Source organism: Centruroides vittatus, unplaced genomic scaffold, assembly GCF_030686945.1.
Source record: "Centruroides vittatus isolate TY-2023 unplaced genomic scaffold, ASM3068694v2 contig_79, whole genome shotgun sequence".
NCBI classification, from domain to species: Eukaryota; Metazoa; Arthropoda; class Arachnida; order Scorpiones; family Buthidae; genus Centruroides; species Centruroides vittatus.
In genome coordinates, this window is record NW_027122509.1 from 98,652 (window position 1) to 221,453 (window position 122,802).

General features: G+C 34.3%; 5 protein-coding genes and 1 pseudogene across 6 annotated transcripts; 5 read left to right on the top strand and 1 right to left on the bottom strand.

Annotated features, from left to right (window-relative positions):
- The first annotated feature begins 22,616 nt into the window (after positions 1–22,616).
- Positions 22,617–24,461, top strand: LOC136981707 (general transcription factor II-I repeat domain-containing protein 2-like). The gene has a single exon (XM_067278051.1). It carries the CDS (start codon positions 22,617–22,619, stop codon positions 24,459–24,461), a length of 1,845 nt encoding a protein of 614 aa, XP_067134152.1.
- A 32,858-nt stretch (positions 24,462–57,319) lies between these two features.
- LOC136981713 (uncharacterized) lies at positions 57,320–70,261 on the top strand. Of its 2 annotated transcripts, XM_067278057.1 has the most exons (17): positions 57,320–57,362; positions 57,500–57,583; positions 57,646–57,830; positions 59,605–59,728; positions 59,805–60,585; positions 60,658–60,706; positions 61,076–61,190; positions 61,264–61,434; positions 61,504–61,608; positions 62,443–62,592; positions 62,705–62,824; positions 64,364–64,544; positions 64,630–64,737; positions 64,813–64,952; positions 65,456–65,579; positions 69,802–69,920; positions 69,993–70,261. In XM_067278057.1, the coding sequence occupies exons 1-17, from the start codon at positions 57,339–57,341 to the stop codon at positions 70,239–70,241; spliced, it is 2,829 nt and encodes a 942-aa protein (XP_067134158.1). In that variant the 5' UTR covers positions 57,320–57,338; the 3' UTR covers positions 70,242–70,261. The 2 variants fall into 2 exon arrangements, with proteins under 2 accessions (XP_067134158.1, XP_067134159.1); XM_067278058.1 differs by lacking the exons at positions 65,456–65,579; positions 69,802–69,920; positions 69,993–70,261 and having other exon boundaries at positions 64,800–64,949.
- A 2,475-nt stretch (positions 70,262–72,736) lies between these two features.
- Positions 72,737–109,884, top strand: LOC136981716 (piggyBac transposable element-derived protein 4-like). The gene is made up of 6 exons (XM_067278064.1): positions 72,737–72,771; positions 78,174–78,370; positions 78,489–78,560; positions 84,122–84,197; positions 107,625–109,383; positions 109,629–109,884. The coding sequence occupies exons 2-5, from the start codon at positions 78,221–78,223 to the stop codon at positions 109,373–109,375; spliced, it is 2,049 nt and encodes a 682-aa protein (XP_067134165.1). The 5' UTR covers positions 72,737–72,771; positions 78,174–78,220; the 3' UTR covers positions 109,376–109,383; positions 109,629–109,884.
- LOC136981717 (KRAB-A domain-containing protein 2-like) lies at positions 86,665–88,621 on the top strand. The gene is made up of 2 exons (XM_067278065.1): positions 86,665–88,189; positions 88,380–88,621. The coding sequence occupies exons 1-2, from the start codon at positions 86,697–86,699 to the stop codon at positions 88,603–88,605; spliced, it is 1,719 nt and encodes a 572-aa protein (XP_067134166.1). The 5' UTR covers positions 86,665–86,696; the 3' UTR covers positions 88,606–88,621.
- Positions 98,029–99,104, bottom strand: LOC136981700 (protein GVQW3-like; annotated as a pseudogene).
- A 4,082-nt stretch (positions 109,885–113,966) lies between the features above and the next one.
- On the top strand, positions 113,967–115,763 carry LOC136981708 (piggyBac transposable element-derived protein 4-like). The gene has a single exon (XM_067278052.1). The coding sequence runs from the start codon at positions 113,967–113,969 to the stop codon at positions 115,761–115,763; it is 1,797 nt and encodes a 598-aa protein (XP_067134153.1).
- Positions 115,764–122,802: the final 7,039 nt, after the last annotated feature.

Consider the following 122,802-nt stretch of genomic DNA (forward strand, 5'->3'; position numbering starts at 1 on the left):
TTAAGGAGGTTTGCAGTTGTCTCTCAATAAAACCCATGTTACTAGACTAACAGGAAATCTGAAAGTCATCCACATACAAGAAGTGTTTCACACTGGGAGGAAGACACTTAGCTATGCTATTAATTTTAATTAGGAACAGAGTCACACTCAAAATAGAACCTCGAGGAACACCCTCTTCTTGTGTGAAAGGCCTAGACAAAGTGTTGCCCATCCTAACTTAAAATCTTCGATTCTGCAAGAAGTTTTTTATAAAAATTGGCAGATTACCCCGCAGTCCAAATTCATGCAGATCACGGAGTATTCCATATCGCCAGCAGCGATCATAAGCCTTCTCTATATCGAAAAACACAGACACTAAGTGCTGTCGTCTTACAAACGCTTCGCGTATAGATGTTTCAAGGTTTACTAGATTGTCTGTGGTACTTCTGTTCCTACGAAATCCACTATGATGTAGTGAAAAGTAGTTCTTTTCCTCTAGGAGGAACATCAGGCGTCTGTTTACCATTCTCTCGAAAAGTTTGCAGAGACAACTAGTCAGAGAAATTGGTCTATAATTAGAGAGATTCTTGCAGTCTTTACCTGGCTTGGGAATGGAAATTATGATAGATAGCCTCCAAGAGTCAGGAAAAGTATGTTCTGTCCATATTCTGTTGAACAGATTCAGAAGGTTACTAAGGGAATTGTCTGACAGATTTTTTATCATGCTGTAGTAAATTTTATCCGGCCCTACAGCAGTATTCCCCGAGCGAGAGATTGCTGTACATAGTTCTATTCTGCTAAATGGCACATTATATTCCTCATTAGATGGAGAGTGGAAGTTTAGATATTGTTTTTCACTTTGGACTTTATAAGCCTGGAAATTTGTTGTATACATAATATTGCTGAATGAAGACGAAAATGTTTCACCCAACAAATCAGCAATACCTTTTATGTCACTGATTATTGTGCCATTATTTTCCAGCATGGACAGAGAGTGAGAAGCATATTTCCCGTTAATTTTATGGATTTTATCCCAGACTGCTTTTGAGCTGGTGGAAGATGTTATGCTAGAAACATACTTCCTCCAGGAATCCCTTTGGCTTTGCCTCCTTATTTTTCTGGCATTTGCCTTTGCTTTTTTAAAAGCTATCAAATTCTCAGCAGTGGGGTATCTTCTGAAAATCCCCCATGCTCTCTTTTGTTTTTTAAATGCTGCCTCACAATTCTGATCCCACCATGGTTTCAAATGTTTCGGATACCTGGTTGACGTTTTCCCCATTGTTTTTTCGGCTGCCTGAATAATACTGGAAGTGACAACTTCTACTGCATCATTGATATCAGCAGTATTGACCATTTCCTCAGTGATGTTAGCCAAAGAGAAAAATGCAGGCCAATCTGCCGTTTCAAATTTCCAGCGTGGTGGACGAGCTGTTTCACAGCTTTCTCTGCCTCGATATTCTAAAAATATTGGGAAGTGGTCGCTGGATGGTTGGTTGGTTTAAGTTTATTGGCACAAGGGCTACATAGGCCAAGCTGCGCCACAACTTATGGTATATATATGTATATAAATAACAATAAAAATGAACGAAACAAAACACAAAAAACCAATAACAGAAATATACAACAGTTGAACTGTGTATAACAACAACATGTATATGGATATAAATAAATAAATAATTAAATTTCCTTATAAATATTTGTAACTTTTAGAAAGTTCAATAATTTATCAACATTTGGCCTCTGGCCCAAAATCTCTTTAAAACTTGCATTTCCAAAATGCTGCCTACGAATCCTGTTCAGAGGCGATGCAATTGCTCAGTATGTGCTTAACACTTACATTACAGTTGCAATACTGACATACAGGCGGGTCATCACCCTTCAAAAGGTATTGATGAGTCAGTAGAGTATGTCCAATTCTCAAACGAGTAAGAATGACCTCAGATCTCCTGTCATAAGGTTTCTTCTGTGTCCAATTTTCTATCACAGGTTTGATCTTGTGTAGTTTATTGTGGACTTGTGCGTTCCACACATTTTGCCATCTCTCCTCTAGTCGTTTTTTAACAACTAGCTTCAAGTCACCTCCTTCAATATGCATTGTATGCTGAGAATAACTTGCTGACTTTGCAGCTGCATCAGCTTCTTCATTCCCTTTTATACCTACATGGCCTGAAACCCAACAAAATTTTACAAAAATATTACTTGCAATAAGATGGCAAAACAGTTTGCGAATTTTAATCACTATGGAGTGAAAACTAGGTTCATACGAGATCAGAGCCTGAAGTGCACTAACTGAGTCAGTGTAAATCACGCAGCAACGATGATCTTTCTTATTTATATACTTTAGGGCTAAATAAATAGCCTGCAACTCCGCAGTAAAAATGGAAAAATTCAATGCTATTTGTTCTGCCACAATTTCATCCTGGCAAACGAAGGCTAAGCCAACATAGTCATCCGATTTAGATCCATCAGTGTATATAGGAATTAAATTCCTGTCACGATGTTGAATTTCTGCAAAGTGCTGTCTATAGATGTAGTCTGGGGTGGATTCTCTTAGGAAACTGCTTTAAGCTTAATGTCAACATTTATCACAGGAAGTTGACCAAGGTGATATATTATCGACCTCGACCTGTCGAAATGTTGCTTGTGTCCAGGTCAATCGTGCTGCTTACATTCTCCATTCTTATGTCAAATGTAGGGACACTACTTGGGCGAGCTGCAAATAATCTCCTCAGCTGACTATCTGAACAATCAGCTAAAAGTTTATTTTGAGATCTCTGTTTAATGTAATAAAAAAGAGACAACTGTTCTCTCCTAAGAGATAGTGGAGGCTCATGAGCATCCACATACAAACTTTGTACAGGAGAAGTTCGAAATGCACCAGTGCACAAACGCAATACTTGATGGTGGATTAGATCCAGCATCCGAAGAGTAGATTCACGTGTAGAGCCATACACAACGCATCCATAGTCCAGCTTAGAGCGAACAAGGGCCCTATAAATCCTGAGCATCGAACATTTGTCTGCTCCCCAGGATGAGCAGCACGATACCTTTAACAGGTTTAAAGCTTTTAAACATCTACTCTTCAAATTGCGCAAGTGTGGTAAGAACGTCAAGTGGTCACTGGAAAGTGGATTACATCCAACCTTCCATGTAAACGCTGAAAACAGATTTGGACTAGCTAATGTCAAATCAATAGCAGTAAATGTTCTTGTTGAGGCGTGGAAGTATGTCACTTCTCCAGTATTAAATAAATACAGTTGGTGATTGCCTATAAATCTCTCAATGGCCCTGCCTCGACGGTTTATGTCAGGACTGCCCCACATTGGGTTGTGGCCATTAAAATCACCGAGTAAAAGGAATGGAGTCGGCAGTTGTTCAACCATAGCATCCAATTCATCTTCATCGACTCTGACATCTGGTGGCAAGTATATGGAACAAACTGTGACAGTTACTCCAATAGAAATTCTGACTGCCACAGCTTGCAGCTCTGTTATTATTTGTACCGGTAAGGATGAGATGCGGTTTGAAACCAGTATAGCCACACCTCCACTGGCGCGAGTGTGGCTATCATCATCCTTACGGTAAAGATTGAATCCTTTTAATTTTTTCTCCAGGTTTTAGATGTGTTTCCTGGAATGCCACGCAGAGAGATGTGGTAGGTGGTGTCAAGTGTTTAACGTCAAAAAAGTTGTTGCGGAAACCACGACAGTTCCATTGGATTATTTTATAATCCATTATGTAGTTGAGGCAGCATTCTTTGTAAAAGTATCCCTCTTTAGTTTTACAGCCGATTTGCCTTTTGGAGGCGAGTTTGGTGGTGTAACCACCTTATTAGTCTCCTCATCTGAGAAGTCAGAGAACTCACTCATAGACTGAGTCTCTGATCTTTTAGATTTAGAGAGGCTGATTTTAATTTTTGTTTGTTCAGTGGGTTCTTATTAGCTTTTTTAGAACCCACATTTCTGGTTACTATCCCTGCTTTAGGTAGGGGTGTTTTTTTCTTTATATTCTCCTTTACTTCTGTATCTGTAGATTGAGTTAACAAGCATCTAGCATGGCGAGTGAAAGATTCATTTGGTGAAACGGAAATTTCTGTCTGAACCGCACATGTCTTTGTGGACTTCAAAACAGAAGCAAATGTCTTTTGTTGTAATGATGCACTTTGAGTGACCATGCGCCGAGCCTCTGGGTAAGGTATGTTGTTAACTGTTTTTAGGCGTTGAATTTCTTTTTCTCTTTGCCATGCAGGGCATTTCCGAGAATAGGCAGGATGGGCATCCTGGCAGTTCACACAGTGTGGAGTACTTTTACATTCAGTACTGTTGTGGCCTTCAGTTCCACACTGTGCACATAAGCTTTTGCCTCGGCAGGAGGTCTGGGAATGTCCAAATCGCTGGCATTTGAAACAACGCAGCGGATTTGGAACGTATGGTCGAACTGGGCATCGAAGATATCCCGCAGTAACGAATGATGGCAATGTTGGCTTTCCGAAAGTGAGAATCAGATGTTTAGTCGGTATCAACTTGCCATCACGACAGATGGAGATGCGTCGGACAGCAATGACACCTTGATCTGCAAGACCGATCTGGATATCTGATTCATCTTCAGACATCAGATCGATCTCGGATATCACACCACGTGATGAGTTCAAACTTGCGTGTGGTGTGATGGTGACTGTTATGTCTCCTAGAGATGTCATTTTTAAAAGCTTTGCTGACTGTTGAGAGGAGGCTGCTTCTATCAGTAAGTCCCCTGACCTCAACTTTTGTATTTTCTTTAAATTCCCGATAGTTGATTCAAACAACTTTTGAATTAGGAAAGGGGAACACTTGGACATAGGTTTTTCAGTAGTACTATGTACTATTAGGTAGGTTGGTTGGTTAGATGAACTGACCTCCTTTGCTGGTAATACATCAGTCCTTGTAATTTTTGATTTTGTTGAATCCATGTTTAAAAATAACTATTCAGCTCCTAGTGACCCCACCCACCATGGGGCCCAACAAGGGGATGCCGTCACATGGGAGACTCCCATAGACCGTCACACCAGGGTTTCCCAGGAGCTTTACCCTCACAATGCAGTCAGGAAGAGCACATCTTGCCTGACGTGTCCGCCCGGTCTGCATCGATCGGTTGACTCCAAGCCGAGGTCAACAATGACTCAACGACCAGCCGATTGACTCAAACGGAGCCTGATTTGAGCCTCCCGTTTATCCGAAGCAGGGGCCAAAGCAGTGTGTTGGGGACGTTATGTTGCCCCTCAACTACCAGGATCCCCCTTTCCGGCATACGGGACACCACGCACGGCAAACACGTGGGTGGGCGTTCAGATCCCAGGGATGGTAAAGAAGAGTTACTAAACCATCTCTGGGAGGTCCCTTCACCACGGACAGGAACCCACATCGAGGGGGAGATTCCTTTGGAAAAACAGAAATTTCTGTCTGAACTCCACATGTTTTTGTGGATTTCAGAGCAGCAGCAAACGTTTTTTGTTTCAGTGGTGCACTTGAAGTGACCATGCGACGTGCCTCTGGGTAGGGTAAATTGTTGACTGTTTTTACACGTATTTCTTTTTCTCTCTGCCATGCAGGGCATTTCCGGGAGTAAGCAGGATGGGCATCTTTGCAGTTCACACAGCACGGGTACTTTTACATTTTGCACTGTCGTGACCTTCAGTCCCACACTGTGCACATGCGCTTTTTCCTCGACAGGATGTCTGCGAGTGTCCAAACCGCTGGCATTTGAAACAACGCAGCGGGTTTGGGATATATGGACGAACTGAGCAACGTAGGTATCCTGCTGTAATAAAGGATGGCAATGTTGGCTTGTTGAAAGTAAGAATGAGGTGTTTGGTTGGTATCAACGTGCCATCTCGACAAATGGAAATGCGCCGGACAGCAGTGACACCTTGATCTGAAATACCGATCTGAATGTCTGATTCATCATCAGACATCAGATCAATTTCAGATATCACACCACGTGATGAGTTTAGGCTTCCGTGTGGTGTGACAGTGACTTCTATTTCTCCCAGAGTCTTTGTTTGCAGAAGTTTTGCTGATTGTTGTGGGGAAGATGTTTGCACCAGTAAATCACCTGATCTTAATTTCTGAATTTTTTTCAAATCTCCAATAGTTGATTGGAACAATTTTTGAATAAGAAAAGGAAAAGCTTTAGACAGGAGTTTCTCTCCAGTCGCATGCACTATTAAGTAAGTAAATTGGCTGGAAGTCTGGTCTTTGGTTGCTTGTTTGTTATTTTTAAGATCCATATTTAAAAATTTATATTCAGTTCCTAGTGACCCCACCCACCATGGGGCCCAACAAGGGAATGCCGTCACATGGGAGACTCCCATAGACCGTCACACCAGGGTTTTCCAGGAGCTATACCCTGACAATGCACTCGAGAAGAGCACACCTTGTCTGACATGTCCTCCCGGTCTGCATCGATCGGTTGACTCCAGGCCAAGATCAAGAACGACTCAATGACCAGCTGATTGACTCAAACGGAGCCTGATTTGAGCCTCCCATTTATCCAAAGCAGGGGCCAAAGCAGTGTGTTGGGGACGTTATGTTGCCCCTCAACTACCAGGATCCCCCTTTCCGGCATACGGGTCACCACGCACGGCAAAAACGTGAGTGGGCGTTCAGATCCCAAAGATAATAAAAACAAATTACTAAACCATCTCTGGGAGGTCCCATCACCACGGACAGGAACTCACATCGAGAAGCCAGCAACAAAATACTGATGCACGTATGAGCATGGCGCAATTGCGTCAAGAACAATCAGAAGATACACGAGCTGAACGCAATGAAGTAATAAGATTAGAACAACAACAATCACGCCATTTCACAGTCAATAGACGCAGAACAAATGACCAACAACGCAAACAGGTACATCAAGCATTTACATCTGATTCATTCCTGCGTCTAGCATTCCAGTATGAGCCCGATGTTGAATATTATGCTCATTCAAAAGTGGTAATTGGTGCTATGGACAAGAAATGTCCGCATTGTCATGCTCTCAAATTCAAAAATGAGCCAGCTGGAATGTGTTGCGCGTCAGGAAAAGTGCAACTACCTGAAATTGAAACACCACCTGAACCATTGAATGGTTTACTTATTGGCACAGATCTATATTCTAACGTGTTCCTGAAGTCAATTCGAACATTCAATTCATGTTTTCAAATGACATCGTTTGGAGCAACAGAAATAGTTTGAAATACTAATGCAAATGGTTAACAATACAATTCTACATTCAAAATCAGAGGCCAAGTTTATCATAAAATGGGCTCATTGCTGCCAATGCCAAACGAACCACATAAATTTTTACAAATCTACTTCATGGGCTGCGAAGATTCCGGAAGCACACTTGCCAATCGCGTGAATGCACGTTGTGACTATAATAACCTTGATTCATTTTTTGCCAGATGCATCGTCAGCGAGCTGGACGCTCTATTGAACAAGCACAATGAATTGTTGAAAATATTCGAATCACACATGCACAATTACAAAGCGATAATCACGCTAATGTCATTAATCCTGATAAAACACCGGCTGGAGAGCATATTCGTAGATTCAATGCACCTGTTGTTGATGACGTTGCTGGAATCATGGTTGGCGATCGTACAGGTGCACGAGAAATTGTGATTTGTAGAAAAAATAATAATCTTCAGTTCATTGCTGATATACATCGTTCATATGACGCTCTCCAATATCTGCTAATATTCTGGAAGGGACAAGACAAATATTGCATAAACATAAAACAACGAGATCCCGTATCAGGTACTTCATTTATTATGAACTTAATCATTAATCATTTAACAAAACAATTAAATTATTAACGTAATTGATTTAAATTAATATTTATGAATATATTATTACAGGAGCTGAAACAAACAAGAACATTAGCTCGAAGGATTATTATGCGTACCGATTAATGATTAGACGCGACCTGGACAACGTCATTCTACGATGTCGTGAGCTTTGTCAACAATTCATGGTCGACATGTACGCGAAGATAGAGGGCGAACGACTACGATACTTACGATATAATCAACTCAATCTACGTGCGGAAGAGTACATTCACTTGCGAGACGCTATTAACGACGTCGCCGACGTCGCCGAAATTGGTAACTCTGTCATTTTACCATCATCGTACGTAGGCAGTCCACGTCATATGCAACAATATATACAGGATGCTCTGACTTTCGTGCGCGAATATGGACGACCGTGTTTATTTATCACGTTCACATGTAATCCAAAATGGCCAGAGATTACATCTTTGCTATTGCCTGGCCAAAATGCAATACATCATCATGACATTACAGCACGTGTGTTCAGACAAAAGTTGAAGTCTTTAATAACTTTCATTACTAAATTACATGTATTCGGTCCCACACGTTGCTGGCTGTATTCGGTTGAGTGGCAAAAGCGAGGATTACCTCATGCACACATTTTGGTTTGGTTAATCGACAAAATCCGTCCTGAAGAAATCGATAGTATCATTTCTGCGGAAATTCCAGATCCGTCTACTGACCAACTGCTGTTTGATATTGTTACAGCAAACATGATCCATGGTCCATGCGGTACTCTTAATCGTTCATCGCCTTGCATGGCAGATGGAAAATGTACTAAAAATTTCCCTAAAGATTTCACTAATGATACAATCACAAATGTCGACGAATATCCAATATATCGTCGAAGAAATCCCGATAACGGCAGACAATCATTTATTAAAAATATCAGCAACACAGACATTGACATTGACAATCGCTGGGTGGTGCCGTATTCGCCTCTGCTGAGCAAGACATACAATGCTCATATTAATGTTGAGTTCTGCAGTTCTGTGAAGAGCATCAAATACATTTGCAAGTATGTCCATAAAGGCAGTGATATGGCTGTGTTTAGAGTGGAAAATACTAATGTGAATGCTCCTCCAGTGAATAAAAACGATGAAATAACGCTCTACCAAATTGGTCAATACATCAGCTCCAATGAAGCTGCTTGGCGTATCTTTGGTTTTCCAATTCATGAACGAAATCCAGCAGTTGTTCAGTTAGCCGTCCATCTTGAAAACGGTCAGCGTGTATTTTTCACGAACAAGACAGCGATTGATCGTGCTATAAATCCACTTAAAACTACACTCACTGAATTTTTTGAATTGTGTAATCATGCGGATGATTTTGGTGCCTTTGCACGAACATTACGCTATTCACAAGTACCACGCTATTTCACATGGGCTCAAACAAAAAAATGGATGCCCCACAAGCAAGCACCACCAGCTCACCAGTTGATGCATGTCTCAATTTATTTAAATCAAACGCCTTGGAGCGATTATTTACAGTCAATCCAAGACACACTGAGTGCTTTTATCTTAGACTGTTGTTGGTTAATGTTACTGGCCCATTATCATTTCAAGATATACGTAAAGTGAATGGGCAACAGTATCCAACGTATAAAGATGCATGCCTTGCACTCAGCTTGCTGGAAGACGACAACCAGTGGAAATGTATGCTTGCTGAAGCTGCATTGAACTGTACAGCAATACAAATTCATCTACTATTCGCTATAGTGTTGACTACATGTTTCCCAGCCCGAACACAGATATTGTGGGATAATCACAAAGATTCAATGACTGATGATATATTGCATCAACATCGTACACGGTGCATCGATCTAACGATAACATTCAGCGACGCTATGTACAATGAAGCATTGATTGCTATTGAGGATCTTTGCATTGTCATTGCCAACTTATCACTCAGTCATTTCGGTATGAATTCACCAAATCGAACTGCATCTGATTTAATGAACACTGAAATGAATCGTGAACTGCAGTACAACACTGTAGAAATGGCAGTGATTGTTACTCGCAATGTCCCACTAATGAATGAGGAACAAAGAACCATTTATGACCGCATTATGCTCGCAGTTTCAGCAGGACAAGGTGGGTTCTTCTTTTTGGATGCACCGGGTGGAACTGGCAAAACATTCCTTATTTCGCTAATTCTTGCTGAAATACAATCAAATAATGGCATCGCATTGGCCGTTGCATCATCGGGCATTGCGGCAACTTTATTGGATGGAGGCAGAACAGCTCATTCAGTATTTAAGCTGCCACTAAATATTCAAAATAACCCTGACGCAGTATGCAACATTAAAAAACAATCGTCCATGACCACCGTGCTGATACAGTGTAAAATTATCATCTGGGATGAATGTACTATGGCACACAAACATTCGCTTCAGGCGTTGAACAGGACATTGAAAGATAATAAACAATGACAAACTATTTGGCGGCACTCTGTTGGTCCTTTCAGGAGATTTCAGACAAACACTTCCCGTCATTCCACGTTCAACATACGCTGATGAGATCAACGCTTGCTTAAAATCATCTCCATTGTGGCGTAATGTTGAAAAAGTACAGCAGAAAATAAATATGCGCGTTCAAATGCTTCAAGATCCATCCGCTGAAACATTCTCAAAACAACTCTTAAATATCAGTGATGGAAAAGTTGCTATAGATGAAACTGGATACGTAAAATTACCGACCGATTTCTGCACAATCGCTGATTCGCAAGATACTCTCATTGAACAAATATTTCCCGATGTACACACACAGTATATAAATCATGAGTGGCTTGCAGAAAGAGCAATTTTAGCGTCAAAAAATGTAGACGTTGACAATTTAAGTCTGAAGATTCAACAGTTGTTGCCAGGAACTTGGTATCATACAAATCTATTGATACAGTTTGCGATGCCAGCGAAGTTGTAAATTTTTCCACAGAGTTTTTGAACTCACTGGATTTGCCAGGCATGCCACCGCATAATTTACAATTGAAGGTTGGATCTCCGATTATCTTGCTTCGTAATTTTAACCCGCTACGGCTGTGCAACGGTACGCGATTAGTCATTCAAAAATTAATGAAAAACGTTATCGAAGCCAGCATTTTAAATGGACAATTCCGAGGTGAAAATATATTAATACCACGGATTCCTATTATACCTACAGATGTGCCAATTCAATTCAAACATATTCAGTTTCTGATTAAATTGGCATTTGCAATGACTATCAACAAATCCCAAGGCCAAACGATGTCTATTTGTGGCTTAGATTTGAGCACGCCATGTTTTTCACACTGACAATTATACGTGGCATGCTCTCGACTGGGTAAACCATCCACTTTGTTTGTGTTAGCTAAAGATGGGCTAACAATAAATATTGTTCATGCTACAGCATTAAGAAATTGATATTGTTTGTTAGTGCTACTGTCGTAATTAATTAATGATATATAATTTAAAGGAATAAATTATAATAACTTAAAAATAATAATGTTTGGCATTTGTTATTTTTATATTCCCTCATCGTTCACAGCGCTCCATGCCTATTTCATGCATATACCACATCCTTACACACTTACAATAAGTTAGTTATTTTTTGTCTACACTAGAAATTACCTAGAAATAATTTATATGGCAAAACAACGTTTGCCAGGTCAGCTAGTTAACCATATATTATTAAAAATGCATTTATAAATAAAATACAAAACTGGGAATGGTAATTTGTGGTTAGTCTAGTGACAAGTAAATTCGACTTACATCGTTTTTCGACTTATGTCGCCTCTCCTGAAACCAATTACCGACGTTAAGTCGAGGTATACCTGTAGTAGTAATAACAGATTCCGTATTATATCAAAACAAACCGTGGCATCAAAAAGGTTTTCAATCACAAATTGTCCAACGCATCATGTTGCAGAACAATGTGCCCCCACAGAAGCTATAGTGGATTGTGCCAAACAATTACTTGGCAATAAATGCCATGCTTGTAGCAGACCAATCACAGGTCAGTTTCTCGAATTCTTGTTAGTATATTGATAATCACAATTATTGTAACTGAAGTTTAAAATCTACTTCTCAGGAATGAAATGGTAACTTTTGGAGACGAAACTTGGCACATCAATTGTGTTATGTGCAGCATTTGTAATAGCTCAGTAGTTTCAAAAAGCGTGTGGATGGGTATTAATAATTTAGATAATTTATTATTATTTTTATTAATTTAGATAATTTCATTCAAAAACGAAATTTTGATTGCAAACTGCTGATTTATTATTTATGTATAAGTTTTTACTATTATTTTCTTTCAGGATCTGTTAAACAGAAATGATAATCAATTGTGCTGCTGCAAATGCCAAGTTTTATTGGAAAATACACCATTTATTTCAGAGTCTGATGAAATTTTTTGCAGAGTGTGTTATGAAGACACGTTTGCACCTCAGTACTTAGCGATTTCATTCGGGCTGAAGATTCGTTGTTCAATGTGGATCCAGCTACGCTGGCTGAAGAAAATGCCAGGTTAGTTCCCATCCAAGAAAGATTAAAGGCCAAACTAGCAGAGCGCTACCACAAAAAGCTGCAATGGATCTTAAGATTCCAAACACCAGTAGGCCACCGCCATTCAACCTTCCCTTACACCGTATGAGATGATATACAGTTGCCCAGATATGTGAAGGATGTACTAAGGTATGGTCAAACTTTCGCATTACCGCCTCCAAAAACAGGACCCAGAAACCTAATTCCTGAACTGAAGCTCCTAATAAAAAACCTACCCGATAAACAAAAGGAGTATTATAGATGGGTAACCACACTAAAAACCATAAGAGCAAAAGAAAACCCGGAAATGATGGCGTTAAGAACAAAACTACAGCTAGCCAGCAAATGGATGAAAAGGAACGATATTATCCTCACCAGACCCGATAAATCGAAATCTTTAGTTATTATGAAACGAAGCACATACCAACGAAGACTGCATGACTACATCAATATCACCCAATGTGAACAAGAAAACAATAACGTTGTAGATAAACTGCAAAATAGGGTGAAACGCTTCGCGGCCTCGAAGTTAGCAAAACGTCTAGCCTTACAGGACTTAATAGTAGACTCACCGGACACTCCTAAGCTCTTTGCGTACGCTAAAACTCATAAAAAAGGCCAGCAACTTCGTCCAATAGTAGACAAAGCAAGAGCACCTACAAGAAAACTAGAGAAGGCTACCCACCAACTCCTTTTGCCAACCTTAGAAGATTACCCTTACACCATTGCAAACCCAGAAAACCTCATAAACCTACTGAAAAATCTACCTGAGTGTCCGAAACTTATCACAGTCCTTGATTTTAAATCACTATACCCATCGGTGAAGCTCCCTGCAGTTTTTTGCTCCCTCAGAGATTTCTAAATAACATACGTTCAAGATCAAGCATTCCACCAACATATACTAGAAATAACCCATCTGGTCTGTTACAACTCGATCTTCGCTTTCGAAAGTACAATTTATAAACAGACAAAAGGCGTCCCCATGGGTAGCCCGGTATCAAAGGACCTATGTGAGATGGTGGTGAAGCAGATGGTAAGTAAAGTCATCCCACGGTATCTTCCAGATTTTTTACTCTAAAAGAGATATGCTGACGACATACTCATTTTATGGAAGAAAAAGCCTAATATAGCAACCTTTGTACAAACTGTCAACAACAACCCATATAGCTTAATCATAGATGTAAAGCAGATAAGCAGCACAAAGGCCCATTTTCTGGACATCGCCATCAAAATAGAAGCATCTACGATCCAACCGTCCGTCTACCAAAAACCGACAGTAACTCCAATATACATACCTAAGGTATCCTGCAACCCGTTCTCATATAAAGCATCCGCTTTCAAAACCTTAGTAAGAAGAGCAACCTCTTACGGTTGGTTGGTGTAAAGGTCGCTTTTAGCGTCCTAAGTCAAAAAGCCACGCGACCAAGATAATTGGACCCACCTGGCGTTGGAACCATAAATGGCCAAAAAGATCAAAGAAGTAGTTAGTTAGTTAGTTAGTTCTAGTTTTTTGGCACAAGAGCCATACAAACTATGCTGCGCCATGACAAATTGTACAATAAATCAAGCTAAATATATATATCACAAAACGTCAATAAAACACAAAAACACAAACAAGTGCAAACAAACAGAACAACACAAATATAAATATATAATAAATAAATAAATTGAATAAATTAGTTAACTTAAATCTCTCTATTAATATTTATAACTTTCAAAAAGTTCATTATCTTATCAAGATTTGGCCTCTGGCCCAAAATCTCTCTCAAATTTGCATTTCCAAAATGCTGTCTGCGACTGGTCAAAAGCAACACAGTTGCAAAGTATATGTTTAACACTTAAAGTACAAATGCAATACTGGCATACTGGCTGGTAATCACCCTTCAAAAGGTATTGATGAGTAAGCCGAGTATGACCAATCCTCAGACGAGTAAGAATGACTTCAGATCTCCTATCATACTGTTTTTGTGTGTCCAATTTTCTATTATAGGTTTGATCTCGTAAAGTTTATTGTGGACTTGTTCGTTCCACACATTTTGCCATCTCTCTGCTAGTCGTTTTTCAACGACCAGCTTCAAGTCACCTCCTTCAATAAACATTGTATGCTGAGAATAACTTGCTGACTTTGCAGCTGCATCAGCTTCTTCATTTCCTCTTATACCTACATGGCCTGGAACCCAACGAAATTTTACAAGAATATTACTCACAATAAGATGGCAAAACAGTTTGCGAATTTTAATCACTATGGAGTGAGAACTAGGTTCATGTGAGATCAAAGCCTGAAGTGCACTAACTGAGTCAGTGTAAATAACACAGAGACGATGACCTTTCCTAATTATATATTTTAAGGCTAGGTAAATAGCCTGCAACTCTGCACTAAAGATGAAAGAATTCAATGCAATTTGTTCTGCCACGATCTCATCCTGTCAGACAAAGGCTGAGCCAATGTAATCAACCAACTTCGATCCATCAGTATAAATTGGAATTAAATTCCTGTCATAATGTTGAATTTCTGCAAAGTGCTGTCTATAGATGAATTCCGGGATGGATTCCTTAAAAAACTGCTTTCAGCTAATGTCAACATTTATCACAGTTGACCAAGGTGATATATTATCGACCTCAACCTGTGAAATGTTGCTTGTGTCCAGGTCAATCGTGCTGTTTACATTCTCCATTCTTATATCAAACATAGAAACACTATTTCGGCAAGCTGCAAATAATCTTTTCAGCTGAAAATCTGAACAATCAGCTAAAAGCTTATTCTGAAATCTCTGTTTAATGTAGTAAAAAAGAGAAACCGTTCTCTCCTAAGAGATAGTGGAGGCTCATAAGCATCCACATACAAACTTTGAACAGGAGAAGTTCGAAAAGAACCAGTGCACAAACGCAATGCTTGGTGGTGGACTGGATCCAGCATCCGAAGAGTAGATTCTCGCGCAGAGCCATACACAACACATCCATAGTCCAGCTTAGAGTGGACAATGGCCCTATATATCCTGAGCATATAACATTTGTCTGCTCCCCAGGATGAGCAGCAGAGAACCTTTAAAAGGTTCAGAGCTTTTAAACATCTACTCTTCAAGTTGCACAAGTGAGAAAAGAACGTCAATTTATGGCCAAACACAACACCCAGAAATTTCGCATCGAATACATGGGGATTTAAACCCCATTTATGTGAATTTCCGGATCCATCTGCAAACCACGTCTTTGGCAAAAATGGATACACAAGGTCTTCTCTACATTAAAACTGAAACCATTGGTCTTGGACCAATTGTTGATGCGATTTAAAAAGGTTTGCAGTTGTCTCTCGATGAAACCCATGTTACTAGACTGGCAGATCTGAAATTCATCCACATACCAGAAAGTGTTTCACACTGGAGAAAGACACTTAGCTATGCTGTTAATTTTAATTAGGAACAGAGTTACACTCAAAATAGAACCTTGAGGGACACCCTCTTCTTGTGTGAAAAGCCTATACAAAGTGTTGCCCATCCTGACTTGGAATCTTCGATTCTGTAGGAAGTTTTCTATAAAAATTGGCAAATTACCCCGCAGTCCGAATTAGTGCAGATCACGAAGTATTCCATATCGCCAGCAGCAATCGTAGGCCTTCTCTATATCGAAAAACACAGACACTAAGTGCTGTCATCTAACGAACGCTTCGCGTATAGATGTTCCAAGGCTTACTAAATTGTCTGTGGTACTTGTGTTCCTACGAAATCCGCTCTGATGTAGTGAAAAGTAGCTCTTTTCCTCTAAGAGAAACATGAAACGTCTGTTTACCATTCTCTCGAAGAGTTTACAGAGGCAACTCGTAAGAGGGATGGGTCTGTTATTAGAGGGATTCTTGTAGTCTTTGCCTGGTTTGGGAATGGGAATAATAATTGATAGCCTCCAAGAGTCAGGGAAATTATGTTCTGTCCATATTCTGTTAAACAGATTCAAAAGATTTCCAAGGGAATTGTCTGACAGATTTTTAATCATACTGTAGTGGATTTTATCCTGGCCTACTGCAATACTCCCCGAGCAAGAGATCGCTGTATGTAACTCAACTCTGGTGAATGGCACATTATATTCTTTGTTAGATGAGGAAAGGAAATTTAAATTTTGTTTTTCTCTTTGGGCTTTATAGGCTTGAAAAATCCTTGTATACATAATATTGCTGGATGAAGACGAAAATGTTTCGCCCAACAGATCAGCAATACCCTGTATATCACTGATTATTGTGCTATTCAAGTCCAGCCAGAGTTCCAAGGGTGGTTAACCCAGAGTAAAAAAGGGGCAACAATTTGCATTTTGCAAGCCTTGTGACAAAGACAAACATTTCAAGTGGAAAAGACACTTTACTTATACATAATGTTAAGATATTTCATATAAAAATGTGGAGACAATCTGAAGTAAACAGGTCTCAAGACAATATTTATCTATTAACCAATGATTCTAATTGAAATAAAACAAAAATGTTGATTAAGTTATTCATTAACATACAATTAGCTAATATGAAATAAGAAAAGAAAATACATAAATTATGAAAAGTTTCGTTATTTAATGGTAATAAAATGAAAGTCAGTTGACATAAGTGAGCAGAAAACAAATAAAATAGAGTAAAATGATTGTTATCTAACCAGAAAGAATATAATTAGAAATTTTTTTGAATGTGCAGATTATGATTTAATTATAAAATATTTGTATTTTATCTTCAGTTCACTGCATTGTCACCTGAAGATGATGATTTTAAAAAAAATAAAAGTATAAATGAAGTCTATAAAATAAAAGACCAAAGAGGAACAAATAGCAATTCCTAAATAGGTATTTTAAATTAAACAAATGCCTGTTGTCTGGTTGGCTGAGCATGGCTTCCTCAAAGAAAGGATTTACAAATAGGTTCAAAAACATAGGTGATATTAGATGGAACAAACCATGTCAAGTGTTCTGATGTAAATAAATATATCTCAAAAAAAAAAAAAAAAAACTTTCTCTAAGAATCACTGGGAAGGATAATCAACCCACGAGGACCTTATTATATCCCAGTAATGACAAATTGACAAATTTTAATTAAAACTAAGGTTTACAACCGTAATCATGATCTTACTCAGGCTTTTGACCAGTACAATTCAAATATGGAATGTGTCAAACAATATGTTTAAATTATTTAAAAATTTTGAACATTTAAAATCCAGAAAATAATAAGATTAAAAACAATATATCTCATTTTTGGTTAAGATATGAATGAAGAGAAAGTATACCATTTAAAAGAAAGTAGAATTATTCATTAATGCAGCCCGTGCTCGTCATTCTCTCAGTTATCTGACACGCTGTGAAAAAAGTTTGGTGACAACCCGGTCTAACTGAAACACCATGACATTCATGAGAATGATAAAAACGAGGTACTGATATAAAAGTAATTTTAATGTATAAATTTTGCTCCAGTGGTTCGGTTTTTCCAGAGGGGTCAATATACTTTTTTTTATTCGCTAATTCGACTAATTCAAAAAGAATTAGTCAAATCAGCGAATAAAAGAATTGAATTATCATGGGGAGTAAAGAATCTTGTGAGAAAGTAGTAGTCAATATAGCGGATGTATCACACTGAGATAGATTTTAAGCTCTTCATTTCTTAATTGTTTGAGTGCAATAGGGGTACAGAATGTCTAAAAGGCAGACTACATTACAGTTTGACCACACCTGAATATTTGGCAAACTCCAAACAATGGCTAATGAAATCAACGATTCATATTTTTCATGGGATAAACGTAAAGACTGCAACTTCATAGTGGAGTACACTATTGGTTTGTGCCGATCATGTGACAGCTAGCTGTTAAATTTTATAAATACACATGCTCACTATAATTCATTTCTATTTTCTCAATACCTTCCAAGGATTGAGTGCTTTGATACATCAGCTATATTTTACTGCAGATATTATTGTGAAGAAAACTGAAAATTAATTATTCAATGATTTTATACATTATTTAATATAAGATAGTAGTTATATTATTTATAATTTAAATTTAATATATATTAATATTAGTAATACCTAATATATACATTCTTAAATTGTTTTATTATATTTTTATTTTATATTTTTATTCAATCTATCTTTTAAACACTAGTAGTTACATTTATAGTAAATAGAATAAGTAATATAATACAATGTCACTTCACGCCAATGTTTATTATATGATTATAACACGTGTTGTGGCGTTCTCAGTGTGATACATCCTGTAATGCCTAAACACGTGTTATAATCATTGAGTAAGTTTTAAGATTTATAACGTTTAGTTTAATAATATATAGGATTTAGTTTCTTTTAGAGTTATAATTTAATTGTATTCATAATTATAAAAAAGTAGATAACTTTTGAAATTTAGGATTATAATTTAGAATTTCATAATGGACGTCTGTATGAAGTCAATATTTCAGGATTTAACTTTTTTCTTTTAGTAAAAATTTTAATGATGATAACTGTATAGAAATATGTTTTAAACTTGGCTTAATGCCAAATTTCCATGACTCTACCTTACTTATACCATGTCCAAAATGTGACAGTAATATGAGAATTGCTAAGCATCGATCATCCAAATTTAGTTACAGATTCTTTTGTAATAACAGAGTAGATGGAATACAATGTAATAATAGAATTTCAGTTTTAGAAAACACTTGGTTTTCGGGGACAAAATTAACCGTGTTAGAAGTATTAAAAGTAACTTTTTGTTTTATTTGTCGATTACCTGTTGCACAGGCTGCACTACATACAAACATTTCTAAACCCACAGCTATAGACTGGTACAGTTTCTGTAGAGAAGTGTGTGTAATAACGATGATGAATAACTTAGAAAATAAATAAATTGGAGGTAAAGGTTTGATGGTAGAGGTTGACGAAACACATTTACGCACTAAGAAGTACAACGGAGGCAGGATTTTAATATCCGAACACGATTCGATTTTTGGAGGAATATTCAGGCAAAGTAGGGAAACTTTTTAGTTATAGTAGTAGATAGGAAGGAGAGCACACTTATGCCTCTCCTTTTAAAATATGTGGATGAGCAGTCCGTAATTGTTACAGATAGTGCTAGAGTGTATCAGGGTCTAGAAAAGTATGGGTTTACAGAACATTTGCCACAAAAAGTATTTTGTCCACCCTAAAAACAAAGATGTTCATAAGAACACCATTGAACACCATTGAACGTCACTGGCGATCTGTTAAGAGTAATGTCAGAAGTTATGAATCTGAAATGGTGGATCAGTATTTAAAAACATTTTTATATTTTGAGAGGTATTTTAAAAATGAAAAAAGAGAATTTATCAATGATTTTGAATTTAGATTTAAAACATTCCTACATCATATTAAACAAATATATCCAGGAATGGTAAAAACAAAAAGGCAATTGCCGTCGTCATTAGAATATGAACCTGCATGTAAGATTCAACAATTAAATGTATATAATTTTGAGGAGTGTAAAATAAAATGTAAAAATAATGTACTTGCTCATAAAAAACTAAAAAATAAGGTATATCTTAATAAAAACTATAGAAAGTGATATAGTTCATAATACAAAGTAATGAAAACAATATAAGAAAACAAGAAAGTACTACAAAAAACAATGAATTAAAAACTAATGCAAAAAATATTTTAGAACAATTACTATGTACGAGTACTTTAGCAACTGTATCAGCAATTCTCAAAAAATATAATGATAAAATTACTTCAAAATGCTAGGATTAGTGCTTTTGATAAGATGAAATATGAAATAGATTATTCCAGTTATAAGATACTACACCCTTTATTTTTAACTGAATTTCATCCTGTTTCCGTTTTAGGTGACAGTGATTGTTTTTATTCATCCGTGTCAGTTCTTCTGTTTGGAGAAAGAACTATTGTTGAATTAATAAGATTATGCACACTTTATTATTTCATAAAATATAAAAGCAGCATGCATTTACTGATTGAAAAGAATCAAATGCAGGTAACTTTGGAATCACATGGCCTGTGGAATAAGTGTTAGCAACAGACTTTTTAATGAGGCAAAAGAGCAATATCCATCGATTTCGCACAGATATTTGGGGCAATTCCGTATCAATTTATAGTTGCGCAATAGCATTAGGTCGACCAAGTTACATATATTTAGACATGAGGTCTAGTAAAGTTATGTTTTTAAATACAGTAAATAGTCCAGAAGAACTTTCTGAAACTTTTAATGGTAACTTTCTGCAGTTGGCAAATGATGCATTTGCAGAGCATACACCAGTTAGAGTAGTATTATATCAACAGTATTATAGTCCCATTCTTTCAGTAGTTAATAACCCACACGAATTTAAATCCACAAATAGAACTTTCCCTCATTAGCATTAGAGCAGATGTATTTATTCTGATTATGTCAGCACAAAAACAAGAGCTAACTATCACAAATTATCATAAACAAAATGACTTAATCGTAAAAACAGAAGGAGATAAAACGAGAATCATGATACCAAAATCCCTTAGATGCAGACTTCTGAAAGAAAGCCATGGAAAATTGGACACATAGGAGCAAAGACAATGTTACGACTAATATCTAGCATGTACACTTGGCCTAATATGTCAAAAGATGTATCCACTTTTGTAAATAGCTGTGAGGTCTGCCAGTTTAATAAAATAAACCGTTGTTGAAAGTACGGAGAACTGTCCCACCTCCCAGCCACAGATCCTTTTGATGTTATAGCAATTGATACAGTGGGAGGATTTAAGGGATACAATTCGAAGAAACAATATTTGCATCTGGCGATCAACTTCGCCACTCAATATTTATGGACATTGAGCTCCAGAACTCAAACTGCCAAGGGCTTCGTGAACTTAATAAACAGTGTTACACAAATACAAAGACCGAAAATGATATTAGCAGACAGGTATGCAGGAATCAACTCAAAAGAATTCATATGTTTTCTAGAAAAACAAGAAATAAAAATAACATTTATACCTTCCAATTATTTAGCAAGTAACGGCTTATGTGAAAGAGTTAATCAAACCATAGTAACCTGGTTACGCTGCAAGATGAATGAAAACAGCAGGGTCAGTTGTTGGAGTAAATTACTGAAAACAGTAAAGGCCGCCACACACGTTCAGGAAATCCTTTGAGGAATAACTGTGCAGGCCTGACCTTGAGGAATTCCTGAACGTGTGGGGGTAGAAACTGTACAGTTTCGGGGACCTGTACAGTCCACCGGAGTAGAAACGAAAAACCATTTGATTTTCCTGCACAGTTTTGGACTGCGCAAGCCGACCGGAACGTGTGTGGAGTCGTGTCGTTCAGTTGTGAGGCCGCTGAGTAGTGAGAACAATGTCTCGTGAATCTTTGGAAGAATTATTTCTTATAACCTTTTAACTTTTATTATTGTCGCACTGGCTCCAAAAAAAGACGAGCGCCATAATGTGGAGACTTGCAAAACAAAAAAGAATGATTTTAAAAAGAAAAAAAGAAGGATTTAAAAAAAAGAACATAGAACGTTTTTTTGATCGAAAAGGAGAAAACAAGAACGGTGAAAAATTTTGTTTTTGTTTCTTTTAACGAGATATTTAAAGTTTAATTTGTTGTTAGTGTATCTAAGAAGTGTAAATTTCGGAAACTGGGCTGTCAATTTATATCCCGAGCCCCACAGCTCGTAACATTATTTATAACCTAAAAAATTAATTTTTTAGGTTATAAATAATAAAAGTTAAAATTATTTTCAGATCAAAACTTTCTCGAGTAAATTAAAATTATAAATAATTTTAATATTTAGAAAACTTTTCAGTTCACTTCCTTAGTTTTCATAAAACATCTCGATACTCTATATCAGGGGTGGCCAACAAGTCGGCCGCGGTCGACCGCAAAGGCTTTAAAAGTAGCCCGCGAAGCCAAAGTTGAACAATTTGTTCTAACTTAAATAAATGTTTGAAATTCTTAATTCTATAATTTAATCTTACAATAATAAATTATTTGTGAAACATACACATACTGTTTATATTTATCCTGATAAGATAAACAATGTAGTAATACTGAACGCGCTCTGTCGGCGCTAGTTGGTAGCTGTGTGGCCGCGTGTCTCAACTTGCTTTTTCTCTGTAGCGAACATAGACAGGGCGCATATCAGTATCAGTGTGTGTTAGAGAGTTAGATAGTGAAGTGACAGCCAGTGAAGTGACAGTCAGTGATAGCGAACAGAAGTAAGTATGTTAGTTATTGTTTTAAATATTCCGTAATAATATCTTTAGTAGGTAAATTCTAAAATAATATTTAACCCTATTATTTTAGAATGAATAATCCAAGTACAAGCCGGAAAAAAACGTATCATTATCACAGTAGATGGGAAGAAGATTATTTCTTTACTATGATGAAAGATAAATGTATCTGTTTTATTTGCAATGCAACAGTAGCTTTGTCTAAGAAAGAAAACGTTAAAAGACATTATCTAACAAATCATAAAAATTACGAAGAAGATTATCCACGTGGCACTGCGTTAAGAAAAACAAAAGTGCAACAACTGAAGGCACAAATAACTGCACAACAAAATAGTTTTTTAAAATACAATACAAATTCGAAGACAGCTACGATTGCTTCATTCAAAGTTGCTGAAACTTTGATTAAACACAACAAACCGTTTCAAGATGGGGAAATGTGGAAAGAGGCATTCATTAAAGCTGGAGAAGAATTGTTTCAGAATTTTAAAAATAAATCTGAAATAATGACATCAATCAAAAATATGTCGTTATCGCGAAATACAGTTATGCGTAGAACAGAAGGAATGAGCCGAAATCTTGAAGACATTTTACATGAAAACATTAATAAATGCGTTGTATTATCACTGCAGTTTGACGAATCTACGGACTATATCGGTACTGCACAATTATGTGTTTTTATTCGAATGGTTTTCGATGATATGTTGGTTACAGAAGAATTATTAACTATTATTCCAATGCATGATCGCACAAGAGGTCAAGATATCTTTGATTTATTTAAAAATTATATTGCACGAACAAATTTTCCAATCTGCAAGTTGGTATCAATAACCACTGACAGGACTCCAGCAATGATTGGCAACAAAAGTGGCTTCGTTGCTTTGTGTAAAGGTGATGATGACATTCCAAATTTTATTGACTATCATTGTATCATACATACTCAAATATTATGTTCAAAAGTGTTAAAATTCAATCATGTTATGGATGTTGCATTTAAAATTGTAAATTCCATAAGATCTAAAAGTTTGTCACGTCGTCAGTTTCGCGCTTTGCTGAATGAATGCGGTGAAGAACACAATGAACTGTTACTTCATACTGATGTAAGATGGTTAAGTCGTGCTACATTTTTAGCAAGATTTAGAGAACTTCTGCCACAAATAACCTCATATTTACAATCTAAAGGTGATTCATATCCGCAATTAAATGATCAAGAATGGCTTCTCGATCTTGCTTTTTTCTGTGATGTTACTGAAAAATTAAACCAATTAAATCAGCAACTACAGGGTAAAGGTAAAACAATAATACATATGATTAGCATTTTGAAGTCATTTAAGGAAAAATTAAATATGCATGCAATGCAACTAAAGCGTCGTGATTTAAAACACTATCAAAATCTGGCAGATGAATCTAAAAATAACAAGACTGTTGCTTACGACAAATATGCTGATGTTATTGGAATGCTTCTAAATGAATTTGATAGAAGATTTCTCAAACTAAGTGAACTTGAAGATATTGCCTGTTTTTTATCTTACCCATTTAATGACATCGACGTTGAAAGTCTTGCTCAGAAACTTCACAATTTTCTTAATACTACAAATATAGCAGAATTAGAAGAAGAAATACTAAATATTAAATGCGATATAAATCTAAAATCAATGGTTTCAGATAGCAATTTTTGGAAACTAATAAGCAAAGATAAATATCCAAATATTTGGACAATTGTTGCTCGTTTCAATGCCTTCTTTGGCTCCACATATTTATGTGAATCCGCATTTTCTTATATGAATGCGATCAAAACAAAACAGCGATCGCAAATAACGGATCTACATTTAGAGTCATGCTTAAGAATTGCTTTAAGTTCATATGAGCCAAATTTTGAGAAACTTGCTGCTCTTATGCAATGCCAGGTTTCATCCAAATAAAAATTGTATGCTTAAAATTTGTTTTGTTCGTATTTATTTCTTGACATTGTACTTTTTTAAATTTTAATAAATATTGTTGGAATTCATAAAATAAAAAATATGTTTTGTTCGTATTTATTTCTTAACATTGTATTTTTTTAAATTTTAATAAATATTGTTGGAATTCATAAAATAAAAAATATATCGTAGGCTTAGATTGCAAACCTGCTAACTCATATTCAGCATATTTTGCACAACTTTCTTAAAACGCATAAATTTTTTGCTTGTCACGTGATTTCAATGAAATAGGTGCATAATAGCGGTGTTTCATAGCCAATGTAAGGTGTTTTTCTCTTTCTAATAGTGTGAAAATGTAATTTTTGACCAAAAGTGGAAGTTTGCAATTTAAATCGGCGATATAATGACTTCTTTAATTATCTTCTAAAATTTTAAAATTATTTGCCCATATCCATAGTCGACTGCAGACTATATTTTATGGAAAAAGTAGCCCCTAAAAGCTAAATGTTTGGCCACACCTGCTCTATATCATCATTTTCTTTTACATTTGAAAAAAATTATTGTTTTAATACCTATACCTGTTTAATATCTGTTTTAATGTTTTATTAAAACATTGTTAAAATATTATTTTAGGTTGTCGTAAGATTAATAATTAAAAATAATTTATTAAACTTCAATTATAAAATTAATTTGCAATAATAATTTTTACAATTTGTACTAATATCAGATGTGGTTGAGAATTATTTATATTTGCTTTATTTTTTTTTGTAATATCGGAATAAATTAAAACACGACCATTTGAAATAATATTTTAACAACAAGACAAAGTAAAGTAGAGAAATAGTTTAATATGTAAAGCTTATTAATTATGTAATGAATTTTCAACTGAGCTAATTTTAAAAGTAAATTAAAAAATAACCATATTAAAAAGAAAAAAAATCATTTAATGTTTTAAAATGTAAAGGAGTTGTGTATAGATTAAATTGTACTTGCAATAATGTAAAAAAGATCTATACAGAAGAAACAAAACGGATGTCGAACGACAAATTGAAAGAATACAAAGTGGTAGTTTGATTTGAACACGTGCACTTCTTTCCACGAATCGAACCCTTCTAAGTGCAATAAAATAACAATACCGACTTAAAATCGGAGAGAGAGTTTTCGTTTACAGGGCAATAAAACAATTTAACTGAGAGATTTTCCTCCTCGTGTGTGGGCGACAGGAAATTCTGGATTTCCTCAAGGCTAGGCCTGCACAGTTATTCCTCAAAGCATTTCCTGAACGTGTGTGGCGGCCTTAACGGAAGAATATAACAACTCCCCTCACTCGGTAACAGGTTTTACACCAAAATATCTCATGTTCGGCACCCCACCATTCCCCCAAGTCATAACGAATACTCTCCCTCCAGTAGAAAAAGCAAGAAAATTGGCTTACGAAAGTACTCAAAGGAAGCAGGAAGTAAACAAGAATTATTTTTATAACAGACACCAGAAAGACGTTAAACCCAGGGGACTTGGTACTAGTTGAAAATAAAAATGCTATCACACATAAAAAATTAGAACCTCTGATGTCTGGCCCGTATAGAGTAATAAGGGAAGTATCAAATGTACTATATGAAATAAAATACGAGTAGAAAAAAAAAACCGTCAGATGTCATCCATATATCCAAGTTACGCTTATACAACAACCCACTCTTGGATCTACAAAGCGGGAGGATGTAAAGGTATCTGGCAACACCAGAACAAGCTTCGATATCTGGCAACACTTCAAGAGAAGCTTTGAGAAGGTCAAGAAGAAAGAACCGCGTGCTAACATAGAAACCAAAAGGCGGGAAATGAAACTTTACATATTATATCAAATATGTGTTCTTAATTCCAAATGTGTTAAATAGTTTGAATGTCAGAACATCTGAACCGTAGCATTCCATATTGCAACTCAACTGATCCAAGAACCTCAGGCAGATCTTGGATAAGATCTAAAACATTTGTTCATTTTATATATTATATCTTACCAGAAGGTTTACAGTGGCGTATGCATGTACAGTACCGGTAATTGGTATAGAAGTTTGTATTATTATATAAATTAAACAAATAGAATATTAGAAAAAAAGATTAAAAGAACCTGACACTTTTATCAGACTAAGAAATAAGCAGTCTCGTATAATCATACAAAACAGGAAAATCATCAAATAGATAAAAATTGTGTACAAATCATCAATCATAAAAAACATTTATATAAAAAAATATTCAAACATGTTTACTTTAAAAATAGTTTAAAAAATAAATAAAATTTATTAAACCTATATGAAGGGGTACAAATTTTGTAAACATGGTATGACATAATATGCCAGTCTTAAAGATAAATGTAAATGTGTAAGTAAAGATATTACCTTCCTACTGTAAACTCTCGAATGACTTATCAGTGATATTAAGTAAATAATGTAAAATAATTATAATAATATCTTCTATTATGTACAGTACCAAACTACCTGAAAAATTTTACAAATTGGTGCTGCCATTTATTTGTAATGTATAGTGACACCTATAACGATTTAAGTTTATAATGTATACAATTCTTTTACGATAATGTTAAGTGTGGTTATTTTTGTGTTTCTATTCCATCTTTTAACATTTCTTGATAACCAGCAATCTGATTTATTGCTTACCTGAAATGAAATGTTTCTGACAAACTCTTGTATTGATATTCAACTTTATCCCTATTGAAATTTTGGCACTTGTGCTGATTGGGGGGTACGGCTATTTCAGAGGTTTTCTTCCAGAAAATTAATAATTTCTAGACTAATTTGACTCAATCATGTCCAAAACACGTATAATTTGTTGGAAATTAGCGATATAAAATATGCTATAAACAAAAAATTGTCGGAATACTTACCGAGTGTACCCCGTTCGAAGACGCCATTGCTTAAGCACGATGTCGTCGCGGAGCGGTACATTAGATGGCGGACACGTACGAAGCGTGTCACGTGACATTTCTTGGTTTCCTTCAGTCACGTGACTACTCACTCGTCTCGGCCATGCCTCGCATCTCTGACGTGTTTCCTGATAACTTAATCTTCTCCAGGAGGAATTAGCTAAACTTTGGAGACATCACGTGATATATCAGTGACGTCATATTCCTATCACGTGATTTAACCGAGCCTTTGAAGCAGTCCCCGGACTACAGGTTGATAAACTTTGCATTAGTTAAGTTTCCGGTAATACCGTAACATTCTACAACAAATCCCCCTGAGTCAATTTTTAAAAACTAAAGTAATAAATAATCGAATTACTTTAAAATTTAGATGAAATTCCTGTAGTCCCTAAATTATTAAATAATTATAAAGTTGTTATCTAAATTTACAAAAAAATATGATTTTATTTTTTCACTAAAGTTATAGAACAATATTATACATATAATTTATGTAAGATATGTGACTAATTCCATATAAAAACCTTTGATTTCCTATAGCACTGATGAGGGACCAGGACTCACAAAACTGGTCCGAAATGCATTTGATGAAGAACCAATAAAAAAGTTTTAAGCCTGTTCAGCTGTAAGTTAGTCTACCGAATGTTTTCGGATTAAAGAGACAACCACCTATTAAACATATATACAGCAACTAAACAAATTTAATTAAAATAAAGACTTTTGTTTGGAAATAAAATGTTTTCATTAAAACAATAGATGAAACGTGTATTAGATCGGTACTCAGTGTCAACACTTAATCGTTAAATAATGTACAGTTAATTTTAGTACTTTCATAATATTTTCGAAAGTTCCAAATGATATCACAGAGAAATTCACTTGTTAGAATGAAAAAACATGAGAAATGACCTTCAAAATGAATAAAATGAACCTATAAAGGTTATGACAGTTACGTTACAGAACGTATAGTCAAAAATAATAATAAATACAAAAATTAATTATTCTATTATTTTATCATTAACTCATTTAATATGGCCAGTGACATAATAATGAGTCGGTTTCAAATTACAATATTTATTATAATTTTATATACATTATCTATTAAATTATTAATAATATGATATATATTATGATGATAAATATTAGTCAGATGCAACAAAAGATGTCTAATGTCTTCAGATAAATATATATAACTCTTTATATAACTCTCTTATTTTTTTCTTAAGACACGAAAGAGATTAGGCTATTTAAAAGCAGAGTAAAATTATTAGTTATTTATCGAATTATCGTACGTTGTTACATGTTGATTTTAATCCATATTTAAAATCGCATGATGTTTGAGATTAATCTTAAAAGACACTGTGGCCATTTGGCCTTTTTCAGGTGCCACAAAAATACAAAACAAACCAAACATTAGAAAATTAACAAAAAAAAAAAGTGAACAAAGTAATTTCCTGCATTAAAACAGAAAAGGCATAAGTGATCCGTTGTAGCCAAAAACCCTTCGGAAAATTTACTTCGCCCTTCTTCCCTCTTTTCTTTTTGGTTTATATCAATTATCATTGTTAGAATTGATTATGCAGGAAAAAGTCTTTAATCAGCAGAATCGTTCGTTTTTTTTTCTTTCTTGTTTTCGGTTAGAACGTTCTTACTTTGAAGATCTGAGAGGGTTTTTTTTATGTTTGGGTTAAATTTATTCTTGTTAGTTATTTCTTGAAAATTTCTATGTAACAAGTTCCAGTATTTTATCATTTGAAAGACTGGGTCAGTTCGTCCAATTGAAAGTTTTGTTGAGGGTTTTAAGAAGTTATAATTTAGACGATGGCAGTAGTTTTCCTTCCTGCGATGATTTTCGAAAATGCTTAGAAGATAACTGTTATGCGTTTTAAGTTTTATAAATTTAAAGGAGAAAAGTATAGTTTGCTTTACGTATAAAGTTTTTATGTTGTCGATTTTTTCTTGTTGATAACAATTGGAAGTTGATTCGTAGTAGTTGAATTTGATGATGGCTCTCATTAGGTGATTTTGTTGTGTTTGCAGACGGTTAACGATATAGTTCCCCATATAGTTATACCACATAGAATTTTCTGTTCTGTACAGATGTGATATAGTCGTTTAATAGTATTTATGTTTAGGAAATCCTGTATTTTTCTGATTATGCCAGTAAACTTGGTGACAGTTTTTGTTACATTTTCGATATGTCTATCGTATTTGAGTTTATCATCTATCAAAACTGAGATATCACTTCAAATAGGTCATTCAAGTAGATATTGAAGAGGATGATGATAATCGGACGGTAATTTTCTATGTCCCTTTTAGACCCTTTATTTTTGTATATTGGTATGACCATATTATTTAAATCGGAATGATCCTTAAATATGTTAAGTATCGCACCCTGTAATATGAGATTTTGGACTCTGATATTGTTTTTGAAGAATTAAAAAATGTAGTAGCTAAATTTGGACACTGCCATTCTGATGTGGGACTTTCCTTTGTTCTTTTCTAAATGAAACAAATATAAAATACAGTACTTAAATCAAAGTTTGAGTCTTTATTCGTTTCTTTTTCCTTTTAAACTCTCATATGAGAAGTTCAGTACTTTCTTTCATATAGAATTGAAACATTTTACAATAGTTGCGATAATTGTCTTAATAACTATGCCTTAGCATTTCTTAAATTTAGGTTAAGCTGTCCTAAAGATGAGCGAAAGTGGTCCCTATGGAACCATTTTATTTTACAATAAGCAATGGCTTATTTAAAGCTGAGTTTGTCAGATTCAGTCACTAGTTTGTGTGTTTTCTAAAACCATGGCTATTTCAAACCAAGTATTTCCGGATCTTAGTGAATTTCGAATGCAAAACCTTTTTCTTGTCACAATAAATAATAGAGAAACCATTAAGTGAGCAATGGACAACGGTCTACTAAAAAAACATCGCATTTGCGAAAACAAACGTTGTACGACAGGAAATGTGATGCGACTGGAAGAAACAGACAAAACAGACGGGTTAATTTGGCGATGTTCAGCCGGTAGGTCTTGCAGAAAGAAGATTTCTATACGCAAGGACTTGTTTTTTGAGCAAAGCCATTTACCGATATCAAAGATTATACAATTGGCATACATGTGGGCGTTTGAGATTGATAAACAGGACTTCATCAAGCGAGAACTGCGGATTTCTTCTGCCCACACAATTGTGGACTGGAAGCAGTTCTGTCGTGACATATGTCACGAGTGGTTTGTCCAAAATCCAATTGTTATTGGAGGGCCTGGCCATATTGTGGAAATCGACGAAAGCTGTTTTGTTCGTCGAAAGTATAATCGGGGTCGTCTCGTCAGAGAACAGTGGGTGTTCGGTGGATACGACGTGCACACCAAGGAAAGTTTCATGGTCGCAGTCGATCAACGGAATGCATCCACTCTGCTGCCCATTCTGCAACAGTTTGTTCTACCGGGAACTATTGTAGTTTCAGATTTGTGGGGTGCTTATAACACCGTGGGTAACATGGGGTACCAACATCTGACTGTAAACCATTCAATGAACTTTGTTAACCCCGTTACCCAAGCGACCACAAATCATGTGGAAAGCATTTGGCAGAAGGCCAAAGAAAAAAATAAGACGTTATGGCACTCATCGTGCAATGTTAAATAACTACTTAGCGGAATTTTTATGGAGGCAGAGATTCCAAACGGATGCATTTCATAATTTTGTTTGTCATGTGCGTCAGGTTTATCCCAACGCAGCTAATTAGTTTTAATAGTTTTATAGTTGTAATGTATAGTCGTATAGTTGTAATATAGCTGTAATGTATAGTAGTATAGTTATTAGTCTAGAAATTATTAATTTTCTGGAAGAAAACCTCTGAAATAGCCGTACCCCCCAATCAGCACAAGTGCCTTGCAACCTTTTACCACAGGCGGAAAAGTAAAAATGTTCAATTATAATAAACGAGTTTTTCTCATGCGACATTCTGTAAAAAATTTTAATTCGGCCGAGAGAAGTTCTATCAATTCTTCGGCATTCCTTAACATCTTACAAGTCTCGAAGTAGAATTATTTAAAACAGACGATCGATCCGACGGCGCCAAATACTCGGACGCCATTTTTTCCCGTTTATCGGCCTACCACAACTACCTTTTTCCTTATTATTTACGAGATATTTTACATATGAGATAACTTACGATTGGAAGGTTTGGTCAATTCGGGTCCAGTTCAGATTCCAGTTAATAAATTTGCTCATCGAATTTTCATAAAACTTAAAACTTTTTCGTACTTCTGACACCGTTAACTTCGAATTCCATACTCTCGAACACGTCGACGATAAAGAGTTCGTCTGCAACCAAAAATAAGCTTAGAAGTCAGGACAGAATATTTGATAAAATCTTAAAATATTAATTCATTTCGTAATGTATTCAACATTAATATTTACTCAGATGGATGAGTTGTTAAATATTGGATATTTCTTAATTCCTATTAATAAAATTTGTTTATTAGTTCAGTTTCTACTTATTCAATCCAATAGTTTAAAAAAATACAATTCTGCTCGAGAAAGATAAGAATTCCTTTCAAAATATTTAAAACTTTTCAATTTGTGTCGATAAAATATTTCCTGGTATTCAGACTGGATTCCAACGTCTTGTTATCGAGATTAAGTAATTCTGAAACACATTGGCTTCGTTCCCTGTGGGAGGAGTTAACTCTGCCTCCGGGTATCTATACATACAGTACCAATGGGTGAAATCGTAGCGTTACGCGAGCGTCTGTTGCTGTGTTCTGGTCATTTTTATATAATGAAGTAATGAATAATCCTTAATAAAATTTTAATTCATTTAAAGAGTCGCTGAAAGAATCAGCACAGATGCTCACTCGTGACTTATGTTCACTTTAAGAGTTGAATATTTTAGTTAGGGGCAATCAACCGGCTACAATACACTACATAGAGTGCATGTGACTTTAATTACGTCGCCCTTGTTGGGATCGACTGCCATTTTACTTTTAGTCGAAACGTTGAACTCTATACCACCTCTTGAGCAGGATTAATGTCTGTTATATAGATGTGCGTGTGCGCCGCAGAAAGCATGTTTTATCATCGAAAAACGTGGCATATTTTATACTCTGGTTTCTATTTTTTAAAAAGTAAATTATAATACAGTGCCTACATTAATTAAAACTGTGAATTTGTTTCTAATTTAATTTCCTAATTTATAGAAAAATTCTATGTTGCAATACAATGGAAAAAGTCAATTCTCAGTTAATCGTACATTTATATCGGGTTTCCTTTGTGTATCGATATAGAGAACAACAGAAAACGGGTAAATCTCAGTGCTTTGAGAAAGTGTATACGGCTCCATCTCGGAGTGCAAATAATAACTAAGTTCGACTAATAGAAAAATCTATGACGTGATTTCCAAAGCGCTATCGATGACCCCTTCCGAGACAGATTAAATAGTTTTTATTCCGAGTGGAAAATAAAATTTAAAACAAAAAAAAAATGTCGAACATAATCATAAATAACAAATGGGAAAAGAATTCTGTCGGCTGGGAGCGGTGGCGCGTTCCTGTAATCCAGCTTCAGGGAGGCCGGAACTAGAGGACAACGTTGAGGATAGAAAATGCCTTCGCGATGTACTACGATGACCGGATGTCCGCATGAGGAACGACGTTGTTTCTACTATACACTGAACGGTGGTCGAAACGAACATTCGGGACCACCACGAAAGTCTTCTAAGACAGAGAAAGAACTGTTGTCTATTTACACGAGGCAAAAGCCTCCGCGTCGTTCGTTAGTGGGGTGATCTGTGAGTAGGTCCGTGTGGGCATTCTTCCAATACGGTTGGACCTAGTTCTGAATTTTTATTTAAAAAATTTTACTATTTTCGTACTTTTTATTTTACGCGGACGACTAAATATAATTATTACAAAAAAGGATATAATTTAAAAATATATATTATATTCACTTAATTCTTGTGACAATGATATAGCTCGAAATAGGCGAGCGACATCGTTGCTGGGGCAAGTAGCACATAGCACTTGCCTGCGTGGAATCAAATGTTTAAGTCTGTGAATAGCCTATAAGTATTTAATTTTCTACATCTAACAACTCATGTTTTTTTTTCTGAACGGTACTTTCTGGATTCTAATAATCACCCTTCAGTAACCGAGTAGATATAACCACAGGACACTAGTAATTAGTTAGTCGTGAGTTTAGGTATAGCCAACGGGCTGGCCACGTGAAGTTTTACAGGTTTTCTTTGCGTTAGTAACACCTAAATAGGGTTCAATTTCCCATAAAAGTCTTCCCGGGGTCATCCACCACGGCAGATCGCTCAAGTGTCGCCAAATAAAATAAACTAATTCTAACGAAAGATTATTTATCAAGACATCGTCACCATGCAGGGCTGAAAGTTTTTTGTCACAATGTTCTAAATTCTTTTAGTGGTGTCTTGCCCCTGTACGTCATACTTTTCCTGTTAGCAATAGAGTCGTGTCGGTTATCTATTGGTCATATGGATGTTAAGGTTAGTAACTTCGATCACATGCGGTTCCATCAAAACCAAGGTCTATAAACATATGGTCAGGACACCAATGTTCCCTATGGAGCCTCCGTTTTAGATCCGCAGTTCTAAGATCACGATATAGATTTCATTTTATCTACGTGCTGTAAACTGCACGTTCCTTCGAGTTCGAGCCACAGAATTCCTTTAATAACTCCTGTGCCTTTTGTCAAAAATATTGGAAATTTTGCAAGGTGGTTTCGGTAATTACAGAAGATATTTATAAAAATTTGCAGAGAAATCGGACAATTGGTTTCAGAGATATGACTCCACATTCTTTAATATCACCCAAATCGATCTGAAGACTTAAATGTAATGGTAGCAATTATTAGGGATGAAAACAAAATTCTAGCAAGAATGTTGCCATCTTTCTTTTGTATCTACTTTATTACTGTAATGATGCATATTAATATAAAATGTGTTTTTTCTTAAAATAAAGGTATTACGAATTATCTCGTAGTTGGCTTATGTAACAGAAAGCTCTTCGCTAAAGCCAAACTACGAGTTAATTCGTGCACAGACACGATTCGTCCTGTCACTTCGCTACAGCCAATCGGAGATGTGCGTCTAAATTCATTAGTAATAAATCGGATATAGAGGCGAGCACATCACATTTACGTCTTTTTTGAGAGTGTTATTTTTTATTTATTTTTATAATCAAATTATAAATATCCCAAAATGGATAAGAAAAGACCACTGACTAAAAAACAACTTGATTACTACACTAATCTAAGTGATTCAGAATCTGACAAAATTTTTGGTGAGGATGGGGGAGTTTATTTGGCAGCGAAATGGTCCTGTTACTGTATGTAAATGGAAAGACAAACGAGAAGTCCTTACCATTTCAAACATGCACGTTGTTGAAATGGTAGAGGTGTTCAATCGCAATGGAAAATGTTCGACGAAACCGAATATAATTCGAGATTATAATCATGGAACGTCTGGCATTGACGATCAGATCAAATGCTATCGTACTACACAGCTCTAAGAAAGACTATTAGATGGCTCAAAAAGGTTGCATTACATATTATAGAAATATATATACATAATGCGCACAAACTCTTTCAAAAAGCAACTTCTTCTAAAATAAAACTTATGCTTCTCTATAAGCTAACTTATGCTTCTCTTTTTCTCTAAAATAAAACTTATGCTTCTCATTATGACGAATGCTTCTCTAAACTAAAAGTTTAGAGAAGCATTCGTCAAAGCGTTGATTGGAGAAGAGATTCAACCAGTTTCAAAAAAAATTAAATTGCAGAAGCTTCACTATTTACAGAGTATCCCATCTACTCAGAAAAAACAACATCCGACAAAGCCATGTCGAATTTGTACCAAAGCTAAAAAACGCCGAGAAACGCGTTATTTCTGTCCAATCTGTCTTGAGAAGCCAGCCCTTTGCGTAGAAGATTGTTTTAAAAATTATCACAAACTATAAAAATATCGTTTTGCTTTTGATTTTGAATAAACATTTTATAATATTTTCTGTTCGTTTAAATTTATATTTTTGTTTTATAAATTATCACAAACAATAAAAATATTGTTTTGCTTTTGATTTTGAATAAACTTTTTATGATTATATTTTCTGTTCATTAATTAATAAATGTTCTGTTCATGTAAGCCAAACTTGATTTTTTGTTCTTGCCCCTGAAGCTATCTATTCATATTTACACTGATATACTACGAATTACATCGTAGCTGCACAAATATGGCAAGGAAACAAACTACGATATAACTCGTAGGTGGCGTCCTAGGCAGAAACGGTAACTACGAGTCATCTCGTAGATGGCAGTCAACGTGAAGATTAAATGTAATGGTAGCAATTATTAGGGATGAAAACAAAATTCTAGCAAGAATGTTGCCATCTTTCTTTTGTATCTACTTTATTACTGTAATGATGCATATTAATTAATATTGTTAATTACTTCTATTAATGTTTCAGGTGTCAACATTGAAGAAGTCCTTCGATGTAAAGTAGAAAATGGCCTCCAAGACGTAAGCGTATTCATTTTTATATATTTATTCGATAAGGAAAATAATATATAAATATAAGTTTATATTCTTTCAGGCAGTAGTTTTGTTTCGCAACTGTCTTCAACAAGTGAGATTTTATCAAACTTATCATCAATTAGGTAACTTTCTTTGTAAAACTAGAACGTAGCAGGTAATTATTAACGTCTTTAATGCACCAATTAACTGTGTTCTTCATTAATTTTAATTTAAACTTCACTCTAAGGAATACGCCAAATTTTTGAATCGCTTGGATGCCGCTCCGGGGGCAGAAATTCAAAATAATCCAAGAGTTTTACCCGCTGCTGAGGTAAGAAAGAATTCGAGCCTTTTTAATTTAATACTAAAATTAATTAAATTATATGTATGAGTGATAGTTACTTTTACTTCCTCGGGTGTTATACAGTAGAACCTGTTCTAAACGGAACTTTGCTAAAACGGAAGCCTGTCTAAACGGAAAGAATTCTCGAGAACATTGCGTTTTTCTTTTAGAAATAATATACACTTTGGGTGGAAAATAACTAGGCATTCAGATATCACTATAAGATTTGTAATAAGAATTCAATCATAAAAAGGTTAATGTAGTACAGTACATCAGTCAACGAAATTTTATACGCTTGGTATAAATAACGTGGCAATGACGAGAAATCTCGCACCCACAGCGGCAATGAATGGGACCGATCGCATGTCTGGTTGGGAGCGAGCGCAGATTTTTGCTCAATACAAGATAGGGAAATCAATGGTTACAGATGGTGAATGACACCGGTGCCCGTATTGAATTTTAATTATGCATCCATATTTTTATTGAAAAAGGTACACATAAAATAAATCGTCACAATTGCTTTAGAAGTGTAGAAATTGTAGCGATTTGTCAATGCTTAGTTACTTTCCACCCAACATTAATGAAATTTTGAAGGTTTGTGTATTAGGGGATTGATGCTATTAAATTTTGCAGGTTAAAGGTCAAGGGGTTGGGGAAAATGCGAATGATCACGTGTCATATCTGGAGTCAGGAAGGACTTAATACAGATTTTATTCGTTATTACCGAGTACAAGTTTTTGAAAAGTAAAACTCATCTCCAACTTCGAAATTAAGCTTTTTGCCATTTTATAGTAATTAATAATATAAAACAGTTTTAAAATAAAATATCATAATAGATGGCGCCACAGAAAATATTTAAATTTTTTGCCTGGAAAGTCCAGCAACTCGTCGTTGGATTTTTTAATAAGATTCGCTGCTTATTATTTCAAAATGAATTATTTCTTCGATTGCTTTTTTTAACACCTTGTATAAAATCTTTATACCTTAATTTAAAAATAAATATTTTTTCAATGTTTTAAATAATCAAATTATTTTTTATAATTCCAGCAATGTTTGAAAAAAGAAGAAGATCGCATCAGAGGACTTGGACGCCCGACTTTTGATAAATACATAATTTAATACTTGTTAATGATGGCTCTTAATCAATATGTAAATAAATTTTAATGGTTCCGCTCCCGATAATCCGCCATCCCGTGAAAACTAGCCGATAATATAAAGATATTGTTCATTTTAAAATATTATTGAAACTAAAACTGAAATTAGTAAACAGATGAGGGCTGCTTGAACACTTCTTACTTTTGAATTTCTCAATGATATAGTTTTTCAGTTGTTATTTACATTGTTTTATCTCAATGAAACAACAAATGAAATATGCGATTAATTTTCTATAGGGATGACGGAAATTTGTGCCCACTCTATATGTATCCAGAGCAACGCTCATTCCGCACGATGTCTGAAACATACAGGCATGCTGCAGTTCGTGATACACATTATCGAATGTTACATATAATACCGGATATACCACATCCATTTTTCCATTAATTGAGTATATTTACTCAATTAATGGAAAAGTCCCATTGTGTATTAATAATGTTTACAGATCAATTACAATGGTTTCTCGATTATTACTAATCGGCTAATATTACTTAGAATTCGAAATATATTCCTTTATGTAATACATACTTTCTAGGTTGCCGTACACGTACTGTACAACGACGTTAAATAGAGAATTGCGTGTAATCTGTGAGGATCTTCTTTCTTTATCTTCGTACTTGCTTTTGTGCGTTTATACTCTCAGGATAAACGAATTTTACACATAAAATAGAAATTTATTTATTTATTTTTAAGTATTATTCTTACAATACTCATCCGGGTAATTCGAACAGTTGGAAATGTTGACGGGATTATAGGTGAAGAAATTTGGTGAAAGAAATATAATCAATCGATATCTCATTTTAATTCAATTCTTTTACTTTCTTAATAGAAGTTATTATTGAATATGAACTAATATATTTATTTATTGAATAATAATATTACATAGAAAATATCAGGTTTGGCTGACATAATTAAAAAGAAATATGAAAAATTGTCCATTGTATTTATACGGTCCGATATTCTCTCCCGCTAAAGTATTTGGAATAGATTTATTTGAATCGTGCGAATGTTTCGAGCAGCAGAACAGGAGAAAAAAGAACTATTGTTTGTCGAAGTGTTTAAAATTTTATGAGAATTTCATTGAAATATATCTTTGGCTAATACCATTCGAATTTATACTGCAAGTTGTAAGACCAGATTATTATTGCGTTCGATTCGTAAAGATGTTTAAAGAGCATTCGACTGCGGCTTCTTTTATATTTGCATTCTTAGCTGTGTATGTAGCTTTGCAATTCAGCAGTATCAAAAGGAAAAAATTGAATTTGCATTACTCGAAATTTAATTACCAAGAAGAATACGAAATTGCAAATCGTATAGAAACGTCATTACTTGCATATTTAACTTATGTCTTCTTTTCTTGGTTATTAGCATGCTTAGTGGCATTATTAATTTACATGGAGATAAAGAAACAAAATGGAAACCATTTCGAAGCGCTGACTTGTTCTATTATTCAAACAATATGGTTTCTGTATGTGGTGGCACACATCTCATCTCTTCTGTTAATTTCTGGCTTATGTATGTTTGTGTGGTCGAAGAGATTTGCGAATTTGTCCGAAGAATTAAAAGATACGAACATTCGAATGGGCATGTTGACAAATCGATTACAAAACATTATGGAAAAACACACCGAACTGTGGGAAGTTTATCAAATGACTAACAAAAGTTTTTATTGGTTGATTCCTCTAATTTACATTCATTTTCTTTATATCACCTGTTTCTTTACTTACGGAGCTATTTTTGGACAGGTGAATTTAAATATCAGATTATGCATTGGAATCTGTGCAGTAGTTTGTTCTTTTGGAATCATTCTTGTGTCCTGGTTACTGTCGTACGCAATGTTATTGGTGAGTATTTTTCATAATATTTCATTATATAATATTTTGATAAAGGTAGTATTTAATAAGTAATTTTAAAGCATTTGACTGTTCTACAGTTAGCTACTGGTTTTACTATTGGAACTATTGTATTATACTGTTACAAATCAAAATATATAATAAATTTGTAATAAATATTGTTAGTAATCAATTGTGCTTTTGGAATAACTACTTGAATAATTAAAGTTTGACGTACAGAAATTATTCTTTAACTATTCAAATACATCAAAGAATACTGTATTTTTATTTCGTGTTTACTATATTTAAGAAGAAATAATGTTATTGATAAATGACGTTAGAATAAAAAAAAACTCGTGTTTTCTTTGTTAGAATGCAATTTGAAACAATTTTAAATCTATAAATTCCCACTATCACCTGCTGTCTCTCGTTATCTCTAGAACAAAGTTACATAAATGAAAGCCGATACTAAGTATGGAAAGCGTAGAAATTAGTGACATTTTAACTTCCAACGTAAACCGTAAGTCACGCTATTTCAACATTTTCCCTGAAAGGAGTTACGTGACCAGCGTGACTCTATCACTTATAGAAAAGGTATGATGTTACAAGGGTTCGCTAACAGGAAAAGTATTAGGTACAGAGGCAAGACACTATTAACCTGAGGTGGAGAGCATATAATTTAAATTCAATAAATTGAAACTATGATTAAAAATTGCAGCCCGGCAATTAACGAGCAATTATTAACAATTAACAATTTATAGCAATTATCGACAATTAACGATAATTGTTTATTTTCACGTACTATTAAAGTTGTGGCTTCTATCGGGAATTTTTCTATAGGATGCACGTACTGTACTTTATTACGCGGCATTCTTTGCAACGTATCCACCGCTCAAAAGGAGGGGCAGTTGTAATACAAACATTGGGTAAAACTACAAACGCATGGAAAGTTGTGCTGATGTAGTCAGCGTCAATAGGAATCAATGATGAAGCAGCCCAACGGTACCATGATAATGTTATAGCTTGTTCTTCGGCAAAAAATTAAATTTACTTATTGAGTAGACATTCATTTACCTTTTCTAACGTTTTAATTGGTTTTGACATAGAATAGTAACTTTACATAAGCTGTTTTCAGAATCTTCAAATAGTCAGAGATGTTGCACATGCAGATCCCGAGTCGTATTTTAGTCGTTAATGTCATGCGACTTGACATTTGATTAATTTTTTTTTTTTTTACAATGAATCATAAATTGAAATCGCGTTATGTCTAATATTAGATCGAAACTTTTTTTTTTGCCTAATTTTACTAAATTAAATCAAATTAACACTAAGTTTTATTCAAAATATGGCCTTAATACATGACATTAAACATGCTGCAAATACGAAAGTTCGCTTAACAACAGTGCTCATGAAGCCAATTCTGTCCTAAAAGCTTGGAGCAACAAAAATACGCTTGCTTCCAAGAATTTCCAAGTCTTATTCTTTTAACCGGAATAAATTGGTCGGATGGCCGAGCGGTCAAGGTGGCAGCCTACCGCTCTGGGGGACCCGGGATCGAATCCGAACGGGTCGAATAATCCCCAGGAATTTTTCGGGGGGTGGTCCGTTCGGATATGTCGGGCCCCGTCCCTCACCACCCGGTCGCCCCATTGTGGGCCTGGCCGAACCCATAATGGGCCGTCTATAAGAGGCTCTCTTAGTGCCCACAGGGCGGAAAGAGTTAAAAAAAAAACCGGAATAAATTTACCTGAAGTAGTGAAGAATTGAATATTTAGAAGAAAAACTGTGTTACGTACAGGGTGATTCATTCGGCATTGATCACTTATTCTGTGTAATATCTCCGTGTAGAACGACGAATGTATCATGACCAAGATAGAATTTTCATTAAATGTTATTCAAATGTGTATCTGCAATCGAAGTATTGAACAAAGTAACAGTTTAGTTTAACTGTTATTCAGAGTGATTCACTCTTAATAACAGGAAATTGTCTTCAGTTATCACTACATCGTAAATCATACTGATGTTGGAATTACAATTTAGTGTCTTGTAAGTAATATACACTCATTGTTATTGTCGTGTTCAAACAAACCAATTATTCGTAATAATTTCTATCCGTTGTTGTCTTAAATACGTTTTTGAATTTTTACAAAACTTTCTTCAGTATTTCGCATTTACCTTAAAATTAAAATTTCAGATCTACGACGATTTCAGCTCCATTGTAAAACTGTGTTCCGCCAATGTGTCCGCCGTATTCAAGTTCAAGGTGAGTTTAGATACTCTTTAAAATCAATACAGTATTTAACTAAACTAACATTTGTTATATTTTCATAGATAATTGGTTTTATGAAAAGATTTAAAGTCCTACCCATGGGAATTTCCGTTGCCGATTTCTTCTTTATAAAGCGAAACTTCTTGATAAGAGTAAGTACAAAATATTTAAATTATTTTATAAATTTGTAATTCGTATCTTTCTGCTTCCTGTAGGTGATGAGTGCTCTATATTCTGTTTTCTCTTCAATGTTGCAACTGAGTGGAGTGATGGCAAAAAATAGGAAATGTTCAATCAGCCGTACTCAATTTAATAATACCAATCATTAATTTCAATTCAAGCGTGAATAAACTTTTTAAATAAGCAATACTTTTATTTCATTATTTCACTATTGTCTTGCCCACTAATAACCGAGTAGATGAAACTACTGAAGAGGTAGTTGGTCGTAGATTCACACCTGGTTAAAAGGCTGGCCACGTGGAGTCAGTTACGACTATAAAATACCTCCTGGGAGGCATCGTCCATGTGTCGCATGGCATTCGTTGAATAAAATCAAATACTATTATTATTGAGGACAGTAGTTAAGTTAATCTGATCAGAAAAGATCGTAACCATAATCTCTATCGTCATTTTATGGGATTGTGGAAGAATACGCGGCTGCACATTGCTCGATGGTTACGTGGCTCATGCATGCATATCCCATTATGACGTTAAAAGATGCAGAAACTCGTTATAGTAATCGGCTTGTCCTATTTAGTAATCATCCAAAAAGGTCAAACTCTATTGGTGTATTATTACCACGCTCAGAAAACAATGAAGCGCTGTAATTTGAATTATGCACGGCTGAATTGCATACTATCTGCAGGGTAGAAATCTCAACTTGCGACATAAAACGTATGCGATTGCTTGCTAAAAGATCTTTTAGAACCAAACTGCACGATAAATGTAGGATCTACTGTGTATATTTTGTCTTTGGAATCAATTCATACTAAGCCAACCGGTGGCATATTTAATAGAACCCAACACAAGCAGTTGATCTTGGGTTTGCACGTTATTAACGGCTGGCTTGGGGAAGTTTTTCGAGTTTTGCGCACGTACAGTACATAACACACGAATAGGACCAGAAATAAAGTGTGTTGATTGGATTGTCTAAAGTAATAAATTTTTGCTGTCATTGTTTTAACTTAACTTACATAAGTAGCTTTCAGTGTAGAAATGTAATCTAATGGTGTAGTAATTAGTAATAAAGTAGCGTAGTAAATACTATATTTATAGTATAGTAATAGATTTTCAATATCAATTCTATCGGGTTTCGTAAAATAGTAGCATTTCATTTTAATCGTATAATTGTCATACGATCTTTATTGCTTAATCCTTTACGTTTTCTCAAAGTAATACATAACCCTTTACTGTTGTTCGCCGCAGTTTCATAGAAAAAGGGAAGAGACATGTCGTTATTCTATCAATAGAATAAACACAGAATTGACATTACTCCACCCTATCGTAAAATCAAACATTTACAATAAAGAAACAAATATAAACAGAAATGTAATTATTGTAGTTTGTGTATTATTATTAACTTTTCAATAAAATTCAAAGTATAAAATTAGCCAAGATTTTCTCTTTAATGATATCTATTTCACATTTTAAGTAGGTTAAACTGGGTTAGAATCAGACAAAATGTTCTATTTTTGACTTTATTCTTTTATTTACCATTAAAACCGAAAAATGTCATTTACAGTAAAAAGCACAATTTGGTTGTGTCTTTAATAGAAATATTTTTGTTTACATTAGTATGCAACTATCAACCAAAAGCATTTTGTAAACGCTCCAACAGTCTGACCGCACCCCGGGACTAGGGTACCATCAGACAGCGGGATCTCCAAGGGCTGTCTGATGTGTATAACGATCGGTCAAAAAAATGGCCCTCCGATAATTCAGTTATTTTACTATGATACGCTTCTTGTCTATTTTCGTATTTACTTGTGAGCACTATATTGGCCTTCCTTTATTGATAGACTTATTACACCATCACAGGACATGAGATTAGCCTTAGAAAATCACTTTATTATTTCAAAAGGTCCGAAATGCATTATTTTTGAAATAATAGTGATTTTTAATTGTAATAAGTCTAGCAATAAAGAAAGGCCAATATGGTGCTCACAAGTAAATAAAAATTAGTAATTTTTTAATTATTATTCCTGAATGATTACCGGCGATGTCGCATGGAGAACATTTGCCAGCCCCGTACAATATAATAAAAACCAAATAGTTCAGTAAAAGAAACGAATTTTACGATTTTGGAGTCTCTGAACCTTGAATGTCCAGGTGTGCCAAAAAATTGCTGGGTTTTCTGTATGTACAGTGTGTGTATGGCAGTGGTTGTCAACTTCTCTCAGGCCGCAAAACACCATTCATATACACTTTATTACAGAGAGCATTAGCATCAATACATTAACCCTCTCTCCTCCTTCCAGTGTAGATGGCATTTATGGACAGAGCCTTATTTTTATCGTTCTCAAAACATTTGTAATGTTGAACGTTTACATTATGATTTATTACAATTTAAAAACGTATTTAAACACCTACTCTATAATATGCCTATGTAACCTTTTCTTGATTTGTAATCTATTTGTTTATTTTATACGTAATTTTGTTGTATTTTAATTATTTTTCATGTTTTTCTTTGTTATATACATATATTTTGATTTTTAAATCGTTTTTAATGGGTATTTATTTTCTTTTTTATTGAAATGGGATGTGGAAATTAATTCTCCAGCGACCTTTCCTATTGTACTTGAAATAAACAAATTATTACTGTTAAATATACAGATTAAACGTCATTACATAGAATGCCGATGTAATAAAATTGCACTATAGAAAGAGTATTTTCAATTCACAGTTGGCCAACTGAAACACTTGACTTAAGAACTGTCAATAAAAATCGCGGTATATCAAACTTTTTTCCTATACTTAGCATCCTCTGTATATCAAAACACTGGGATGGGCTGGATTAAAAAGGTTAGAAAGTGTCAATGATGTCTAGAAGATGCTTCAAGTCAAAGCTGGATTCTTGTTTACACACCGAAATTTAGAATATTCTAGGACTCTGAGGACCAAAGGCTGAAAATCTATAAAAATGTGGTTGTCGCAAGACATATGACTTTTTCAACAGGGGCGCGTACTGAAAGTTGAGGCACAACGCTACCTCTGCACTGTCTTCCTGCTCGGCATTGGCGCGTCTCTCTCTTAGTTGGACCGGCCGCAACTCTCTAACGAGTAATCCCATTGAAACAGTGCAGCACAGATCACCAAGCCTTCTCATCACGACAAAGTGAAGAATGATGGGGAGTACCCCCTCCTGCCTTGTTTGCATACTTTCCATCTGACACACTATTCGACTCCGACCGATCATCTTTCACTCTAGAAGAGGAAAAACAGACAGAGACAGACAGACAGAGGGAGAGAGTTGAAAGAAGACAGCAAACACAGAAAGTTGAGAGAAAGAGCAAAACAAAAAGAGTATCGATCAGATCCATGAGAGTGCGATGGACAGGAAGTAACCCGGGGACACCACGATGTAAGGCTCAAAGGATTTGTGTTTCCGCCTCAATTAGTCCGGAGAGATGCGTATTTCATCTCTCCACATTAAATGAAGTCAAACAATTAAACAAGACTCCCGATTGTTAAAATTTTTTTATCATCAAATCTGTGCATGTAAATAGCAATAAAATTATCCGAAAGAGTTTGAAATTCCGCAATTTTATTCCAATCAAGATGGTCTGTAAAATTACTTAGAAAATGTTCATCTAATTGTCGATATTGGCAAATTAAATCCCATGTTGCGTAATTAATATGCTGTATAATAAATTTGATGTAAAATTTGTACTTTTTCCGTGTTCCCAATTTAACTTATCCGCAAATTCTGAAATAAATGTGTGGGTTAAATCGTGTCGCCAACTGATGATATCCCAATCAATATAATTTTTAAATTGCCGAATAGTGTGTTCCTCTAAGTGCGATGATGAGAAACTTTTCCAGTCGATTGGGGGTCTACAAAGAAATAAACAAACATTTTTTAAATATTATTTGCTCTTTTATTTGAGTATATACTAAATAATATTTGAGTACATTATAAGTGTATTCATTCAGAATTGGATGCATTAAGAGTACAAAATCTTTTTGAAATAATGTAATTTCGTAACGGTCTTCAAAACCTATTTTTGAGATAAGGTAATTTTGTTAATCTTCAGAAAAGAGAATTTCGTTACAGTCACCAAACCCCTCTTTTTGAGAAAAAGCAATTTCTCGACATTCATCAAATACATTTTCGAAAAAATCTTTGTCAATGAAGTGTAATGAAGTTGGATAGTCTATAAGAGTTGAATGCATAGTTTTTCCATAATTGTACTGTACATCAATATTCCAATATTTCCATAAAAGTCACAATTAATTATTCCAGCATTAATTAAAATATCATTTAAAGATAAAGAAAATTTCGGGACTATTCTTGCACACCAGTTATTAGGCATTTCAATAGCCAGATCGGTAAATATTAGTTTTTGTTCACGTGGCCAAATTATGGTGTCACAATTAAAAAATAAATTATATCATGCAGAAGTTTTTTCTGGGATTTTAGCAGTTTCGGATAGTTTCTTAAAAAACACAAATTCTACAAATATAAATAGTTTCAAATATAATAATATGCTTACATTTGTTTAATATGTTTTAATAAAAGTTATTTTTAAAATAAAAACTTACCACCATCAGAGCTCACGATTTTCTTGTTTGTAGAATTGATCTTGCAGGAAATGAGTTATTCGCATCCATATATACTAGCATTTGATGCAATTTAGTTGGAAAAAGTAATTACTTCTAACTGGATTGAACCGGTCTATTCCAAGAAATTGACTACAAAAACTAAGTTGTGTCGTGAGAACACCTCAAAATTTGTATTAGGTGTAAATTGATAAAAAGTAAATATTATTGATATGTTTTGAAATAAGATTCAGGACAAATTTTAACCATTTTAGTACTGAAATTGCTGTCGTAAACTTTCCTCCACAAATCTCCCTATATTTTCTTTTCCTCGGGAGGACTATTATTTCCAAATACCTTGACTCACTTGGCACCACACACTTAAACCAAATTTATCTGAAAAATTACTTGTGATTAGTGCCACTCATATGCCTACTACTGCTGGATGACAGGCATAACAAGTAATGTTTTCCTTGTCTTCTTTCTGTTCTCAAACTGAAAACAAAAAGAAAAAATATCAGAACTTTTGAATTTTTCATAAATACACAATATAATTTTTGTGAAAACAATCAGTGTAACTATGACTTTTCCTGCCACAAAAGTAAAAACTTTGTCCAGGACAAATAAATCATCACATCTTAATTAATCTTAGCAAACCTGATGTTCTTACCCTTATTTCAGTGAGGTACACCTCTATTATTTTGTCAACTAGATTCATTCTGAATGCTAAACTATCTTTTTTGACACAATACAAATACCTACTAAATGAAAAAATATTATTTCCTCTCCCCTTTTCTTGCCACTGGATAATCATGGATATACTGATCTAAACAATCAACACCTCCCACTGTGCCCTAGTCGACAACAACTTGTGGCTTTATTACTATCTTACACGCATGCATTTCTTTCCTTATCACTGTAGAACTGTGGATGTAGAGAGTAAAGTAACAGGTCTCTTATCTTACCATGCCATTTTATAATCATAACTTTACCTCTCTGCATCACCACTGTCTCTCCCCTTTTCAATTTTTATCTTGTGAATTTCGGACAGAATGGCTCTTCTATTCGTCTGTAATATTCCTTAAAAATTGATGCGGCATGATAGAAAATAATCCGCTAACTGTGAGGAAGTATAAAAATTATCTGTTAGACAGATAATTTTTATACTTCCTCACAGTTAGACATTTATCATTGTTAGACAGTAGCCTCTGTCTAACAATGAGTCTGCTAACGACAAGACTATTTGAAAACTCGGCGGCATTTTTTTATATTTTTCATTCAGAACAGTTTCTTTTCCAGTATAAATAATATTGTATAAATATCTAAATGCAGATTCACACATATTATATAATTTCACACTTAACAAGACTGTTTGAGAGAAATGTATTGTTTCCACCCAAGATGGCCCTTGAAAAGCATTAGACTTTCATCTATTGTTATGTCTCTTTCTTGGACACAGTATCACAAAAATTATTTTAGATTTATTATTACAGGCCAAATTGTTGTTGTTTTGGATTCATGTGTGTGTCTGGATTGTATGTTCCATTATTGATGAAGTGCAAAATTTTTTTTTGTATCTAAAAATCTGTTTTGGTTATAATTTGCCAAAAATTGGTGTTGCCCGTGAACCAATACATCCTCTCATCTGGTTTTCGCATATTTTGTAATATTCACATGGTCAAAATACATACATTTTTCCACAGTAAATAGTTGCCACAGACTCCTTGATGACTGTAGTCTTCGAATAGCAAATTGGTTTGTCTCTGCAACTATCGTATTCACTAATTCATCATCAAAAAATAATTGGGAGTACTCCAACAAGTCTGAGGTATTGAATATATTTCAGAAACGTCCTGGATTTTCCACAAAAGAAAACTGCACAGGAGGCAGAGGAGGAGGAAGAGGATTTTCAAAGCTTATCAGGCACCATCCTCTAGCAGAAGCATTATCGCTATCATCAGAATCCATTGCAGTTCTGCTTGGCCAGCTATCCTCAGATCCACTTGATAACTGAGCTTATTCAAAATCAGAACCTGACACTGCCAATAAAATAAATTATCTAAAAATCCACTTTTTTTTTATATCTTATTCATAAGAAAACAATTAGATAATATTCTCTATTAATATAATTATTACAAACTTACTTGATAACTAGTAGATAAATTCTATATAAAAGAAATTATCCGGAAATTCAAAAGGCACAACAGAGCACAAAACTAAAAGAGCACTTGCAAACAGAAAAGCAAGACTATGTTTTTCTTTCGAATAATTGTAGAATTTCTCAATCAGAGGATTGGGAATTTCGGCACTTCTATTTAATTCTATTTCTCCTTGAAAACTTTCCTGAAAATAAATAAATTTGTTATAGAAATTTTTTTATGTAAGAAGCTGTGTATAATCATCAATAAAAAATCAGAACTAGTTTCTCATCTAACAATAATCAGTCGAAAGATGGTGAAATTTAAAATAATCATCATCAAAACAATCTAAACCAGCAGTGCCCAAACCATAAGCTGTGGGCCAAATTGGGCTCAGCATACATCTACATAGCACGCAAACAGATACTTGACACATCACTTATGATTGATAGAAACAGACTTACTTTTTGTACATCTGTATTATACAAAATATTCATGGGTCGCATACCTACAATTTACCGTATATTTCCGCACATAAGACGAGGTATAAATTTTCGTCAAAGTTTTATAGTTTTAGCATATAAGACGACCCCTAAACTATCAATGGCCTATGAATTTAGTTTACATCAGCAATCATCATCTGAATAATAACACTGTATAGTGTATACGGAATTATGTCCTATTCGTACTTTTTCAAATGAACAAATTTTATTTTCTGCCTGGCTATTGTTGCAAATGTTTGCACTGATTTGGGCATTCGGATAATGACCTTGACTATTCACAAAAATGTCGTATGGGCTATTCTATTTTGTGGACGTGCCCTACTCTCTACTAGTAAACAATTACGATTTGTGCATTTTTTATAATAGTTTTAATTTATATAAATTTCAATCTAATTTTTTTTGTATCTGTCCTATAAGACGATCCTGGATTTTGGGGGGCTTTTTTTTATGATTCAACTATCATCTTATCTGCGGAAATATACGGTATATGCAATTTGGCCCACCTGTCAAAAAGTTTGAACACCACCAGTCAAAGCAATATAATATAAGCTTACCATTTTGACGATTCTAATAAAAACACGGTACACGGATATAAGGACACACTAGGTGAAACAATCTTAAGACAGTCAGGACTCAACAGAGCTTAACATACAACTTTTTAAGAGATGCACTACTGTTGATGGCAACTCACTGCCTGCAGCATTTCACAGAGGGATAAACCTTTACATCCAAAGAATCAGAATTTTTTAAAAGCTTCCTTGCGGTGTATACCATATCTGAAAGAATGAAATTTCAATTTTAAATAAATGCATTTCTCTACTTACAATTCTTAATAAGTTTTAATATTACAATAAGATCATTAAAGTTTATTTGTTAACCATTCAAAAAATGTCACTTAAAACTTAAATTAGCACAATCTGTAGTGGATCAAGAACCTAAGGGAGGCTAACTCGAAAGTATTGGATTAATTAACTACCAGACTGGAAGTTCTTATATGGTGAATTGGAGCCTCTCCTTCCAGCTTTCAATATTTGGTCTGAATTTTCATTTATCTTCTTCCATTCGAGATTAATGACGACCAAATGACAGTAGGAATGTATAGGTCTGAAATTTAAAAATTGCAGCCCAATAAGGACCTCTTATTAACACAAGCATAACCATATTGTCTATCCAATAAACCATATTTGCCATTATAAAAAGCATTTTAAGTTAAAACAAATTAATTTCCTGTGTTGATAGGAGAGGGCTTATGCCCCTGTACCTCCCTTAAATGTGTTAAACAATTCATTTAAATCTTTTTAACAGAGAGCTCTCTTCTATTCCATGTTAAAAATCTTATTCAATTTATTTTTATTGGCTTGAGAATTTCAAGAAGTATATCAAAGATGGACAGAAGTTACTTCTGCCAAACAATGTTAGCATTTAAGTATTTTCTGTGCACTTCTACATGTAATTCATTAAAAAAACATTATAAATTTAAGTACAGTTACATATAAAACCAAATGCAAAGTATTTAATATGCTTAATCAATTTGTACAGCTGGTTTCTTAAGCTATAATAAAGCTACTTAATTATTAAGTAGCCTTATTATATCTTAAGAACTTAATTAAGAAGCTTAATTACTAAGATTAGAGAAGCAAGAAGAGTAAGATTGTAGAGATAATGGATTTATCTCTTGTCAAATATAATCAGTAATTGTGCTACGTATGGCTGTTTTAATTATAAGATACAAAGTGATCACAAGTCGTTTTACAGATTCCCTAAAAACAAACAAGTGTAAGTAAATTAATAAGCAATTAGATCGTTTTCATTTAAGTCAACATTCCTTCTTTAAAATATTTTTATCATTCAACGTATGTGTTTATATCGATTTTCAGATGCCCTCAGTGGGTTATCAAGAGCAGAAGGTTCGATTTAGATAAAATTTTGAAAACTAAAGGGCCGGAATATTTAAATAAAAATTACGTCGCTGTGTTCCGACCATTTTACAGAAAAAGATTTTAGAAACAAAAATCTCTTAAGCCAAGGGTATGTAAAATTGTTTATTATTTGTTTACTTAATATTATTTAATGGTGTTTTTTACTATTAATTTTACAAAAATAATATTAACAAGAACCTTAGCATCGAAATCCATAAAAAGCTGGTTACAAGATTTAAGATTTGTTTTAGTTTTTCACATTATTTAGTTTTGTTTCATTTATTGTTTTATATTTTTTGTGCACTCTATTTCTTGTGGAAGAGGGAGAGTGCCTGATAAGAAGAAAATGTCTAGAGCCCCAAAGTAGGTTAATCCAGCCCTGTGTGCCCACACAGATTTTACATATGTTACAGGATCTGGCCTGGTGCAGTACCCTCACTATTAATTTATAATGTCAAGCAGACCACGATGAGAAGCAGCCCCAAGAAAAGAAAACTAGAAGAACCTTCAAATGTAGAAATGTCACTTGATGTAGAAACAGATGTAGCACAAACAAATGCAGAGCATTATGTGACAGGATGGGCATGCAGCAAATTACTCCATACCGAATGTAAAAATGTATTATCATCTTTTAATAATAATCAGGCTTACAGATAGGTAGCTTCCTGTTTAGTTTATTGTGCCTTATATACACTGTTTAAAAATTGGTCTTTTAGTTATTTTTGAAATGCTGAATAATTGTTGTTTGTCTCGGTGCCAATGATAAAAAACATCAAGGTTAGACAATTTATAAACTTCCAGATGATCTAACAAAAAAAAAGGGAAGTAAACAGAGAAACTGGAAAGAAAATTAGTTGATACACTCGAATCTGTAGCAGGCAAAATCATAATATCAATTAATTTTGAATAGTTTAGTTATAATACTCTACAAATGTATTTTTAATGGACAATCAAATGGAAGGTTATTACATCATGCCCGGTATTATAACAGGCAACTGTTTTAAGTGCTTGGAAATCTTAACATTTTGTTTTAAAAATTACCGTCGTACAGATATTTAAAAATTATATACACAATTCCAAGAAATAGTAAACTTGGCTGAAATTTTAAATATGTATAAATTACAAGGTGCTAAACAGTTTCAGAAAAATAACTACTGCCATTTATCGTTCTAAAACTGCCGCAGCCAAGAAATAGACGAAAGAAGAAATTTATGAAAAACAGAGACAGTCGGACACAAGAAAAAAGTAACCGACAGAGATAAATGGAAGTTTTCTAACAAAACAACAAGTAAATTAGCAGCTATCGGCTAGAAAAGTAGCTGCTAATTTACCAAAATCTGTGTCCCATCAAACAATGTGGTGGTGTGTTCATAATAACAACATAAAATACTGAAAAATGAAGCTGATACTAATTTGATACCTCTTCACAGGCAACAAAGACTTCAATAGGCAAAATCTGTCAAGAGTTTGACCAAGGAGTAGGAAAAAGTAGAATTTAGATGGACCAGACCATGGATGGTTATGGATATTATTGGAAGGATGTGAAAAGAGAAGCCAAGTTAGAACGAGTAGTCAGTCAGGAGGTGGCAGTGTAATAGTTTGGGATGCTTTTGGATTCAGCAGAGAAACTGATATTGTCATTGTTGATTAAAAAAAAAAATGTCTTCTTCGAAATATCAGGATATGTTAAAAATAATTTAATTGCACTTGGACCTTTAATTGGTGGAATAATTGGATATTTCAATGAGATAATAAGATAAAAAAGTATTAGACTGGTCTTCTAGAAATCCAGATCCTAGTCCAACAGAAAATTTATGCAGCATAATAATAGTAGTTCATGGTCAAAACAAGCATTATGATAAGTAAACCAGTTAAAATTACAAATGTGTTTGATGTTATTCAAATGAGGTCCAACTGAATATTAAATGATATGAATTTTACCAAATATATAATTATGCTAATTTAAAACCAGTTCACAATTATTTTAATCGTCATCAAACATTAATGACAATGATCTTTAACATAAACTATATGTGTTTCTGGAGGGGAAAGAGGGGCACCAATAAAGTATCGGGCGCCAGTTACGTTCGCTACGCCACTGCTAAAATTTTAAAAGTATATTACAAGTGGAAGTCAAGTAATTAAAACTAAATTGTCGTCTTCGCAATTCAATTGGCAAAACAAATGCCAACAACCGTAAAAACATCAGTTTATGCTTGTTCTTAACTTTAAGCTTCTGTACCTTTCTAAAAGTTTTGCCTTCGTCCCTGTCATCTTGCTCCCTAATTCATTTAATTTTTTTTCATAATTCAGCAACTGTTACATTCTCTAAGACAACAATATTTTTAAAAGTAGATTAAACTTCCCGTATAGTTTCCACTATTTACTCACTACCGGAAGTTAAGTATACGTCGAATAGATACTAGTGCAACAAGTCACGAGATTTAAATCATACATGCCCCGTAATTTGGCATTTAGTACGTTAACACTAACATTTACAACTGTCGTTGGACATCATCATATTGTCACGTAAAGTAGACAATAATATAGAGATCCAAACGTTTCTCTGCACAGGAAGGGAACGCCAAAAATGATTTAAAACTCATTCCTGGAGCTTATCTGTGCCCCTCTATAAATTAACAACAAATTTCACACACACCATTACACAAATCAGTCACTAAGGTTAATGTTACCTTAGGTAGTCAAGATGGCGGTTCGTCTCCTATTCCAGCAAGGAAACAGTGGGACGCACGTTTGTCATGGCGCAACATAGCCTGTATGGCTCTTGTGCCAAAAAACTAGAACTAACTAACTAACTAACGGGACGCACGTTCTAACCTAACCTAACCTATTCTAATAATTATGGTAATTTATTAGAGTAGGTTAGGTTACGTTAGAACATACATCCCACTGTTTCCTTGCTGGAATCGGAGACGAGCCGCCATTTTGGCTAACTAAGGTAACATTAACCGTAAAGGGTTCTGTATTTGGAAATTATCTATTAATTAAGGTTACATTTCCTCAATCATTTACTTCAATGCAGCCTCCAATTATAAATGAGTGTATTTTTTTTATTGTGAAAACAGAATAAAAAATTACACTATTTACAATCACAGGTTAATAACTAAAGTAGAACATTTGTATCTTCTCTAATAGTGAACAAATGAATGTCATCTTTTTCCACTTTAAGAATTACATTTTTATTTTATAATTAAGAGGAAAAAAAAGGTGTATATTTTATAAACTTCTACCCTAATTTCAATTACTGTTCACATCAATTAATCGAAGACTCGGAAATTTACTATCGAATTCTTATAGTTAACCACACAGGGCATTGTTATAAGTCAGAGAACCATTGCGGCCCAAAAACTTATTTAACACTTGAAATCCTACATATAATTAAACAAAAATAATTTATTTACTTATAATTACCATTACTTTATCTCTGCGCCAATACACAATTGTTTTTGAAACGAATATCGACTCGATGCACGTGGATTGAAAAACCACGTTCAGATCCCGCGTGCTTACCTCCGTTTCTTAACGACTGGCATTAAAATTACGTAGGATCTTCGAGAGTCGTCTCCGATGAAATGTCGGAAAATTCCTTCTCTCTTCCACAAAATATCAATCTTTTCACGTGCATTAGGCCAAAATACCTTAAGATAAAATCGTCAGGTTCGTCAATCACACCTAACCACGTCGAAGACCAAGTTACAAATGCCACTTTCTATCGAATAACCGAAGTTCGACAGTATGCAAATAGCCAAAAAATCGCTATTCTGTTTTTACAATTTGAAAAATTTCTCACTGCGTCGATATTGTCTTTTTCATTTTAAATTATACGTATAAATAATATGTACGTTTTGGTAAAATAACAGCCTTCAAAATAGTTGCTTAATTCGTACAATATATTCCATAATAGCGAGGTTGAGGCCGAAGTTTTAAACGCGAAAACGTGTACGTCGGACGTTGAGCGCCGCTTTCCTGTAAACCTAGAAGTTTGACGATGGCGTTTGGAATGTCAAGCATGATTCCGGTGACTTTACAAACGCCATTGTCAAACTTCTAGGCTTACAGGAAACGGCGCTCAACGTCCGACGTACACGTTTTCGCGTTTAAAACTTCGGCCTCAATCTCTCTAATTATAAAATGGCCGCAAACGGCATGGCTACATCTATATGGTAATTTTCCGAAAAATTTGCTTTAAAATATATTTGTGAAAGTACTGCGCTTTGCGTTTTTACTAATCGTGCGTGGTTGAGTTGAGAATGCGTGACGCATTTGAACGCGGGAAACGTTGCGCGTCGGGAAGTCTCTTTCGAACGAGAGAACCAAACTACGACCTGTTCTTTCCTTTTAGAATTTTGTACGTGAAATTTCGAACACGCTTGTATCGGTCCTCAGTTATACTATATTTTCATACACTGTATGTACATTTAATATTCTGTGTAAAAATTGCAATTTCATGTCTGAACATATTTATATTTTTAAATCTATTCTCTACGACTACGTTGTTTCAGTTTAACGAATGCTTTGGCGAAAAGAATCACGGCATTCAAAGTACAACTGCTTTTTAAAGTTTCTTGTAAAATTTCACTCGAAATGTCTGCAAATCCACGTGAAGTGTCTTGCTTTCGCTAAATTTGTTTCTTCGATAAAGTTGTTGCAGGTTAAGTCTTGTAGTTTTGAACGTTCGGTATTTCGCCGTTTCTTTTGTTTGCAACTGCTTGCAACGTTAATAGGGGCGATTTCGGTTGGTTCGGAGCAGAACGCTAGAATTCAGCCAATTGGATCGAAAGCCGTGTCAGTACAGAAAAGATTCCGCCAAGACGCGTTTCTATCAGCCAATAATAGTTCGTCTGGTAGTCACGTGAGAAAATAGAATCACGTGGTGTTTTAATGGCGGAAAGTTCGACGCGGTTAACCGAGATAACACATCAGAATAAAGAGGAAAGGATAATAAAATTTAACACAAATTCTACACAAATAATCATATATAATTTAATTCAAAGAACAAACTACCGAATCTTACTCGAAACAGCATTCTTTATCGAGAGATCATAAGCCTATTTTGTACACCAGTTCTTTCTCGATTCAAGAAAATATCTCTAATCCAAAGTTTTCGTTCGAATCTTCGACAAAATCGTCTAATTAAATAAAACAAGCAATACAAAACAAAATTTGTAAAAACGCGGATAGCAGAAGTCTCGGTATCGTTCGCCATCTTAAATACTGAATGCATGCGCCGAAATGTAAGCGGATTGCCGCTTGTGTAGTTGTGCTGCCGCGTGGCGAAGATGCGTTTGCAACACCGCTTTTCCTTGCCGCGCCGCATGTGTACATCCTTTTTGACGCATGTGAAATTAGACGGCCGGATGGCCGAGCGGTAAAGATGGCAGCCTACCGCTCTGGGGGACCCGGGATCGAATCCGAACGGGTCGAATAATCCCCAGGAATTTTTCGGGGGTGGTCCGTTTGGATATGTCGGGCCCCGTCCCTCATCACCCGGTCGCCCCATTGTGGGCCTGGCCGAACCCATAATGGGCCTACTAAAAGAGGCCCTCTTAGTGCCCACAGGGTGGAAAGAGTTAAAAAAAAAAAAAAAAAAAAGACGCATGTGAAATGATCGCATTATGATACTTTGCTTGAACGTTGTAATTTTTTTTTTTTTTTTTACTTAATAACAAGGATCAGTTTCCGAACCCAGCGATTGCAGGTTCGCGTCCCGCCAAAGTCACGGTTTTTGCAATTTACACAAACATAATTTCTGTACTCTGTTATAGGTTTTCGTCCTAGTTCCGAAACTGAAATGTCGCTGTCTTCGTAGTTGCACGCTACATGTTTTCAGGTGCAGAAGACATACGCTTTAATAAACACACGTAGATAGTTTTTTAATTAGTTTTGTTAACGCAAAACGTCACAGAAGCAATCTCTCACAATTTGGCCGTCTCGTTTTATTTTTTCACTTCTTCTGACCTACGGGCACTAAGAGAGCTTCTTTAGTAAGCTTATTATGATTTCGGTCAGGTCCACAATAGAGCGGCCGGCTGATAGGGACGGGACTCGACTATCCGAATGGACCATCTCCACTAAAAATTCCTGCAATTTTTCCCGAAACCCGTCCAGATTCGATTCCGGATCCTGCAGAACGATAAGCTGCCACATTGACTGCTCAGATATCTGCCCATTCTCCTTACCGGCATGTTAAACCGGAGATGAGATTTATAAAAATCCTGTCTGCAAAGAGAAAAGAGGCGTAACGAAATTTTGTTATAATATTGAATTACATGAAGAAACAAAAAAAAATGGAAGCATAAATTTAATTCTTTTAAAATAATAATAATTGAAAATAAAAGTGTGTGAGATGCGCTTCTAGTAGCGAGAGTTTCAACCATTTCAAAAAAAAAATTGTATAAAAAAGAAACTAAACTTCACGAAGCGCCTCTGGTGACGATTTGAGTAAACGTTTTGGAACACGTGTTTTTGTTATTGTGGGTGAATGTCATGTCGGACAATTGTTAAAGTAAATTTCGGGCTGAAGTCTCCATATAAACCTACGGGAGAAAGAAAGAAATAAATAAATTTGGTCTGTAATTAGCATCGTCCTTGCGATTTTGAATTGTTTTAAATATCTTTTACCGTCTTAAATTTATTTTTAAGCGAGACATGTTCGAGTTTGGCGTAGATATTGCGGTATTACAGGGTGCTCTTATCTCATCCTTACGTAAAGTGAACTCACAACAGGTACTTAATATTTACTTTTGGTATAATTTGTGCTATTATCAATTTAAAATACCTACTTTCAGGAAGCAGATGATGACATGAAAGAAGAGAGTGTACCTTTAAGCAAGGAAGAATGCATACAAGTTGCTGGTGCTGTTTTTAATTCGTGTCTGGAGTTAATCGATGAATTAAAGAGCCAAACTCTTAATTTTGAGGAGGAAAACTGCAAGAGAAGAATGCATGCTTCCATTTTATACACAGTAATGAAGTATGGCTGTATCTTAAATCACTTTTTAAAATGATCTAGGGAACATCTGCAAACCACATAGCCTGGCTGTAGCAGTAAGCCAGTGGGCTACAACGGGGAGAATCTGGGTCACATTCTAGCCTTTTTTAAAAATAAAACAATTGTTCTAGTTGCAATATAGCTTATTATCTGTTGAAAGTGTGCTTTACACATATCACTTGCAGGGAGGATCACAGAATTAGGGGAAACTGTTAGAAGCAATGTCGGTCGGAAGGGACAATAAATCGACGATACCAATCGAGCCATACGATTGCCGTATTGAACTGGACTACTTTACCGTTACTATTAATAATTAAATTCTTTCAGAATATTATAAATTAGTTAATAAATATTAATTTAACCATTAAATTTTATAACACCGGAGATGGTGTCTAACACCGACCTCTAGTACCAAATTACTCGGAATTTAATTATTAATAGTAGTAGTAAAGTGCCTGATTTAATATGGCAATTGTTTGGCACATTATTAAACGTCAGGATTTGAGATGTTTATATAAATATTAATTTGCAACTGATAAGATGACAGTGGCATGAGTCTATGTAGTTGTATAAGAGACCTCTGTCCATGTGCTTAGCAGGGGAATAGTTCCAAAGTTTTTTAATTGCAAGCATTGTAACATTTTGTTGCATTCTATAATTTTATTTTTAACTGATCTTTGTTTTATTGTATGTTTTTACGTTTCTTCAGAAGGGTTGCAACAAAGCTGTTATTGTTCTCCCACCTGATGTCTAAATTTAAAGATAAAATAATTAAAAGTAGACCTACTTGATTGTCTGACTTCATTAGACTATAGTTTTAGGGGTAGGGGGTGTCACTTGTTTGGCCACAAAGAATTGTTGGGAAGAGAAGGGTCGAAATTTACAAAATATCAGACTAAATGGTTTGTGAATGTTCCTTTAATTGAGGAGTTTATATTTGATATTCTTTTCTTTATTGAAGCTTTCTAAACTTAAAAATGCTGATTTTTGTCATGGGTAATATAATTCAGTACTGTGTGATTTGTAATATTCTTTATGTGCTAGCATTGCACAATCAGTGATGTTAAGTCTGAATTTGCAAGCATTTCGGTTAGTTGTAAGTTTAGTTTATAAAAACTTGTTCGAAAAAAAAACAAATGTTTCTTTGGAAAGAAAATTCAGCTTCTGGAAGTAAGCATTGATAATAAATGTTTGGCTTACATGATTTTGATGCAAAGTATCTATTAAGTTATTAGCGAAATTGAGGCTGAAGTTTTAAATGCGAAAACGCTTACATCGGACGTTCGGCGCCACTTTCCTGTAAGCCTAGAAGTTTGGAAAGTCAGTGGAATCATGTTCGACATTCCAAACGTCATTGTTAAACTTCTAGGTTTACAGGAAAGCGGCGCCGAACGTTTGACGTATGCGTTTAAAACTTCGGCCTCAACCTCGCTATTGTTTCTGCAAATATCTTTTAGGTGATTGTTTATTAGCATTACTAGTAAGAAGACTTATAAGAACAAATTCATATGCCACTACTGCCAGTACACATAGTGACTCAACTTTTTCCTCCCCATCATGTGAAATGATGCGCTTTTTGAAACCCTTCCTCCTTAACACTAGAACTGCCGTATGGGTCGTTTTGACATGTATAGCTTATTGAATGTTGCATATCTTTTGAATTTTCAAAATTTTTTCTTTGAAATTTCACAAGTTTACCAAAAATTAGATTATCTTATAAAGAACCAAAAGATTAGATATATTTTTATTAATTTAGGAAAGATAAATTGAAAGGACAGAATGACTACTTCGAATCTCTTACCAATGTCTTTCCCGACATTCATTGGAATCTCTATTTTGAACTTGTAAAGGCTTTCCGATGGGAGGAATTTAACGTGGAGGTATGTGCATAAATAATGGTTATAAAATTTATCCTAATTTTCGATGTAAAATGTTTAAATTTATTTATGTTTGCAGTGTGTAGCTTCTCTTCCACTCGACGTTGCATGCGACATCATTCAGCTGAGTATCGAATACAGTAATGAACAACCTGTTGATAACGACGGATGCTTACTTCTGTGTTGCATTGGAATAATTTTACATCTGTGCTGTCAAATTGATTGTGAAGAAGAAACAGAGAGCATTATTGATCCAATACTCAAAAATATTACATCCAAGATTGAATTAATGCAACTTGAAGTGACTAATGGAAATAACAATAGTAACCAGTGTTTAAGGCTTTCTTTAGCTGTATTATCATTGATATTTAAACATATCTGGAACTTGAAATACGAAGATTCGGTTCTAGACTTCGATAATTTAGATGATCGATGCATTCCACTCGACGTTCTAAACGATGGAGGTTTGTCCAACAAGTATGAGAATATAACTCTGCGGCTACTGAGGCGTGTAACCGGACTTATAAATGTAATTTATAATATTATAATGTGTGAAGGAGGAAAATCGATAATTGTAAATTGTTTGAAAGAAAATACGTTAGTACCTACACAAGAAGTGTCGTCGTTTCGTTCTGTTGAAATTCCATTTAGAACTTTTGCCTTCTGCATATATCAGAACATCAAAGAGTTCTTAACTAGCGATTTTGTTCGGCAAGATCCAAATTTAGAAACAACATTCTTGCTGATGAAAGATATCTCGGAATTTTTTATCGATGCCTTTTCCTTTAATTTCTCTTCGGCTTGGATGTTGCATGGGACTTTAAGCTGGACGAATGATATTTTGCTTTATGCATATACTGGTAACATCTCTTTACATATCAAAATCCTTAATATCTACCATTTATAAATGAAATTTTTTTCTAATAATACAGAAATTTTGGATCAAATCTGGGGTAAAAAGAACAAAATTGCTGAAGACAGGTAAGCTTCGAGATATTTTTGTCGTATAGAAATTAATGCAATATCAAACTGGATGAAGTTAACATAAAAACTGAAAAACCCTGTATTATTCTACATTTAATTTTGAATATACAAGCATTTTTGGCCAGCTTAATTATCCATTATCAGGTTTGAATCACACACAACTATGGAATTTTGAACCAATTTTCTAGAATATCATCAGTTTGATCCCAACATTGGTGAGTTAACATAGTCAAAAATGTTTGTTTATTGAAAATTAACTGCTGGATGATAAAGTATTTTTGTTTTGATAATACAGAAACCATAAATGAAAATTTATTGTTTACATAACAAGAAAAAATGACATATTAGAGGCTCTCTTATTTTTAGTATAGTGGAATTCCTTGAAAGACGGGAGCATCTGTTGTCTGAACCAAAATATTTAAGTTTATTAATGGATAATGTCATTCATAACGATGTCACCCAGACAGAGCAAATGATTAAGGTAAGCTAAAACTATCAATTTAAGATTGTAACAACTAAGTTTTTTCCATAATATTATACGTTACACTCTGCAGATCATCTTAAATGCATTTGCAAATCTGCCATCATCTTGTCGACAGCAAGAAGTTTTGAAAAACATTCTAGATTCGTACGGGATTCCAAGTGTGTTTAAAGCTAATGATTTTGAGGTGGAACTCACCCGCTTCCTAAATCAGATTGTTAGTTATCAGGCAGCCGAGAACACGGTAAAGTATCTTTTATAATTTTAATTAATGTCAATTTGAGAATCTAATGATTACAAATGAAAAATGTAGCCGAATCAGATCTATGTGTATTGTCTGCAATCTCCCGCAGACGTCATTACCAGTATGATTTTGCAAGCCATTAATAATAACAAACAGATTTACATTATATCGCAGGTAATGTTTAATTTTTCTGTTGTATAACTGTTTGTAGGGTGTCTGAATAGTTACTCTGCTGTGATAAATTTGTAATGATGAACAGTTTGAGCTGAGAGTTGTGAGTTGTATGTCCTACATTTTCACTTTTCCCGGGAAGCCGCAACGGAATGTTAGAAAATCCTCACGCTCTGGAGGAGCTGAACACAACAATTACCCAATGTATTGAACAGATCACTCCTGCCAACTTCCAGAATGTTTTTTGACTATACAGCTGATCCTTGATAGTCCGACAGGTACGGGATCAAAGGGGTGTCGGATTACCGAAAGTGATTACATATTTGGCATTGTTTTGCTAGTAGTAGCCTACAATATTCCTACATTTTATGAGTAAAATGCTGCCTAGGTTAATATGGAAATGAAACACCCATTTCGGTTAACTAAAACATGTTTATTAAAAGAAATATGGAAGCCAATAAATGTACATACAATATGTATAGGCATAAATAATACAGTACATACAGAACTGCTCACGGAAAACACAAGAAATGTGTGTCATCGTGTAAGAATTGGGTGGGGAGATTCATGTTGCGACATCCTTCTGTGCAAGCAGACACGTAACGGGACGGGGACTACGGTGACCTTGACGGGAGGTGCGTCGGACTACTGAGCACGTCGGATTATCAAGGGTCAGCTGTATTCAGTGTTGTGTGTGGTCATCTTCACGTCTACGGGGACATTTTCAATATTTGCTGTAAGAGAAATTGCAATATTGTACATAAAACCTTTTTCATTGCACAGTAACTTTTCGGACACCCTGTATTTATCTGTATAATAATTCTACAATTTTAATAGATGTTTCAAGATATATCGTTCTTGTGTCGATTCAAAGAATCAACCAATTCTCCATCATTGTTTATTAAATGCTTTTGTGATATTACAAGCGAAGAATTATCCGAACAAGAATTGAATAATGCAATCTCTTTAATACAAATATTAACACAGGTATTGATGTTAAATTTGTGAAAATTTTAAAGTAATTTTATTTTGTATGTTGTAGGATATCTAATTAGATGAAATTGTAATTGATATCAAATTAATGTAATGATGTTTCTAGAAGGATGATGAGAAGGAGTTGATTGTATCTCCTGACGACCTTTTCCTATGGTACATTTTACCAAATTTGAAAACATCCGGGCCACTCGAAACATTAGATTTTGCTCTTGGTCTTCTACAGGTAAGTATTTTTTAATGTGTTTATGTGTAGACATGGCAAAATGCAATACGTAATTCACAGACTTTTAAGTCATAAGTGAGTAAGTGTTTTTAATAATAACATAAAGGATGATGATTTGCATTGAACATAATTATTTGACTATGAACAGTAAACTTTGTATGAAAATTTACTTGAAAATATTGACTAAAAGAAAACAATGCAACAAAATTCTGTATGGTAGAAATAATACAGCGACATTTAAAAGTTTGGTGGCACCATTTGTTATGATATTTTAAGAAACTTTTTATATTTTTAATTATTATAAAATGGCAGAAAGCTTAATTTTGTGGGTAGGGAAGGGTTTTATAAAATTTGTAAATGCTAGTAACACAAAACAGTCATTAAGTCTGACCCTACTTGAGATATGACACGTGACCCTCCCCTCTATCTCCCTATCCCACTGATCTTTAACCACCAAAATTTAATACTATCAATCCCCCTAATAAACAAACCTACCTGCAAAATTTCAGAAATTTTGACTAAAAGCATAGGATTATCATTGACTTACTCCGAAACTGTGTCTTCTTTTAATTATTCTTTACTTCACAATTGGGTTCATAGGCAGACACTGGGCATCTTTAACATCACGCTTTATTCGGGAATATCTTACATGCCGACATGTAAGGTGCGTATGCCCGAAACACTTATCGCATATCAGGCATATTATCTTATTCCATTGTTCTGTAAAAAGTTGTGCATGCGCAACAAACCAAATCTTTTATTTACTTAAATATTATCGTTTTTAAGCTCATTAAAATCAGTTTTACATTCAGTAATCTCTTTGATTTTCAATTATAGTCTTGCAATATTTCATCTGCATCTTTCTAATTTGAGGTTTCTTAATCATAACAACAGTAATTTTTTTCTGAACAGATTCATAATTCTAAGATTGTTGTGCGTACAGATATTGGACTGTACATGATTAAAATAACACTGTAGAAAGTACACATACTGCTTTGTCTCTACCATCAACATTAATCAGTTTTATTTAGTTTTGGGAATTAGAATGCAGTGGCGTAGCGAGGGGATGTATTATGCACTGGGCGCCCCTCTGCAAGTGGCACCCAAATGGTCTTCAAGACAAACTGCGTTTCTGGAGGGGGGAGAGGGCGCCAATAGAGTGTCGGGTGCCAGTTATGCTCCGGGCACCAGTTATATTCGCTACGCCACTGTTAGAATCGTATATACAAAATTGAGATTTTGTCAGTTTTGATGTGTAATTTTATGCTGAGCGTCAAAGCCACTGAAGATTACATTGTCAATGTGATAATAAATCGACAAGTGTTTCAAAGACTAACTTTTAAGTCATTAACTCTACATAAACATGAGGAATTTACTGTAAATATGATGTTACATCACTGTATGACTTACATATCAAACAGTAAATTGACTTAATGCTGTATGCAATATTGTTTCTATAAACTTTGATTGCATTAAACTGTAAATTAATAATTTGTCTAGTTTTATATGTCAGGAACTTGTTATTGTTTTTATCAATAGGTTATTGCAGAAAGAATCTTGTTGGAAAACGAATATAAAGTGAACAGAGTAGCATTAATATTCTGTCTGTATCGACTGCTACGGTACTTCGGTCTGAAGAGAGATGCTGGAAGAAGACAAACAATACTCACTATTCTCACTTCTCTTACTCCCGGCTTACTGCAAAACCATACTGTTTCTGGTCAGTTTGTCTTTTTTTTTTTTCAGTTGTATAATGGCTTAAAGTAAGTTTTTTGATTTAAAAAATACACCTTTTTTAATTTCAGATGTACCTGTTAGGAAGTTATTTGACTATTTAAAATTGATCAATCCCATCTGGTATCTTCATCTTCTTTCAAAATTTGAAAATACGGAAATCGAGAGGGACGATCTCAGTAAGTTTACCTTATCGGCGCTCAAAACAAATTTTACATCAATGCAGTGTAACCATTTTTAGTTGCTACTTACAGAAGAGGTTTCACATGTATATCTATTAACCGGTAGTAATTTTGGAATGCAAGAAGAAACCGTTTCCAAGTTAATTGAAGAAAGGTCGAGAGGTCTTACCTGTGATATTTCTTACTCGTATTTAGTTATATCGTTGAGCGAGGTAACTAATTTTATGTTTTTGCATCTTAAAAGCTATTATTAATGTTATCTTTTGTTCTTTTAAAATTTATCTTTCAACACAATGTTCAATTTTAATTAAAGGACATGAACTGCTGGATTTATTGTGTTCTATAATAATAACCTTGTGCAGTTTTTTATTCTTGATTTCTGCCTTGTGGGCACTAAGATAGCCATCACAGTAAGGCCAGGCAACAGTGGGCTGGTTGAATGGCAGAGAACAGGATCCAACGTAGATCACATCCTGAAAAATTCCTAGGGTGTTTCGATGATCTGCATTGAATCTCTGTCCTTCAGAGTGGTAGACCAATGCATTAACTGCCTTGACCATTTCTCCATCATTCCAGTAGTTTAAGTCTTTTGATTGTTTGAAAATACATACAAGATTTTAAGTCATGATTGTATTTTTGTTTTGTTGGTGTTTTGGAGAAAGATTACTATTGCTAATTACATTATTAATAAAGAGTTAATTAATATTCCTTTCAGGTACTGCTCTCTTCTACATTCGAAGAATGGAAGTTCGTGTATTCGGTTGTCTGTTTGTACTACGACAGCAATTGCAATTTGTTTCCTTCAGATTTAGTATTGAGTGACGAAGTACTTAAATTTGGTATGGATATTTGTTCTAAATATAATTTGACAATTATACAGGAAATCCTCCTTAGAAATTCAAGGGATGAAATGATCGCGACTTTGAACTATCCGAGATTTGCGTATTTCTATACAGTATGCCAAAAGCCATAAACAAATGGAATATGGCTAGGTATACAGAATACTATTTTTGTCAATTAATAATAATTACTATAACAATATAAATAAACTGTAGGTAAACGGTGTATGTTTGGCAAGAACCTTGCAGGTTACCAGATAGGTTTTACCGTAATTTTGTGGAATGACTGGCTTGCACATAAAAATGGGGAAAACCAACAATCTGGTTAAACTGCGACTAAAATATAAAATTAATCAGATTTTAACAAAACTAGTTGTTAATTAAATGTTAAAGTAAACGTTTTTCCAAGTACAATAAAGTAATTTGACCGACTTAAAATCGAGAGTTTTCGTTTACAAGACAATAAAACAATTAATGACTTATTGACATTAGTAGAAGTAGTAGTTGGTCAGTGTGGGCTACACTGACCATCTACCCCGACCTTAAATCAGCATGCCAGCATTCCCCACATGAAATACAGTAAGACCCCGCTTAATACGCATTAAGCGGGGGACACTAAGGAAATCTGTGTAGAGAAATTCTTTGAGTTCTTTTTCGGAATCAGTATTCTCCAGTTCTACACGAATTTTTTGTTCTGCCAGTTCTTGAAGGTCGTCGTTGGTAAGGATCTCATCAGAAACCTGTGGTAACTCCTCAATATCCTGCTCGTACACATATCCTAGTCGTGCTGTATCGATTAGGTTGACAATTTGGTCAACTTAACGATACAGCAATAGGCTCTTCTGGTTGAGAATTCTTGGATACCTTCAGCCATAACTTCTTTCTCACTTTTTTCGTGCATCAGTTAATTCTTGGCAAGCCGAGTCGATATTTCCTATGGCATCCATGATGATATATTTTTTCAAAATTGCACAAAACAAACAGATATAAGGAATGTACAGTACTATGACAAATTGCCATCTTTTCCTGATTGGTTTGTTCTTGAAAATAATTGTATTATATACGAATCAATGAAATGCCATGATAATTTGAATTGGCGTAAATTTTGAGTTTTTCAAAGCTTCGAGCACACTGCGTTATATCAAGTCAGTGTTAATCGAGGCAACGTTAAGCGGGGTCTTACTGTATATGATTTCCTGGTCTTCCCCAGATAGACTGGCATGCCATTCATTCTGCGAAAATATAATATAAACAGTAAAGCAGAATTCCTCGAAATTTAGTCTAACTACTTTTTGGACCACTTTAAAAATAATTAAGTGACAAATATGGTATCCTACAGCCCTACAGATATCTCAATCTACTGCTCATAGCCAAATCTTGCAATCCCAAAACCCAGCCGTATTTTATGAGATAAGAGAAAAAGGGTAATCCATGGATAAGGTGACACCTGAAAATAAAAGCAAAGTCAGGTTAACCATATTAGAGTTGTTCTTGGTTTGTTGTTCTCTTATAGCATGGATGCACTTCGATCTAAATGAACAAGTTAACATAGGCATATCGCAGTTTGCACAGAATTTTCACCTTGAATTTCAAATTAGCCATATTTCGAACTAACCGAATTCCTTAATGTGTAAATCTTTATATCTCCGACCAGGAACTAATGGGATTTCAAATTAATGAGGATTTTCTGTATATTATTGCATAGCTTAAGAATTAAATAATATGCTAGTCTCATGCAGCCTATCTCAGCTTGTGTGTGTGTAGTGTTGCAGACTGTATTTTGGCTAGTGTGTAAAATGCTGATTGAAAGTCTGTCATTATTTTTAAACTACTAAATTCTAAAATGTCTAGTTTTGATAAAAAGATTGACCTAGTGTGGAATTGGAACCCATAACTTCAGTTTACCAGTAATGCTGTGGGACCTATTTTAAACATCTGTCTGCCCAGTAGGAACCAAGAGAGCTTTTTTTTTATTTTGGCAAGCCCTTAAGAGTGACTAGGTGGTTAGAGTCGGGGCATGACGTTTCCAGATAGACCACCCCTGAAAAATTCCTGAAGAGTTTTCACCCATCTAGTTTTGATCCAGGATTCCATAGAGTGGTAGGCTGCCTACTTTGCTTTATGGTCATCTGGCCTTGTAGTTTTAGTTTACTAAAGCTAAAATTAAAACTACAGGTACTCCGCACTTTCCGACCACTACGTCGTTAAGCAAGTTGGTCGATAAGCAAGGAGCTTGCGCCGGGAATATAGGATTGTTGTAAAATTATACAAATTATGCAACAAACTTCAAATTTATTCATAAAAAGACTATTAGGCTAATAGCGTACTATAATATAGTACTATAAGACAATTATAGTACGCACAAGCCTATTATAGTACGCTTAGTGCGCATGTCGCCATTTGCCACTGACCGACACTCAAGCTGAGAAAGGGGATTTCCCAAATTGCATGTCGAAACTCGATTAGTTGTAAGTGCGAGTGGTTGTTAAGCAGATAGGTCATAAAGTGAGGAGTACCTGTACAGATATAAAGACTAAAACTAAAACAGCACCAGTATAGATACTCTTACATTACAAAATTGCAAATATTTACTTCAATATTGCAGAAATCTTCATTCGATCAATGCAAAAACATGTTGAAATGTCAGTAGAGAATTAAGTAACTAAACTGCCTTATTCACACCATACTGGATGTATGACCAAAGCTACAAACATATTAATTTGTCTGCTGTTCTGAGAGACTTAGATTTGAATCCATGTCAGACCTTAAAATTCTTCACATTTTTTACAATTTTTTTCTACAATATATGGTTGATCTGTCGTAAGTTAGTTTCACTCTCAAGGAAGAAGTTGAATCGAGTCCAAATATTTTGTTAAAATCAGTGCATTCCTCCTGCATAAATTGCAACACTTCATAGTCGGTAACATTTTATCAAAAATGTACGATAACTGATAGCATATTTTTTTAACCCTCCACTTTGTGGGCACTAAGAGTGCCTTTTTAGCAAGCCTATTATGGATTCAACTAGGTTCAAATTGGAGTGGCCAAGTGGTGAGGGATTGGATCTGACATATCCAGTTAATTTACCTTCCAAAAAGTTCCTGGAATTTTTTAACCCACCCACATTCAATCCCAGGTCCCCACTGAGGTGGGTAGCCATTGTAACAATTAACATGAGACATTAATTACATTTTTCATTTTGATCTCTTTAATAGACCCTTTTTTAATCATGTCCATGCTGGATTCTGCTGTATTAATAATACATTATGGTTGGAAGATCTCAAAATTTTGCCACAACCTATTTTTTGACACAGCATTTTTTCCTAATTGGTATGGTACTATGGTAACAAAGTACCGTAGTAGATTTAAAACATCCCAAAATTACAAATATCAATTAACTTTGTTAATCTAGATGGATGGATCACCTCCCAAAAAATTTCTGGGGTTCTTTTTAACGAATTTGGATTTGATCGCAGGACCCTTAGAGTGGTAGGCTGGTTAGCCATTCTGCCATTTTCCAATATTTTTCTCATTTTAAAGAGAAATTTAACAGAAAATCTGTAATGCTACATTTGTTTGATTGGAGAATTCATGAGTTTTGCATGAATTTTCATTGTATAAATGTAGTAAAATTGTTATAAGTGTGCATTATCCCAATTAAATTGGTGTGTTATAGATGATAGAAGCATATATTACATGATACTTTGGATCAGTGGTTTCCAGAGTGGGCGCTAGTCCCTCAGAGCAGTGAGTAAACCTACAGGGGAAGCAGGGGTGCTGGATGCAGGGTCCTGACCAAATGGCGATTTATAAGCAAGAGTTGGAGTCACTGACAACCTTTTCCTTTTCTCTGTTAAAATGGGTAAGAGGAAACATTGCATTTAATGATTTCCAGATATGGAGAATAATGTATGGTAAGGACAAAGTGTGAGGTTCATTAAAAGTTTTTCTGTTTTCAAGCTAAGAAAGGCTTGTATGAGAAAATACAAGGGAAAATGGGTTAGTGGCATTGTGGGTACAGTTGGGGATCATCAAAAAAGTGTGAATCACTGCCTTAGATTATCATAGTATTTTGAGTTTTCAATTCTTTACATGAGAGTATAATTTAACAATAGCCAACCATCATTTAGAAAACCATAAAGTAGAATGTAGTATGAACTATTGAAATATTTATCTGGTTCAAAAATTATTTGGAATAGGTAATCTCATTTTTTTTTAACAGATATGTGCTCACTGAAAGCCATACATACATTCATTGATGCACTGTTACTACTAAACAACAACAAGGTTCCAGATATACCATGGCATTACATTCTTTCCTCTCTGAATAAATTAATTCAGGTACAGTTTAATCAGAATTAATGATATTGTATATAATTACACGTTAATTAACGTGTTTCGATTAATTTATAGGATGTGTGGAGTGCTTCTAATGAAAACGTCGATTTCGTAAGAAGCTTATTCTGTGAAATATGTAGATTGGCAAGCACGTTAGATGTGAAATTAATCGACGACGTTTCAATATTGTTACTCGATTTGGCTCGCAGATGGACGAGCTCCGCTTCGAGGGACAAAGAAAAGGAGAACCTGATGCTAAATTGTTTAAAAACTGTTACATTTTGCGAGTCGGTCGCGAATATTTTAAAGCAGTTCAATAAATGAAATTTTTAGTATCTTTAAAATTTTAATTTATCAATTATAACAATGTAGTATCGAATTTTCATACAATACGTAAATGTAAAAATTTAACTTAACTGCTTCTCACTGGATAATAGTACAGTAAACAGAGCTTTGTAGATTCAGAACGAAACTTTCATATTGGAAAAATATGTATTGACTGATGCCTTCAATCTATATTGATCAAAAATGTATGGATGAAATAGGAAAATGAGCTGATATTGATTTGAAAACATTAGACAGTAATTATGTTCTTGAAATTAAAGTTTCATTCTGAATCTACAAAGGCTGTTTAAGCTGTGTTTAATATACTGAAAATTGTTCAAAGTAAGAAATTACTAGAAATGATATTTCCTCGGAACTATTAAGAACAGTTTTACGTCAAGTGTGAAGAACGTTCCAGTTGGAACTACAAATGGTTTAGGAGTTAATAAGAGGGGATGAAATCGGGAGGGGTAAGGTGTCTTGGTTTTATGGTAGTATGGTAGTTTTCCTCATAGAAACACATTGATTCTGCGAAACCATTTAGCCTTCCAGTTCTGTCGGAACACTCTGAGTTCCGGAACAGGATTTCTCACCTCTAGAAATTAGTCTAAAAGTTTACTTTTGTTTTTTTAAATTCTTTTCACACTGTGGGCACTAAGAGGGCTGCTTTGATCAAGCTCGTCATGGGTTTGACCCAGTCCACAATGGGGCAACTGGATGGTTGAAGTATGGAGCCTAACATATTAGGGAGGAAACACCTTGAAAAAAATTCTTTCCCAAGTCTTCTTTGACACATTGTATTTTTCCGTGCATCCTGGATTGGTAGACAGATATTATAAGGGGCTGTTCATAAATGACAACCACACCGAAGGGAGATGGAAGGTTCTACTTCAATGGGCATCCATTTTATTTCAATAAAGTTTATACAGTTTATGCATTTTATTATTGACTAGTGGGTGGGCCCGGCGTTGCTCGGGCAAAATTAACGATAGTGAAGATTAAGATTATTACATTATAGTCAACGTTACCCATTTTCACAGAATGCAAGAATTGGGATCCCCTGTTTCCAGACTAATTAGAGAATTTTTAGATGGGTCTAAAAATATGTTCGATTTCCCGCAAAAACGAAAAAACTGCATCTGCGTCTTGCACGTCGCTTTTTCTTACCACTTCCATTGTTACGTAACAGTTCCATTGTTGATGGAAGTGTTAAGCTTTATTCCTGTCCCTCTCCCCCGTGGGGAAGAATTTCAAAAAATCCCTTCTTAGTGTGCGTTCTAGTGACGTACCGTAACTGTGTACCAAATTTCAAATTTCAACTCCTAACTGCTTGGGCTCTGCACTGATTTTTATTATCAACTCGTCTGCATAATATATTTAGAAGATTTAATCATGTCCCTCTCCCCTGTGGGGAGGAATTTCGAAAAATCCCTTCTAACTCTATTCTATAACATAGAGTAAGTTCTTTCCCACCATCAAATAATGTAAAAATGGAGGCCCTAAGCCATAGCTTATTTAGAATTTGTACAAATCTGGCCCTAGTTGTAGGCTCTTTTTTAAAATGAAGTCATGTGGATAAGCACAAACATGCGCCTATTGGCGATTTTCTAGTGGTAGTAGACTATTAAATCTCTGGTGTTTTATTTCTCTGTAAGCATATGTGTATATAAGGGAAACGAAGGCGTACAGTGTGTATAGGGGAAATAGCACGTTATATTTTTCAATGTATGAATCAGAAAGAAGATAACCAGGGTCTTGGAAATGCTGAGAATTGAATAACGACGAGAGAAATAAATAAAATTTTTGAAGATCGAGATGATAAATTGCCCGATACCATACTGTTTCGACATTATATGAAGAAAAGCCCCGATATCGCCCATATCCACCATTTTAGTCAGACTCCCCTGCTCGACTTTCTCACTTCTCCTCCCTCGCGTTTGATTACTTATAGTTTTAAGTTAGTTTAAGATATGATGAATGAAGAATCGATCGCTAAACACTTGTCGCGGTTATCGTAAGCTTGAAACGGGATCGCGAAGTAAATTCTTGTTTTGTATGATATCGACTTTTGTTCGGACTTTTGTTGGCGGATGGCAGAGCGGTCAACATGGTAGCCTACCGCTGTGGTGTACCCGGGATCAAATCCAGTCCGGGCGAAAAATCCCAAAGATTTCTAAGGGCATCCGGCCTTTCCAGTGTGGGTCTTGACGAATCCATAATGGGCCTGCTAAAAAGAGACTTTGTTCGCAAAGCGGAAAGAATTTAAAAAAATAATAACTCGGCCGCCCTGTTTTGAGCCTTTCTTTTTAAAAAATCACGGGTCTTAAAAAGGCCCCTTATTCCCGCAGAGTCCAAAAAATTAAAATAAAAGAAATAATTGAACGAATTCAAAAATAATTTATTACTTTTTGTAAATATAAAAAAATATATTATTATTTTTTTCCTATGAATTATGAGGATTTAGTAATTGCCGAAAGGGTGCGCTCGTTCCCCCATAAGCAGTGCTGTCAAGGACTTGCAGCGGGAAGTTGTAAGTTTGTCTTAAGTTTAAATATTGTAAACACTGATTTTCAGTAAAAGTTACTTTTAAATAAATCTGTGTAATACGAATGCATGTACAAGTCGCCTAAAAGTAATTACTACTAGTATTTTAAGTATAGAAACGTAACAAAGCCTGTGCAGCCAAACGATAGACCAAGGCCGCGTTTCTTTGTGCAAAGCGGCAAGGAAAAGCGACAGAATGACGTCACTTTTTTTCGCCGCAAAAGTTGGTTGAATTCTAAAGGGTGTTTTTTTAGGGGTATACAAATTTAAAATGAAATAAAACATGTAAAAATAATGTTAATGGCCGTGGTGTTGGCTTTACTTAAAAGATAATTTTATGCCCTTAGTGTTTAAACATGCCGACGAAACAGTGCTGCCAGAGATTTGGTTTTTGAATTGGCAACACTGTTTCTAATTTAATTTAAATTTAGTGACTGTCAATTTGACAGTTGATTCGTGGTCGGTACATTTTGCCATTTCGCCGTGAATAGACTTATGTCAGAACAACACTTGCAAATTGTGCAAATTTATTTTGAGAATCGTGGTTCGGTTTGCCAAACTTAGGGTGCGCTATGTCCATTTTACGGTCGACATAATTGTTTGTCGAGCAAGTTATTTGGAAAACCGTGGATCGTTTTCGCACCGTGCACACACTAGTTGATAATAGGCATCCGCAAAGACACCATACAGTGCGCGCACAAGTTATTGCTGCTGTGGAGTGTAGTGTTGAGGAGGACTCAAATGAGTCGATTTGTCATCGTGCGCAGCAATTGGAGCTGTGCCCTCCACTTTGTGGAAGATTTTGCGGAAAGATCTTGGCTTACCTACTTATATGTCTGATTTAATTTGAATTTTCCGAACTAGGACGATGATAATTATTAATTACGGTTTTGTTTTCTGTGTAATAATTATTGGGTCTTGAAAATATTCTGCATGCCTTTTCATAAGTTGCTGCTTGCAGATGGCTAAACTTCTTGCTGCTTGCAGATGGCTAAACTTGGTCTACCTTATTGTGAGCAAAAACATCAACAAGATAGCCAAGGAAGCAAATTCCATGACTTTTTGAGAATTTTTGTCAAATTTCCTAACTTTTCATGACTTTTTCCAAACACTAATGAAAATCCTTGACTTTCCAGGTGCACAGGAACTCTGTATATAACAATATTACAAATTAATGTGTTAAAATAATAAAATGTACTCATACAAAAAAAAAATACAAGATTGTATAATTAATTTAAATTTACATTTTATTTTATATGTCTAGTTTCATACAAAATGATGCACTTAAAATATATTTTGGGTGTAGTATAGATTACTCCCTATGGAATTTCAGGACTTTGATTATATATTTAAACTCGGGACTGAGACGAGTTCAACGGTACCCTATTTTTGGACCGGAGACGAAAAATAAAAAAGTATGGTAACTTTTTTAATGCTCTCATGCAGACTGCACCGTAGTTGCTAGTATTGCCATCTTGTGGTAAAGTCTGCAAACCGTGACGTCGGACTACAGTCATCTCCTGGAGCCTTAAACACGCGATATGAGAGCGGAGAGAGCGACGCGACTTCCGATCATCGCGCGTTCGCCATTTCAGTTAATGTTACTTATGGCAGCAAACATGGCGGCCCGACTGACCTCTTGTATGGAAGCCACCACACGCCGCCATGTGCTAAACTAGTGATCGATTCATGGGAGTTCTTGAACAAAGTAAAAAAGGGGGCGAAACATCTACGAAAGGCAATTTTAACGGCAAGCACGCGACTCCCGGTTGCGATAGCGAGGCCGACTTAGTGGAGAGCGACGCGACTCCCTATCATCGCACAATCGCCGGAAAAAAGTATGATAACTTTTTTATTTTTGTCTCTGGTCCAAAAGTAGAGTATCGTTGAACTCGTCTCGGTCCCGAGTTCAGATATATACCCAAACACACGAAATTCCATAGGGAGTAATCTATAGTATACCCTATATTTTACTTCTGCATCAAGAAATCTGCTATTCTGTTTTGTTTTTCTATGGCAGCTTCACGATTTTGGTGTGTTTTCTGGAAAATCATTATCATCATTACAGTTATCAAGTAATATGTCTTCTGAAATATTCTTTTCTTTTTTTATTAATACATAAATTATGCAAAATGCGTGCAGTCACAACCACTTTAGACATGGCCGCGATATTTTCCATGTCTAAATATTTGAGTCTGCAGAAACATCCTTTCAAAAGTCCTATAGTTTGTTCCACAACTACTCTGACAGAACTGTGTCTTTTATTATAAGTTTTTTGTTTTACTGGGAGACTACTGTAATCTTTAAATGGTACCAATAAAAAGTATCTAAAGGATATGCAGAATCACCTAATAAATAATAATTGTTTCTTAAATTTTTCGTTGGTTCTTGCAGTAAGAAATTGTATATTGGACTTTTTTTACACGCTTGAGAGTCATTGGAGCTACTAGGCCATCCAACAAAAGCATTAATTATGTGCATTTCTGCATCACAAATTATTTGTGATAAAATAGAATGTCATTCTTTTCTGTTAAAATAACTTTGGCTATCTTTTTTAGGTACCTTTACAAATATATGTGTTCCGTCAACACATCCAATTACACCTGGCAACGGAATCTTCAGTAATTGCTTAAACTTATGTATGGTGTTGTCCAAGTTGTCTGATGGCCACTTAATAAAATTATTGTATTTGCTCGCATATAAGACGAGGCTTTTATTCATTTTTCACTGCTTCAAAAACCTAGGTCGTCCTATAGGCGCAAGCAAAGGATTCTTTACATTTTTGCAATAATTTTTGTGAACCGTGTATAGTTCATGATGCCATTATAGCAGGGTGCTATCGAGGTTATGATGAGTTTTGTCTCTTGAACACTATATAATGCAAATACCCGAACACTTGGCAGTTCTCGTCTTTGAGTTTATTCAATTCAATTCGGGTATTTGCATTACATAGTGTTCAAGAGACAAAACAATTACCGACATGGTTTCAAGATTATTAAAAAAAAGGTTATGATGAGTGTTGCTTTCAAAGAGACTGTATGAATATAGCTGGTCATTTAGCAATCGTCATTTAGCAATCATCATTAATGTAGTTATTTCATATTTGTTAAGTTGGTATTTTTAATGAATATTTGCACATTCTGAATCATAAAAAATAAACTTTTTCTGGTCATGCATATTATAATCTTTTAGTTTTGCTACGTGAGTATCAAGTGCATGGAAAAGCATTCCTCCAAAGCTGATAGCAAAGTCATTCAGTAAATACTGCATTTCAAATTCACGTGACAGATCAGACGACTATGTTTTGAGGAGTGAGAGTGAAAAAGAGGAGAGTTGTAACGAAGCTTTGGAGGACGAGTCTGAGTAGATAAAAGGTTATAGCATCAAGAAAACATGGTTGTTTGCCTTAATACATACATTTGATAATATTCTATTTGAAATAAACTTAGAATTGTAATAAATCCACCTTGTCCTATATGCGAGATCATCTTATACACGAGTAAATATGGTACTTAATTAACATGGAACACATTTTGTTGCAGAAATTATAAAGCTCCTATAAGCATGACCTTTGTTTAAGCCAAATCTGTCAGAAATGCCTCTGAGAGTGTCTTGATTGGCAAGTGTCCATATTCTTAACAAAACTTCTTTTAATTGTTATAGGATAATAGATTTATAGTTTAGATTTTTATCCACATTGCAGCTTTTTTATATTGTTTTGTTGTAGAAATACAAGGTGGACCCATCTTTATTTCACTCCTTGTTGTATTTATCAATTTTATAATTTCCTATAAAAATAAACACAGATGATAATTTTTATTTAATGAACAAGAAAAAATAACAGGTGGAACATATAATTAATATTATACAGGAGACTAACTTAATTTATAATCGTTAACTAAACAAATTTTGGTATTGTACTATGCTGACAAGAAAAAATACATTATAAACTAATTTCTGAAACTTAATGAATATCAAAATTTGATTCATTAAAAAAAAATAATTTTCACAAAATCTTACAGAATAACACATGTAAAATTAAATTGGCTGTTTTATAAATTATAGCATTTTGTTTCTTATTAGAAAAAATTTTTTAAAGTAAAACTTACTTCTGTAGAATTTCTTGAAAGTCTAAAATAACTCTGAAAGTCACCCAAAGAATAAGAAAATACTGTATCTTCTACATAATTATCTATCTTCTGTCTCTTTGTTCTGTTCATATTTTTGGAAAGAGCAATGCTCAATTCTTTGTGCCTTCTTTTATTGTTATGTTGTAGTTTTTTAGTTAAAACGCTACTTTCGGCTGTAACTGAAATTAGAGAATATATTACAGTGTCCATGTTTTGCTGAAGCGGAGAGTGTTTCTAAACTATGGTGTAGCAATAGCTGCTCGTGGTGTCATTTTTGCTATGCTCTCCCTGCATAAAGATACACAGCCCACGAGTCAGCCCACCTGGAAGAGTCTGTGTGAGATGAAAGGGATGGAAGGATAAGTGAGAGTTGACACGTGGATTGGTATCCATGTGCCATCTTTCTCATTTAGGCTAATTCTAACATTATATTATTGTTTACTGATTTCTTTATTTAACACTGTTTTTAGACTTTTGGGGAAGATTGGAGTGGATTATAACATAGGTTTATCAACTTTTTCTAAGAATTGTAAACATATCTCGAGAATTTTTAAGCATTCTAAGCATTCTGCCTGGCCATTGGCCCACCAGTGGCCAGGCAGTTCCGTTCCCTGAACACTAGAAGTTTGGTCGTGGATTCTCGCCTCACCAGAACGGGATGCAATGTGGCGTTTTCCGGGTTTTCTCCACAACTGTAACACCCAAATAGAGGCCAGTTACCATTAAAAAGATTTTTTGGAAGGCATTCCCTCTAGGCAGATCGCCCAAATGTTGTATTGCCATAACTTAACCAAACAAACAATCTAAGCTTTATTATATTGTGGTGATGTTCTAATCTTATTACAATCATATTTGGTAGGAATATTAAATACATTAAAGTTTTAAAAGTCCTTTTCTTTAAAAAAAGTTTGGTTTGCGAAACTTGGCATTCTGTCAAATATACCATGAATTGTCAAAACGTAATGTAATGTTATTTGATGACCATTGGTTTCCCCAGTGGAACTGCGGCATCTATTGAAAGCAGACTATGAACTGGCCTTAACTGGCAGAGCTTCCGCTATAGAGCAACACGGAACATATCTACCGTGTTATAGGGAGTATACTGTAGTGTTTTAGCTAAAGAACTATGACATAACAAAAATCGAATTTACTTTGTAGAAAATTATTTTATATTTTCTTTCGTGTAAGAGTTAAATTTGTTAGGAAAATGCACTTTAAATAGAGAATTTTCATAGATAATAAATTATTTTGAATGTAGATAAAAAAGAATAAAGACAAATTAACGTTATAAAGATAGTAGACAAGATGGAGGCCGAAGGATCACATGTCGTCGTCAAGACTGAACCAGAATTGGGTTTCGTCAAGGAAGAGCTCGATTTGGAATTTGAAGTCTATAACAGAAATGTTAATGTTAAATGTGAACAGTATGATGTTACAATTGAAGAAAATAAGAAAGTAAATTTTATTCTAAAAGTCCCTAAATTTCTCTTGTCTTCATATTTTATATTCCATACCTAAGATCTGTCTGTACGTTTTCTTATTTGCAAGCTTAATGTATTTTTTGTTTTTGCAGATTTGTATCAAACACGAACCCCAGTCGCCCACGTCTTCGGAAGTGAAGCTTGAATTTGATCCATTGTTACCTGTAAGCAAATTTGAAATTTCTTCAAAGATCACTTTTTATTCAGTATTTTTTATTAATTAATTATAATAATAAAATTGTAATCATCATTACCTGAAATTATATACTTTTTTCTCAAATATTATAATTATATTTTAAATATTAATTGTTTATTGTAGCTGGGTCATTCCGAAAAGTTAGATAACAAAATTAAGTGTGATGCCTATATTTTTATTTTTGTTGTTCAGAATTGCCTGAATTATATCTGTATAACAGTACTTTAATACACTTGAGACAGTCGTTAGGCATCTTTTAGGTAATGACGACATCAATAATATAGTGTACATTGCCACTGCAGGAATATCATATACGGGGTACATAATACAGTCTTCATAAACTGGATATGTGAGCAATGCATAGCCAGTGTAGGTACCGGGTTATTTTGCAGCCCAGGCAAAATAACCTGGTCGAGTTTGTCTCTTATTTCACAAGTTGGATATTTTTTAGAATGAAATTTTAAATATAAAAAGTAAAAATTATTTTGACACACTTTATTAATATACAATATGTATAATAAATGAAAATCAAATTTTAATTTTTCCTTTCTTCAATTATACAAAATTTTCTACTAGTTTTTCTTTAAATCTAGTGTAGAAGCTCGCTCTTGTTCAATTGAAATTGTTGCCAAATCTGTTAACCTGTTTTGCAACATTGTTGTGTGCAAGTATGTTTTAACAAGTTTTACTTGCATGTTGTCGTTAATTAATTTATCGTTAATTTGTTTTGGACACTAAAATTAACTTAAAAAATTAATAAATGTTTTTAAAATTATTTTTAACAAGTGATTATTGAAAATAAAATGAACTCCACCGATTGTTTGATACTTGGAACAACTTATGGAGATATTGAAACACATTACACGTTTGTCTTTCACAAATATTCTGAACAGATTATTATTTGAATATATTTTTTATTTATTGTGTTTTGGTTTCGGGTCCTAACCTTGGGCCGGTCAGTGTTACCACGTCAGACAAATTCTTCCCCTTTTTCCCACATCCTTTCCCGAAAATTCCACTTTTATCGTACATTGTTTAAAAAGTGCCAAGTAAATCCTTACATAAACTAAAATGTTTCTAATTGACATTAAACAAAATAGGATTGTGTTTTGGGTTAAATTAATAGGTGTAGTTCTGAGGCAAAAATGAAATCTGCAGGGGATTTTTAGCAGTCTTTCTAAAAACAACCTTTTTTTTAAAATTTTCTGTTTTAATTAATTTGAAAATTCTCTGTTATAATTTATTTACAAGAGAAGTTATAAAATACCAAAATTTAATATTTTAAAATGTTAATGTTTAAATTATTTATCTTAACTGAATTTTAAATAGCAGTAAGTTCAAGTCATTCAGGTGTGGCAATATGCCACATTAATGTATATATTAGATACAAGTTTAGTTTTAAGTTTTCTTTCTTCTTTGTTCTTCCTTTTGTTTTTTTGAATTTTCTATTAACATTCCTTTCTGTGGGTGGGGTAACCCTTTCCACGAACCACGTTAACGATGGGAAGTGAAGGCCCTAAGGCTACTAGAACAATAAGAAGGTTCATTCTTGGGTCGGAGTCTCGGTGAAGGTAGATGTGCAAAAGCTATGCTCCTGCTTGTCGTGTAGAAAGACAAAGGGAGACGAAAGTGGCGTAGAGAAAGAGAAAGGACCCCACTAACATAAAGAGAGAGAGACAATGTCCCTTGTATAATGAGAATCTTTGAAGATATCCGAAAAAAATATCAGTGAGAAACTATTTAGAGTGGTTCCCCGCCAGAAGAGTGTCAATACCAAACAGAGAACCCGGGTATTCCTTATAACCTCCTCTATCATACTAAAACTTCTTGCAATGAACTCTCAGATCATATTTCAATCTATTATGGATGTTAACTTGCTTTGCGTTTTCGATAATTAAAAGCCTAGGATCCTGTTGGAATAAAGAATCCTCCACTTTAATAATTTTGGCTATCGTAGAATATACCTTTTTCCTAGTCGTTTTGATAGCTCTCGTTAAACACATCCATCTCACCTTGTTAATAAAACTTCTTGCTATTCTTTCTTTCCTTTTTAGTTTTTAATTTAGTGTAAATTAGTCGTAAGATTACAAGTCCGTCTTTTCTTATTTGTCGCAAGCACTTTTTTTTTGTATTTGCTCGATTCCTCGTTCCAGTTTGGCATATTGTATAACATTAAGAGTTGGAATCCGAAAGAATCCTGTATATTGCTAATTACGTGAAAAAAAAATTGTTGTTATATTTTTTGTGGACTGCCTCTTGTGGACTATTGTACACTCATGTGACTATCACACAGGTAAGGAACAAAGAATATTCAAGAGTTAAGTACAAAAAAATGTGATGTGTGAGGGATAAAGAAAAAGAATTGATATATAAATCACATATTGTCATTTAATTTTGATATTTTAGTGAAGTATGAATAAAGCATAACTTGAAGTATTGTATTGTAAGCAGTTGCTTAGTTTGCCAACTGGTAGCACTGGCCCTGTGCACAACATGAAACACAGTAACAAATACAGCACAAAGACAAAGGAAAATGAGAAATACGCACATTATAAATGAACATGTTAGAAATGAATGAGAACCTACAAGAAATACATATTTTATCATCTGCAGGGGTTGCACTGCATAGTGTGTAAATTGTCACTTAGTGATATTTTTATTACAGTGGCAATAAATATAATACTGGTGATAGCAAGTGGTTATAAAAACCCTAGTCTGCTTGTTTCGACATTCGGCTTGAAATTGAATCACAAATCACACTTTGGGGAAAAACAGCAGAATGTCTGGCTTCCGTACAAAGGGAGTCCTGTGCATCACACACCTTAGTCATGGATTACCCATCATTTCTCTTATATGTAAAATATGACTGGGTATTGGGTTACAAGTAGATTGAGTTATTTGTAGGGCTCTAGGCTAATATATTTAGATAGTTTACTACTTTTTGAGCCACTTGAAAAATAATTTGGGCTACATTTTGAAGAATTCTGCTTTGTTTTATAAAACCTATCTGGTAATTTGTGTGGTTCTCATTAGACATGTCCTTATGACAATGTGTGAAGTGGGTCCTATGCTTCGGCACCATGTTGCGATGATTAGTTTGTCAGGACTGACACCACTGTGTCTTTAAGGACAGACACACAAACCTTGATGGCCGCTAATTTCGTTTTGGCACGAGCGGTTGCATTTGTAGGCCCTTGGACTCGGGAGGAGATGGCCTGAGAGACGACTGGAAGAAGTGTACGCAACTACGAATTTAACAATTCACAATACCCATTTATTTATCGAAACTATTTACAACTTTGTACATAGTTAAGATGCTTAGCAAGGCACTAATTTTAGATATCAATTATAGTCCCTAACTGAGAGTGTGTGTTTACAAATCGATTGTGCATTAATAAATATTGATAAATACCTTAGTAGAAGTTATGTCCTTGGAGAATCATAGAATCGGCAAATTAATGTACTGCTGGTTTGCCAAGTGGTTTGAAAGAAGCTTCGATGAGTCAAAAGGATTGAAGTCCTTTTTCATCTTGAAAGGGCAGAGGATTGGCGACAGCTTGAGTAGTATCCAAAACAGTATCAGCAAGCACACCAGTTTATAGATTAGCAGAACTATCAATGATGGCGAACGACAATTGTCATCTATCCCGTATCTACTATATCCTATTGTATAGTATTTTACTGGGGTGATATATATTTTTAACTTTTATTGGTATATGGTGCATTGTATTATTTATATTATAGGCCTATATATAGTTAGTTATAGTTATATTGTTTTTAATGGGGTATTTTATGGTTTTAATTATATTATATATATTTTCACTATATGGTTTTTATGGTTTGTCTGGGTGCACTGGCGCGGTTACGGGTTTTAACTTAGTTTATATAAGGTATTTTATTATATATTGTTTTATTTATATAGTTTTTATGCTTTTATTTATATATATATATATATATATTTTAGCTTACAAGTAGTTGTGTTCCCCTCCTGCTCGGGGAAGGCACTGTATGTGCCACCAGCAGTGGTGTCCATAAACATCCTGCTGTGTTTCAATCTATGTGGTGCATACATGGTGTTGGCATGACCATACTATGCCAATAAAAAGTCTACTAAGGTGACCTTATATGTTTGGTGCATAGGTCTAGTAGATAGCGGATGGTGTCATAAGTATAAGGGACTTGCTGGTACGCTCGCGCAAGTACAGCAAGGGGTTGTGGTGGGACCTTTGAAACAGGATATAATCTATTCCATCCTTTTTATTAGGGGGTTCTTCGTGGGTTTTTTCCCATGACCTTATTAGAAATTATTATGCATCAGGGCCAATAGTTAAATTTTGATCGTTAGTTCTAGGTGACACATTTGATGTGTCATTTTAAACGAGGAAGCAAGTTTGTGGGAAAAGTTTTAATCATATCCTTTATGATTTTTTTCTTTTGATAAAATGTTTTTGTCACATCCTATTTATTTACAGTTGATTTATATTATTATTAATTAATGAAAATGGTGTTCTGCATACATAGATGTATTCTGTTTTCGTTATAAACTACATTGGTTATGTGACATTTAGCATATTGTACAGAAATATGTAAGTCGTGGATAATTCAAAGTTGTGATTATTTCATCCCTTAAACTTTGAACTAACAAGGATTTTCTGTATATATATTGTGTTTGTAACTAGCAGTCCTGTGTTTTCAGTTACATGGGTGTGAAAGGATTTTATTATGCAGCTTGTATACCAAGTCCATTGTTATTGCTATAACAACATGCATAGCATATATTACAACTCCACAGATGCTGCTATCGCTATGTTGTTTGTAAATTGCGATTGCTGCTGAAGTAATGTTAATAACAATTGTCACAACTTCTTTGGGTATGTGTTTACTGCACACATTGTTATAGGCCTGGTAGACCATGTTCGGTGCAACAGGCCTCTGCACAACTTTGACAGATTTTGTAGTTATCAATTTATAGCAATTTTTAATTGTTTTTGTGTTTCATATTATCATTTCACGTGTTACTTTCCATCATCTATAGACTTGTAGGACCATCGACCATACTGGATATATCTGGGCCATCTCTGGATGGATTCTGTATCTGCTGTTAATCACCTGTAAAAAATAAAACATGGGATATGTTATTGCATACAAGTGTATCAGAAGAAATTGTATATAGCATTACCTTATGCTGTATGTGCATTTGAAAATAAGGAGTGAGTTACCATTCACTCTGCATAACAGAATGAATGCTCTGTGAAACACAGTAGAATCAACAAGCTTATTAAGTCAGATGAAGGCTAATCGTGTTTTAAAATAAAATTGAAGTAATTGTATACAAAATTTATATATATTCATAATTTATTATATTAATAACATTAATTTTAGTTACATGGAATTATAAAAAAATTTTAATCATATTAAAGTGATTTCGGGACAGTAAAGAAATTTCTCTTACAACTGGAAATGCATATTTTTATGAGATAAATAATAATTTCTTACTTTTCAAATAACAATACTCTCTGTTGTTGTTAGGAAAATCATGGGATTGCTCCTCACTTGAATTTCTCTAAACCCGCTCATATCGAAGAAAGCAACGAAAATGTTAAAGGTATGTACCATTTTAAATGTGACATATGTAGACTATGCATTGCTAATAAGAGGGTACTCAAATAAGTCTTCTTTAATGTATTGCTTTCGATCGGTTATTTCATTCAAAAATTATGTATTTGAATTTATGTATTTAGAACCTTTCATTCTGATTAGAAAACAGGGTTGTCCAAAAATCGGTCAACTGTTTTAAAAGTAATTTTAGGTGTGGTTTCCTTCCTAACAAAGCTTAGAAAACAGTGCTAACGAGGAATTCTAATATATGGTTACATGTTCTCTGGTATAAAATTGAGTTGCTGTCCAAACATACAAAAGCTTTTGCTTCAATTAACTGGTTTTTGGACCATGCGGGCTTGCATGTGTGCACATTGTATTTCCTATACAGTCAAATCTCTGGTTTCAAACGGCTCACTTTCTGAACAAATCAGTTTGTGAACAGAATTTTGAACTCGTAATTGCTCTGGTTGCCGAACGAGCTAATCGGCAAGAGCTGGCCACAGATTAGAGAGATACTTCCTATGTTAAAGAAAGTCAATGGCCCAACAATCATTGGCAGGATTATTTGTGTAATGTATTCAAAATCACTTTAATCCTAATAGGTACATTTTTCTCAAAGCCATACCAAGTTAGATGACACAAGACTTTATTGTAGGAAACTTTTGAAGCATACATTTACATCAAATGCATTTCGGGCTAATATAACTTTATAGCCCTTTCTCAGTTCTATTAAGAGCAAAGTTATAATGATAAGTCATGGCATCATCATGATAAATTATAATATTTTACAACGTAATTTGCATATTTACTTACATGCATGAGAACGTAGAAACAATTTGAAACTCTAGTACACATTTTCCAACATTTTCCAGTATAAATAAAGCCAAACATTATTATGACATCATATTAATTACAAATTATTTACAATTATAAAAACCTTAAAAATAGAAAAGGGTATATCACAACCATTACATGTATAATTCACATAAAAATATTCTATATAACTTTTACAAAAGATAAAGAATAATTCTTACTCTATTCTTATTTTAACCAGCTTAAGTAACTGTAATTTTAGCTTCTATACATAGGTTATGAATAATGACAACAATTTGGCTTGTAAGGTTGGAGTGCTCTATTTGTGTTATATAATTGTATAATACACTCTTAATTATATTGATGGAAACAAGTAAGTTGTACTTACTATTTTCTATAATCAACTATATATTGTATTTTCCGGCGTATAAGACGACTTGTTAACCCAGGAAAGTCTTTTCAAAAGTTGGGGGTTGTCTTAAATGCCGGAAAATACGATATGTTGCAGTCAAAACCAGTTTTTAGTTAAGATGCGTTTTAACTAGTTGATACTAGTTTATACTGGATGTCTTTGTTATAACTAGAATTTACTGCTAGTCAAAAATGAATATGAGTTAAAACTAGTTTTAACCAGACAAAACGGGTTTTAACAAAATGGCTTAAATGCAATACAGTGCAACTTAACAATCACTTGGCTTCCTTTCATCTTCATTCTAGTTGATACGGGTGTACGTCTCGCGTTTCTGGCTTAATACGCTCCTCCTCAGTCAACTAAAATTTGTTAAAAATATAGGTTTATACATACAACTTTAAAATCGATTACGTTTTAACATGTTACAAACTAATTAATTATTTCACAGGCATACCTCAATTCTGCAAACTGAACAAGGTTTCACGTATACACAACACATGCATACCTGGCATGTCTGCTTTGACAAATATATGACATTAATTGTATTATTAGCTATTATATTATATTATATTATATTCTTATATTCTTATATTTACCATTACCATACCTTGATTAACCTGTTTCCTTTTTTTTTGTTTTACACGGTTAAATCATGAAAAGGGGGTATACCGTTAACACCGCATGTTGTTCATCCTATTCTGTTTAAAATTCCAATATTTATATTGAATTATCGGTTATACATTTATATAAGTAATATCGCGTGATGACATACCTTTTATGAACTTGTATTCCTTTATGTTCACAATAATTTAAGAGGTTACAGGAACTAATTCTGTGTTTTACTAATTTAATCGTTTATAATGAGTTATCATTTCTTATAACATTCTTGGGATAAATTCCACATACCTGAATAATGTTGGTTGTAGTTATTCAATATTCAAACCATTAAAATTATTTCTTCATTCCTAATCTGTTGTATTTTCCCTTGTCTGCTTATTACGTTTCTTACACTATAATGCTCATTAGCATATTCTTCCGTCGGAGATTGGTTGATACGGGATTGGGTATATCGTATTTAATTTTCCGGAGTTATTATTAAAGATTTTTTTTAATCTATTAATTTTCATAATATTTTTAACCAATTTTCGTTTATTTTTACACTTATATATTTGTTTATACTGTTTATATATCAACCAACCTCCGACAGAAGAATATGCTAACGAGCATTATAGTGTATACGTAAGCACGTATAAATCGACTCGTACGTATTTATTTATCATGGCAGATTCAAATCAAGGAACGCAATGGAAAGAGGAATTTTTGAAAAGAATAATACAGATCGATAAACACGAAAAAAAAGAAGACCACTACAATATTATGACAAAAGAAAGTTACGATAAATTAATGGACGAAATTGAAGAAGCACAATTAGCTGAGAAAAAAACACAGAAACAGTACAGAAGATTAAATCGATTCAAGGTTATTAATAATTGTGGGACTCGAAAGTTAGTGACAAGAAAGGAGCCTATGAAGTACTATTTATATGTAGACGAAATTTTCGATATTCTCGAAGCAGCTCATGTGGCCATTGGTCATGGAGGTCGAGACAGACTAAAAAATGAAACTTCGAGAATATATGCGAACATAACAAGAGAAATGATTAGTATTTTTCTGTCTATGTGCAAAACATGTCAGCGCAAAAAGAGTATGAGAAAAATGGGGCTTGTTTCAAAACCCATACTTCATTCAGAGATGAACAGTCGTTGTCAAGTCGATCTTATTGACATGCAAATGCAAGAAGATCACGGATTTAAGTTTATAATGGTATATCAGGACCATTTGACAAAATTTGTTTTGTTACGTGCACTGCAAAGCAAGAGAGCTGTAGAGGTGGCACATCAATTAACAGATATATTTTCGATATTTGGTGCTCCTTGCATTTTACACTCTAATAACGGCAGAGAATTTGTTAACTCTGTCGTAGATGAGCTGGCTTCTTTCTGGCCCGAGTGTAAACTGGTTCACGGAAAACCAAGGCACAGCCAAAGCCAAGAGTCTGCTAATCAAGACATTGAAAAAATGTTGGCTTCGTGGATGCATGACAACAATACTACAAATTGGTCAAACGGTCTTCGCTTTGTACAATTTATGAAAAACTGCGCACTTCATTCTGGTATTAAGCAATCACCATATAAGGCCATGTTTGGTACAGAGCCGCAAGTAGGGCTTACGACTTCAAGTTTGCCTCTAGATATTATTAGAGAGATACGAGACGAAGATGATCTGAAAGAGGCTTTAAATAAAATTAATGTGAAAGATGAAGGAAAGAAGGCACCCAATGATGTGGAAATATTAGATGTTTCAGAGGATGTAACTGCTGTAGCTAGTGGTAGTAGACAGTCTCTAATTACAATAGTAGCCAGTCAAGAAGACCCAGAAGCTGCAGCTGGTACGAGTGCAGAGCCTCAAATAATACCAGCTAGTGACGAAGATCCAGAAGTTGTAGCTAATGCAAATCAACAGACCCAAATAATAGCAGCCAGAGAAAACACTCATCTAAACTTGGCAAAACAGGCCCAGAGAATGAAATTGGATTCGGATTCAATACACCCTCCTGTAGAAATCAGTGATAATATAATTATACCAATTCCTGATGTGGACAGAGCAAAACCAGATCTCCATAATATTATCGGAGTGATTCTTCAAAAGGATGAACAGGGTTTGCACAAAATTGGAACGAAATATGGGATATTCGATAAATTGTATTGCAGGTATGTATTGTTCGTTTGTGCCACTGTTTAATGTTGCTAACTATGCACTTAATTCATTAATATTTTGAGGTCTAATTATTATGATAAAATTTTCCCTTACTTGGACACAATTTACCATAAATATTATTAATTAAAGAATCAATTTAAAATAAGTATGAACCTATTTGAAAACTTAAATGTACTTGTTCAGGTCAGAATTCGACAGGTCCATAGAAAAATTCTTTCTACTAGAAGGAGTGCCAAAGACAAGTGTATCTTTAAGAACTGCTGCCAGGAGAGCAGCCTTAGGAACAGGCCAAGGATTTGTTCACTGTTTGTGTAAGAAGGCGTGTATGTCAAAGAGGTGCTTTTGTAAGAAAAAAGGCAACTTGTGTAACTCAAAATGCCATGATAGTTTGCCTTGCAATAACAAGTAGCCTAATGTAAACTTATGTAATTTTTATATTTATGTTCTTTTATTTAAATGATTATGTTTGTATTACTTTAATTAATATTACTGATGTTGCTTTAGTGTTAATATTGTGACATGGCTCTGTGATTTTCCTTAAAAATGTTCCTGTGGTGTATGATTAATTTTGTATCGCTTTAATTAATGTTATTAACACAGATGTGTGACCAATATTTTCAATAAATATTGTATTAAATAATACAAATGTTTTAATCCTAATAATCACTTTATTTATTTCCCCCAAACATATTTATGTAACTAAAATTAGTTTTAACTAATGTTCAAACTTAGTTTCAACTAGTTAAAACGTGTCCTAACTAAAAACTGGTTTTGACTGCAACACATATATATATATATTCTCACATTAGATAAAATTTAGGTAATAACAACACAAGCAAATAGGTTAAAAAAGACTTTACATTACTGTTGAGCGAATTTTACCATGTTTATTGTATTGCACGTGACGATGTGTTCTCTATTATTTGGTATCATCTCGTATCGATGGTCATGTCATCTGAAATGTTTACAGGTTTATCTCTAGGATATTTTATTATTTCTACATTTGCTGCCTCGTGCTCCTTAATTCTTTTTGCTGTTATTGCTGCCTCATGTTCCCTAATTCTTTTTTCCAATTTGCAGCCTGTTTCACCTGTGTAAAATCCAGGGCTACTACAATTAATTTGTTCAATTTTATATACTGTTCCTTCTTTCTTAAGACCATTTTTCTGAGTCACGTTATTATTATTGCGTCGGGTTATGTGAGATATACTCGGTTAACACCAGTGGCTGTGTACTATGCCAAACCAAAGGCATACTAAACAAAAATTAAAGAAGTGTATCAGTGTGTATCTATATTCAGGAATTTCCTCACAATATGACATGTATTCAATATAGTGGCCTTCTGTAGTGGGATGTATACATTTCTATTCAATTGTAATGTGCCCAGGCTTTTGTGTAGTGTTTGTGGTATGACAGGTACAATAATTCTATTCATCCTCCACAGATGCCTTATTTCCTGGGCAAGTTCTGTGTACTTGCTAATTTTTTCAGTGCATGCGTTTTGTATATTGTGAGTGTTTGGAATGTATATGTCTATAATGTATGTGATTTTATTGTGTTTGTCAATGAGTGTGATGTCTGGTCTGTTGTGGTAAATTGTTTTATCTGTGATTACGGCTCTGTCGTAGTACATTTTGTGCGTGTTGTTTTCCAATACTGTCTGTGGAATGTATTTGTAGTATGGCTTCGTGGATGTCCTACTAATTTGTGTTTCTTTGCAAGCTCTTGGTGTATTATATTTGCTACTTGATTATGTCTGTGTAGAATAATCTGTCTGTGCCAAGAGCTTGCAACCAGAAGTGATGTGTTGTATAGTTTCTGGCATGACGTGACATTTTCTGCATGTGTCATTTGTGAGTGTTGCATCTTTGAGTATGTGTTTTCTGTAGTTTTAGATTTTAGTATTTATGACCTGATTCTGTATGGCAATCATGAATCCTTTCGTCTTCCCAAAGAGGCATCCCCGAGCTAATTAGTTGTTTGATGCAGTTTTGTCAACAAAATCTGGGACAAGTCATAAGGATGCCTGCCATGGAGGGCCTTTTGAACCCACAATTGCTTAACGGTCTATCTATATATGTTGTGTTGTGTCCATATGTGTGAGTGTAATTTAATGGTGTGTTATTCGAGTCTGCTAGAGTTACTGCTTTATGTAACTGTGAGGTTTCTTGCTTTTTGTAGAAAAACTCTCGCAGTGACTGTATTTGTTTGTAGTGAAGGTTAACTATGTCAATCAGGCCACGTCCGCCATCTTTACGTGGAAGGGTTAATCTTTCTGTGGCGGATTTAGGATGATGTTGTTTATGCTTAGTAAGTGTAGTTCTTGTTTTCCTTTGGAGTTGCTCAAGATCTGTGTGAGTCCAATGTATAACTCCAAAAGAATATGTGAGTACTGGGATGACATATGTGTTTATTGCTTTAACTGTGTGTTTTGCATTTAACTGTGTTCTGAGAATAGCATTTATCCTACTTTGGTATTCTTTAATTAATCTTTGCTTTATTTGTGCATGTTCTGTTAGTTTGGCCTGTTGGAATCCTAAATACTTGTAGAACTCGCCCTCTTCCATGGATTCAACTAACGTCCCCATTTTCAAGTGCAAAATCTTCTTTCTTCAGGACTCCTTTTTCTATGTGAAGTGTTTTGCATTTGTCTAGGCCAAGCTCCATTTGCATGTCCTTGGTGTATGAATGTGTGATTTGAAGGAGTTGATGTAGTTGTTTTTGTGTGGATGCATAAACTTTTATGTTGTCCATGTACTGTACATGAGATGTGACAGTGTAAACTGTGTTAAAATCCATCGTAAGAAAACGAAGCAAGAGCAAATAAGTCCACTCTGATAACCTTAATTAGCTTCTGTGTTGTTTTTTCATATCTGATAGTGTAACCATACTGTGTGTTGTTTAACATGTTGGATATTGGGTTCAGGGCTGAGCAGAACCAGAGAAGACTCAAGCAATCTCCTTGAAAAATTCCTCACCTAATGAATATTTGGTTTGTTTGTATGGAAGTGTTACTATTCCTAAGATGTAGTGTTGTTCTCCAATGCTGCATAGTGTTTTGGAAGAATTGAATGAGTGATGGATATATTTTGTACATGTGTAGAATATGTGGCAGCCAACTGTGTGAAACACTGTCGAATGCTTTTCTGTAGTCTATATATGCTATGTGTGTTTTTCTGTGTTGTTTGTGTGCTTGCCGTAGAATGATTGAATCTATGAATAACTGTTCTTTGCATCCCCTATGATTTCTACGGCAACCGGATTCCATAAGAATGTTGTGTTCTTCAACATGTTTGTATATTTGTTTGCGATACAGGACGTCAATAATTTGTAGTGTTGGAAGACATGTAATTGGTCTGTATTGTGTGGGAGTCTACAGTATTGTTGTTTTTAGGTTTCCTGTAGGTGATGCCCTGAGTAAGAAAGTTTTATTATTATTGCTAATTCTTATGCATACATTTTGAGATATTTGTTAGTGAAAGATGGGGCCAAACTCACTTTATTTTGTTTAAGGTTATTATTGTATTTTTCAAATATGTTCTTAATATATGGAAAGGTGTAAGAATTGTTATCTAGTTTATATTTAGTATTGTATCTATTGTTTAAGTATTGTTTTTTTGCCATTTAATTAATTTTCATTTTAGATAATCATTTAGTATAAATTTATTATCTAGATTTTTTAATTCAATTTCTCTATTTTTAATATTCGATGTTCTCATATATATGTTTTTTAACTCCATAATGTAAGATTTATTTTTATACTTTCCGGGCTATACGAACTGAATTTAATTGTTTTATATACATTGCATGGTTTCTTTCATGTTAAAAAAGTAAATCTATTTAATTCATTAATTATAGTTACATCTAAATTATTTAATTTTTTGTTTATTGTTGTTGTTGTTTATTGTTTTTTTTTTGTTTAATTTTTTATTTCAACTTTTATATCAAACTATGTCTTCATTAATGTCATTTATAATATTAAAAATATTTATTTCCCTTCTCAGTTTATCATCAAGTAACCATCGTCATATCTCATAACTAATTTTGGCTCTGGCTTTGACCCCATGCTTATACCATTAGTTTGTCTATAAAAATCTTGTTGAGCTCTAAAATAATTATCATCATATGCAAATTTAATTAATTTAATAAAACATTTTTCTACGTGTAATTTAATTAAACTTATTTGTATCGCATTCCATTTTATATTAGGATACATATTTTTAACATCTAAACTAAGTAATTCACCTGCACTTCCTTTCTTTAATTTATGTATTTTATTACTTACTACATCTGCATTTTTAATACTAAGTTGTGAATATTCTGTTTTCATTAATCTTTGTTTTGTATACTGTTCTAAATTATATAAAATCCAGTAACGAAAATCAACTACTGGTACTGATCTATATTTTTTCTTCTACTTTGTGTGTTTTTAATCTAATATTCAATTTGGGTATTCTGTTATTTTTATACTCGAGTATAAATTTCTTATCTGTTTCACTTATATTATTATTGGTGTACATTTCATTAATTTTTTTGTTACGTTTTTTTTAATTTCATTTATCTATAATATAATCGAGACGAGTTGATAATAATAATAATAATAATAATCAACACAGAGCCCAAACGGTTAGGAGTTGAAAGTTGAAATTTGGTACACAGTTAGGGTACGTCACGAGAACGCACACTGAGAAGGGATTTTTCGAAATTCCTCCTTACGGGGGAGAGGGACAGGATTAAGTCTTAACACTTCCATTGTTGATGGAAGTGTTAAGAGAAAGCGACGTGCAAGACGCAGATGCAGTTTATTTTTCATTTTTGTGGGAAATCAAACATATTGTTAGACCTATCTAAAAATTCTCTAATTAGTCTGGAAAAGGGGGGACCCAATTCTTGCATTCTGTGAAAAGGGTAAGGTTGACTATAAAGTAATAATCTTAATCTTCGCTATCGTTACTTTTGCCCGAGCAACGCCGGGCCTATCTGCTAGTAGATAATAATCAATCAATATGTATTATAAAAGTAAGTGTACAATGTGCGTGTTGCTAAAACTCAAAGACAAGTCCCGGTTCGATCAAGGGAGTTTATATGGTGTGGTAGCCCTCTATCCCCCATCCATGAAGAAGGTTCCCATTTTTACCTGAAGGGTGTGGTGTTGAAGTTATAAGGGCTGGAAGTTTTGCCCTCTAGAAATTTCTAGAACAGTCCAGAACATTCGAGAGCATTCCATAACATTCCAGAATGTTCCGGGATGTTCTGGAACGTTCGGGAACATCCCAGAACGTCTCAGATCACTATGGAACATTCCAGAACACTCTCGAATACTTTCGAACATTCTGGACCCAGCGCAGAGCCCAAACAGTTAAGAGTTGAAAGTTGAAATTTGGTACGTCACGAGAACGTTTAGAAGGGATTTTTCGAAATTTTTCCATGGGGGAGAGGGAGAGGATCATAGCTTATTCTGAAGAACTCTGTTTCTACTGTACTATTTTAGATGTGGTTTTTTGCGTTTTTGACTGCGTTCAATAGGGTATAGTACGAGAATGCACACTAAGAAAGGATTTTTGGAAATTCTCCTGTGGGGAAGAGGGAAAGAATTAAGGCTTATCCTAAAGAACTCGGCTTCTACTGTACTATTTTAGATGCAATTTTTTGTTTTTAACTGCGTTTTAGTAGAGTACCACGTGGAGATGACAGAAGTTTATTCCTTAACAATGGAAGTGTTAAGAGAAAGCGATGTGCAAGATTTACAGGCGCAGATGCGGTATTTTGCGGGAAATCGATCGTATTTTTAGACCCATCTAAAAATTCTCTAATTAGTCTGGAAACGGGAACCTAATTTTTGCATTCTGTGAAAATGGGTAAGATTGGCTATAATGTAATAATTTTAATCTTTGCTATCGTTACTTTGTGCCCGAGCAATGCCGGGCATATCTGCTAGTAAATATATAAAATTGAACAATAATCAATTTTTTCTATAGTTTTATTAATTAAATTCGTATTATCTATTATTACTAACTGTTTAGTTTTATCCACTATAATTATTGACAATATGTTTCCTTTAAGAAAATTTATTGTATTTTTAATAATACCTTTCTACTTATATTTTTTCTTTATATATCTGTTATTCAAAGGTATATTATATTCTAATCCTAGTGCTAAAAAATTTATAATAAATTTGGGTATTGCTATGTCAGATTTATTCACTATTAATTTATTTATCCATTCATTTTTCTCTTTCGGATGTGGATATAGAAAGATCTTATGTAATTTTAATGTTTTCTTATATCTATAATTATCTGCTATTCCTACAAACGGATTACTACTATAAGAGTTTCTAATAAGTAATTTTCTCAATTGGTATGTTAGATTATTCCATTTTTTATGTTTAAACAGGGCTTAAAGTGACTCTCTTTTTTAGCTTTTTCTGAGAAAAACTCACTTTTTTAGCTTTTTTCACTTCCCATGTGAAATTTTTTTTTCGTAAATGCGCTCAGGAGCGAAATAGCAACCAGCACTTCCCCATATGCCTTATGGACTGTGCGCAACATGTTAAGGCACTGTCGTACACACATGTAGTGTACTACATTTATATAGACTAACAAAACAAGGAGCTTCCCAAAGCTCGATACTCTGCACATGCTGTAGGAATTTGCACGTGGGTTCTCCTTGCTTGTATCCTTGTGAAATACTGATCTCCGCAGCGCTTCGATATAATCACGCTGCATTAAGTCAAGTACACTTCTAGTTCGGCGTTAAGAGTGATTTTTATACAGCATTATTTTTAGCATTTGTATTTATTTAAGCACAGTGGACAAAAGAAAGAAATAGATTTTATTTAATACTAACAGTAGAAACTCATGTTTTAGCAATGGAAAATCGTATAGAACCCAATACTTTCTGAAGTAAGTTGCTAAGCAAACTTCTTCCCAACCGCCTGCTATTTTTTAGCTTAAACGATGACATTTACTTGTTTTTGACTACCGTAGATAAACCGAAAAAATAATTGTTGAGCAATAATAAATTTGATTTCTACTGTTATTATTAAATAAAATGTTGTAGGACACTTTCTAGCACTCTGTAAAATTAAAGGTCGAGCAAATCTCGTGCCAGGAAATACAAGATTTTAAGCTAATATCCTAAATATTAATAACTTCTGTAGAGACAATCTTTAGACAAAGACAAAAGTTTGGTTTTAAGTGGGTGCTTATATATTTGGCATGCACCATGGTTTTCTGCATTCTAACGGTGTCCTTCATTTTCCATTTCGACAAACTATAAAACTCTTCATGCACGTGCGCATTCGAACAGCTGCGGTCAATCCGGCACCAAATTAAAAAATTAATTTGTAAATATTTAGTGTCGAAAAACCGCTATTTTCACTTTAATCTAGCTTTTCGATATGCTTCTAGTCGAACTCAGTCAAAAAAATAATTTAATTATAATTTATTGAAGGTTTTAATATTTTAATATTAGAAAGTAATTAGCATAAATTACATGGTGTCATGTCTCATCTTCACTCCCGTTCAAGTTTATTGTCCTATACATGCTCCAATGTTTGTTTTTACTTCTGCTGGGGTTTTATTTCAACCTTGACCATTTGGTTACGCAAAGTGGGGAGACGGGCATCATGTGATCGCGTACCTGACTTTTTACAAGTTTCCTTACCTCGAAAGAAACTTATACTTTTTCTTGATTTTAATTATTATTAATTAACTTTTTTGATGGATTCTTATATCATAGTATTATCTAAAGTTGCAGATATAAATGCGTAAAACTTTATTTAAAAAATTGTTTTTCTTATATTTTAAAATTCAAAAATAAATCAAATATCGGAAATGCTAAACTATGCTATAAGTACAGTGTGTTTTACATTATCATTGCGAACAGATACAGCCAATTATTTTATAAACATATTTATTATTTCAATTTTTATAAATTATTTAATTTGATGCAACGTAATCAATTAATTACTGTGGCGCGTTAACACGGGCGTAGCCAGGAACGGGCATGGGTGGGCACACCCCCCCAGTTAATCTGGTGCCCCTCCCAGAAAATTACAGCCTGGCCCCCACGCAGTTAACTTGGTGCCCCTCCCCAGAAAATTACAGCTTCTACTAGGCCCCCCATAACAATGCGTTAATTAATATGGAGGCGAGACTCGATTCAATTACTTTTTCATTTCAGACATTAATTACAGTGTTATTTTAATGTAATTTAATACATAATGTATGTTTATTATAATTAATAAATCTATATAGGAATAATATTTGTGTCTAATAAAATAAAGCAATTATAAAAATGAAAAGTGTGCGTTCCATCTCGATCTTTTGTGAGCGAAATTTCATGATTTTAGTTTTTAAAAAATGAGATTTTTATTTATAATTTGTGTAATTTGATCTATAAGAGCAAAAAACTAAACTTATCAAATATCAACTCTCTGTAAATAATTTCATCATTTGCTTATTAACGTCAGATTTGTTAAATTTCATGGGATTGTATTATTTTTTAACTTGAGGGTAGTAGAAAGCTTTGTATATTTTCTCCTGTGAAAGTAATAAACTCTGCCGGTTCCCCACGGTGAAGGACAACAAACTGCTAAACGTTTAATTACATTGTTTTCATAAACTCTTCTCTGTCAGTTGTGGGTCGAATGACTAACAAATTGTTTTATTGTATTCAGGGGAATAGATTTGGAGACTAGTATTACCAGTAATGAATGCTGTAATTTTATTTTTAATCATTTAAAAAATATTGATAAAATTACCAAATAAATGATTGGGTCACAATTACTAGTGGTATTGCTATATAACAGACGTGGGCAAATGAGACTCCGAGAGCCGCATGCGGCTCTTTTTGAATTTTATGTGGCTCTTGCTGAAAGTGTTAATTTCTGCTTTTTATTATTATTTTTACAGTTTTATTTCCACAATTTTGTGAAAATATGTTTATTAAAAAAATTCAATACTTGTTCAATATTATATAATAAAATCCAGGTACAGAACTGCAGTACAGAATAAAAAAGTACAGAACTGCGGCTCCCATGCATTTTGCAAAACCTACATTTCGGCTCCCACTGAACGTTTGCTTGCCCACCCCTGCTATATAATGAACATGCAACCCACTGATTCTGCCAGAAGTTGTTTTTTTTTTCTTTAATTACATTTTTTTTATGAAGAAATCAAAAAATGTACCTTGAAATAAATGGCATTTGAAATTTGGCATGTTATATGGAAACACATTCTGGTAGTTATGTTACTATTCCATTTGCTTTGCTGTGTAATGGTGGGAATTCTGTATGGGGCACATGAAAACTTAATGCGGGCCTGTTCTGACTTAATGCAGTCTTACTGGTCACTTTTCTGGAGTATAAACTCAGCCTAACTATTTTCATATTTAATCTTATCAGTCCACTTAATAATCAATCTAATATCATATGCAATGTTATTGATACAAAATATGTGTTCATTTGTGTTTTTTTTTTTTAACGCCTGTTTTCGTTTATTTTAACACTATTAGCTTTTTTAGCTTTTTTTCAGTGTGAACTCTCTTTTCTCACTTTTTTTTATTGCCATGACTGCTTTAAGCCCTGTTTAAATCATATTACAGATTTAATCTCATATATTGATCTTGAACTGGATTATTGTAAATACTTAAAAGCAAAGAACCTATTCTAGCAATTATTTTAATTCATCAAATGCTTTCAGCTGTCCTTGTAGCCATCTTCTGGATCAAACACATTTTGAATAAATTCTTTAACGTTTAAATATTGCATTCTAAACGAGAATTGTTTAAATAACACATCACTCAATAAGTCTCCGGTCTAATTAAGAAAAACAAATTTTTTTTAGAAATTCAACTTTATTCATCAACATACTCTCCTTCACGAGTGATACATTCATTCCAATGCTCCTTTAACTTTTCGATGCCTTTTTTGTAGAACGATTTGTCTTTGCTCTCAAAATAGGCCTCAGTTTCAGCAATCACTTCTTCATTTGAGCCAGATTTATTTCCCTGGAGCATCTTTTTGATGTCTGCAAAAAGCCAGTAGTCGCTGGGGGCCAGATCTGGAAAGTACGGCAGGTGAGGAAGCAATTCGAAGTGTAATTCATTCAATTTAACCATCGTTTTCGTCGACTTGTGACACGGGGCATTGTCTTGGTGGAACAGCACTTTTTTCTTTTGCATGTGAGGGCGTTTTTTTTTTATTTCTACACTCAGTCAATCCAATAGTGCCATGTAATATTTGCTATTGATAGTTTTACCTTTCTCAAGATAGTCAATGAACAAAATACCATGTGCATCCCAAAATACAGATGCCATAACCTTGCCTGCTGACTTTTGAGTTTCTGGTTGCTTTGGATGATTTTCATCGGCTGCTGTCCACTCAGCTGACGATCTTTTTGATTCAGGTGTGTAATAATGGATCCATGTTTCATCCATTGTCACATACCGACACAAGAAATCCTTTTCATCTCACTTGAACAGCTCCGAACAGCGCTCTGAATCGTCGACGCGTTGTTGTTTTTGGTTCGGTGTGAGAAAACGTGGCACCCACTTCGAAAGCAACTTACGCATGCTCAAATTTTCCTGTAAAATTGTAAAAACACTACCTCCTGATATCTTTAAGGTGTCAGCTATCTCACGCAACTTCACTTTACGGTCTTTCAAAACTATTTTCTGGACTTTTTTTATGTTTTCTGGAACAACTGTCGATTTTGGGCAACCAGAGCGTTCAGCATCATCGGTGTTTGTCCGACCGCACTTAAATTCAGCATACCAGTCAATAACAGTTGATTTTCCTGGTACAAAGTCTTTATAGTGCTTATCAAGCCACTGTTTGGCTTCAACGGTATTTTTCCCCATTAAAAAACAATGTTTAATTAGCACATGAAATTCTCTTTTATCCATTGTTTTGAAAATTAAAAAACTAGGGTCACTAAAACCAATGTAACTTGTAAAATAATTGTCAGAATATCATGAAATTTTGACACGTATCGTTTGAAGGTTGGTACTATCCAGAAATCATATGGGTCTGTCAACAATGTCGCTGGATCAGTGTCAGATCGGAGACTTATTGAGTGATGTGTTATATAAAATTGAATAAATTGAGTATACAAATAAACGTATACAACACTGTTGAAGGTATACAGAACAAAAAAAATAAATAAATAAAATAAAGTAAATAAATGCATAAATGAAATATTTATTTTAGTCTTTGGTATCACTGTTCACTGCATTGAGAAGGTACTTCCAAGCTGCTGATAAACGAGCAGCATCTTTATTGTTTATGCACAAATTCTTGACACTGTGCTTATTTATGTATATTTTATCAAGAGTTTTACCTGCTTGCTTATCCCCTATTGTTTTTAAAAGCTTGGCTTTGTTAAAGTTTTGTAACAGTGGCCATTATAGCTAGGGCAGTTGTGATTTTGCCTTTACGTACGTCATATTGATGCTCTTTGAGTCTTGTAGGGAGGTTTCTGGAAGTATATCCTATATATTTACTTGTTTTGTTTTGCAGACCTAGATTATCTGGTATCTCGTATACCCCAGGGCCATGTCGGAATCTATTGGGTCTTTGTCGTTACATAAGCAGCTGTAAATGATTTTGTAAAAAAATAAATTCAAATTAAAAGCAATGGAATTGGTATTATACTTCTTAAAAATATAAAATCTAAAAATAAAAATATCTTTAGAGTATTAACAAGTAATAAAGCTTAGTAGGGAAACAATTAGAAGTTGCAGGAGTCATTTATAAAATATGTACATGTCCTAGCCTGAATTGTTACATAGGAGAAACAGGAAGTAGATTAGAAAAAAGACAAGAATCACTGTGGTACCAGCACTGTAATATTTTTAATTGTAAAATTAATAGAAATATTGTTAAAATCTTGTACAAGGCTAAAAATTTATGAGACAGTTCCAGTATTTGTTTGTGGTCTGCACTGTTTGCTATACTAGTCATAAACTGCAGAAACAGGGCTCCAGTTTAATCGATGGGTATAGTGCCTTTAAAGTCTAAAATAGTAATCCAGAAGCTTTCAGATGGTAGGCAGTTCCGTATAGCTTCAATTACCTGCGTCGAATTGGAGACTGTAAATTGATAGCCTTCTAGATGTTTAGGTAGAAGCGTATGGATTTTTTGCTCTATTTTTCTGGTGGGTGTGTTGGTTTTGTCTAAAATAGGTCTAAGCTCCATCCCTTGTTTATGCGTTTTGGCATAGGCAAAGAGTCTGGGAACTGCAGGCGAGGCTACCGTCACATTGTCTAGCTGTAACTTTCTTGCTAAGCAGGTATGTATAAACCTGTGGGCTCGACTGGATCTTATTGACGAAGTTTTTTCCTACCTCCTCACATTCTGTGTCTCATATATACTTCTGTAACATGGTGGTGTAGGAGTCTTTCTTCATCAATACTATAGCCTTATTCTTGTCAGCTCTCAGAAGGACAATGTTATTTTCTCGTAGCCATTTCTTTCTCTTATTTAAAGCTTTCTGGTATTCTGTTTCCTCATGGTGCTTCCTTAGGTTATACTGCTTCATCTGGAAGTATGCCTTCCATCTGAAGTGTTCTTTTTGGGTTTTGCTCATGTTGTGTATGAGGGTTTCAATCTCTGGCATGATAGCCACTGGTGTTAGCTTGCAGGATCCTGGCACAAACATAGGTCTTTTTCTAAGCACTGCTGTAATATATTCCGGAGGGCTAATTCCATTGTAGCAGATTATTGGGGCTTGCTCACTTTTTTTTATTCTTAGGTCTCTGGGATTTGAAGAGTCGGCTTTCTTGTTCGTCTGCTATTTAAAATACAGACGAACAAGAAGCCGCTCTTCAATCCAGAGACCTAAGAATAAAAAAATTTCAGGTCGGTTTCTTGTTCGTCTGCTATTTTAATAGCAGACGAACAAGAAAACCGACCTGAAAATCAGTCAGATAGGGCTAGAAATTTGTTAAAAAGATGAATTATTGAAGATTTTTGTATAAAAAGTTATGAAAATGTAATTAATTTAAATATGGGTATGACTGTAGATGCATGCTGGAATGATGTAGTCTAATATAAAAGAAAAACGGTTGCGAAGGATTGTATCCACTGATGAGGCCAGTAAAAACAGCAAAATGGATTTGGAATTTATGGAAAAGTTAAAATAAAGGTCTAGTATTCGTTGTCTTATTTGGTTTGTTTGCCTTGGAAAATTGTTCAAAATTGGATATGAAGTGTATAGCATTACTCGTTAATACTCTAAAGGTAGAAATATAAAATGTAAAAATAAACATAAGATGTAAATAGTTTTGTTGCTCTTATATGTGATTTTTCTGCTGCTCAACCTGATAGTTTTTCTATAGGTGTTATATAATAATTTATTATATGTTACAGGAGCGATTACAGACAGAGGGTGTTTAGGTTTCCTGCAAGATAAACTATATAATGTAACAAACAAAAATAAATCAGGATATTTTAAAGATAACTTTATTAAAACCAATAATCAAATTTTGTTCATTAAAACCGAAAATGTATTAATTGAAACCAACAATGAAAATAAAAAAATAGCTACAGGAATTAAAAAATCGGTTGTAAAAACTTTCAATTATGAAAAATATAAAGAAGTTTTATTCAATACACAGTTGTTAAGACATCAACAATACGGAATTAAAAGTAAAAATCATGTGGTGACAATGTATCTTCAGAACGAAGTATCTCTCTCCCCATTTTATGTTAAATTTATTTCGGATAATGGGATAGATGTAATATCATTCAGTCGTTATACCTTTTACTTTTAATTCTTACAGATTCTTTGATATTATCCATTCAGTATGGCTATTTATGGTTTTCTCTTGTATAATAACAAGAGAAAACAAAATTCTAAAACTTACATACTGTTTCCAATAAAATATATCTTTGTTTAAAACAAGCTGTGAATAAAGCAGCATTATTAAAATTACCGCAAAATAAGAGATACTATTGTAAATTTTTTATAGTAAGTAACAAGATAACGATACTGTTGTGTAATAAAAATTTTATAAAATGTCAATGCGTTAATTGTAATAAATAAATATTTTCTTAGAAATTGTACTAAAAATGTTGTATTTTTGTAAAAATCGATATTGTAACCTCTGTTAAAATGTGTGCTGTATTTTATATACATAAAAATAATAATAATAAACTATATATCCTAATATGGATATATTTTCTTTTCTTATAGAATATAAACACATTATATCAGTTGATTGGGAAAAATTATCGAGTTTACCAATAGACAAAAATAGCATTTAACATTTCAAAAAATATGTTAAGTGGGATGTTATATGTCGAAGAACCGACTTAACTCGCGAGTTCATTTCCGAATCCGCAGATAATTTAAACTGGGAATTAATACGGAAAAATCATATATTTTCTACTACATTCGTCGAAAAACATATTAGACATGCAAAATGGGATTTAATTTCGGAACATCAAGTATTAGATGAAGAATTCATGAACGATTTTCCAAAATATTTTAATTGAATTAAAATAGCAAAATTTCAAATTCTCCCTGACGATTTTAAGAAGTGTATATGTAAATTAAATATGAGAAGTTTTAAAATATCAACAATTAAAAAACAACACTCTACGGGAGCTAAAAGATTATCTACATTGGGATTTAGTTTTCCGTTATCAAATACTCACTGAAGAATTTATTCATGATTTAAAAAAAATCACCTTTAATGGTGTTGTTCTAAAATATCAAAAACTACATCAAAAATATATTGCTGATAATTCACATAGTTTATTAGTCTATATACTTCATGACATTTGTAACGTCGTCGATGATATGATAGAAAAATCAAATAAATTCGAAGAAGAAGAAAATTAAATAACTTTTATAATTCTTATATACCGAAAGTAAAATATTCCCCGAAGTCTATCAAACCACCACTACTAATAATATAACAAATTTTTAGCAAATCACAAATACTTTCACCAAATTGGTACTTTGGCATTTTCTATTTCTGTTTTATTGAAGCATTTTTCTCATATGAATTCTCCAACTGCAACACCACCTAAAAGTTTCACCACAATGTGCACAACAAAAATTATCAGGGGCATGCATTCGAAAATGTTGATTTAAAACAGCACGAGACTTGTATGCTTTCGAACATATTGAACAGATGTAATTTCTTCCCGAATGTTGTTTTTAAATACTTCCATTTCTGAAAACGTTTACCACAAATCTGACATGCGGAGTGCGATTTCTTATCGTAACCTAAAAATTAAGAATAAACTAAAATTTAATATTTCGTTATATAGTGATAAAGTTTATAAATTACTTTTAAACTCAAGAATTCCTACGCACCTGGGAAATCGGAATTTGTTTCTGTGGTTGCCTTGTTGATTTTGTTTGCTGACAGTCTGACCACGTGTTACTGTCTGCAAACAGCAAGAGGTACATTGCAACTTATTACACTTTCAATTTGAGGGCAGGTGTTAATGAACTGACGAATAAAAAATGATAAATAACTTAACATTAATTCAAATGATATTATTTATTACTTTTCATTTTAACGATTTTGATTGCATAACAAAACAATTTCTGATTTCTGAAACTTTTTCTCAGTTTATTAATATTTTATAAAGTTGAAAAATTTATTAAGGAAAAAATTTATAGTTTTGTACATAGATTATACAGAATTTTTTAATAGTAATTAATGGTTGTTTTCTTTTTGAAAGCCCTGAAGTATTACAGTTATGAGTGAGATTGAGTGAAGTTTTAAATGCGGACGTTCGGCACTGCTTTCCTGTAAGCCTAGGAGTTTGACACTGGTGTTTGGAAAGTCAGTGGAATCATGCTCGACATTGTCAAACTTCTGGGCTTACAGGAAAGCGGAGCCGAACGTCCGACGTACATGTTTTAGCGTTTAAAGCTTCGGCCTCAACCTCGCTATTAACAGGATAAATTATTTTTATTTAATAAAACATTTTAGTTTTATGTAGAGAAGACAGGCCATAATTTTGTCTATCTTATTTTAATTTTAATTTTACTAATTCATCAATTATAAAAAATATATAACTAAAGACCAACTAATGCTGAATTATCGGGCTAGCAAATGGCTATATACATAAAGACCAACTAATGCCGATAGTGCTAATTGCTAGCCCGATAATTCGGCATTAGTTGGTCTTTATGTATAACAAGTTAGTTGTTGTTTATTTATAAATATATAACTGTTAATTAGAAAAAATGACCAGTTAAAAAGTTGGAGAAGCAATAATGTATGTGCATAGTTTCGTGTGATGTTTTATTTTGTTAATGTGCCATACCATAAGTGAAGTGAGGGTGGGTCAGGGAATTTGTACAAAGTTGGTCAGGGAAAGTCATGGAATTTAAAACAAAAATTTGAGTAGGAATCCTGTAAATTTTAAAACTATATAAACAGAATTTAAACTTCTTATAATGAATTTGTAAAAATTGCTGTATGCTGTAAATAATGTATACTTTGTTAGAATAAAAGTTCAAAAACACATCACCACAATTGGAACAGGACAAAATCTTGCAGTTCACTCTACAAGCTTGAACATTTTCCTTTGAAAAGAATATGAAAAACTTGTGTGCATAAGCAGATATATGTGTGTTCTTTCTAATATTGTTCTAATTTAAAATGTTTTCAATAAGATTCTGTAATTTTTTTCATATTACAACTATGAAAAAAAAGGAAAATGTCAAGAAAAATGTAAGATATTCTTATCTTAATTTCAATTTGTAGAAATTATCTCTTTACAAGATCTTTTCACATGCATCTTTCCGCTCCACCTACGTCGAAAAGTTTTCTTACAATAACAACGTTGAAAATTGTACATTTAATACAGCTCGAGACTTGTATGCTTTATAACACAATGGTCACACATGTCGCCTGGCAGAATGAACAACATAATTCTACTTTAAATATTTCAACTTCTTGAAATGCTTACAACAAAGATGACATATATGATATCTTTTCTTAAAATAGCCTGTAAAAAGCCAAAAATATTTTAAAATATTGAATTTTAACATTATAAAGTATTTTTATTATAATTGATTATGTAAATAATATCAATGAACCTATAAATCAATATTACTCTATATACAACATATGAATCTACAAACCAATCATAAAGTTAGACTAACTTAAAATGGTGAATGCAAACGAAGCACATTTGTTTAAAATTTAAATTTACATTAAATGATGTCTTAAGTGTTGTTAATATGGATGTATTAATAGGGTTTATAAAAAATTTGGTTAATATTATTATTATTAGATGATGTTAGATCGTTCAGCATTTAACTCCCATCTCATACGAACAAATTCACTGTTTTTAAAGAAACATTCGATAACAGTAATTGCGAATAAAAATAGCTTGCAACATTATAATATAACCATGTTAAATGAGGACTTAGTGTATTTAAATTTGTATTTTTAAAAATATTCCACATACATTAAACGAATGATGAATAAATAAGTTTTTTCACAACTAAAATTTTAATGAATATGTTCGCTTGTGTAGAAACATATTTATATTCTTGAGATATTAAAACAATCGGAAATCTATTAAGGGTCGATTTACACACAACAGTGACTGCAGCACAGTGCAGTAAGCATCGATAAATATCACACATAGCCAATCAGAATTTCATGTACGACACTCGTATGATTGACAGAATACAGATTACGTGTCGTAGATGAAACTCTGATTGGCTATGTGTGATATTTATCGATGTTTATGCACCAAACGGTCACTGTGCCGGCACGTCACTGTTGTGTGTAAATCGACCCTAAATCTGAAGGATTTTGACTTTTAAAAGATACAAAGTAAATTGTTATTTTAATTTTTTTTACATTTATTAGAGCTTTTTATAAATAAAGTTTTGACTAAAACATTAAGCATTATAACATATTTTAATACTCAAATGCATTAAACATTAACTTCAAATTTTACATCAGATTATAAATATTATTACTTTTCAAACAACTTTTAAATACATGAGATATTTAATAATTATATTTAAAAACAAAATGTTGTGCAAGAAAATAATTGTTTTTCTTATAAACTAAATACAAGATTAATATTTCTATAAAAAATTTTAATAGAAACAAAGACTTTAACTTAATGGAAAAATATTTATTTTACATAGAAAACTATGTGAATAGATTTTTTTTTTTTTTATCAATACTGGTATTTTATCACGTAAAATGGAAGTGAAGATCCTTATTAATCCGTCACGATCTTTACGATGAATCGTCTCGAGTTGGGTTTTGCGACTCTAGAATGTCCGTAAGATGGTTCGAGGAAAGCTACACCTCCACACTCAACAAGTAAATATATACAGTTTATTTACACAACAAATATTTACAAGATGTACAATGTTCAACAACATTACATATGCTATGTAACAAAGATGTGGTATAGCTAGTCGGCTTGTCTATTGGGGACTGTTAGTCTCCGGGGAACTCAAGTCGCTTTTCCGCAGATGGCTCAACCGCGTGGCCATCCGTCTCTGCACTAACCTTTTTCCGGAGGACTTTCCAAGAGGAGAACGCTCTCTCTATACACCTCAAAGGCTTACCTAGTGTCAGAGACCACCACGTATCCGGTCTCTCGCCCTTTCTCCTCGTTTTTCCGCCACCCTTCCAATTTAAGGGATCCTGCTGCGACCACCCGCGACCAATCAGTTCCTTCCTTTTTTTTTTGAGAGCTTCCAAAGACGTCCGCCCTATTTCCCGCTGACGTAGCTCACATTTGCGTCCGTCCCCTGTTTACATTTTTTTCTCCAGTCGGCCGACACGTAGCACACACATTGACCCCTAAACGAAACCGCTACTCCTTTGATCTTTCCGGCCGTTTATGGCCCCAACGCCAGGTGAGTGCCAATTATCTCTGTCGCGTGGCTTTTCGACTTAGGACGCTAAAAGCGACCTTTACAATGGATGCATAAATATACTTTCTGCATTTAAAATTATTTTAAAAATATTTGTTTTTATTTATATTTGATGATGTAATTGTATAGTAATATAATTCTACGTTTGCTTTTGTTTTTATTGTATTTATTGAATATAAGTCAAGATAAAATTTAATACATGTACTGTAATATACATTATCATATTTTGTAGATGTGTGTCGTAAATTTCTATGTATAAATATTACAAACATAAATTTATGACCAAATGCTGTAAACAATATTGAAACAATTTCTATTTTAACAATTTGATAGTTAAATTGTTTTGATAAAATATGCCATTTAATTTTCAAAAATTAGCTTGAATGTCTAAGATAGAGCAATAATATAGACTTTGTATAAATGATTATATTTAGTATTTGAGTCTTTTTTTATTAGTACAGTATTATCATTCAATTTTTTCTAATTTCTTCTTTTTCACTTGTATTCTCAATTGTAACATGTAGCTTTTATTCCAAATTAGATTTTCAAATGGCTTCAACATCAAAGAAGATACAAGAAACGGAAATGTCAACATACTTAGATGAGCTATCAGATTCAGACTCGTTTATCGAGTCTGACAGCGATCTAAGTATTATTGACATACCAGGAATTTATTTTCATTCTGTACATTCTGATTCCGATGCCGAAGTTGAAGCCGATTCCAATGCCACAAGAACCTGCTCTCGTCACGTATCTCCTAATTCCAATGATGCTCCTAATTCCAATGACGAGTTGGAAGATGAGGAATACCTCGAGGTTCTGCCACCAGAACAATCTCTCCCTGATCCTTTCCCTTTCTTAGAACTATCTGGCCCCAAAAACATGCCTTCGGCTGACTCTCAGCCAATCGATTATGTTAACCTCTTCTTCACTATGTCTTTGCTTTCTCTTATGGTGGTGGAATCGAACAGGTATGCCAAGCAAGTGATAAATGGCATGGGAAGGAATGTGCCCCAATATCTCCGGAAGTGGAAGAGTATTACTATTAATGAAATAAAGGGGTTTTTGGCTTGCCTTATTGCTATGGGAATGAATCCAAAATGTTCAATCGCGTCATACTGGACCACTTCTGGGCCCCTGGAAACTCCGTGGTTCAGGGAAACGTTTACAAAGCACCGCTTTTCTCACTTGCTACGATTCTTTCATCTCGTAGATAATAGTAAGTTGCCTGGCCCAGGGGAATCAGGTTATGATCCAAGAGCCAAATATCAACCTTTGGAGGATCATGCGAATAGGGTGTTTCGACATTATTACATTCCTCATAAGGAAATAAGCGTCAATGAAGCATTGGTAGGTACCAAGAACCGTACCAGTCAGCTTCAATATATACCCAATACAAAATGGGAAATCAAAATTTGGATGTTGTGCGACTCCATTTCACACTACTGCCTGGGATTTTTCACTTATCGAGGGGCCAAGTCCCAGGAGGAGAAGCACAGCATCTCAAAGTTTGGTTTGGAATATATTGTTGTCAGGCGGTTACTGGATATTGGTAATTATAACAACAAGGGGTACCATGTTTTCATTGATGATTATTTTACATCGGTACCCCTTATTCGCCACCTGTATTCCCAGGGAACTTACATCACAGGAATGGTGCGGAGGAATAGGAAGCAATTACCGCCACAGTTTAGAAGAAAATTTTCTTTAGGCCAGACTTCGTATTTCAGGTCTGGTCCTATATTGGCGTGTGGCTTCCGGGAAAAAACATCAGAAAAAAAACCTGTTCTTCTTTTATCCAGCCATGCAGGGGCACGCGATGACCAAATTGTTAAGCGTGGGGTGGCTATATCAAAGCCACAAGTAGTATTATCCTACAATAAATTTATGGGGGGAGTTGATGTATCTGACCAGATGTTATATGCATATTTGGATAAAAGGAGGAACATAAAATATTGGAAGAAGGTAGCTTTCAACATCATAGCCAGGATGGTGTTGAATGCCTATCTTCTTTATAGGGAGAATTCCAGAAGCCGAGGCAAAGTTTTGTCTCGCCACGCCTTCAACTTGGCGGTAATTGACAGCCTGGCAAGAGAATGTAGGGAGGAGCGGAAGGAAAGTCTATGCCCTCCAGATCCCCGAGGACCGGTAGGACTCAGGAAGCTACCAGGCAGAATGGCATACCGCTGCATCGTGTGCAGCACTTCTAAACACAGGAAGACGACGACAAAAGCCTGCACACGATGTGGCAAAGGTGTGCATGCCGACTGCCTGGTAAAACATTGCTGCTAGCACTAAAGGTTTGTGCACAAATTGATAAATTTCTGTTTGTTTAATATGCATAAATTTTGCAAAATGTACAAAATAATTTCTTTCTTACAGATCACACTTCTTCTTTGTTTTTAATTATTGCTTTTTTCTGAAGCATATGTGCTAGCAGACAAGGTATGCGGTGCATTAGTTTGAAACATTCTTGTATAATTCTTATCAGAGTTTTATATCCATGATTCTTGTAAAATGTACAAGATGATATTTTCTCTTACAGATTTGGCCTGGCCTCAGGGAGATGTTTCTGCTCCTTCCTACATTTTGTACAAATTGTATATACAGGGTCTTTATAATTATAACATTTTCAACCAATGTCTTCATGTCTTATTTCGTTTAACAGTATTGCATACAGCGCCATTTCCCGCTGGTGATGAGTTTTTGAACTATATTTTTGCAGAAAATAAAATCTCATGACTTCCTGTAAACTATTACCAAGTTTGATAACATTTTGTCCAGTAGTTTTTCTTTTATGGCCATTTCAATGTGGAACTTTAATTATAAAGACCCTCTATTCGTTTATATATATGTATATGTCTATTTATTTATTTTACTGTTTTATTTTATTTCTTTGAATAAATTAAAATTTGTTTTTTCTTACAGTTTCTTTGTTTTTGTACAAATTAAACTTTATATATTTGCTGTTTATTGCTGTCTGTAATTTTCCCAATTTTTATTTAATTTTTTTGATTTATCTACAAAATACGAAAGAAAATAATAATGTTAACAAATCTTGGTTAAAAGCACGTGTTTCTGCTTAATGCTCGCAAGACATTGAAAAAGTAAAAGAAATGAAGCATCAGTATATAAATTATTAAATATATTAATGTTGGTAGAATCTGTTTTATTATTTACATTTTAAAAACGAAATAAAGTAGCCCGGTAGTAATCAAGCGATGTCAATTGCTTCCTAATTAGTGGCACGTAAATTCCGAGTCTTATCAAAATATTGACTGTACAATAATTTTCATGCTGCAATTCTAAAAAGAATTGCAGCATGAAAAAGTACAACTGCTATTTCAAAGCTTTTCGTAAAATTTCACTGCAAATGTCTGCAAATCTATGTGAAGTGTCTTGCTTTTGTCGAATTAGTTTCTTCGCTAAACCAATGGATTGTTAACCCATTGAGTTAGACCCGCACTGGTTCGCATCTCTTGTCGTTCTTCTTTTCGCCTGCTTTTAACGTAGAACTGTGCCGTTCCCCCCTGAAAAGTAGCTAATCGATGACCGGCACGACCTTATTGTTAAAGGGAAAGTATGATGTACAGGGGCAAGCCACTACTAATTTGAGGCGGAGAGCGTATATTTTATATTAAATAAATTAAAAATTGCATCCCGGCATTATCACAATGTCACAACATATAATCGCTTGTAATTAACTTAACATTTTCAAATAAAATTATACATTTATTTAATTTTCTTTTCAAAACAGTGATAATTATTGGTTGTTTTCCATAATTATAATAACTATTCAATGACTAAAAATATATAAATAAATTATTTATTTTGATCAAAAATGTTTTTCTATGAAAATTCGATAGAAAAAATAAAACTTGGGATATTTCTTTTCATATATTAAAGCAATATTTCGGATTTTAATTTTAATTCTGATTAAAAAAAAAAAAAAACCTTTAATAACATTTCAGAGTAATTATATCCTAATAATAATCATGGAAATTAAAACAAAAATTTGAATTTCGGACCCTGAATTCAGCAACAGATTCCTAAACAACCTTCAAATGGAAAGAGATGTTTTTATCGAATTATTTTGTAGTATTATAATGACTCTAGTAAATATATGGGAAGCATTGCCTGGAGTGAGAGTTAAACTTAATATTTTAATTAAAAATTTTAATCGTATAGCAGCATTTGTAATCCATTGCAAAACAGCGGGTATGAATAATCCTAAATTATACACAAAAAAAAATCAGTTTGAAATACAGCTTATAATATTCGTATCCTAATATTTTATTCGCAATGTTTTCCATAATACTTACAGAGAGAAGTATAACAGAACTTACCTCCATATTCGATGAAAATAACAATATACTCAATTGAACTTTTTAGTACTTTCTTCATAATTTTATATAAGTGTATGTATAACCTGATTCAGTCTTCTCTTGTTTTAGTGTTGTCCTGTTTATAATTAATTTGTTTTCATTGTTTTTTTCAGATTCATAATCATATTATTTGTTGTATTCGATTATAATTCTCTTTGATTATATAATTTTCGGGTAAACTTTTATTTTCTGTCTTTGTAGTTTCAATTATATTTTTCGGTTAATGTTACCTATGGTTCCAAAATGGCGGCTCGTCTCTGATTCCAGCAAATAGAAGAAAGGAAACAGTGGGTACGCACGTTCTAACCCAACCTAACCTACTCTAATAAATTACCATAGGTATTACCAACAAAATTATTAGAATAGGTTAGATTAGAACGTGCGTCCCCACTGTTTCCTTTCTTCTATTTGCTGGAATCAGAGACGAGCCGCCATTTTGGAACTATAGGTAACATTAACCAAATTTTTAAAGCTATTTAAAAATACTTAATTTCATTCATTTAAACAAGAAAATTTTTTAGTTTCATTTTTTTAAAATAATCTATTCAATCACTGACAAGGTCCTTGTGTACTGTTCAATACAATAATTAAAAATTAAAACAATTTATTGGAATCTAATTACTTATTATATTATATAATTGCAAAAAAATATAGAAACATATATAAAAAAACAGTTTAAACGTATTTAAATGCAATTAATGATAGAAATTTGATATTAAATTAATGTTAAATAAGTAGTCAATGTTTGTGATTAACATAAAAAACTGTGTGAATAGATTTATCAAGATATAAAAAGAGGACCTTTTTATTCAATATTTTATCACTTAAAATGGATCCATAAAAATACTTTTTACATTTAAAATTATGTTTAAAATATTCGTTTTTATTTATATTTGTAATGTAACCACGTTATAATTCTACCTTTGCCTTCATTTTTATTGTATTTATTGAAAATAAGTCAAGGTAACATATATTACAGTCAGTACATGTATTAAATTTTATCATATTTTGTAGATGTGTATTATAAATTTCTATGTATAAATATTACAAATATAAATTGATAACCAAACGCAGTAAACAGTTTATATTAACAATTTAATAGTTAAATTGTTTTGATAAAATATGAAATTTAATTTTCCAACATATTATAGCAATTACAGTGAAACTGCTTAGGCGACCACCTGCATTCGACGAGCACCTGACAAAACGGGCAAAAAATGTCTGGCACGGAATAGTTTATACGTAGATTCTTCGTATAATTAACCCGTATTAAACGACCACCTGTGTAACGCGACCGCGGGCATGGATTTTTGGTCCGAAACAACATACAACTGTAATAAGCGATCACTTCCGCAAATATATCTGGTCTAAAGTATTGTTCGAACAAACCTCGGGCACTTCTTTCACCCTTGAAATTAGGTACAGGTGTTAATCTTTAAAATACAGCAAATACCTCGGTTATCGTCGGCGTGCCCAAGTGACCTCGTTGCTAATTTTGCGAAAACAAAGGGCGACCCACACGTTTTCCGGCTCAGTATGGCGTTATTTTTCGTTCTGTGAGCATTACCCCGCGACGGCCCACCATTGATTGGCTAACGTTTCCGTTCTCTGAACACTGGGAGTTCGGTCGTGGGTTCGCGCTTCGCCAGGACGGGGATGGTCACGTGGAGTTTTCCGGGTTTTCTCCACGTCTGTAATGCCTAAATAAGGGCCAGTTACCCTGAAACGAACCTCTCGGAAGGCATTATCCCTCCCGATACGACCATTATAAACGCATACAACTACTATAACATGACAATTACGTCACACTTCACCACGGGGTGATATAGGCAAGAAGCTCTTGTCAACTTCTACAAGACATTACCTCGTGCGTCTAGCCAAACAATTCCATTGCTTTCCTTTAGATTAGTTTTTTTATATTAATTTCTTATTGCTCTTAGTATTTAACACTATATTCATTCTCTATAAAATATGTTTTTGGTATGTATTTTGGACTGTCTAGAACGAATTAATTGGATTTACATTGTTTCGTATGGAAATAATTGCCTCGGATTTAGTCGATTGTTTTCGGACGAAGTATCGATGAAAACCGAGGTATCACTGTATTGGTATTAAATCTGTCTTATAAAATCACCACGACTCCTAAATATCGAATTATTCGATAAGAATAAAATACAATACCAATATAGCTCCATCGTTGAAAACATTCACTTATTTTTGCTCACCTCCAGTTTTATTTAGTAGAAATGGCTAAAAAGTATGCAAAATACGGAAATACGGTATTACAGGACCACCTATCTAAAAGACCACTTTCTGAAGGAACCATGGGTGGTCGCCATAGACGGGTTTTACTGTATATAGACTTGATTATATTTAATTAATATTCTAGTCTTATTTTTTTTATTAGTACAGTGTTATCATTTTATTTTTCTTAATTTTTTTCTTTACTCGTATTCTCAATCGTAACATGTATCTTTTATTCCGAATTAGATTTCCAAATGGCGTCATCCAATAAGCAACGTAAGGAATCCGAACTGTCAACCTACTTAGATGAGCTGTCAGACTCAGACTTATTTAGTGAGTCTGACAGCGACAGTCTAAGTAGTGTTGATATACAGGAATATCATGATTTATATTCCGATTATGATTCAGACGCCGAAGAGCCTTTTACGTCCACTGGACCCTCTACCTCCTCTGGACCCTCTACCTCCTCTGGACCCTCTACCTCCTCTGGACCTTCTACCTCTGCTGGACCCTCCTCGCCTCCTGATTCTGATGACGAGTTGGAAGATGAGGTGTACCTTCAGGTTCTGCCACCGGAACAATCTCTCCCCACTCCTTTCACTTTCCTGGAACAATCTGGCCCCAAAAACATGCCTCCTCCTGGTTCTCACCCTGTAGAATATTTTAACCTTTTATTCACTGTTTCTTTACTTACTCTTATGGTGACAGAAACAAATAGGTATGCCAAGCAAGTGATAAATGGCTTGGGGGAGAATGTGCCCAAATATCTGAAGAAGTGGAAACCAGTCACTATTAAAGAAATAAAGGGGTTTTTGGCTTTCATTTTTGCAATGGGACTTGACCCAAAACCTAAAATCTCGGATTACTGGTCCACTCTTCCTCCCTATAACACACCTACGTGGTATGGGAAAATGTTTAGTAAGCACCGCTTTTGTCACTTGCTACGATTCTTCCATCTCGTAGACAGTAGTAAGTTGCCTGGCCCAGGGGAATTAGGTTACGATGCTTGTGCACGCTATCAACCTTTGGTGGATCACGCCAATAGAGTGTTCCGACAACATTATACACCTCACCAGGAAATATGTGTCGACGAATCATTGGTAGGTAGCAAGTGCCATAGCAAAATCCTTCAGTATCAGCTTGACAAAAAACATCATAAATGGGGAATCAAACTTTGGATGCTGTGCGACTCTGTTTCACACTACTGCCTGGGCTTTTTCACTTATAAAGGGGCCAAGTCCCAGGCGGAGAAGCACAAAATCTCAAAGTTTGGTTTGGGATATACTGTTGTGAGGCAGCTATTGAAACTTGGGGACTATAACGACAAGGGGTACCATGTTTTCGTCGACAACTATTTCACGACGGCACCTCTTATTCGCGGCCTATATTCCCACGGTACTTACTGCACTGGGACAGTACGAAAATCTAGAAAGCAAATACCATCACGCTTCAAAAACAAATTTGCTGTAGGCCAGACCTTGTATTTCAGGTCTGGTCCTATATTGGCATGCGGCTTTCGAGAACGAAAAACACGACCGAAACCTGTCCTTCTTTTATCCAGCCACGCAAGGGCACGCGACGAGAAAATTGTTAAGCGCGGGGTGGATAAATTAATGCCGCAAATAGTTTTATCATATAACAAATTTATGGGGGGAGTTGATGTGCACGATACGATGTTACACGCGTATTTGGATAAAAGGAGGAACAAGAAATATTGGAAGAAAATAGCTTTCAACATCATAGCCAGGATGGTGTTGAATGCTTACTTACTTTACAAAGAAAATTCCGGAAGTCAGGCCAATCTTATGACGCACCAACGTTTCTATCAAGAGATAATTGGAAGCCTGGAGAGAGAATGGAGGGGGGAGGAAACTGAAGCTATATGCCCAACAGATCCGCGAGGACCAATAGGACTTCGAAAATTACCTGAGAAGTCGCGATACCGCTGCGTCGTGTGCAGCACTCCAAACAACAAACGAAGATCGACTAGAGTCTGCACGCGATGTGGGAAAGGCGTTCATGCCGATTGTCTCGTAAGACATCGGTGCTAGCACAAAAGGTAATTGAAATATAATTGATATAATTCTGTTATAGTTTTATATGCATGATTCTTACAAAATGTACTGTACAAAACGATATTCTCTCTTACAGATTTGGTCCCGGAATGTGCTACTTTCCTCCATCTTGTACATATTTTTTTATTTATTGTTATAGTTTTATTTATTTATTTATCAATTACAGTAGAGCGTCGATAAGTGGAACCAATTGGGGACTGGGGTCCTTCCAGTTAATGATTTGTTCCAGTTTCCGACTTTGTACGAAAAAATACATTAACCTGTCCGATGTTCAAATTTTTCTCCGTTGCGTATGGCTTCCTGTTGAATTTTTCTCCGTTGCGTGTCGCTTCGTGTTGAATTTTCGTCGATTTTAAGCCTAACGAAAATTTTTATAATAATCATCGAGGCTATCGTATCGTTAAAAATTATTTCTGCATTTTGTACAAACAAAATAAATATATTAAAGAATATAAAAAACATGAAAATTATACTTTAGAAGTAAATTTAGTATCAAAAACATTCGATTCAGCACGACACAGTCCGACTGAAAATCGTTCCACTTTCCGGCCATTCCACTTACCGACGTTCCACTTATCGACGCTCTACTGTATTCATTTATTAACGAAAAAGGGAAGATTTCCCTGTTATTTTGTTATTTATTTATTATAATTATTATGTTAATAAAGTAAATTCTTTTCTTATATTTTATTTGTTTTTGTACAAATTATTTACTGTTCATCGCTGTCTGTAATGTTCCAAATTAGTTATAACATAAAATAATTACACAAAAAAATAAATAAATGCTTTTAATGGGAGGGATGAGCCTGATGCTTTAATAGCCAATTTTCAATATTTGGCTTTAATTTAGTGAGCCGTAACCTTAAATATCCTCGATCGGTGATTTCTAATCTGTTTCTTTTTTGTAAGAAGATTGGCAACCGCGCTGAAACCCCTTTCCACGAGGTATGAAGATGAAAAAGCTATCAAAAACTTTCTCGCGATAGTCCATAATGCAGGATAAGTAATAGGTATGTCTCCCTGAAGCCAAAATTGCTGATATTTCTTTCTGAACTGTATTTTATCAAATTTAGACTGTCACCTTGTAACTGCTTGTAACCTCATTAAATTTAGTGAACAAATCTCTTAAATAAGCAATGTCTGGTTTCCATTTAATTAAATTTTCTTTTAAAATTGGATCTTTATCATCCAAAAACTCTAAAATTCTCTCAAAAAGTGAAAAAATGTCAAACATAAGCCTTCTGTCAACCAGCGTACTTCAGTGTGAAGGAGCAATCGATGAAAGTCCTCGTCATTTTCTTCACACAGCTGCTCAAATAACCTAGTATTCAACAACTTCGAATTTTGTTTACTGCGTTAATGCCAAATTGAAGAGATTGGTGCACTCTATCACTCAGATTTTTAGCAACTAAATCTTGTCGACGAATGACACGGTGTATTGCAAACACCCCGGGTACATTTTGTTTTAAATGGCTTATAAATCCACGATAGTGCTCAAACACGGCCGGTGCTCCATCTGCTGCCTCTGATATTATATTTGATAAAGGAATCGCTTTTTCCATGAAATAATCTCTCGAAACATTACGTATTGATTCGCCTTTAGTGTCTGTTGTCAAAGTTCTTGCAAAGAGCAATTTTTCATGGATTTCTTGGTCCATAACAAAACGAACATATGCCAATAATAATGCTTCATTACCAGGTAAAGTTGACTCGTCTAGTTGTATAGAGAAATGGGACGTTTGCATATAATTACACAAGAAGCTTTGAATATCATAACTCATTCCATCAATACGTCTTTGAACTGTGTTGTTGTTCAAAGGAATTATTTTCATTATATCATATGCAGGTGTGTGTAGAACAGTTATTAAAACCTGTCAACACTGTCTGTCTACATTTCTTTTTAGATTCGGCCATGTGTTGTATCAGTTATCCGTGGACAAAAATTAAGCTATTTAAATATTATAAGACACGGCATTCAAAAATTAATTCCCGGTGTAAAACCTTATTTTAATTTAATCTTTAGATATCTTTTGTATGTGTATAGAGAGGAATCATGTACTGTACCATAAGAATCTTGTTTTTAAAGATGGAGAAATATATAATACCGATTGCTAAAACTTTGGAAAAAACCATTAAGGAATACTTGTGTAATTGTGGTTGACTTGAATATTGAACTACTATTACCTCAAGTTATGATCGGCGTATCTATGTAAACGGAGGAACTACAAAAAATTATAAAAAAGAATTTACTTACTTCTCTCTGGCACTCCCAAACAAGATGACATTGATTCACTTTAACTTGTATGTACTAGTACCTAACTACATATTTATATTTTTAAAAGTATTTGCTTAACACCTTTCAAAATTCCGAAATCGAATGAACAGTGCTTATCTCTGACATTCGTATTTATAAATTATAATTGACGAATTAAACAAGTCCGTACAAGTACAATTGGTATAAGTCAGCACCGTCCTTTCAAAGCTCTGGTACAAGTAGGGTTGCCAACTCTCCCGGAAAAAGTCCCATAGTTTTTAAAATCTCCCGGATACTTTCGCGCCTCCCGCACTGAACAAAAATTCGGAACTGCTACTGCCCCTCAACGCTCAAAACATACGGAATAACATAGCAGCTACAATTTGACAACTCCACGAGTATTTACAAGAAAATGGTTTTTTTGACAATGGACGAAAAAATTGACTAATGAACTAAAAAATCTGAGTTCTTTTCTGAATGTGCCTATAAATGAGGATAAATTGTATGACAATTACTGTTTACTAAGAGAAATTCGTGAAGTTGCGGCAAGCAAAACAAAGAGAGTAGACTCGCATTAGGTCAATTTTTTTTGAAAAATGCGTGGGTGAATCTGGCAAAGAAATAAAACACTTGTTGCATTCACTCTAACGATCCCTATCGCAAACGCCGCTGCCGAACGTGTTTTCTGCGTAGTAAGTCAACCTTTGTCAAAAAGTCGTAGTCGACTGAATGAAACACGTAAAATCTGAAATACAAGTGTGCACAAATTTCAATTATACCTGTAAATAATTTTATTATTTCATCGTTTCCAATCAAAAGCCATTGCAAGCTGCTTGTAGTGTAGATATGTAATATTAGATTTTTATTGTTTTTTTTTTTTTTTTATTTCACCTCCCGGACAGTGCTCTCGAATGCAGCACCCTACCTGGCAGAAAATTCAAAAGTACGAAAACCATATATATTAAACCAAAGCTATTTTAAACCCCATAACTTCATAACCTAAGTGTTTTAAGCCCCACAGTTAGTTTACTTATTGTTTATGTAAAATACGTTTTTGTGGATTCCGTAAAGATATTTTGTAATTTATTTTACATAAACAATAAGTTAATTAATTACGTTATTAACCGTCCCCCGGGTTATGGGTTTAAAAGCTTAGATTATCAGTTATGGAGTTTAAATAGCTCGGGTTTGATATACATGGTTTTCGTACTTTTGAATTTCTCGCCAGGTAGGGTGCTGCATTCGAGAGTACTCCCGGATTTCTGACCCACTGAGTTGGCAACCCTAGGTACAAGTCTGGACAAGCGTTGCTACTTCACGTATGCGCACAACATATTGACACAAGTTAAATCTCTGTTATGTGAATTATTCCATTTATAGAAAGCCAAAATTTCGGTCACGACCTGCTTAAATGGGATTTATTCTCGTAGAACCCCATTTACATTTCATGCACCCCCAACTTTCGTTTTCGCTGACATGGAAACCTTGAAGTTCGGAGTCGACCGACCCCTAGGGTCGATATAGACCACTTCGGGAATCATTGGTATAAACCAACGGTTCCGAACCGGTGGGTCGCGACCCACAAGGGGGTCGCCTTAATGTTAATAATTTATTTATGCTTGGCAACAGGCGAGATATGCGACGTAATCAGTGAGCAGCCGGCGCCCGCATCTCTCCTTATGCCTGGTGAAATTCGACTGTGGCAAACTAGCTGGGTATAGTCGAGACCTCCGTTAACAAGGCCATTTCGCGCGTCATACTTTTAGTGATGCTTTGTACCCCCGATTCTGTTACTCGGCGTCGCCGCTAGAGGCGCCTCAATCTAGTTTCGTCGTTCCTTCCACTAGCTCTATAGTCCGAAGTTAAGCAGATGCAAGCTCAATCATCACATTAATAACTAATACTTAATTAAAAATATCATTACTATTGTTAAGTCCTAAAATATATTTAGTCAAACCTTTTATTTTTTGTTTTATTGATCAAATATGACGGATGCGAAAGAGGGGTCGCGAACATTTTTAAAAAACTAAAAAGGGTCGCCATTACAAAAAGGTTGGGAACCACTGGTATAAATAAATGTGTTTATATAAACGTGGATTTGAATTTGGTATAAATAAACAGTTGAGTAAATAAAATGACTTATTAATAAAGTAAGAATTTAAAACTATATACACTTATCATTTTTAGATGTAAATATTCATATAAGCAAATGATTTGAAATACAGACAAAACAGCTTTTTAAAAAATATTTATTAAATAACTTTAAATAAATACCAGCATTGAAATATTTTTTAAATGTAAAATAAATAGAAATAATGTAAATAAATATTGGATAAAGTTAAAAATTTAGTAAAAAGACGCATCATTGAACATTACTGTATAAAGAGTTATGTAATAAATTTAAATACGAATATGGCTGTAGATGCTTGCTGGGACAATATAGTCCAATATACAGGGTGTCCATGAAGTCTCTTTACCATTTCAAAAATTTATTACAAATGCAATTGATAGGATATCTTATTCAGATTTGTTCTATTGTATTCAGCGTTTATTAAAGTTTTTTTTTTACCTCATTTAATAGACTTCTACATGGGCACCATTAGTTGCACGAAGCACATTAAGACGGTACTCAATTTCTTGCCATGTTCGCTGTAGCATAGCCTCATCAACTGTGGCAATGGCATCAGTAATCGGTTTGCTTTAGGTCAGTAATGTCCCGTATCTTTGTTCGATATACGAATGTCGAGCATGATCACCCACAAGTCTCTCGGAGTAAAGGCGCATAGCCACAAAACTCCATTTAAACCACCGACAAGACAAAAGACAAAATGGTTGAATCCATTGATGACGCCAGTGAAAAAGGACGATATGCATTTCGTTAAATTTTCTAAAGATATTCTATTTTTAGATTTATAATTTTAAGAAGTACAATAACCGATTCCATCGCTTTTATTTTTAATTTTTAATATATATTTTATAACATTTGTTTTGCGAAACCATTTAGCCTTCCAGTCCTGTCGGAACAGCTCTGTGTTTCGGAACTAGATTTTCCACCTCTAGAAATTATTTTAAAAATGTACTTTTTATTTTATTCTATTCACACTGGGCACTTTTTTTTTTAGCTCTTTCCGCCCTGTGGGCACTAAGAGGGCCTCTTTTAGTAGGCCCATTATGGATTCGGCCAGGCCCACAATGGGGCGACCGGGTGGTGAGGGACGGGGCCCGACATATCCGAACGGACCACCCCCCGAAAAATTCCTGGGGAATATTCGACCCATGCGGATTCGATCCCGGGTCCCCCAGAGCGGTAGGCTGCCACCTTGACCGCTCGGCCATCCGGCTTCACACTGGGCGCTAAGAGGAAGGCTTTGATCAAGTTCATCATGGGTTTGACCCGGTCCACAATGGGGCAACTGGATGGTGAGGTATGGGGCCTAGCATATTAGGAAGGAAACACCTCGAAAAAAATTCCCCAAGTCTTCTTTGACCGACTGTATTTTTCGGTGCATCCTGGATTGGTAGACAGACATTTTAAGGGTCTGTCCATAAATGACGACCACACCGAAGGGAGTGGGAGGTTCTACTTCAAAGGACATCCATTCTATTTCAATAAATTTTATACAGTTTATGCATTTTATTATTGATAAACTGATAAAGGTTTTGAGGGGGATTGAGTTTCGTTGGACTTCCGAAGAGGGGAGAGCGTTACGGAAACTTGGACTAACTGGGATAATGGGGTTGAGTAAAAATTTTGAGAAAAATCATGAACAACCCCTAACTGCCTTATTAATAGATGTATTCAATTTTCTGCATTTGTGAAAGTTATTAATGAAGTCATTTAATTAAACTAAATACTCGCTCTTCGCGGCCGGATGGCCGAGCGGTCAAGGTGGCAGCCTACCGCTCTGGGGGACCCGGGATCGAATCCGAGCGGGTCGAATAATCCCCAGGAATTTTTCGGGGGGTGGTCCGTTCGTATATGTCGGGCCCCGTCCTTCACCACCCGGTCGCTCCATTGTAGGCCTGGCCGAACCCATAATGGGCCTACTAAAAGAGGCCCTCTTAGTGCCCACAGGGCGGAAAGAGTTAAAAAAAAAAAATACTCGCTCTACTCTATAACATAGAACAGGTTCTTTCCCGCCACCAAATAATAAAATATAAAAATGGAGACCCTAAGCTCTGTAGCTTATTTAGAATATGTACAAATCTGGCCCTAGTTGTAGGCCCTTTTTTTAATTTTCAATTTCTCAATTTCTTTTGAAATTATTTATTTGGCAAAGTCAAGTTAATAATTTTTGAAGATCGACGAAACGAAAAATCGGTTGATACCGTACTGTTTTGAGATTATATGATATGAACAAAAGCCCCGATATCGCCAATATCCACCATTTTAGAGCCATAGGTAACCCTCTCTTGTTCGACTTCCTCACTTCTCCTCCCTCTTGCTTCATTACTTATAGTTTTAAGTTAAAAGTCAGTTTAAGATATGGCGAAAGAGCAATCAATCGCTGAATACTTGTCGCGGTTATCGTAAGCTTGAAACGGAATCGCGAAATAAATTCTCGTTTTGTACGATATCGATTATTGTTCGGACTTTTGTCGGCTGATGGCCGAGCGGTCAACATGGTAGCCTACCACTATGGGGACCAGGGATAAAATCCAGAGGGGTCTAAAATCCCCCAAAATTTTTAAGGGTGGTCCCTCATTACTCGGTCGCTCCAGTGTGGGCCTTTAGTTTTAACTCTCTGCCCTATTATGTGC

Excerpts from the sequence above, each read along its gene's own strand:
- LOC136981713 (XM_067278057.1), top strand. The coding sequence starts at position 57,339 with ATGTCATGTCGGACAATTGTTAAA. Across the intron at positions 62,593-62,704 it reads TAATACAAATATTAACACAG|AAGGATGATGAGAAGGAGTT; the intron begins GTATTGATGTTA and ends TGATGTTTCTAG. Across the intron at positions 65,580-69,801 it reads TGACGAAGTACTTAAATTTG|ATATGTGCTCACTGAAAGCC; the intron begins GTATGGATATTT and ends TTTTTTTAACAG.
- LOC136981717 (XM_067278065.1), top strand. The coding sequence starts at position 86,697 with ATGGCAGATTCAAATCAAGGAACGCAATGGAAAGAGGAATTTTTGAAA. Across the intron at positions 88,190-88,379 it reads TTCGATAAATTGTATTGCAG|GTCAGAATTCGACAGGTCCA; the intron begins GTATGTATTGTT and ends GTACTTGTTCAG.
- LOC136981708 (XM_067278052.1), top strand. The coding sequence starts at position 113,967 with ATGGCGTCATCCAATAAGCAACGTAAGGAATCCGAACTGTCAACCTAC.
- LOC136981716 (XM_067278064.1), top strand. The coding sequence starts at position 78,221 with ATGGAGGCCGAAGGATCACATGTCGTCGTCAAGACTGAACCAGAATTG. Across the intron at positions 78,561-84,121 it reads AATTTGATCCATTGTTACCT|GAAAATCATGGGATTGCTCC; the intron begins GTAAGCAAATTT and ends TGTTGTTGTTAG. Across the intron at positions 84,198-107,624 it reads AAGCAACGAAAATGTTAAAG|ATTTTCAAATGGCTTCAACA; the intron begins GTATGTACCATT and ends ATTCCAAATTAG.
- LOC136981707 (XM_067278051.1), top strand. The coding sequence starts at position 22,617 with ATGAATAATCCAAGTACAAGCCGGAAAAAAACGTATCATTATCACAGT.